At 37.4% G+C, this 144,179-nt stretch overlaps 2 protein-coding genes across 18 annotated transcripts; one reads left to right on the top strand and one right to left on the bottom strand.

Moving 5' to 3' along the window:
- Positions 1-45,191: 45,191 nt before the first annotated feature.
- BRD1 (bromodomain containing 1) lies at positions 45,192-113,611 on the bottom strand. Of its 11 annotated transcripts, XM_054052366.1 has the most exons (16): positions 109,233-113,611; positions 108,604-108,711; positions 106,131-106,249; positions 105,663-105,836; positions 97,054-98,434; positions 84,796-84,952; positions 78,499-78,630; positions 76,653-76,781; positions 75,545-75,857; positions 74,519-74,779; positions 70,836-71,324; positions 55,728-55,863; positions 55,029-55,156; positions 52,193-52,302; positions 50,325-50,479; positions 45,197-47,578 (listed from the first exon to the last, which is right to left on the bottom strand). In XM_054052366.1, exons 5-16 carry the CDS (start codon positions 98,418-98,420, stop codon positions 47,395-47,397), a joined length of 3,561 nt encoding a protein of 1,186 aa, XP_053908341.1. In that variant the 5' UTR covers positions 98,421-98,434; positions 105,663-105,836; positions 106,131-106,249; positions 108,604-108,711; positions 109,233-113,611; the 3' UTR covers positions 45,197-47,394. The 11 variants fall into 11 exon arrangements, with proteins under 11 accessions (XP_053908391.1, XP_053908350.1, XP_053908372.1 ...); XM_054052358.1 differs by having other exon boundaries at positions 105,663-105,780; positions 108,604-113,611; XM_054052375.1 differs by lacking the exon at positions 105,663-105,836 and having other exon boundaries at positions 45,196-47,578; positions 108,604-113,611.
- Positions 113,612-113,700: 89 nt separating this feature from the next.
- Positions 113,701-138,385, top strand: ZBED4 (zinc finger BED-type containing 4). 7 transcript variants are annotated; one of them, XM_054054081.1, is made up of 7 exons: positions 113,701-113,880; positions 119,362-119,439; positions 125,788-125,940; positions 126,849-126,921; positions 127,839-127,971; positions 129,053-131,187; positions 133,086-138,385. In XM_054054081.1, the coding sequence occupies exon 7, from the start codon at positions 133,501-133,503 to the stop codon at positions 137,014-137,016; it is 3,516 nt and encodes a 1,171-aa protein (XP_053910056.1). In that variant the 5' UTR covers positions 113,701-113,880; positions 119,362-119,439; positions 125,788-125,940; positions 126,849-126,921; positions 127,839-127,971; positions 129,053-131,187; positions 133,086-133,500; the 3' UTR covers positions 137,017-138,385. The 7 variants fall into 7 exon arrangements, with proteins under 7 accessions (XP_053910056.1, XP_053910040.1, XP_053910088.1 ...); XM_054054107.1 differs by lacking the exon at positions 113,701-113,880 and adding an exon at positions 113,943-114,360; XM_054054098.1 differs by lacking the exons at positions 113,701-113,880; positions 119,362-119,439 and having other exon boundaries at positions 125,793-125,940; positions 129,053-129,315; positions 131,059-131,187.
- The last annotated feature ends 5,794 nt before the right edge of the window (positions 138,386-144,179 follow it).

The raw sequence follows: 144,179 nt of genomic DNA, 5'->3' as shown, positions 1-144,179 counted from the left end.
GAGCTACATAGTGAAATTTCTATTCACTGATTGCTTCATTATTCATGAAGAATTGCTTGTGTCTGCAAAATCAGAAATGAGCTTTTATTAGTACTTTCTCGTCACTTTAAAAATTTGCTTCTTGAACACACATTGTTCAGTCAACTATGTTACCTGGATACCTGCAACCATATTCTAACATCGTTGTGTAGGTGAAAAGCAATTCCTGATGGTAAGTTTAAACTAATTCTTTGCAATGGACACCTTGAACTTTTATGGATTTTTTTTGTGTGCGTGTATGTAAATAATTAATAGAAGTTTATAGTTTTTTAACCAGAGTTCCTTGAAAAAGTGTGAAGGTTATGAATGGTTTTGCACGCGTTCAGTGGGCCAATGTTTTTGTTATTGTACACAAAAGACACTGAAAGTCAGCCACGAACAAAGATACAGACTCGTTAAAATGAAAAAGAAATCTACCTGGCAGGGGTACCAGGATTTGCAAAGATCCAGGGAATTCAGTGAAAACTAAACACTATAAGGGGAATGGTCTTAAACTTAATTACATAATTGGAAACAAGAAAGCTGTGACAGCCCTATTGCTCTGAGCTATTTCTCTAAAGGAATCAGCTCTGCAGAGATACCCAGTGCTCTGGAGAACAATTAAGGGTAGTGGGCACCTTGTATAGCCTGTGATAAATGCAACCTCTTTAGAGACCAAAGAACAGAGAGGTAGATGTCTGCAGTAGCTGAGCCGTTGCAAGCATTATAGCACTGAACAGCTACACTTTATACTGGTAGCACTGGACAAGAATGCCCTTTTTAGGTCATTAGCCATTTTATTTACCCAGGTGCTCCATTAATGACTGTATGCCTGGTATGAAAATATTAATAATGCATCTTTTCAAACGCAAATAATAAAGGAGTTGTCTGAAGCTCTGGGCAGAGGTGCACAGCACTATCATGAAATCTGATCAGTCACCGTTCACGCTGCCTGTTCAGCCTTGAAAACTGGTCTTCATGAGATTGAGTACAGGGGCTGTGGCAAGGGGAAAGTATATACTCTTATCTCCTAGCACAGTCAGGTCCATTTTGTGTAGTAATAAGAGATTTTGAACTCTTCTGCTAAACTTTATGCTGTGTACTCCATTCATTAAAGAAGTAGTAGATGTAAATGGCTCAAAATGTGAAAAATGTTTTAAAGAATAACTTGCTTAAATATAATTAATATTCACAGATCACTAGGTGTGATCACAACCAAATAATATGTGTCACAATCTTAATATCATACCTTTGAATAATTATATATTCCAGTGCAATTCTAGCCTAGCAGGTAAGAACAAATGAATGCGGTATGCTGGATATTGCAATATCAAGCCTTACGGTTAAAGCCCTTGCTACTGCCCTTGCTTGGCACTAACTACTTTGGGGAAGTTGTATTTTAAGTACTAAGTGGAACTATGTGCTAGCTGAAATACAAGTTGTAATTCCTTGGGCCTGGATTGCTTTATATCTTATGAAAACATTAATTGCTTTGTAGTTGTCTTTTTTCTTCTTTTTAATCATGTATTTTCCTATGAATATTTTTATTCTTGCCATGTGCCACATATTGAATCTTTTTAAATAACCTCCTTGGACTAAAAGACATACAGTCTTTCTGGCTTATTCCCTTTTCGCATCTTTCTAAATTTTACACCTCTGTTCTGCTATTTAGATAAAACTGATGAAGTATCATATTAAAGTTTTTCTGTTCAGTCCAATGTTTGACTGAACTTTATTATGATATTTCTATCATTCATTCTTGTTCTGGTTATGCAAATATCTTTATACAGGAAAATTTTAATGAAAGCCAGCCTATTACCAGTATTTCTGTGAAGTCTTCATGCTTTTGTTCATCGTACCATAGTGTCTGAGAGGAAAAGAAGAGAATGCTATCCAGAAAGCCAAATATAGAGTGTAATAATCATGCCACAATTCACTGTGAAACTTTTTCTTGTTTTGACAAGTGACATTCCTCTTTGTGGAATACAGAACCCTCTTCACTCTCATCAAAGTCCAGGTGCTCCAATTAAACAATGCAGCCTTCAGAGAAGTCAAAATCAAATTTTAGCAAAGTCACTTCTGCTTTCAAGCTGCTTGCACATATATAACCAAACCATATACATGTGCCCTAGGAAGATATATAATATGTTCCTTTGGCATTTGCAAATCTAATCTCCCAAGATTATGCATACAAACTATCCTGAGAAGTCAATTTATGCTACAGAAGGGGAAAATTATGCCAGCATGATCCTACGCAATAACATTCCCCAGAAGAAGCAGAACCTGGGTGTGAGACAAAGAATATATCTTGCATAAAAAAATAATGTGCAAGGTAGGAATTGTCAATTTTCCTTTGCCTGATCCTTCCAGCAGCTCTCAAGCACTGCACTGGAAAATTTGTTCACTAGCATGTCATTGAAATGGGAAAGGAGGCTGCCATTCCAAGATTACCCCATTAATCCAGGTTCTTTGCACCAACCACAGTATGTAGCAACAATAACCCAGTTTCGCAGAGTTACCAAGATTAAGGAGAAAAGATTCTTTCCTCTCGTGTATGACAGCAAAAACCTAATGCAATATCTTTGTGATCATTGTAAGTCTTAATAAAGTGATAAAAGTAATGGCAGCTCATTAGTGTTCTTGATGTAATTTTCTTTGACTACTGTAATGCCTTTGAAAACATATTTTGCTAAAAAATTAGAGCAACACAAAGCCAATATGAAACTTATCAGAGGACTAAAACTGACTGATAGTTTCATAAATGGGCAAGAACATCTTCTACCTTCAAGAATCTACCTCGTCTGATAGTTGTTTGGTTCTCTTGGTTCTTTCTATAAGGAGGAGAAAGAAAGAAATATAAATTTCTTCAGAGGGCAAAAATGTAACTTGCATGCTCAGAAATACCTTTGAAAAGAATCCACTGCCACAATTCTGTAAGGAACATTGGGAGATTAGCAACTGAGGTAACTAAAATTGCAGTCCCACAGACAGAAAAGGTAAAACAAATATCATCATTTGCATCGACTGGACAGCAGTTATGCTTTGAACAGATACTGTATGACATATCTGAGATTACACAGAAGGAAGTCCTTCTACAGGACATAACTCTGTGTGAAAGGCAAATTAGGGTGAATCACTATGATCACTTGCTAAAATGAGCACCATTGTAAATACTCAACATGTCTTTGAGTATTTTTTTAATACATTTAATATTGCTAAATGCAGCCCCAATTTGTCTCTTATTGTTTATCTGAGAACACAGACATTAAGAGACTCGGTCAGCTGAACACAGCCTCCAAAAGAAACAGTGTGGTGAAAACCAGTCACAAACTCTGTTTGTATAAACAAGATCTTTATTTGGAATAGGTGAGTTATCTGTATTTCTGTACTTGGCAGTGGTGCAAACACCAACTGGGATATTGTGTTGTCCAGCTCCAAGGCCTGCATTATTATAAGGGTGTTAATAGTGTAGAAAAAGTTTATAAAAGATCTATTCATCAGAAAATACTTCCCACAATATATGTCCTTTCAGCAACAAATTCATTCAATCTGCCTTAATAAAGGGAAGGTTATGGGATTGCATGCCCAAAGTCTGTACCTACTTGACAAACAGGCACTTCGTAATAGAAGATTCATCAGTCCAGCAGGTAATTCTGTAATGAGATCAAAAGATCTAGATGAAGCGAGCCAAATTCAGATCAAATATAAAGCACTAAAGTTAAAGACTAATAAAACATTAAAATAATTTTCTACTGATTACAGCAGACATCTCTGGAAACACTTTCAACAAGATTGGTTATTTTTCCAAATGGAACACTCTACTTCATATGGGAATTAATTCAAATATCTCTGATGGACTGTTTAATGCAGCAGGTCACAGTAAATGATCACCATGATTCCTTCTGGCTTTTATAATCTATGAATCTCTGAACTTGGTTCAATAAAATGAATTCAGCTGCCTCGCTGCAGGCATACCAGATAATGGTCTAAGCTTTCTCCTCTTCCCTCCACTGATAGGAAGCTGACATTCAAAACTCCCAGCAAACAGTCCACTGAAATAAATTAATATAACTCTGTGCATAGCTCTGAAAAAAAAACTGTGTTTACTGGTTTATGTTTAAGCTTTTGGGGCCAGAATTAAATGACAATTTAAGTACCGAGAAGAGGTAGTCTTCAGGGATAGGACACAGCTCACCAATGACTAGTAGTCATTTCCAAACCCAAGAAATTCCCCTAAGCTTTCTCTATAACCACATGAGAGACATAGGCATCCCAGTGAGGTGACTGCAAATCCCAAGTTAGGTGTCCAAGAGAGTTGGGATAATTTGCTGCCTGATGGTACCTTTCTACCTCAATGACTATGGCATATCATAAATGCCTTGCATAGACTAATTACCCAAACTTCAGCCAGCTGGATGGGAGAAAGCTGAGAATATATAACTAAGCATAAAAATCTCATTCACACCCTCAGTGAGTGCCTAACACTGGTGTTGCAAATAAAAATATGGGTATACATAACAGCCAGAAAATTGGAGATCACTATGATAGAAATATTTAGAAGAATGGTAAGCCAGGCCAGTTTCACATTTCAAAACAACATTTAATGAGATCCCCACTCATTAAGAGTACACATTCCCAGCTGTTACTTCTTAGTCACTATCAGTCACTATCAATATGTATTCAAAACATTCAGTCCCTAAAAATTATGTGTGATGACACAGTGCCACTGAACTGATGCAGTGCAGGGAGCTGGCTGACACCTATGGGCTTTGACAGCCTCAGCCATCTAAACTGGAATGACCTGGTCTAAGTAAAAGCTCTTCAATAAATAGTCATCAGATATCTGTTAGGACTGTAATGCACATAAGACTTGAGATCTTGCAAGAAGTATTAAATTAAAAGCACTTGACTCAGAATTTTTGTGAAAATATAACTATGACTTATTGTAATTCTGTGTTTTATTTCTGCTTCAGTCGAAATTACCACATGAGCAAAAATGAGACACCTCCCATATGAGCATGTTTCCTCCCCTGCCTGAGCTTGAGCTCAGCCGGTGTCTCCGTGGGAGGGGTCTGGCAAACCCAGGGAGTCACTGCCTGACAGAGAAGACCCCTACCCCTAAGGGCGCCGAGACTGGGGAGGCTGTGGGATTGTGCTCACCCTCAGCTGGGAGCAACCAGAAGGCAGCATCCTCACGGTGGGGAAACTTAAACCAAGCAGAAGCCAATATTGAGGACGAGGGGACATCCGCCAGCAGCACTGCATTTCTGCCACAGAAAGAATTCAAGCTGCTGATGCCGGTGACTGAATGTAATGGCCCAGCATCACCTGCCTGAGGGAAGGATGGCTCCATTGGCCTTATGAGCTGGAGGGACACTGGAATAGTGAAAACAGCACCAGCAAAAAGGGGTAGCTATTAGAAAGGATGTTTTGGTATAACAATTTTAAGGATATTATTTACATTAAGATATTTCTGCATTAATTTGGACTGCTATTGTTAATGTTAATATAATTGGCTTAATGACACCTTTTGCTCTAATTTTATTAGATTTTCTATATATTCATTAAGCTAATAGTTAATTCTTAGCTCCACAGATGGGGTGTGCATCTCATTTTTACTCATAACAAGATTTTGAGTTTCACACATCTGACAAAGCACAAATTTCTTCAACTACAGATTCGTGCAGAAAGAGGCGATTCCTCAATGGCATATTGCAATGGTGAAGATGAAAAAAAGAAACTGAAAAACTGAAGAATCACCCTGTTTACTGGTTACCATAACAGAACAGTCCTGGAAAACAGCCAGTAATGAAATTAAAGACATTGGTTTTGTTCAGTGCTTGAGTAAGCACAAGGTTATAGCATCTAGGTAGCTCCAGTCAGTTTATTCTTCTCTCATGTATGTTTATTTGCAGATAATTTTGTTTAAAACATAAATCTAATTCATCTAAAGTTCTGTTTAAATGTCTATGAAAAATCAGTAGGAGAATTTATACTGATTTAAATTACCTTTGTTTTACTCCTTAGGTCTTAATTCTATGTACAAAGGACATCAGAACCAAGAGGTTATTTAAACAGATGTTCCAGCTTTCTGTAGTTACTACATGATATTGCTTTACATTCAGCCAGAGAAGAAAAAGCTTTCCGAATAAATGGCTTAGAAGTAGCAGCACGGGTGCTATCACCAATTCATTCCTTCTCATCTAAAGATCTTGCTGCAGGGATGAAGTTCCTTTAGATATAGTATTGTTGTCAGCAATTACAACAGCTCTTCTGCTGAACAGAAAGATGTCTCATTTCTGCAATACATGTGACAGTCAGGGAAGATAAACCTTGGAGGGCAGTGAAAGCTGTGGTGTACTGAACAACTTAAATTCAAAACCATAAAACTCAAGTCTATCCCATATTTTTTGATGTGTCCCTGCAGCAATCAAATGAGAAATCAAGAATGACTAATGGGTCTTTGAAGGCTGTGGAAAGACAACAGCGTATGACTATAGGTGCGTGCTGCAACTTTTCTGCTGAGTTAGAAGACAGTTGTTTACTGGCATGACAGGGAAAAGAGCAGCCAGGTGAACTAGAGGAAATGGAGGAATCCACACACTGTTTACCATATCAATGTCAGAATGACAGCTGATGCTAATGAAAATGAAGTCATGAAAAACAGGAAAGCTTCTGGTTATCATAAGAAAGAAGTCAAAATAAGGAATGTGCTAAAAACACATCCCCCTCAATATAGTATACCTTAACTTATAATCTTGAGCTCCAGCTCTGAGTACGTATAACCTGAGAAACCATAGAAACACTTTAGCAACCAGTGGAAGAAACATCTATGGGCACTAATGCAAAATGTAAATGGCATACTGGCTGACCAAATCCTTTCAGGTCTGGTCAGTTTTCACAGACTTAGTCAAAAAAAAAGATGAGAATTAATTTTTCATATTCACTTTTCTAATGATCTTAGATCACTGACAAGAAAAGTTAAAAGCTGAAAACTGTCCCATATTATGAAAAACTGCTCTTAAACTGGATAAGTGAATGTGTAGGAGGATAGATGAATGAACAGAAAGATGGTGAGAGAAAGAAAAATAATCTGTGTATGTAAAAGTGTATGCACAAGTGTATGCACATGTGCACACACATAGCTTTCATATGTATAGATGTGTGGAAAAGCGTATTTGCTATAGACAAAGCTTAGTTCAGGCAGAACTCTGGGGAATGCATTCAAAAGGAAACAGGAAAAAAAAAATCCTCGAATGGTAAAGCCTTTGAGCATCCTGAAGTTAGCTGACAAACATTCATTTCAAACAGATTCAAACACTGCAGCATACAGGAATGGTAGACGGTTGTGGAAAACAGAACAGTTTTCAGTGGTAAGAAAGTCTGATGCTATCTAGTACCTAAGGTAACAATTTTTAATTTAAGAATCAAAACAAAGAACTTAAAAAATGCCAGAAATTAAATAAGTGCAGTACAAAATACACAGCTTATTAAGTCAGTCACAACATTTCTCTTTTGTGTTGCTATTTTAACCACAGACTTCTGAGTTTTAAACAAAGCTCCTGATCTCATGCAGGGTTAGCCTAGATTTTAAATTCTGATAGAAGTGGTTTCATATGTTAGAGAAAACTCAATAGATGGAAAATAGATTGTTTTTCTTCAGTGATTATTTTATTCCACAGATCACGGAGTTGCTAAAGGCAGTAGGATGCTCCCCTGTGGTGCTTTTTGCTTGGTATTTGTCAAGTGAGTTGCAGAATTGTTCATCCGGTACTAATAAACAATCTCATTAATGCTGTCTGAGCCCTGCTGCCTGCTCCAGCAAATCTGTCCAAGCCTTCACAGAGTAGTCACCTTTACTGCAACACACTCCTTTGTGTACAGGGAGAACTCCTCCTTCTTGCTGTATTCCTTATCTTCCCAACTATTTCTTCGTGGTCTCAGTCATTAAATTAACACAAAAAGAATGATGTTTAGAAAGTAACATACCAAATTAGCAAGTGCATATTCCTTTCACAAATTAAAATGCACCAAGCAGTACAAACTATATGATCCAGGGGACTGATAATTTTTCATTCCTCTATTATTCATGGACCTTTTCTACTCATTGCAAAGTGTCCATTAAAACTGGAAAGAAAGCTGATTTACAAGCAAGGTTTCATATCCCATTTAAGGATACCTCAGATCTCAGTCCTCTGGGAAAATCACATGAGTTTGCTCTGCTAGAGCTTAGAGTCCTTCCAAAATTAAATAGTCTTAGGACTCATTCCTAATGTCTGATTAGACATTTCTCAGCCTGGCAAAACCTTGCCCTTGCAGACAATATTTTTGTGGTGGGTCTCCAGGAATTTCCACTCCAGGTAGAAGGAGGTGAAATAATTAATACTTTTTCTGGAGAAGGTTCCTTAGCTACAGAAGCAGCCAAGGATTTTTGTATCTCTTAATGGAGAGGTAGGTAGATAGCCAGTTCTGTTTTTCTGAAAAAAAAACCTTATTTCTTTGAGAGTTTAAAAACGTCAACTTAGCTTTTTCTTATTCGGTTATTGTTTTCATTGTACATTAAGTCTTTATAGAGAATTTGTGCAATAAGCTTACAGTTCAGAAAGATATTTATCTAAGTTATTAGGAAAGGAGCCTTTAATGACAAAATGGCATGCCAGACTAGCCTTACAACAGAAGTTCTGCAGATGCGAAGTTATCAAAAAAAGTGTTCAGAGAATCTATACAATGCAAATAGAAGATCTGAAGGCCCTAAAGCCTCCGGAGTGAGCAAACACAATAGAAGAAACATGAAAGTAACAAAAGGTCTTTACAGAAAATGCTTCTATACAGCCAGAAATCTCAGCTCCTGTTTTGCGTGCCAACCTACACGCAAAGCATCCCGGTGACATTTCTTTGGGATCAAGGGAAGGCATTCATGTGTGTACATGTCACATCATACCTCTGCTCAGCCCAATCAGGCACTGAAATTTCAGGATCCTTCTCTTACAAAGCTGTAATGACAGAGAGTCATTCCTTTCTGACAGAGATAGAGTGAATTCGGAAAAGGTGATAGCTCTTTCTAAAGGAATAGGAAAATAACTGCTTAATGAGGAGATGTGTACCATAGTCTTCCCTTCAAATCTTGCTCCCAGCATCCAGGGCATCTGGATTTTTTGCAGTCTTGCCCAGAATTATTCATACACATCAAGAAATCTCATTTATTTTATTCTTCGTAGAATATACTTGGCAATTTACCAATGCCAAAAGGGGGAAAGGAAAAGGGTTCTTTACCATTAGATTCAGACGCTGCTTCAGAACCTTTGAAAACTGAAGATTTAAAACTCGGCTGAGTTCCATTAGTGTTGTTTCATAAACTTCCTTCTGCATTCTCATCTGAAACTCTACATCCTTCCCGGCATAGCAAACCAAAGAGCTGTCATATGAGAGTGATACTTAGTTACTGCCATGCCTGGATCCACTATTCAAGGTGGCTAAAGTAGAAAACGCCTCATATTCTGATGTTCCTGCTTTCTAACATCAATTTTTTACTAGAAAGTATGTAGAAGTCCAAGAGTTTTTCAGTATAGGTATGTTTTAATTCAGTAATCACAAGTGTAAAGGCTTTCAGTAATTAGTAATTAATGAATATATGTTTCCTTTACATAGCAGAGAAAAATTTTAGTGAAATCTGAAATAGTTCTTCAACGTCTAAAATCAATCATGGATTGAATTTGTGTCTATAAAAAGTCCAGGAAGCACACAATAAACCTCTGGAAAGCAATTCAATATGTCCCACGTTCTTACTGAATTAGATAAATCTGATAAAATTTAGTGACTAACTGACACAAGGCAAATAATAAATATAACTTTAAAAATTTGCTCTTTAGCTGCTTGCTTCAATTGTCTCTATATGCAAAACAGAACACTGCAGAAGGCATTATTAAAACACGGGCTTGCTTTTCATTTTAGAGAATTATTAGCCATTGAGATGAAATAATCCCAATTCTACTGAATAGCCAGACAGCCAGCTAGGCTATTTCAATAAATGCTAATCCATAACACTCTACCAAAATGAGACAAAAATTAAGAAACAGACTTAGCATCAAATAAAACCAATTTATTCCTCATATAATTTTCTTGGTTTTGCCATTGCTCATTTTCTTCCTCACCATTCTGGGTCATTTGCCAAATATCATTGTGCTTTATTTGATCTCTTCACCTATTTCATGTTTTGTGATCTCTAGTTATTTTTCTCCTGTTTAGAATATCATCTCTATTCTCTTTTTTTTTATTTCCTTTGCAATTACAGGCTACAAGACTTTGTAAGATTCTTCATCTCTTTTCCATAATGTTTCATTTGGTTTCTGCAATCTCCTGTCTAGATTTTTCCCAAGTGGAAAATTTAGTGGCACTTTGAGTATTTATTTTTCACTTTTTCTTACTAAATTGCATTCACCCATGCTCATGCTACATTGTTCTGCTTCCTGATTTTTAATTCCAATAGACATCAGTGATGTACAACAAATTTGTTGCTAAGATGTCAACCTTTTCCTAACTGAAAATAAAACAAAAAGCAAACAAACAAAAAACCCAACACATACTCAGATAAGGAAAACAAACATTTGGTATGATTAATAGTAATGTTTTCAGCATAACTGAGCAAATGAGGAGTGAGTCTCAAACTCATCCTACTAAATATCAGCAATTTACAGAAAGCTCATATTCTTTACTTATACATGTGTGCAACTGCTTATATTTCATTCCGTTCTGGATTTGCACATACATAACCTTGATGGCTTCGAAAGACGCAGGTCTACACTGTATATCAGAGCCCAACATGTACCTTCCCTGGTTTTGCAGTGACAGCCACATTTCAGTGGGGTGATATGCAGGCAGAACATCTTAGGGCTGGAAACAGTAAAACTACTCCTGGGCGGTGTTGCAGCTGACTAAATGAGCCTCATCCTCCTTGCATGATTAAGCTGCAAAATGACACAGCTATGTTTCACTGCTTCTGGGTCCCAGATCCCCCTCCAATCTCTCTTACACTTCCAGAAGGCATACTCAAGACAAGTGTCTCTGAACTTAAAATGAAGTTGAGCTCTTAAAATGACAAAGGTCAGTCATCCTTGTACCGTTCTTTGGCAGCATGTCTGGTGGCTTTCGTAACCTGAAAAGAAGAAAATTTGAAGGCATGCAAACAGCAATGCAGTAATTTTGCAATATTTTATTAATATTTAGTTAGGTGGTAAGTTGTTGTGTTTTTCTTTTTGTTTGTTTTTCTTTTTGGTTTTTTTTCCACTGTTTTTCATAACATGAATTCCCAGAGGCCTTGAGAAGTATGTGAATCCTAAAATAAGAATGCCTGTGTGATAAAGAACCTATCAGAACTGTACTGAATTCCATCTGGAAAAATATCACAGAGATGCCAAGGTCTGAAAAATGTCTGTATCTGAAGAAAATTCACTAAATTACCCTGATAAATACCTAAAAACTTTAAATGCATATGCAAGTTTTTTCCACAGACAAGCAGCATACGACGTTAATGCAAAGAGGAATCTTCAATAGCAAAAACAACTATTTTGACAGCATAGGTGAAATCACTGCTGAGTTGCACACGCAGAACCGCAGCAAGCACTGCAGAAATGGGCAAAGATCCCTTCCTTCAGAATCCAGTACACAGAATTGGTTGTTGTGGTATGCAGTACTGTACTGCTGCTTATGGTAAATATTGCTTTATCATAAAAGGATAATGTAAGCCTCATATTTTGTCTTCACTTTACATTTATGTTCAGTCAGTCTGATTATCTGTCCTTGAGGTTTAGTTGTAAAATTTTTGTACAGAAGACTGATGCCTTTCTGGATAACATTTAAACTTCTGTGCGTCAACATCAAGACTCATCAGCCTCATTCAAGGGAGGCAGTATTATTTGCAACACCCTTCTATGTCGGGAAGCTAATCCAGCGCATCAAACACAAGACTATCTCCCAGGCCTGTGCTTTACCACAGTGCTGACTATCATGTAGTGCCCATCCAAGCATAGTATATCTGTTACGTCAACACGGCACTGCCCCACAGCGCAGGAGAATATCCCCAATTCAGTACTGACTCACATTACTTCTGTCTCCTTATCCACTTAAAAGAAGAACAGTCACAGAAATATTCCTGTCTGTGGTGGACAACATGCAGCCCTGATACAAACATATCCATGTGAATCCACCATTCCCACAACTGCAGCACTTTGCAGCCTCTACTGTGCTTTCGTGGTGGGTTGACCTCGGCTGTTTTCCAGATGCCCACCCAGCCACGCTCTCGCTTCCCCTCATTAACAGAATGGGGGAGAAAATAAGATCAAAAAGCTCGTGGGTTGAAATAAAGACTGGGAGGTCACTTGCCAATTACAATCATGAGCAAAACAGACTTACCTTGGAGAAAACTAATTTAAGTTATTGCCAATTAAAATAGATTGGGAAAATGAGAAACAAAGACAAATTAAAACAACACCTTCCCCTTACCCTGAAACTCATTTTCCCCAGGTTTATCTTCAGTCCTTCATGAACTCCTCTACACACCCTGGTGCAGGGAAATGGGGAATGCAGGATTGTCATCAGTCCGTAACGGCTCCTCTCTGCCAAACCTTCCTCCTCCTGCCACTTTTCCCTTGTTCCAGCATGGATCCTTCTTTGGGGTATAGTCCTTCAGGATAAACTTGCTCCACTGTGATCTACCCAAAGGCTGCAAGGGAATCTCTGCTCCAGCACCTGGGGCACCTCCTCCCCACCTCCCTCTCTGACCTTGGTGCCACAAGGCTGTTTCTCACAATTTTTTTCCCTCTCCTCATTGTCGTGCTGCTCTTTGCCCTTTCCCAGAGCATCCTCTGCCTCAGCTGCTGGGCTCAGCCGTGCCGTGCGGTGGGTGGGTTGGAGCTGATGGGAAGCAGCACAGAGCAGCCCCGGTCTCTCTCACAGAGGCCACCCTGCAGCTCACCGCCAGTACCTGGGCACCTGCACCCGGTACAATTCTTCTCAGAACACGAGCCCTGTGCTGGAGGAATGTCCTATTTGTTAGTGTCTAGATTTGAAAACAAAGACACACACAGGTTAAACGAGTTGCCACAGATCTTAACTTCATGGTATGACAGAGCAACCTCAGTAGGTGATTATAGTTTGTTGTCACCCAGAAATCTCTGTAAGGCTTCTCCGATGATGTGATTTACACCAGCTACGGCTGCAGACTGCAAGCAGCAACCGCGTTAGTCCAGTGTTATGCGCAAACTGAGATGAGCAGATTCTTCTTGACATTTACTTAAGCATCTTTAAATGTTTTTGTCATTTTGTCCATGACCAGAGAGGTCATTACTGGAAATGTTGCGGTTTTCACATTTTAATTCCTTTGGTTTATTTAGCTTACTACAAGGTCAGTAAGATGTTTTATCTCAGTGCTGTTTCTTATGCCAAAAATACACCATGGCACTTTCTGATATATGCACCACCAAAATTCCTGCAACTTCCTTTACTGTAATATCCAAATACCTGCAATAGTGACGGTTTTTACTCCATTTAGTATTTTAATATAGGCCATATATCCTTATATGTTGTAAGAGTATTTTAAGGACTGTATTATGTAAATCCCAAAGGAATCTGCTCTGTAGGGTTAAAGAGGCGTCTGTAGTGGGTCCATGCATATCAATGCATTCCTCACAGTTATGACTTCAGTAAATGTTTTGCTTCAGGTATTTCCACGAAGAATTTACATAATAAGTCAAAGATCAAAAAAAAAATATATAAAGAATACATTTAGATGATTTAAAGAGAAAATGAGGGGAGAGGAGAGGAGAGGAGAGGAGAGGAGAGGAGAGGAGAGGAGAGGAGAGGAGAGGAGAGGAGAGGAGAGGAGAGGAGAGGAGAGGAGAGGAGAGGAGAGGAGAGGAGAGGAGAGGAGAGGAGACAAAATACTGAAGATCTGCTGACTCTGTTGGGAATTCATAGAGAAGGGGAGGAGCAGCTGAAATGCTTATTTACCCAACCAGAAGAAAATCCTCAGTTATAAAAATCCATCAGGTTTTTATGTCTCATTGTATTTACATCTGTTGTACATATTGGGTGGAAAAGTGAGTTAGGTTTACAACAGATCATCAAAGTTGCCCCTGGTCTTCACTGAAAAATGTGGGACAAGGATGGCTTTAGACCTCTACACAGAGAAGCTAACGTAATGTAAAGCAACTTTACCTGTAATTTGCACGATTTTGTATCAGCCCATCCTCTGTACTGAAGGATCAGGCAAGGACTGGAAGTATTGTATCTCAGTGCAGTTTCCTTGCACTCTACCAGATCACTTCTGCCACAGCAAACTCTTAGTTACTTACATAACAGAGCATTTTGTCCCTTTGAACTGCTCTGAGAAAAGATCAAAAGCTAATCTAGACTACTCAAAAGTATATAAATTGCTTGCACTCTGAAACTAGCAACAGATACATGAATTCATTTAGCACAGAGAGGTATTTGTACCATACTAGAATGGTTCAGAAATGTATTGTGGTTGAAATAAGTCATAAACTTGTGATTGAATATATTCAAGAATGATGTACTACAGATTCTGCTGTCGACAGCGCTGATCATAACAACGATCTTGAATGTAGGAAATATAAGTTTATGCAGCTGCCATTTCAAATACTTCAGTTTGTTTTCCTCATCAAAGATTTACAAGAAGTATCCAAAAAACAAACAGAATCCTTGAGTAACTTTTCCAATGTTGAAGTTCTTTGACCAAATCTGAATATTGGATAAAGTGCCATTCATTGTTAGAGGATTGTAAGAGGTCTTCTCTGAATATAACAGTCTTCAAATGTCTGTCTAATACTTAAAATGCCTTAATTTAGTAAGCTGGACTGAACTAATTATCATGAACATCAAAAAGTTTCCAGAAATACAGTCATTAAATATTTTTCCTTTTCCTAGCAGTAAAAAGAAACTCCTGGCTTTATTAGCATAAGTTTTCTCTTTAATTGGGTGCTAATGATGGTGCTTTTTCAAGGATTTTTGAGGCCTGTACCTTGGGGTAAGTAAATATATAAATAGGTCTGGTAAGCTTTGGGGCTGAAATCTTAGGTTAACATTATAAAGAGGATATAGAATTACACCACTATTTCCTTAAATTAGCTCTGGTGCTTTACATTTCAAAGTGCTTCATAACATGACCAAAGTCATATGCCAAAGTCAAATTTAAATAAAAATTATTTTCTTACAGCTTGAGTCAACCTCTAAACAACCATTTACCAAATTTTTCAGTGATGCATTATTTAACAGCACCTTTGCTCTTTTTCTAAAGTGAGCTCAAAATGGAGAAGACCCCTCTAGCAGCAGGAAAATACGAGGTATTCAATTAAAGACCATTTGCTTCATGTAGTCATAACTGGTGTTTATTCGTACCTTGAGTCCTTGTGTAATTTATACGCTATTTTGTGCCCAGAGATTTCAGGGAGATGATCAAACTTCTGTCCTTCTTCCTGGCTAAAATTGGTTCAGGCTAAGTAGCTTTCTTTTATCTTTTCATTCTGGTAATGCAGAAAGGTATGGAGGAGTGAGGGCTGTCACTGACAACATTTGTGGTGTGAGGTTTGTCAGTGATGGAGCACCATCATCCCTGGTCCTACCCTCTCTCAGTCTAATGGCAACAAAAGTCATTATTCTTTAGGAAACCCGTAACAGCCTGCTGTCACCAACCTCCAGTGTGCAAAAGCATTGTCTTACACCAGAGACTATCTCTATTCCTGTTCTCAGAACATAATGACTTTTGCTTTGAGATTCTGGGAAAATAACAAATCAAAATATTATTAATATGTTCTATGCACTGACCTTATGAGGAGTGACTTTAGCTGGAAAAATACTACTTTTTAGTAAACATTATTTCCTATAAAAATAACTTATTCTTTGTAACAGACTTAAACTTTCCCCTAGTCAGACAAGGAAGAAGAGAAGTTGGCAGTACCTGAGCTACAATTCAGCTTTTCTCCAGACTTCCTAGGTCAAATTTCCCTTTATCTGAGATTTTTAAACACAAAATAGCTGCCACTCATATGAACTGGAAACCCTCCATTCTGTAGGAATTCTGACATTTTGATCAAGACGATAAACTGACTGCCCTGTGAATTAGGGGTAAAACATAAAATAGAAAATTAATGTCGAATAAGTTAATCTCTTAAATTTTGTATCTGATTTTAGTATGTTATAGTCTGCTTAAAATATTTGTTTCCTTCATTAAATGAGAATTGAGGATGATTTTTTTATTTCACTGAAATCAAAAATTTCACTGAAAGAAATAAATTAATCTGAGGCACTTAAGAGAGATTACTGTTGTCTCTCAACACATCATTAGTTGTTCAGAGGCGGTGGAGTACTCAGTATATACATGGGCTAAAATAAAGGGACCCTTCGTCAGAAAAAAAAACCAGAATGAGACTTTCTCTGCACTGTGGTGCCCTGGCGTTCCTAAGGCTTCTGGAAATTATTCCTTATCCTACTGAATCACAGAAATGGTATTCAAAATTGTTCTGTGTTCCATGCAATCTGTTTCTTTTTATACCCCATAAGCCATGTAAATTTAGATTCTTAGCACAACTCTTCCAGGCCATTCCTAATGTTCCTGTGGGATCAGTGACAGCATTACCTCCTAATGCTGAGAATCTTCCAATCCTAAAGATTTTCTACAGACAAAAAAATTACTAATTCTAATGATTTCACTAAACAAAGTCATGTCCCGTTTTTTTTTTTTAGTGTTGAAACAAGGCAACATTTCATTATGACTTAAAAAATTTACTTTAAAGCCATTTTCCATCTACCTTTGAATAAAGTCTGACTCTAACAATTTGATATGCCAGAATGAGATCTGAAACTTATTCTTTACCACTGAAAAGTTTGCTCACTCGTATCTTTGCGCTTTTAGCTGTACGAATACACCACCTGCTTTAACAATGCCCTCTGGTCAACTGGCAGAAAGCATTAGGCATTTAGCTCCAGACTGATATAGGAAATATTAATCATGCCAGTGTTTTACCTCCTATTGCCCTGACCTTCACTGGGGAAAGTGAAAATCTCAGAAACAGACTCTCGGAAAGAGCAGATTAATTTAAGGTGAGTCTTCTCCATTTTGGGCCAGATCCCAAGCCTGAATCAATCTAACAACTCTGCTGAACCCCATGTAATAATGTTATTGCAATCAGTTGAATATCTTTTGCCACAGCAGACTGCACATCTCAGGATGAATATTTTTCCACTTAATTCTAGACTGCCTGAAATATTAAAAACATTAAAGTAAGTATATCCATATTATATGTAAATGATACACTTTAGGTTCTTTGGAAGCCAAACTAAAAATATCATGATTGACACCTTGCTAATTTCTCTATAAATAATAACTAATTTCATTCTTGCAGGCTATTTCTCAGATAGCTTTGCAGGCTATCTTCTTCTGATAACTGCTGGGTTGTTTTCAGCACCTTATTAGTACAGAATTGTGAATATATGGAAACATCCAGTCTTGATTTCTTATTTTCAAGGAAAGTTGTAGCATTTAGAGTGAGTTACAGCAAAACACAGAGAAATATGTCTCTAATATTTTAATCGCATATAAATTTTACATAGTAAAATAAAAAAAAAGAAATCCACCTAACCTCCCCCCCAAGAAAACTCTGACTATTGAAAACAAATTCGTAGTATTCTAGAATGCTGTTCATCACATTTCAGCTTTTGAAACTGTCAGTGCAGCTGTTAGTCCCATTTCACAAATGAAGATATTGAAGTAGGATTTTGGATGAATCTGAGTGAGCTGCCTTTGAAAATGGGCACAGCGTTAGGGCCCAGAGGCAGCAGGGAGCACTAAGGTTCCCAAAAGCCCCAGGTAAAAGCTCAGACTGTACTCATCTACCTGTTAGACTGTGTAATCATATAATGAGCTATTGCCTCAGAGAAAGTAATCAGTCTTTGTCCTTTCAGGGTGATGATAGTGGTAGTTTTTGTTTCGGAAAGCCAGAGGCCCTACATCCAAGCCTGCACACAGTCCTCCAGGCTATGCAACCCATTGCAATATCACCATAGCTGATTAGCCAAATTTGTATGATAGTAATGTAATTTATTCCAGTGTTAATAATGTAACAAATCCTCACAGATTATTTAACTAAGCATGATACTGGCAATAAGCATTTCTGACAGGGGAAAACCTTTTAATTGGAATGCATATCAGTGGCCTCTATTTTAACAAGGAATAAATGTTCATGAGACCTACTGTGTCAGTAATTCATAACTTCTTCCGAAAGCAGCCACAGCTCGGGCAGGAGCTGAACAAACTGCCCCACTAATTACTCTGAGCCCTGTTATAAAGGAACAGCAGTGTCAGTGACAGGAGGATGATAAAACTAACACAAGGGACGGGAGAGTTCTGCATGACGGACCAACCACAGTTCCCACTCAAGAAAGAGAAGCACTTATCCTCTGGGGCAAACGCGTGCATTGGTATCTGTCATTGGAAGGTCTCTGGTGTGTCAGGAGCCCATGGCCCAGAAGCAGCTCCCACACTGCTTGGCAGTAAAAGAGTGTCAGCTTCTACCCTCCCTGTGTGGTGAGACCCAGTCACTGGATCCTGACTCGGCTGTAGTCCTGAAAAGGAGTTGCTCCAGCCTTTCCATATGGTGAACACATCAGATGATATCAACATCCACACTCATTAGGGTTTGTAGACTATTGGAACCTAAACCACAGAACCTGAGTAAGGCAACTCCTTCTGCAGGGGTAGTTCATTCCTACAGCACGGAACAAGCACAGGTTTCCTGTGCGCTCAGCCCCAGCCCTGGCTGGGGGTCGCTGTGGGGGCACACACATGGGCAGTGTGTCCCCTCCCTACCACATATGCCATTCCAGTGACTGTGCAATGTTCACCCAGCAAACAGAAATGAGCCATGCACCAGAGAGGCTTTCGGACACAGCGTATGAGAATTATTATTACTCACCAGCAGTTTTCCTTTGTTTTACTTTGTATGAGAGGAAAAAAATAGATGACTAAATGTTCTTTTTTTCCTCCTTGCCTAGTGAAATTCTGCTGCCTAAAGGTGGGAACCAAGGTCCTGCAGGGAAGAACTGCTAAGAAACGCTTTAGAGTACCAATGCAGAATGAACACTCAGCTGTACCCAATCCTACTTCCCTCAAAGTATAACAAAGTGGTATTACAGTTTCAGTTTAGAAGAACAAATGGTCTCCATGCTGTCCTTGTAGAAATCTCCTTTTGCAACACAAACTTTTTTTACATGGTAAATTAATTTTTTAAAAGCTGTTTTTCTTGGTTTTCTTTAATTATAATACATTCTATTATAGCTTTTTTTGTGATAAACTACAAATCCAAACAATTAGTTAGGAAGTTCATGTCCTCTGAAATTATTTCCCTTTTAATGTGCTTTTATTTTAATGATAAATTAGCTTGTACTCCTTAGTGTATGCAATAAATACAAAGAAAATATTGATCATGCATGTGTTGACTTCTGAGAAATAGTCTACCTTTAATTATTCTGTAAATAATACAGCTTACATGTAGAAATACAAACTAGCACTGCACACAAGGTTATCAGAAACAGTAAAAGAAGAGAAGATACTCAGCTCACATATGCACACTATAATGTTTTTTCAGGCAGTTTGGACTGAAAAAGAACTCCTGCCAAGACATTTCAAAAATAAAAGCAATTAACACAAATAAATGTTGACTGTTTACATTCTCCAGACCTGATTTGTCTCTTATTACAAGCAATTCAAAATCTCCCCATTACATAACAAGACTTAGATGAGACCTTTAATTTTTCCATCACCTTTCTGCACAGCTAGGTATGTTGTTTGTTTGCTGACAGTAGAAATAAAGTGAGAAATTACATGGGCAGGTATTCTTAATGTTTAGATTACCTTTTTTATTAGTTTTATACACAGTCATGAGGATCAGATCTAACTAGTATTTCTGAATCAGACCATTCTTTAATAAGCATGAGATCCTAAGGTAGAATTATTGTAGACTACTCTAAATTCATTTCACAATCAACTCTGTCGGTGAAACACACTATAATTCAGTAATATTTCTTTCTGGTAATCTCCTTTTTTTTCCCAGAAATACTAGCCATAATGTATAAAATACAATTTTTCTTATACATGGATAATCAAAAAGTATTGCAAGTGGGAGTAGAGGTGAGATAGATCTATTTAAACACTTTGTGTAATGTTTCATAAAACCTTAATATCTGTGAAATTAATTTTGATTGGAATAGTAGTAAAGACAATCATATAAAGTGAAATTACCCGAACAGCCATAAATACATGTCAATTATGAATATCAAAGTTCTGATTTGTGGGCCAAAGCACTGAAGATCCAACGTTGTTTAAAATTTCCATCAGATCTGAAGAGTAGAAGTAAAACACGATGCTAATAGAAGGAAGTTTGAGAAATAAAACAAAGGTATCTAGAGAAATTAGAAACGTGATATCAAAAAGTTGCATAGCTTAAGGCAATACAGTCTAATACTACTGAGTAAGACTAAATTAGACCAAAAGTTGAAAGGAGGAGAAAACAGAAAAACAATTCCATCAGAAGGAGCCAGGCTGATGACAATTTCCTGTAGGTTCCTGATAACATCTGGTACTGCCGGGCTGCCTATATCACTATTTTCTGAACAAAGCTGAGGCTACATCTGTCCGGATGAGTTCTTGTCCATTTGCACAAAGGATGAGCATAGAGTCAGAGGAAGGCCTCAGCTAATACAGATCTCAGTGGCTACTTTACCTTTTGGCACATTTTCTGAAGGACATGGAAGAGCAAGCTAGATTTCTTCATTTTAGTTCTCACCAATCTTTATTCTTGTAACTAAGCCTAGGAAGAAAAAAGTCATGATGGTCTCTGCATACTTTATGCTTTAAAAAAAAATAGTAGCACCTAATTTTGATCCTAAGAAACTTTCAGTAACTCAGAAAATACAAATAAAATCCTGTTAATCTTATTTTCCTTGGCTTTCTCCCAGATATTTTCCTATTAATATTTAATTTTGGGATTTTGTCATTTCCATATCCCAAACTCAAACCTTGGAAAGTTGAGATGCACTGAATAGTAATGAGTACATACAGTTTGTCCATTGAAAGAAATCAAATATATTACAAAAGGAATTTTTTTCTCTATAAGATAAGCAAATGAGGGTTTGCCACTGTCCAGGTTTTGAAATCATATTCTGAGGTGAAGGAAAGGAAACAACTAGGGAACTAGAACTTGCAAGGCTTATACATGGCTGTGACACTCGTGCTCTGCATAGCCTCCTCCACACACCTTCTCCTGCTGCCTGTTGTAAAATCATTTGCAGGAAGGCTGAACTGTCCCCCTAGGACTACACTACTAACTACAATGTCTTATGTAGCCTAATCTTAAAATTGCCATGTTGCCTTTAAATCTCTGAGCACTCCATGAGATAGATGAGCAACTTGGTGATTATGCTGAATTCAGTGAAGTCACGGTACTTCACAAAGTTGGGAAGTCTGGACTGCGGTGGCTTGCTATTACTGATGATCTCATATTAACACAGCTCTACTGCAGACTCTTACTACTCTCGTTAGTCCAAAAGTTCGTCCTAATTGAAGCTTTTTTTGGATATAGACACTTTAATTCCTATGTCCTCATTTATTAAAGTGTTCGGTATCTAACAGCTGTGGGCAATCTTGCTGCGGTTTACACTGCAGAGCTGCACCCAGCGTAGAGCCGTTTGAGTGGTACAGCAGTCTGTAGCATATCAATCACTCTGTAGCATAACAATCACTGAATTTCTTGTTTGTGAAGACTGTTATGTATCTGAAGCAATGCCTCTGCCTACTTTTCAGTCATATCCACAAAACCAGAGGAAGGGCTGCTACTCCTCTAGGGCAGTGACTTGTCAGACATTTCTTCCCTTTCATCATTAGCGAAGCAAAGATGGACAAGTAGAGCCGTACAACAATGAAAGCCTGTAAGAAACCTCTGCCCGTATAGATCTCTCCTAAGGTTTCCAGAGAGAAAAAGACCAGTTGCAGAAAGAAGCAACAGTACTTCCAACTTCATAACTGGCTGAAAGGATAAATGTTTTCAAGATTATTGGAGGTTTTAATGTTGTCGTAGAGACAAGGTAACATTTACATTGAGCTATTAATGTACAGTGTATGGTTTTCTTTCAGGTATTTATTTTCATTAAATGTACAGAAGCCATTAAGAGGTATTTATGCTAATAAACTATACTTTCTAACTTTGTTTCAAAACTGGCTACTTGAATTAAAGCAAGTACCACTGGAAATTGGTTAGAGCAAATGAGTTGGTTTTACTTGAGCTGCCAATTTTGTGGGTAGCGGGGCTCATCTGAAAGTGCCTCAGGGTGGTTTGCAGTGCAGCCCCAGTCATAAGCACAGCACAACACACTTCAAACCTGCTACCAGATCTGGAAACAGCACAGTAATTTGTGGAGGCACTCTCAGTCCAAGATTGCCATCTTGTGGACTGTGATTGCAGAAGAAAATTTTTAAATTCTAGGCTTGCCATCCTGCGATCAGTGACGAAGAAAAATGTTGTATCTCATTTATTGCACTCCAGAATGAACTGATTATTTTTTTAAAGACTCTTTAACGAGTCTTTAAGAGCAAATTAAGGATAAGTTCTCCTGAAACAATCACAGAAATTGCAGTTTACAAAAAAATTAATAATATCTAATAATAAATATTTTACAGCGGCAGTGTTTTACAATTAGAGGGAACAGTTTTATGTGCAAGAATTTTCAATATAATTTAATGGTTTATAAATTCAGGCATAAAAATTTAATTAAATCTTTTAGAAAGAGAGTGGCTCAGTAAAGAAATCTGCTGCCCCAACAGACATTAACTAGGAAAGCGGCTTTAATAAAGGAAAACTGCTCTCGTATTTAGTCACTCAGCTAACTGTGGTTTCTTTTAAGGCATTAGTGGGCAATAAAGCATTTTATTTACTAAATATTGTGATATAAAATATTTTAATGAAGCTGCATCCTAGCTAAAAATATTTTAGAAAGTTGATTTTTAAATTAGAAAATCATAGTTAAAGGAGAGACGAGTGTAATAAGGTAAAATTTTAAGCACCATTATCTGAATCAGGTAGCATATATATCATATATATATGATCATATATGATCATATATATGATCTGAATCAGGTATCATATATATATTATATACGCATATATATGCGTATATCATATATATATATGATGCAGCATTTTCGGTATGATTTACTTGATTTTACCATTGCCACACTTTTTCAAACTGCCTGTTTTGTCAGCAGACTGTCCTCCTGGAGTCTGATTGCTGGGCTTGGAAATCCGAGGCAAACAGATGCTGCCAACAGCAGGGCACATCTGGAGAATGCAGGTTCATTATGGGGAAGGATGAGCCCTGTTCCCTGCTCTGTCATTTACTATCAAGGAGACTATTTCATCTAAACATAAAAGCTAAGAGCATTGTTTTATGTTTTCCAAGGCACCACAGTACAGCTCCTTCTTTGTACTGTTAATATGTGGCTTACAATGAAACTTCAAAATGCCAAATTAATTTGAGAATCCAAGCAACAAGCATTGAAAAGGCTCCTTGATCAATATTAACAATATATTGGGATACATTAGATACTATCAAACTACAACATTATTTAAGACACGCTATATTTCTCTAAACATTTTGCATTTTATTTCAGAGATACAAATGACAAACATTAACAAGTTTGAAATCGAATCGCATGGTAGCAATCCAGTAATAACCAATTACTGTCATCAGCCTGATTTTCATTTCATTTTCTAGTTCATTTTCTTAAATGAAAATTTTCTTTAAATATTTTGTGCTGTATTACTATGGTTTTAACTGGCAAGTTAAATATATTGTATCTGTTGGTAAAATGTAAGAGTTCTGGTGTGATTTTCTGTATTTTATATAATAATCACTCATTCTCAGTTAACTTTGCTTTATCTACTCTGCTATTTATTTGCAGTAGTAATACATGGAGGAGATTCTAAGTTAACACACATAACTTCTATCAAAGAATTTGAAAAAAATGCAAATGTATTCAACCATTTGTGTCCACAATAGTCATCAGACTTATTTTAACAGTGAAAGTTCATTTTTACTTTCCAAGTTGAAATTATTCAAGTTCTTAGCTTTCTTCTGTCTAAACTAAATGAGTAGAAATGTCATTCTACTCTGGAAAAAACAATCATGGTGGTCTTGAATGGGCTGTGTATTTGAGTATGTATGGCATAATGCCTCAATGAATATCAGTGCACATTTAAAAGGCTCAGGTCTATAATTCCGTGAACATGGCTCTCTCTGGAGTAAAGCACAGGGAAGAATATTTCAATCGTTTAAAACAACTAAGAAAAGCAAACAGACCATCTCCCTTCCACCAGACACTAAGGTTTGGATTTGGCTGACAAAAGGCACTCCCATGCTAATATAATCATAGCTCAGAAGAATAAAAATCACAGCCCCCCACTCAGCTGTTACTGAGGCTGTAAGCATGGAACAGATATGCCATAAGCAGAGGTAAGAAAAAATCAATTATCTGTCTCATTTTGGTGTTTGCTGTTGTAGTAAGCTTGTCAGTTTGATTTTTTATCTTTTTATCATCTGTTTTTATATCTTTTTTGTCAGTTTTATTTTTTATCTTTTGTTCAGATTCTGCAACTTTGCAACTTTTCTCTATTATCACATTTCTCACATGAATTATGTGAGTAGAAACAGATATTTTGAGTCACAATCATAATAAATACACATCTTTTCATGTGATATATTTTGATATGCTTACATTATCACCTTTCTGTTAAACCACAGTTTTGAAGAAAACATCAGATGTGACACCAGACATCATAAAAAGGAAAATATAATCACACCTATAGGGAGTAACTGAATACAAGTAGCTAAAAAGTCTATGTACTCTTCACTGTCCCTGGATATATCAGCTGACAAAATCCAGAATTTTTAAAGTGACTTTTAACGTTAAAGACATAAACATTTTATCTGCTCCAGTGCTAATTACCTTTGTATCAAAATGTTTGTTCCAACATCAAGCATTGAGTGAGGTCATTTTAACAAGTTGTTTAATGCAACACTGCTGAATGTAGATCAGTGTTTCCACTGAAAAGAACATAGAGAAATAAACACAATGAGATGCAGCTACTAACTTGTTCTGTAGTTATGTCTACAAGAAATCATGTTATGGCTACAAGAAATCGTGTTATGGCCCAGAAATACACAGGGACGTGGAAAATTCTACACAAGATGAAAACGGTGGCACTTCTTCCTGGCGCTGCAAAGAGAAATATTTAAGGAACCTTGCTGTGGATCACACCTAATAGATCCTCAATGAAATTAATAGGAAAACGAGTGCAGAATTACTATTTGTACATATGAAAAGTAATCTGAAAATATCAAAAGTTTAGACCAATACTAAAAACAGTTTAGGTGAGTTTTACTATTTTGGAAAAAGTCAAAAAGCAATAGAAATATTTTAGATATTTATCTTGGCCATCAACATCCATGATATTTTACCTTTCAAGCAAGGACTAAACATCTGTAGTCTGAAATCAATAAAGTTAATGCTAAGGCTGTGCACATCAACAGTTACAGCTTTCTAGGGCTAAAAAATTTTCTTCGTGCAAGGTGATTTTTTTAAAAAAGAACTAATTTTAGCACAGATTAGAACCTTGTATTTAGTGGGAGTCATTTTCATCTATCAAATCAATAGGGATTTCTTGGGAATTTCTGTATGCACATATTAATCATGTACTGGTCCATATGTTTGCTGTAGCCTCATGCTGGAATTCACTTCAAAATTTCCTTTTAATAGATAGCCATAGCTGTTTTTCAGAAATCTACTTTTCTGAAGAGACAAACTCATCCTGCCTCATTTAGTTTAATACAGCTTCCATGTTTACAAGGACACTGAACCATCATCGTGCTGAAGCCAACAGATCAAAACCTCTTTGCAAACCAGCTTTGAGTTTTAGTGGGTTTAGAATAGGCTTGAAAAAACATTTCTGTACCAGAACACAAGATGTGAAGAGCCAAAGACTGTGGTGCATTCACACATGTCTAAGAAGGAGCCTCTTTTCAGCCTCTCTTTCTCCCTCATGGTATGTTTGAAATTAAGCCTAGATATCTTTGTACCTCCATTCTCTACCTATGCAAGTAGATAATCTTGGTGCAAATACAGAGATAATATTGAGCAGTGCAACAATATGAGCGTTGCCATTATTACCCACAGGTCTACCACATTATGGGAATTCTCCGTAACCAAAAAAATGAAGATACTAATCCTGTATGACAATGCATAGTCTTTGTACTTTGTTATTAGACGTTTTAATAACTCATTTGCTGTGATCTTCTGGGGAAACAAGATTCTGGGCCCCTCTCAGTGACTGTAAGTCACTTCACGGTGCAAATAAGTTAAAGCTGTGAGTGTTATTTTCCATCAGTCTTTTGAGGCCAATAATATGATTAAGCTGACCAAAGCCCAAGGGCAAGTGATTTCTGTCATAGCAACAGTATCATTTGTGCTCTCACAGAATTAACCGGCAGGGGATGCCTTGGTCTGCTCCCACAGACCCCATTTCTCATGAAGGGAGAAGCAGAAGGATGAGGAACTGTTAGAGACTCAAAAGACTGGATGAAACAGGAGGTGTGAGTACAGCGTTGGCCTGGCAGCAAAGCAGATGTGCCACTGCCAGAGGAATGCAGCTGAAATGAAAGGATTCCCTTTTCCTGTGTTGACGCTGCTGCAGAAGAGAGGGTTGGTCTGTGTTCTGTTCATGATGGATAGATACCCACATCATATAACATACTCAAACAGCAGCAGCTTTGCAGAAATTGTCCGGCAGTGAGTCAGTTGTACAGGGACCACCCTAGCAGTACCCCAGATGTCTCCAGGAAAAAGGAAGAAATATAGTGCAATGTGATCAATTTTGCTGCTTTTGCCCTAAATAACCCAAGTTCTGTCCTCAGTACTTTGTATTCATTTTTTTTCATGAAAGGAAATTAATTTTGAAAGATGGATAGTGGCTTTGCACCCAAAGAACCCATAGTTCCATCTTAAAACCACATAAATGTTTTAAACGGACATATTCAGGGATCTCTGAGAAGAGCCGACCACCTGTCAGGAATAAGAAGAAATCCTTCCAGGTCCTGTTTTGTGCAAGAGGCTGCATTAACCACATATGTGTATGTATATGTGTCTACAGGGACATCTGGGACCAGCTCAGCATGACCTCTGTGTTCTTTTAGATTTATTTTAACAGGCTAATATGTTGTGTTAAAACAAAACTGTCCCTGTGGCATCATCCATCAAAGAGAATACCTGCAGCATAAAGAGTAGACCTTCACGGGGGGGAAAACACACAATTCATTTCAACGATGTCAATATTCTTGAGTTTTTATTCAAGCAATAGCTGGAATTTTCTCTGGGTAAAATTTTGGTGCAATTAGAATGGTCATTTCATTAAAAGGATTAAAATGGGATTTGGAGGCTTACATAGGAAGAAGCCCACAAATTATTAGGTTGCTTTCATTTCTGGCACAAAACAGAGAAACCTCAAGATATGGATGTTGAGAAGTAAGAAACTTCTCATGAAGAAGGAGATTTGATAAGATTTCGGTGACATCTAAGCAGGATTTTTAGAATATTTTGTCTCTCTTTTGTCTCTAAACCTTGAAAATGTTCCTAGGCACATTTTTAATCAGATTGATAATAACAATTACAGTATCAAGTTAGGATAAAAAGATTTACAACTCAACCGGACGTAGCTTCCCTGTTCAGAGCACTTTTGTAAGAATTCAGATCACAGCAAACCCACAACAATGAAATAATTTTCGATTAGAATTATAATAAAGTGCACTACACAATGTCATTGTAGAACAAAGATGTTCTTAAAGTTTCAACTACCCTATTCATTTAAGAATTATTAACTTAAATACTAATAATGTTATTTTAAATGTCAGTACTGTTAAGTATTTCACAATTAAAAGACTAAGAAATGTGATAAGACTCATTATAAATAGTTATATCAGTATTATAAATATGAATAGCATCAGGCACATGCAAAAAATTGTTTAAATTAAAACACATTTTTATTTAATAGGTCACATTAAATGTCTTGAGCATGAAAAGCACAATTTCAACAGACTAATTTAGCTTTGCTCTTTTCATTTTTTTAACACAAAAGACTTTAACCAAAATAAGAAAATTACTTTTCTGTGTAATTCTCCACTGATTACTGAAATGTTAATAAAAATGTCATCTCTTAAAATTGTCTTTTTTTACAACAAAAATGTTTGTGAACTCATATAGATTGACATTTCAGCCAGAAAACATCAAAATTTTTGAAGCATTTTTAATGTGTGCCATCTCAGTTTTCCAGATGGAAACATTTCACTTAAAAATTGCCAATGCTAACTCCCTGCAAGTAGGAAAAGATAACAGTGGTTTGCATCAAATATAAAAATTTTATTAGAATGAAATTTGCAGGAAAAGAGGATTGAAATATTACTATACAAAAATAAAAAAGAAAAATTAAATCCTAAAATAGTTTAATTAATTGCTTTAAGACAGCAAATTGTTAAAAAAAATCCACAAAATCCATTAGCCCTCTAAACCTGAGCTGTGAAATTATTACTCTTGAGGAGCTTTTTCTCTAATATCAAACCTAAACCATCTTGACTGCAATTAAACCTTGTTATTTTTTTCCTACACAAAAGTTGTCACAGAAAAAAGATCGTTTCATTAGCTACTCTTTGTATGTTGAAAGCTCACTTTTCTCTTCTCAGAATTAAAACCCACCAGCAGTATGTACTGCTAGACTTTCCTCTTTTAAGTTGAAAATTAAATTTGTCCTGTTGTATGAAAACAAAGCCACCTTCGCACCGCATGGAACTTCCCAAATGATGAAGATAGTGGGGCTTGTGCTGCTTTTTCTTTTCCTTTTGATGCTGTTAGAACTAAGAGTAGGAAAAGAACAGGAAAGAAATTATTACAAATAACATCATGAGAAGAAAATAGCCTTCAGACCCTTCTAGATCCAAACGTTTCTCACCTATTTGTAACTAAAAGTGTATGTGCTAAGCATATATATTTTTTTTTCTGAAAGTCTTACTTACCTGAGTCTGAATCCTGCAGTCAGATTTGTCCTATAATCACATTGCAAGAGTAGGACCATGGCCATCATCCAGACCAGAAGAATCAAAAACCAGCAAAAATTGTCAGATGTATGCAAAACTCTCAGTAGAACATAAAATGACAAAACTATTCCTTGCTGTTTTTTTCTGTGTAGATTTCTGTCTCAATACACAATTCTTACTGCGATGCGCTGGAAGGATGGGGAACAGCAGAAATGCTTCAGCCTCATTTTGGGGTCTTGGGACATACCTAGAGATTTCCTGAATCATTTTTTAGCTTTGATACACTTCAGATGCCTGTGCAACATAAAGAGCACTTAGAATGACTGAGCAGTCCCTGTCTGGACTGAATTACATTGTACAGGTTTACCTATATGTGCATGTAAACACACAGAAGCTGAATTGTCCAGGTTGACTCATGAGAATGTTTGCTGTAATTAGACAGTGCTTTGTGCTCCTAGACCTCAACGAACTGGAGTCATCATCCCTGGTGGTGTTTAGAAAGCGTGTAGATCTGTCACCTGAGGACATTATTTAGTTTATGTGGTGTTGTTGGTCTGATGGTTGGATTTGATGATTTAAGAGGTCTTTTGCAAGCTTAATGATTCTATGGACTCTCTTAATTCTTTGCTGCAGACTCATATCAAGCTGCAAATAATTGCAAAAAAATGATATTGCATAGATTAATTTGGTATATACCCTCGAGATATCTGAAACTATTTCTTGTTCTACGCCATTTGGAATAAGAATCATTTTTACACTGCCTGTTTCTGTAGCCTTGTAACTCCAACTGATTGTTCAAATACAAAAGAGAAGCTGCACTTTTTTGAATCTGATAAAACAGTTATTGCTCAGTCTTTGAGGTATTTTAGCACTTTAAAGTCTTCATTGACTGTAGAAGAACAACTGTCTTAAAATAACTGCTGCTTTAGCATCAGATTCTTCCAAACAGTGCTATGTTAATCTTTACACTCCAGACGGAAGGACCTGCAGCCCATCAATCCAGCAAATCCAGATTTGATGGAAAGTCACTCAATTATTTCACTAAATTTTAGAAGAAACACTAGCTAATGTATTTTGATAAGTTGGACAGGTCGTGATGAATCAGCATGTACAAACAGCAGCTTAATGATCAGGAAACAGGGAAAGTGAAGTTGATTCTAGCTAGTCTGGTTGTGGAAAGTGGAGAATAATAGGGCTCTGCAAATGATCTAAACAAAATTAATTTGGAAAACACTTTTTTAAGAAAGTTACCAAATGGCATTCCCAAACTACATTGATTCTGCAACAGGAGTGATCCAGCAGAGATGAAAATATACCATAGGATTCAGATAACTGTCTGTACCTTTAAGTTGCAGCAGCTTAGAGTATTAGGCTCTGATACTTTTATAGATATCTGGATGGGACTTCCATTGCAGGGAAAATGTCAGTTAGGAAGAAAACCAATATTTTTCCAAGAAATAAATGTAGTTACTTTAGAAAACAGATTCAAATCTTCAATCTGATACAAAAATTGCCTTTTATATATTTACTCCATGGAAAATGTCAGAGAAAATAAAACAATGACAATATCTAAATTACATGTTAATTTAAACCCAAGCTTTTCACTTGAAGTCATTTAAAATCTATGGAATTAACTGCTTAGATGACTCCCACTTATCTCTGGAAAATTTCAGAGGGTCTGCAAGGAGACCTGTGGATTCTCAGCTGACTTCAGGCTCTCCAGTACTCGATGTATCACATAAAACAAAGACTGAAAGACATAAATGACCAGTCTTTGCCTGCTGAGTAGAGACTATCCCTGGGTCAGCATTGCTTTTTTTCAAAGCAAAGTCACACAGATTAGCTTAAATCATTATGGTTAATTATTCTGGCTGTAGTGAGAAGGGTCTTTCTCACTGCTGCTGAAGTTAGCCCACTTTAAACAACAATACTTATCAGGAAGGAAATCTAAACCCAGATATCTTATATTTCATGTTTGTTTCCTGGCCTATAGTGAGAATCTTTGCAGAAACAGTTTAAAACTTGACAAATGTCAGCAGCTCCACCAGAAAACCAAACCAAAACTGATTTCTTGCCCTGCAGCCATGAACATAATGACGAAGACACTTGCACCACATGGAGCACAGCTGCCTTCAGATTCTTTGGCAAACTCAAACAGGGCACAGAGTTGATTTCATATATGTATCCCAGATGGTTACTGCCAGCCTAATGGGACCACGAGGGTTGCTTCCTTGATGAGTGTGGGGGATTGACTCTGGCTAGATGCCAGGTGCTCACCAAGCCATTCTATCACTCCCTCTCCTCAGCTGGTCAGGAGAGAGAAAATATATAAGGATTGTGGGTCAAGATAAGCACAGGGACATCATTCGCCAAGTACAGTCACAGGTGAAACAGACCTGACTTGAAGAAATTAATCTAATTCCTTTCCAATCAAATCGGAGTAGGATAATAACGAAAACAAATCTTAAAACTCCTTCCTCCCACCTCTCCCTTCTTCCCAAGCTCAATTTCACTCCTGTTTTCTCTTCCTCCTCCCCCATCAGGGAATGATTTTGCAGTCAGTTCATCAGACGCTTTCTCTGCCACTCCTCCCTCCAGGCTTTCTTCCCCTGCTCCAGCGTGAGGTCCTTCCCATGGGAGACAGTCCTCCACAAGCTTCTCCAATACAACTCCTTCCTGTGGGCTGCAGTTAATCGTCACTGCTCCAGTGTGGGTCCTTTCCATGGGCTGCAGTCTTTCAGGAACAAATTGCTCCAGCATGGGTCCCTAAGCAGTCACAAGTCCTGCCAAGAACCTACTCCAGCACAGGCTCCCCATTAGGTCATAGCCTAATTCAGGCACATCCACCTGCTCGAGTGTGAGGTCTTCCAGGGGCTGCAGATGGATATCTGCTCTACTATGGACATCCATGGGCTGCAGGGGGGCAGCTGGCCTCACCACAGTTTTCACCACAGATTGCAGGGGAATACAGCACCTGGAGCATCCCCCGCCCTCCTCCTTCTTTACTGACCTTGGTGTCCGCAGAGTTGTTTCTCTCACATATTCTCATTCCTCTCTCCGGCTGCCTTTCCTCTTCTTAAACATGTTACTACAGAGACAATGCCACGGTCACTGATCAGCTCAGCTTTGGCCAGAGGTGGGTCCTTTTAGGAGCTGGCTGGCATTGGCTCTATTGGACCTCAAAGAACCATCTGGTATCTTCTCACAGAAGCCACCCCCACAGCCCCTTGCTACCAAAACCATGCCGTGCAAACCAATACAATAGGTTAACTATTGTATTGTTCAGACAATCATTCATCTGTCTTGAACCTCAGAAAATTAATTTACAAATTCAGGATTAAAATTTCTATAGTTCATGGAAGGGTTTTGCTGAGGTTCAGCAAAATGACCTTTTTTGATAAAATTAACTTTTTTAAATGAAAAGTGAGTCTTTCTCTGGCAGACCATAATAATAACACTAGAGCATAATACGTATGTCCTAGAGACTTATCCTTTGCCAGCACACCTTCCTTAGACTACAAATCAGGATTTAATTCTGTCACACCCTAGAGCTTCCCATGATCTTCTAAATAGTTAACTTTCATAATTTAGTCTTAGAACATTATCAGCTTTCTCTGCCAAAGGCCTATTGACATTGCTGTTATCTGTCTGATCCTTAGATATCATTAGCAGTAACTCCACTCTGTGATTTCTGTTAAAGTTGAAGGACATTGCAAACTGCCTCTCTTTTCTAGACTGCATGAATTAACCCATGGAAATAGTAATAAATTAAGTGGAAAACAATTGATTTTACATGTTATAATATTTTCATACAAGTGGTCCATAATCCAGAAAGTGTTAATCTAAAATAATTATTAATTTACCAAAACAAATTGAACTTGTTCTAGTTTGCAGAGTGCAGGCATATTTACTGAAAAGTAAAATGTTTTAGCTACCTTTACATTATTTCTGTATATTTTTTCCGTTTGAACTGCTAGTTGTAGTATATTGTCTGGAAATCAGCATCTTTCCAGACTTGTATTTGTCTGTAATATGCATTGTTTTAAAAAAAATAATTCAAGAAATACAATCAAATTCTACTTCAAAATTTATTTGATGTGTATTATCAAGCAGCTGTAAATGCCGTAGCATTAGTCTTAAAAATTAAGACTGCTTACTTCCGCAGGCCTGTCGGGGTGTACAGAGCAGAGTCTAGATAAACTGTCTTTTGCGCCTTCTTAACCTCATATTCAGTAATGGTGAAAGCCCTATGCTGAAGATTCGCTCAGTTTGTTCACCTCCTTCAGAGTTAACATTTTCATTTCTTCTCGCATTCAGAATTCAGTTCACTTATATCAGGCAAACTGACTGAGAGCAAGTTTTCTGTGCTTGCACTTCCAGAACTCCTTTAAAACAAGTGCACGAGCAAGCAAACACCCTAACAGAGTGAAAGAGTTAGGTTTAACCTTTTGTTGTAAAAAATTTTAGTCCATGGCTGCAATTTTTCAGTAACAATACATGAATTTTAGCCTAAACCTTACATCTGGGCAAAATTCAGCCTTTTAAGTCATTTAAATCTTACCTCTGAGGGAGAACTATTTAACTAAGGATGTACTCATTTAGTGAAAATGGTTTATGTTTTTGAAAGATACATAAGCAGTTTACAATTTTACTATGTTTTCACTATATGCTGGTCTTAATGAGAAAAGTTTTCCACAAGAAAAATTATGCCTACCATAGCTCTCCTATGTCTTCGTAATGTATTTGTACTAAACAAGCAGCTCATCCATCAGGATGAAATACTCAAATCCCACAAAGACCATTGTGCTAATTTAGTGCTATCGTTTGATTAATACTCTGTGCCTCCATTTTTCCAAAATAAGGTTGGGTTTTTTTCTCTTTTTACTACTTTAACATACATTTTGGGAATTATACTTAACAACCTGTCATCTTTTTGCCTAGCGATCTAGCAGTACAAAATGGACTTATGTGGAAAGTTAAAACATTCATATTTCAATCAGCAGGTAAAGAAATGGAAATACAGTTTCTAAATGAAGCACCAGAGAAAAGAAAAAACCCATAACTTTAAACACAGTACAGATGAATTGGAACTCTTTAACTACATGCATGATTTATGGTAGTCCCCAAATGCATCCCCAGGAAGTACTATAGAATTTCCATTTATTTCAATCCTGTCACGCAATACCCGTATAAATTGCATAATGGGAACAGCTAATATCAGCAGTTAATATAGCAATAAATAGATTAGGATCTATTGGTATCTGTTTAATAAAAGATGTTCTGTATTGTGCCTCACATCTACAGCACAGGAGTAAAGATGAGGTTGAGTCACAGTTCATGGGTAGATGAGAGGCTGACATAGATAATTATACTGATGAGAAACTTTTCAATGAGACTATTAAGCTATATTTTGTAACAATTTTGATTTTTCATTGAAGCACATTCATTTCAACAAAGCCTTTTTTAGAAGGTTTCCTATTTACAGGATGTATGTTTGGCATAACAGGAGCTTGAGTTCAGTGTCCACAGGACATAAATGGAACACAGAGGTTTCACAGGTACATACCTGGGCCAAGACCAAAGTGGGACATTAAATCTGGGTCTCCTCCATCCCATTGGATTACTCTGGCTACAGAGCTATTGACTATTCTATCAAGGGGTAAGAGAACTACCGCCTTAAAAATCAATTTAAATTTTTATTGTAATACTAGCTTTGATACTGATGCAAGATGAAGCCAAACTGAAAAAGCCAAACTTTTGGTTACTGGGTCTGGCTGGAACTGAGTTAATTCTCTTCACACTAGCGTGTATCCTTCTGTGTTTTGAATTTGTGACTAAAATAATGCTGATAACTCAGCACTGTTTTGGCTGTTACTGAGCAGTGTTTGCACAGCATCCAGGTCTTCACTATTTTTCATTTTGCCCCTTCATGTGAGTAGGCTGAGACTGGGCAAGAGGCTGGGAGGGGAAACAGACAAGACTGCTGACCTGAACCAGCAGGCAGAGTCCGTATTCATTTATCAAACTGTCTTTATCTTGACCCATAAGTTTTCCCACTTTTGCTCTTTCTATGTCCTCCCCGACCCCAGTGGGAGCAGGGAGTGGTGGAGAAGCTGTGCAGGTACTTTGCCACTGGGTGGGGTCCATCCACTACACACTTCTTTTTCTAACAAATTTCACTCAGCAGCTGAGTTAGTGATTAAGTTCCAAATTTACTAGCTGATTAGAAAAGAAGACATAATTTGGATTTGAGGTAAAGGTGTGTTCAGTTCAATTCCTAGCTCTGTCTCTGGCTTCCTCCGTGGCTTTGGACAACTCATTGAATTTCTGCTCCACTCCATTATCTGTTAGCCAGAGAAATGACACCTCCTGTTACATTCTTCTATCGCATCTAAATTACAGGCAAGTCCCAAGAAGGGTACAGGGCATGGTGCAATACCAGAGCAGACACGAGCAAGAAATCAGAAGCCCAAGCATCAGGATAAGCAGCACCATATAAAGCTGAACACAAGCAGTGGAAGTGCATTTCCCTTTAATGATCATTAAAAGTACCTTCATAGCACCACAAAAAAAACATATCTGTTTACGCACAGATCAAGTATATATGATATTCTTTTGGTTAGTTCTGCGTATGTGTCCCAAATGTGGGGCCATCCCAGCTAGCAATTTTTGTTTCAGACTTACATACTCAATTTAAAGAGAATTTCACCTGTGCTGCCAAGCACAGGCAGTGTTCTTAAGTTGTTGCATAGTTCTGTATGCAGCCAACACGTGGCCATGTGATCAAGCAGAAAACTGTGAGGAATGGTGTTAAAGGCTCTTCTATAGTCCAAGCACACTACATCCACAGCCTGCCCCTCATCCACCAAGCGATCACATTAGCTTGTCAGGACCTGCCTTTCATAAACTCATGCTGAGTGGGTCTGATCACCCTGTTGTCCTGTGTGTGTTGTGAGATACCACTCAAAATGACCTGCTCCATGACCTTCCCTGGCACCGAGATCAGACTGACAGGCTTGCAATTTCCTGGATCCTCTCTCCGGTCCTTCTTGTAAGTGGGTGTAACGTCTGCCAGCCCCCAGTCCAATGGAACTTCCCCAGACATCCAGGACTGCTGGTTGAAGATGGAAAGAGGTTTGGCAAGCACCTCTGCCAGCTCCCTTAATACCCTTGGGTGGATCCCATCCAGCTCCATAGACTTATGAATACCTGATTTGCCTAGCAGGTCTCTAACCATTTCCTCTTGGATAGGGGAGATTTGTTCTGTTCTTCCTCCCTGTCTACTGGCTTGTGAAGTCTTACTTTACTAGTAAATACTGAGGCAAAGAAGGCATTAAGTACCTCAGCCTTATCCTCGCCCTTTGTCATTATTGTTCCCTCTATGTCCAGTAAGGGATGGAGATTCTGCTTCTTCTTGATGTAGAGGGCAAAGCCTCCACCTCTCCTTCCTCACCTGTCTAGTCGTAACAGCCTGTAGCCATCAATAGCAGTGGTCCAGTGATGGGATTTGTTGCTCTGAGTTTCAGGAATGGCAACCAAGTCATAGCTTTCTATCAGTATGGTGGCTTCCAACTCCTGTTTGCTGCCCATGTTGCGTGCATTGGTGTAGAAGCATTTCAGCTGTTCTGTCAGCTGTACCAACTTCTTAGAAGAGGAGCCCTTAACTGCTTTCAGGTATTTCACCAGTGTTTCCCTGGTGAAATACCTGACTTCTATTTCCTGGCTTCTATTACCACAGGATCCCCTGGCTCATCCCCATTAGACTTCAAGCGTGCTGCAGTGTAGCCAGTACACACGAGAGTAACAGGCTGAAGGCTTGCTCTAGCACCCCATCCCTCTAACCTTGGTGTGTCATGCCCCAGCTTGTCACAGGTAATACAGGGGTATTATCCCCCTTCCTTTCAAGTCTTGTTTAAAGCTCTGTCTATGAGCCCCACAAGCTCCTGAGCAAAGACCTCTTCTGCCTTTGAGAAAGGTGAATCCCATCTGATGCCAGAGAGCTTGGGGACACCATATCCTGTTACTGAAAACCCCTCACTGTGGTAGTGACACCAGTCATGGAGGCAGGTATGGATAGACTGGGTGCATCTGTGTCTTCCAATGTTGTTGCCTGCAGCTGGAAGGTAAGGAAAAAAAAAAACTGTGCTGCAGATTCCCTTACCAACTGTCCTAAGGTCCTGAAGTCTCTTTTGATTGCTCCTGGAAGATGCATTGCAGCTTCGTTACTATCTACATGGAGGAGCAGTAATAGGTAATAGTCTGAGGGCTGTCCCAGGCTAGGATGTTTCCTAGTGACAGCTTTAACTGAGGCCCCAGGCTTCCCTAAGAGCAGGGTCTGTCCAGCTTATTGGACCCTCTGTTCCCAGCAGAAGGGAGTACTCTACAACGATTATCCATCTTTTCTTCATTTTGGATGTGGTCATGATGTGGGAGGTAGCTCTTGGCTGGTTTCCCTTGTGATTGCATTCAAATTAATCAACAAGTGGTGATCTAAGCTTACAGCCATACAGCCTCTAACTTCATTTTATAACAGATCTCATGAAGATCAGAAAAGATAGCGGCAATTTTATTACAGGTACTTGAGTGGACTAATACCTACTGCAAAGATTTTACATGTTCTCTTTCTGAAAACACTACAGCTAAGCAGACTTATCTTCAGCTTTGTAACTTTTATTTTTTTTTTACTTTCCAAGGACATCTGTTCTATAGCTGTACACATATGGGTAGCACTAAAAAGACAGTTGAATACAAGCGCTAAGATGAACTTCAGATTGGCTCCCAAACTACTTTCTAGAAAGACAGGTAATGAAAAAGACTTGTGTAATTCATTAACTACACCTAACCCTAGGACTGATTGAATGCATCACTGTCAACTCTTGTAAACTTGGACAAAGAAGATAGTGTCACACTAAGATTAATGAAAATACTGAATGTTAAATACGAAACAAGACCAGAGCTTTCAAGGCCAAAGCTTTTTATTGCTGAGGTGCTAAAATGCTAATGGTTTATTTTTATGCAAGCAGCTTACAAGAAGCATGAGAGATTTGACGGACACTTTGAGCAAGTGCAGTAATAAGACAGCAGCGTAAGCAGAGTCTCCGGCACACAAGGCTCTGGAAGAGGTGCCTTGTGACTATCCACTGCTGCTATTGCCTTTGACCTTATTTATTTTTATTCTGACTTTAAATTGAGAACTCTGCCTCTGTTTTCTGTGCAGCCTCCTTTTCCTTGCCTAGACATTAGGACTTGGTTAAATAACAACAGTTTCACTGTTGTTCATCACATTCAGGTTTATTTGTCTTTTTTTTTTTCCCCCTCTCATGAACAGACATAGTCTCTGATAAACCAAGTAAATGATTAACATCTCTAACTGCTTATTTTAATGAGAAGTGTTCTTCTCTCCCTCCCAGAAGATCTTCTGGGAAACAGAAAAAATCCACAATGTCAGTTTATACATTTTTATTTACCTAAAATACTAGTATCTTTAATAAACTAGACCTTTTATAACTCTAAATTATATGCCTTGTATGAACACCACCACAACTACTCTTGTTAGAATGCAAAATATTATGAGGTAAATAATAGACAGAATGTGAGAGTAAATAAACAAAAAGGAGAGAAAAAAACTCAGCACGTTTGTTTTTCTCATCTTGGGAACCACTAATTCTGTTGACTTATTCTGGCTTTATTTTAATGTCTGAATTGAGCGAAAGGGTGAAAATCATTCATAGTAGAACTAGACTTACGAATATTAGCTAAAAAGTTAAACCCAAATAATATTTACTTGTCATGGGGCAGCTTAACAATTAGGAAGTAGCAACACAGAGTTTAAGAAACCTTCTGGGCCATAAAGGGCAATCACCTGTTACTGCAAATAATTCAATTGCACAGTTCCTGTCACAAAATCATTAATCTATCTTTTTCGTTGATTCGTCCAGTTAGATTTTAATGCCTGGTTGCCTCTGCCCTGCTGCTTCAACGACCACATCAAATCCATTGTAGAAAGTTTTCTTTCTTCCATCGCTTATGCACTGATGCACTGCATGAATTGACAAGAGGAAACACAGCTGCACAGAGCACTGTGATGAGGATTGTCTAAACCCCAGGAAGTTAGCTCTCTTCTGTGAAACATCTTGTGATGCTTTCCATTTTAATGCATTCTAACATGTAGTGGTTTGCTTATTTTTCAGCAGAAGAGAAACAGCTGAGGAAGAACAGATTTTGATGGCAGCATTACAAATCAGAATTATTGTAAAAGAAAAAATTATGGTAATTAAATCTGGCCCTTTTTTTTATTTAAGTGATCTTTATTTCACGAGATAAAATGATACCTGTTTAAATTATTGTAATGATAAAATGTACATACAAATATGCTAAAGAGAAAATCTTAAAAAGAAAACTTTAGGAAGACCATCATAATCATTATTTTTTTCAAATGAGTCCTAGAAAAATAATAGAAGACATGATTGGTTTCCTTACGACTTCCTACCTTCCCCAAAGCACCTCATAATTTAACTGAAGTGTAACAGAACTTCTGGGAACTCTGCACACTGAAAACTGAGACAACCTTCAGGAAGAAGGCTAATGGTATCCTGGGCTGTATTACCCAAAGCATTACCAGCAGGTTGAGGAAGGTGATCCTTCCCTTCTGTTCGGCACTGGTGAGGCCACACATGGAGTACTGTGTCCAGTTCTGGGTTTCCCACTACAACAGAGACATGGACATACCAGAGGGAGTCTAACAAAGGAACCCCTAAGGATAATGAATGGACTGGAGCACCTCTCCTATGAGAAAAATCTGCTGGAGTTGATGCCACTTAGCCTGGCGAAGGGAAGGTTCAGAAGGATCTTAACAGTGTATATACATGCCAGGGGTGCAAAGAAGGCAGAGCCAGGCTCTTTCCAGTGGTGCCCAGAGACAGGATTAAAGGCAACAGGCAAAAACTGAAATATAGGAGGTTCTGCTTGAACATCAGAAAACACTTTTTCCCTCTGAAGGTGACCAAGCATTGACACAGGTTGCTCAGAGACGTTGTGGAGCTGCCACCCTTACAGATATTCAAAAGCTTTTCAGACACAGACCTGGGCAACTAGGTCTGGGTGGCCCAGCTTGAGCAGAGGGGGGTTGATCAGTTACCACTATAAGTTCCTGCCCATCTCAACCATTCTGTGATTCTGTGACATCCCAAGAACCAACCATGTCTTTAGTAGTTTGACACAAACCTCCACTTACCATACTGAACCCTCCCCGACTTAACAACCCCAGTTCCAAGAAACAGGACTTACTTTGAGCACAGTAACATGTAATATCCAGGAACTTACACCCAGTTTAGAGAGGTCCATCCTTCACTGTCAGCTTCACCCTGTGTCAAAAGCTAAATGTGAGACATTGTCAGTGTATCTACTTAGTCACAGGTGCCTCAAATTTACCTTTTCTTACTTTACATTGCTCACTTCCCACAGTCAGGGAAGCAGATTGAATAGCAATTATTATGGGCACAATTTGTAGATTTGATAGTCAGCAGAAGACTGTAAAAAAACCTTCGTAACACTCAGAGTATGTATGGTGACATATAAAATGAAAAGAGGTAAAGGGTCAACAGTGCTGTTTGTCAACAAACTAGAACTGTGAAATATAACATCATGCTTCAAAGATTTTGAGGAGTCTATTCTGACCCAGATGAATTTGCCAGCTGATTAAGAGCTGAGAATGCTTAAGAGGAACAAAGAAGTCTGGGATGGGTTCACATAAGAAAGGCCTCTATGTGTTCTCTTGGACAAAAGCATTTATCTTTCCCCAAGCAACCACCAAAGAATATGGATGAAAACTGTTGTGTTCAGGAAGGCATGAACAGGACTGTTCAATCCTACTTAGTACCAAAGTTGGTACATTTCATTATGTATTAAAGACTAACTAAGACTGTAACTCTTCTACATACACTTCAACAGTTTTATGGCAGCTGAAGAATTATAAACAAATAGCTTGTAATAAATCATAGTCAAGCTAAATGCAGGAATTTTAAGAGGTCTTCTAGTATAAAGTAAGTTGGTTTAATGAGCTTTGATTAGAAGGGGAGTAATGGAAACTCAGGACAAAAATACATCCATCTGTAAGTTTCAAGAACACAACACAAAATGTGTACACACATTTCTTCTTCCAGTCATATACTATAAGCACCTTTTTTCTACACTGCTGAAATTCTCTTTTAGAGTAAAATTTTCATTAAAAGTTAGGACTATTTTTTAATATAATCAACAATACAACCAAGTTCCACAAACCATTGACAATTACCTTGTGAACTGCTGCAGTTCTTCAAATGCCTGTATGCTCAAGTTGATATTCTTGTTTGCCTAAGCATATATGATGAACATCAAAAAGCATTAGTGAGTTCAAAAGTAATTCCAACTATTTCCTCCCCTTTTATACACCATTAGGACTGTTATCCTATTCTACATAAGTAATAAATATTTTTAAATTAACTGAAAGTTAATTAAGTTCTCCATATCCTTCAGCTGCTTATAAATCTACATAATTTGTATCTTTCTAAGGAGGAAAATACTGTTGCCCCTTCTCTGTCCATCTCTCAGCCGTTACCTTTCCACCTAAAATCCAGCCACCATTGCTTCTCTCAGCACGTCCTCGCAGTGCTCTTATCTTTACCAAGACTGTTGGACAACTCTCCAAATCCCCATTTAAATGAAGACACTACTTTTAGCACTTCTTTTGTTCTTTAGAAAGCCCTGAAGTCCTTCGTGGGTTGATGATGAAAACTGCTAATATTTTTCCTATAGTTCCCCATTGACTTACTGACAAAAATTGCTAATGTTCTTCCTGTAGTTCCCGATCTATTTGAGCACGAGCATTAAGCTCCTAAAATCCTAACAGATAATTAGCCAAGGAAAATATTCTGAACTTCTTTTTATCAGGGACTCAAGAGTATGAAAAAACGAACTGTTATAATTTCAAAATTACTGTTTGTGAAGAAATCAAAACAAAACAAATCCTCATCATCTTTGCATCACCTATTAGCAAGTGATTTTCCATGAAAATGACACAATTTCCTTTGTTTGTCTTGTATTTTTCACGTATATAGATAAGCTTTTTCTATTTTGTCTTTATGCTATAAAAATGTGAAAATCCTCATAGAACCAAGAATGGAGGAGTGAAGGACGCGATAACTGAATACAGTTCAGGAAGATGCATCAGCTCTCCTATCTCATCTTTGTAGGCTAAACCGATTTTTTTGTTATTTTGGGCTTTTGCCAGAGATGTTGAACGGAGAATTCAGTTAGGTCCCCCTTGGGTTCACAGTAGAGAATGGCTCAAGACAGTTTAAACTGATAATATCATAAGATGTAGAGTTATAGGGAAAGGGGAAAAGCTGTAATACTTAGGCTCACTGCATAAAAAGGAGCAACCAAAGACTGGACATGGAAACCACATTGCCACAGACCTCAGCACATCCAGACATTAGCCCAGGAAGCTGAGACTTGTCTGATTTGCTGGTAGTGATGACTTGTTGCAGTGGAGATAGCAAAACAGATGAACAAAAAACCAGCTGAACTTGGATGAACTGTGAAAACAACCAAGAAATGCAGCAAAGAAGTTTGACCAGATGACCGTTTCCTAAGATACATGATGTTCCTGAGAATAATTTTGAAGTTTTAAAGAATAATTGAAAAACCCCACAAAGTTAAATTTTCCATATTCTGTCCCCTCTCTCCAAATAGTTCTAGCAGAAGATAGAATGAGGGGACTGCAGTCACTGCAGTTTCAGATTTTTAACACTATGGTAACATTTAAGAGAAATGGATCTTGAATAACCTTGAAGTAAAGGTGCTGAGATCTTTCACTTTCCTCCCTGACCAGTAGAGATTTGATAGCGGTTTCTGTGCAGAGTCAATGAAAATGAACTAAGTTTTGGCACATAAAAACAAATTTTCAGCCCCCTCTCATCAAACATAAATTTAAAAAAGTTTAAAAAAGCTTATTTATCAATTTCAACTTTATAAACTTGCATTAGCTTCAATTTACTACAAGGAATAGTTTAAAGGAAAAAATCTTTCAAGGAAGCACTGATAAAAGCATTAACTGAGTGATGTCATACAAAAAATGTAAAGAGAACTGAAAGGTGAAGTAAAATGTGGACAGTAACTGCTTTCTGCATTTACAATTCACTTCTATATTTGTGTTCTAGACATACAGGCCAAAAAAACAGAAGTGTTTTCCTTATATCAATGACCTTTACCCACACAATCACAGGTCAGACCTAAGTTTGATTCCCTTGTGAATATTCTCAACACAACCTTCCTTTGTCAGTCTGCAGAACAGTGGAATTTTTTCACCTCACACCTTCACCTCCAAACTTGAGTACTTTTGTGGCGATGGCTGTCTGTTTGACTTGCAGTGCACAACTACAAGTACGCAGCTCTGTCTTTTTCCATTTATAATACGAGAGAAAGCCACCGAAGCAGTAACCCTGTGAAAAGAAAATCAACAGCTAAATAAAACAGTGTAAAAAGTAACTCACCTCTCACTAGCAATTAGACACAATACAGGAGACAGAACATCCAGAGTTGTTCTATGTACAAGCTCTATGGCTAAAAAAAAAAATCAGAGAAAACTGTTTTTGATGGACTAAAAGTACCAGAGGCACAAAAACTGTTTACAAGCAAAAAGTTTTTAGTACTATCATTTTGAAAAGAAAATACTAGTTTTGTGACTGTTGATGGTCTGTGTATGTTGCTCCCTCTAGTGTAAAAATATAAAACCACAACCAACAAACATTCAAGAAACTCACTGAGTTTGGTTACAAGTACAAATTCATTTTTTTTAAACAGGTCACTCGATCCTCACTTTCCCCCTAAATAACTATTTCCCACATTTTAACACAACAGAAAAGTTTTAACTTCATTTCAGCTTCTGATACAGGACACTCAAGTTATGATCGGGAAATAATTTTATCAGAATGGAGAAATGAACATGCAAATCTACACCCTGCATTCACAGCTGTAATGCCCCCCCCCCCCCCCCAATCCTTAAGATACAATGTGCTGTTCCTCTTTATTAATGGTGTCATGGAACAACTTGATCTACAATGTAGCGAAGCACATTTCAACATTCATCCATCCAACTACTACACCTAGTTAGGCCCCAGCATTTGGAAATAAAGTAGTTCTGCAGCTTGGACTTTCTTTCCTAACTAAGTATGAAATATCCCTTAAAAACCACACAGGTCATTTTGAAGACTGATGAGTCTGCTAAATTATTTTACCAGTTTCATCAAAAGAATAAGCAGCGTGATTCGTTAGGATGCTTAGCAGTCTTCTTTTAATCAGTGAACGTTTCCAGCTCAGAATTCCCTTCAGTGCTTACAGACACCTGCAAGATCAAGGCAACAAATTTACCTCCTCCAAAAACCGATGGAGTTGTCACTGAAGATAAAAGCCAGAAAATGAAACTTCAAAGTAGGAGCAAAATTCAAACTAAAGCTTTCACTGCAGACGTGATTAAACACCTTGTTACAAAACAATGAAATAATGAAATTAATGCTCTGTTTTTGTTTTCAAGTAAGGGCCTCCTTTTTCCCCTCCAATGTTGCTACCATTGGAAGCATCTGGGAACTTGGAAAGCTTTCTAATGCATAATTTTGCAACTGTATTCTTCAGGTTTTGGGTTGGTTTTTTTTTTACTGGGACTTCATAGCTTACATGTATCAAAATTCTTATTACACAGGCACTGAAGCATCATCATCTTCCTACTTCTACTGTAACTGTAATTTCAGCTTTCCAAGGTCTGACAATTTAAAGAAAAAAGTTCTCTACTTCCCAGAATGAGGCCGTAAATCATTATCCAATTTCACACACAGCAAATCTGAGTATATTTGGTAGAACAAGTCCAAGATACAACCTGACGCAGGCTATGTTTTTGATGACTTTAACAAGCAGTCCTACCAGATCACAAGCAGTTTTACTGTCTCAATATTGCACAAATTAAGCTCCATTCCCTTCGAAGATGAGCACAGTTATACTGCAGATGCTTGAGAAGTCATTATATAGAAGTCCTATTTAAGGCAAACAACCAAATTTTTATTTATCTACCCAATGCGGCTGTTGTTTCTGTCATAGCAGCAGACCTCAATGATGGTCTTTATAGGATATCTGCCATCATCACTCCCCCTAAAGCTGTGCTGTCAAGACTGAGAAAACCATTCAGTTGATCATTTGTGTAATTTATTTAAATGATCTTTGTAATTACTAGAGTCCAAAATAGGCAACTGGTCCCAGCTACTGCAGCATAACTAGCACTACCTACCATGCAGAGGATTCAGTAAGGACGACGCTGCATGCCACAGCAAGAAAACAATCAGGTTCTTGAAGCAGCCCCTCTGCAGCAACTTAGTCATGGAGTAAGAAAACGGGCACTACAGCAAAGTCTCAGGGGCTAAATTCAGGACAAAATTAACAGTTGAGAAAGAAATTTTATTTCAAGCTTCTAAGGGGGTATTACAAACAATAGAGAATAAAAACATTAAAAACTATTTCAAAAGTAATCGTCCCTTTAAAATAAAGATTCAAGCAGGTTTAACAATGAAGTATGCTATTCAATGAAGTTTTAAAAAAAGATTTAAAAAGTATTGGTTTTGCTGTATTTGCTAATCCTTTATAAAAAAGCTGAGCATAAATACTTCGTGCATTCATATGCATTATTTGGTGTTTCATATTATATAACTTGGTACAGTATTTAAGATACCACTGCAAGAGAGTTCAAACACAGTGCATTTATAAATAATGGAGTCATTATAAATCACATTGCAAACATACCTTGCCAATTTCATTGTTACAAATTCAGTATCTTAGTGAAGGTAGGAATAAAGTAGCTACAACAATCAATATCTTGACTTTATTTTTTTTTCTTTTTAATATAAAAATGCAGTTCTGGAAACCCACCCTCCTTCTTCCCCCTGCCCAAACATAATGCTTTACTTCTTAAAAATAAAAATAAAGTACTAATTCTATATACATCACATGTACCATACAAAAATGTATCCAAAGTTTCTATTGCTACCAAAGTGTTCTAAATTAAAAGTTACATAAATCCCCTCATTGGAACAAAAGGATTACAAGTTACAAAAAAATCAAATTACACACAAACCATCAAGTTATTTTATACAATTTCCAATACATTTTTCTCCCAAAGCAAGTTGTCTTCTCATGTGCCTGTATAAAAATGCATATCAATATATTTGTCAATTTTATTTTTCATTATAAAGCAAATGAATACATTTTCTACAATAAATAAAACACAGGGAGGCACACATATCAACAAAATTAAATCAATGGGAGATAAATGGGATATGGTTTTGAAAGAAATAATGTGCTTGTAGGCTTTAAGCCAGGTTTGTTTAAAACAAAAACAATCTTAAAAGTTATTTTGGGCAACAATGGAGTGTTTTTGGTGATTTGCAAGTGATGTACATAGTATAACTTTTTTCTTGATGTCTCTCTCACAAAGTACCCTCCAAAATAATGCAACTTCCTTTCTTAAAATACATATTTGTAATCGTAAATTTACATCAATCTTAAATATGTGGTACTTTGTGCAAAGAGCAACGATTTACACAAACATTCAGAAGTCTTTTTCAGAAGCTACAGACCAACGAGGAAATTATACAAGCAGCACCATACTGTATGATTAGGCAAACATATATGTGATGCCATTTTGATATTAGGCTTTAAGATCCACTAAACACCTCAAGCTGGAAGATGGTGCTTCAGTAACTTAACCTCAGAAAATTAAAAAAAAAAAAAAAAGGTAAAAAGCATGGAAACAAAAACCAACTCCCTCCCCAGCAAAATTATAAAAGGAATTAAAGACCTAATTCTAAAATCAGAATAACTTAAGTGTTGAATATACATTTATGTACAATTATGAACACTATGAACAAGACATTTTAACGGGTTTAGTGGAAAATCCTCCAAACTACAACATGACAAAATCATTAATCAATATGGCAATGGTGATTTAGAAGAATTGCTCAACTATTTCAAGTTTGCAGAACTCAGCCACTGAATCAACAATTAAGGGGTTGTATCTTCAATACATTCTTTTAGACAAAGAGGTTCATTAGTAGATTTCAAGTCTATGTGGTATTTTTCATGCCTTGGTAGAATCTGCTAGTCAATATCACTGAAGTCACTGACTGGTTCTCCGTGGACTCTACTCAGGTGATTCATAGCACGATCAAAAGCAATTCTTACTGCTTTTCGTATGCCTGAGTTACGGCCTTCCATCATTTTTAACTTGTCTATAGTCTCATCTATCCCAAGGGGAACCATTTTGGATTTGGGAAGCCACTGCCTGCAAGAAAGGTAAAATAAGCATGTTAAACTTAGAATAAAATCAAGAAGTTTATCCAGAAACATTAGAGCTGTTATACTGTGTTTCTCATATAGCACATTAGATTTACTATCTTAAATAAAGTGACAAAATTTTTTAATATAATAATTACTTGCCTTAAGTATTTCCAGAACAGGAAATATTAAGAAAGCCTCTTCCAGAAAACAAAGAACACGTTCAAATTCAATGACACTTATTTAATAGATGAAATTAAGTATCAACAGAAAAAACAATCATGAAATATTGATATACTTTAGTTTAAAAATAGGCAGCAGCAACTACTGTGGCTCAAGATTCACTTGACACAGTATTGTTTCTCTTCATTTTTTCATTTCCATTATTATAAGCAATCTGCAGACAATTAATTTCTGCCCTACATTTAAGTCATCTTAATTTGGTCCTTACGGGTGAATCTAAACCGTCAAGGAAGATCTGCTTAGTACGCTTTTACCCTGCAGTCTGAAATCCCACTAACTCTGTAGTGAGAGTATTTTTTCGTTTTAAGCTCCATGAATATAATTATAACTCCATGCCCCACAATTAAGGAGATGCAGCTCTACACGCCACTCTTCTAGTTAAAGGAAAAGCACTCAAATATTTAATTAAAGAAGTATAAAGTAAACGTACTTCGTTTCCATAAATATTTATCATAATCCTCTTTTCTTAAGCTATAGATATTAAGGAAAGCAAAAATCTGGTAAACTAATGAATATCTTTTAAATATATTACTGTAGTCTGCAATCCCAACCCTGGAAATGCCAGAAGCCATGCTTGTTTAAAAACTTCAGTTCTGGAGTCCATTTGGAACTGATCAACTGCAAATCAGACAGTGAAGCATTTGATATAGAACACTGTCTTCAAAGTTGTTTTTTACCTGAATAAAATCGTCTCTTATTTTTTATTAAATCACTCTAAACTACAACCTTGCTGTACTAAGCACACGTGATAAAACAAAACAAACAAACAAACAAAAAAAGAGTCACTACAAGGACACAAACGGAACAGTAAAGTATAGTAGTATCAGCGACCAGCATGATAAGCAGCAGTGTTTTAATACAGATCAGAGCAAAGTTTTAAGGAGGTATTTTCAACAGAAAGCTTGCCAAATCCTCCAGATGCAAGCGGCAAAAGTGAAGAAACAAATATGACTATTTGGAAAAGTAAACCATAGTTGACAGAAGCCGAAATCACAGACTGAAGATGACATATATACCCTGTAAGCAAATGAAAATCATAGATATGGGTTCAGGAGAAAAAGATACAAAACATAGAGTGATGAGTGCCAAAAAAACTGGAATACAAGAACTGCTAGCAAAAGACCTGGGGGGCAGGGAAGAGGGTAAAGAGGCTATGAAAAATATTTAGCCTCTGACGTTCATCTATGCAGAGTATCTTCTAGAGATAGCTTTGTTTAACATATGCAAGATTTAGGACCATTTGCATATAGTGATCAATCAGAAAGTTTAAACAGTAGAGAACTCCCAAGTTCAAGAAGCAATCACAGCAATTACTAAGAAAGTGGCTAGAGAGCGCGCACATTACACTTGTGATACCAATGAGAGAAAAATGAAAAACAGAATACTGAATAAGTTTAAATTTGGATGTACTCCATGAAGGAAGGCAGAAGAATGTAGGACCTCATGGAATCCTGTGCAAACAAACAAAGAAGATCATGAAGAAGTTAAGAAAAACAATCAAGGAACAGAGAGAGCAAGCCAAAGAATGGTGATTTTGCCAAAGGATCTATGGAACAAAAAAGTGAACACCCGTTCTAAATTTCAGGCAAGAAGTTATTTAGGTGATAGTGTGATGAGACAAGAGAGTGAGGAGAACGGCAGCACTTCTAGAAATCACATTTAATCAGCTAAAGAGGAAAATGGTACCTGTATCTGTAAGGAAATTCAAGAGCAAAACTGAGATATAAAAAAATCTAAAGCTAGCCTGACCTGTGTAGAAATACGAAGAGAACAGGTATTAAGAAGAACGCAGGAAAAAACCCAAACATATAACTGGATGAAAAGAAGAAAGAGAGGTAGATTAAAAAGTTCCGTATGTGATGGAAAGGAAAAAAAAAAAAAGCTGCACCAAACAAAAATACACACACAAAAAAAAAAAAGACGAAAAAGAAAGTGCTACTGGAAAGGCAAGAGGATGCTGTATATGAGATTATCCCTTCAGGCTCTACACAGCATACTTCTGACACTGAAAGAAATGGAAAAGTTTGGGAAGGTTTCAAGAAAATCTTTAAAGGCCCACAAACTTCAAATGACCCTGTAAATAAAGCATGTAACTAGAGAGGTAAGAAATTTGAAGAAAATGCACTTGAACAGGCTGTAGGGGAAAAGCGTTGTCATTTGTCAAGCAATGACCAAGGCTGATACACATAAACACTTACAGTTGTTACCTTTAAAATATCTGTTTAGCCAAAGAAGCAGTTTTATCAGATCAGTAAATGAAATGGACTTGAAATCAAACCAAAAGACCATTTAACAACTCATATTATTTTCTTTCGGATTGACCATAAATAAGTATCTTTCAGTGATGATACACCTTTGTCCAAGAACAAGACTCAAATAAGAAATTTTATCATTATAGTTGATACTTCCACAGGAAGGAGATAATGTTTCAATTTTCTTTTAGACTAATGGTACAGGGTTTTAAAAAAATGTAAGTCATTGCATCAAACAATACATTTCCAATAACATACCAACTTCTTCTATTGTCAAAAAATAGTACTAAGAACAGTTTCTCATCTGATTTGGTCTGCATTTGTTCTCCAATTTTCAGTACATCCAGAGGTGGCACTGGTATAGTAACACCATTGTGATGGCCAGCAACACGAGGCATCTTCGGGTCAATAATCTATAAAAGAGAAGAAAGTACAATTCCTGTTTTCTAAAACAGCATCATTTATTTTAGGGAAGTATTACAAATAAAGTTAATGGTTAAAGAATCATAATCTGAACAGCCACTGTGTATACATTAGCTTTGTGTTACACATTTGTGTAACTTCTTGACACAAGCTGAACAGGCATAGTGGAAGCACTTTGTTAAATTTAACTGAGGAAACTACCTCTAAAGCTATTTCAGTCCCTTAAAGTGAAATTTGAATTTCACTTAGTACAACTTTGCTGACTTACAAGCAGGTTTTGGAATGAGAAAGTTCAACCAGGATTTCTAAAAGCAACTCGTTGTTACTGGCCTCAAAGTTTGGGGTTTGAACTTCTAATACCTTAATGAAACAAACTAAGTTATAAACTTTTGCACCCCATGACAAAATCTGAAGCCAAACATCCTCTAAATAAGCAAACCCAACTTAAAAAAAGAAAGTTATCTTGCATGCCAAATCAAATGACCTGTTTTCAGCAAAACAAAAAGCTACAGGCACAGACTCTTTCTAAGCAAAGGCTGGGGGAGATGGGAAGATGCTGCTAACACTGAACTAATCAAGCTGATAGAAAAACTCCTTCGTAGGCAGATAACAGCATGATCAAATACTCAGCTTTGACCAAAGAGGGGTTATGTTGCTCCATGTCTGTTGCACAGATCTCCTAGCCTACAAACTCCTGTTGTTTTTCTAGCATCACACTGGCATCAGTCCTAAGCCACAGTGAACTGATTATGGGAACTAAATCAACAGAAAGCTAACTCGGTGTGGAGTTTGTAGATATCAGAACATTCTTCTCTTGACTGAGGTTTAATTCTTCAGCCGGTTCATCACACACTCAGAGGAACACCAGTGCGAACATAAAGGAGCAGGCAGAAAAGGAACCCTTCGGTCATCATCAGCTTAAATTTAACACTGAAGTGCTAACACCACTCAAGAGAAAATCAAATCACTCAATTTTCAGCATCTAACCTAGGATTGTTCAGGGGACCCACTGAGGACACTTGAATTCAAGTGCTCTGAATCTCATCTCCACAGATTTTAATGGGACTCTGTATGATTAAATTTCTTGATTTCTCCAACACACATATATTAAACCAGCCATGATTGTCCAGTCTATTACATAAATCAAGCCATAGTGTATGAACTGTTTCAATAACCCCAAATGCCTGAAGCCAAACACTTTATCAATAACATTTGCTCTGCATGCTTTAAGAACTGTGTGTATCTGTCCTAAAATAACACAAGCACAACAGATTTTAAGTTTCCAGTACATCATTCAGAACAGGATATAATCAATTTATTCCAACACTTAATTTTTTTGGTACTTTAATCAACTGCAGAATCAGAGTATTTTTATATTCATTTTGCAGCAGAAAATATCGTCTGGTTCCACCACTAACAAGACAACTGTCAAATGCATATTCAGTTGATTCTTGAAACAACAAAACATATTGCAGAAACAAAGACTACCTACAGTTACTGCACATTTCCAATGATGGGACAGCGTAGGAGAGATTATTGAATCAACATCTGATATTGCAGTAGTTTTACAAACTGGAAGCGTGGCAAAGAGAGGGCAGAATAACCTGCCTTTTTTCAACCTGAATGAGAATTTATCAATTATCTTCGATATTTTCAGACCAGGAACCGCATCACTATGTACTGATAGGAAGCTGCGTACTTACCAGAGCTGGGTAAGAGGGATATCCACTGCATTTGGCCCATACTACTTTTAGAGGCTCAAGAACAGATGTTGCTGCATCAGTTGATATCCACATACTGCTATGACCAACTTCTAAGAACAAATAATAATTAAATATAAAATTAATGTTGAAGAATTAAACCTCAGATTAATCTTCTGCAGCCTTTGTTTCTTCATCAATATCTCATCATCATTAGAAACCAAATATTAATACCACCTTTCACGTACATAACAATAAAAAGCAGGCAATATTCATAACAGCTCTGTAAATATTGTAATCCAAGCCTACAGGAAAGATTAAGGTTTTAGACACTTCTAGAAACAGCATATCTTAAAACACTTTATTTTTCAGAAAGTTTTCCAAATTCTAGTAGTCCATTCTCATTGAAAAAGCTCAAAAGAAAGCACAAAACTATGGTACTCCAAAATAACCAGTTTCTTTTGAAACTACAATGACAATCCTGTCAAAGAGGTAATGTTTTTGAAGATGCAAGTTGCACCTATGTTTCCAATGTGCTGGATATAATACAGTAGGATTAGCACCTGGTAATTTACAGCACTTGTCTGGTATATCTTTCTATTTTTACACATAAGTTCTGATCTGCATTTCGATTTCTATTTATTTATTTTGAGTTGGCTCTCTTGGTCTTTCTACCCAGCTCTTCCCTATAAAAAGATTCAACAAGACCAACAGGGTTCAAGGAAGCAGCTGCAGTAGCATCTTTTTCCTTCTCAGGAGGAAGCATAACAGAAAACTGAGTTTTCTGAGTTACTGCTTGCTTCTACCAAAATCCTTTGTTGTTGGTTCTCTCTTTCTCACCACTGGATGGAAGCATGAGACAAGTTTAAGCCCTTCAATCATCAAGATTGCCCCCCGCAGGGATACAAGTCAAGAGACTGTGCAGAAGACAGTCGGCTATACCCTCAAGATGGAACTCGGGGTGGAAAAAGTAGGATGAAGGCAACGAAAGTTCACAATCTGTAAAGATGCAGAGGCACTTCTTGTATGGGCAAACATAGTACCAAAATAGAGTTCAAGAGGTTGTAGCTATACTTTTCTTTTAGCAGCAAGTCAATATTTGATAGAAGTAACTCTCTACTTGCCAAAATAAAATTTACTCCTCAATTCTTCACAATCTGCTTCCATCTAGAATGGGCAACACTCACTTATAATGAAATGTGGCATGCAGATATGTTCCATCACAACATCACAAAAAGTAGCGGGAAAAAACAGTGGTTTCAAATCTTGTTAGAGTAGAAATAGCAAGGAAAAAGGGTTAAGGCGATTACAAAAAAAAAAAGAGGTCAATCATTCTCCACAATATGTTCTACGTCCATTTTCAGCCATAGGCATCACAATGATTACACCCATCAATCAATGCAAAACTGCCTCCTATCGTAAGTACAGTTTCACAACATACTGTACCAGAGGTTCTTAAGACAGTATCTCCTAAATAGAAACAAGATATTCCTTGGACCTAAAGACAGCATAACTGTAAGTACCATGCTTTTTCCTAAAGCATACATACTCTGTCAATGAGAACTCTTTTGACACGTTTTGCCAAGAATGAAAGGAAAAGCCTTTAAGTTTCTTCATAAAATCTGGGATTTTACTAATAAAAGTAAATCATAGTAAAATTCCAGTTATGCAGAGTGTAAGCAGGTGTCTGCACTTCACTCCTACTTATTTCCACTTCTTGATCTGCTGAAGTAACAGAGCACAGAAGTCAGTCAAAAGACCTCAAATTAGACAGACTATATAGTAATACACAAAGTAATGTTGTGTAATGTCGTTTGTTCCTCCTTTTAGGCAGCTGCAGAACTTCTCTGAGAACAGAGACAGAATTAAGAGAGACCATGAAGAGTCCTCAAAAAACAGATACAGGAATTCTAAGTGGAATATATTAAATATAAGACTACCCAGGACAGACTAAGAAAAGCAAATGGAAAAGGTTAAGTCTTGTATAAGAGGTTACCATACAGATAAAGACACTAAACCCAAGAGTAATGAAGCAATAGCTGAGAACACATTAGCTGCAAGAAGGAAAACCAAAACTGATACAAGTGGAGGAAAGAACAGACTAAAGCAAACAGAGTCAGATAAAAGCACTAGAAAACCATGAAAGAGTCCTGGACAAGGATACCCAGGATGATGAGGAGAAAAGTTGTTAAAGTCAGAAACTAAAGACAGGCCTGCTAGATACTGCAAGGCCTAACTTCAGTTTGGGAACACTGCTTTACACAAACGCATTTCTACTTAAGGAAGAGATGACCTACTTAAATCTTGTAAAGCAATTAAAATATTGGAAGAAGTAGAAAACATATCAACAACACAGTTATTTTTTAAAAAATGGTATCTTGCTATCCTCTACATTCCTAGAAACTTCCACTTCTTTCCAATTTCAGTTTTTCCTGAATCAAAGCAGACTATGTCCTATCCTGTCCCGTCAACATGTTTATGCAGAACAGTGTACAAGAGTAAGCCCTAAACCAAAAAGCTCAACAAAGAAAAAAAACTGATAGAAGCACACGGAGTTCTTCAGGCCAAATTTCTTGTATTAGAGTTAGTTTGAGCACTTAAAATACCATTTATTATTAAAAAAAAAAAACAAACCAACAACACAAAATTGGGTACTATTCTCTTGAAAGTCTCTCTCGTCAAAGTCTTTACAGAAATCAGTATTTTCTGCAAAGCTATCAACACCAGTTTTAGAACACTTGATGTATTTCAGCAGCAAAAATAAGACTGCTAGAAGCTGTCAAATAAATTGATAAAATTATAGTTTTACAATATGAAGAACACAATTATATATAGTTACCAGCTGCAATTCTCGCTGCTTTGGCATAGTTTCCATTTTCAATGCATGATATCAATTCACTTCGGTCTTCCAGTGTGTGTCTTCGTATAAGTGCAGGTTTACCTTTACCACACTTCGGTAGGCTGAAACTATGGAAGTATTAATATTAAAACCATTACTTGAAAATGAACATTGTTCACTATAAATCAAGACTTTGAAAAAGAATTTAAAAGTCATCAGTACACAGTGAAATCAGAGCAGGAAGTTCTAACAAATTCTACGTAATAAACGTGAACAACAATATAAAAAGCCAAACCCCCAGATTATTTTCATGCACAGAATTGCCTGGTTATCTGCAAAAGACAAAGAGTAAACAACTGCACCTCAACTGCTGTACAGGTAATACGTGCACAACTGAGAGAAGCTGCTTTGTCTCCACTGTTACAGTGGATACTGGACAAATAAAAACATGTTCCCTCTACTCCAGCAGCTCCACTACACAGGAAATACAACTATTTTCTCATTAATTTTTCACTGCAAATTTAAGGCTTTCAGTTGTGGAATGTGTATACACAAAATGGGAAATCTGTTCTCCGCACACTTGAGACTTCTTTAAGAGATCACAGAATCTGGACAGCAGTATGGGGTCCAATGTGGGTCACAAGCAGTACAGAAAATCGATAATTCAGTCTCAAGCATCTATTTCAAGTGCAGTTTTACCTTGAGTTACACAGAAGACTGTTACTAGATGAAATACTAGATTCTGATGCACAGCGACGACGAGGTTCAACTTTTCTTCCCGGAGTATCATCTAATGCTCTCTCTTTACTTCCATCTCCAAAACCATTTGACAGACCTATAGCATAACACAAAAATAAACTGCATCAAACCGGAAACTGCACCATTTTCATTAAAAACTTTGTGTTTGTGCTCAAAGAATATGAACATTTCATTTTAAAACACACTATTACAAATATGAGGCTCCTGTAGTCCGGATTTTAAAGATCAGGTGAAAACTGTAATATGGTAAATGCCAAATCGAATATCGTATCAGCGTTTTTATACAACGTCTCCAACTATTAAGAGCATCAGGCTGCAGAAGCTGGGTAGAAATAAACACCTTCCCCCCCATCCTTCTACCCTCCACCCCTGTTACAAACCAGGCAGGCTTACCAAGTCAACACAAGACTCTTTTAAATACAATGGTACAAACATAACTCAAGAAACACTGAAAATTCTTTTTAAAACATTGGAAGAGCTGTAGGGATTTCCCTCCCTATGCCATCCAGTTCTTCGTCAAAGTCTTTCCATTACAGCAAATGCAGACTGACATTATCATGTCTGCTTTCTGTGAACAACAATCAATAGTACGTGGATCATTATTTTTCACTCTCCTTCCCCTAGTACAAGTATGTATACACGCAAGGATATAATTTTAATTTCATAGCTGTAATAAAACTTAAAAATGCTTTTATATCACAAGCTACTGATTTGACAGGCTGCCACCAGTTGTGCTCTAGGTTTGCTAATTCACAAACAATATGGTTCTTATTAAGCCATCTTATTTCATTAAAGAGGCAAATTACAGAGGTTTAAGATAGCATTCTGAAGACTCTTCCAACACAGGGGTGGGTGGGGGTGAGGAATAAAAAAAGAAAGAATCCAAAACGGACTTGAAAGTACCAACAGAACTGAACTGGCTACAGACAATGGTACCAGCCTGCCATCAGTTACTGCAAGCTCTAGACTGCAAAGAGGAAAAAAAAATTTAACACAAATTCAATTCTGAACGGACTGATTCCCTTAAAATAAATTAAAGTTTTTACATAAAGTATATGACGAGCATGTTTCTTACAATGCAAGAAAGAGCTACGCACCCCAGCCAGCCTATTATCAGAGGTCATTAGATCTTTTTTCAGACATAGTCAAACAAGCTTACCTAACTTTAAGTGCCTCTCCATAGAGCATTATACAACAAATCAACTACAGCAGAACATCCTTTATTAAGTTGTAATTCTTCACTATGAAGATGTTTATAAAGAATGCTGACAACTAAGGAACCTGAGCTTAGCAAGTTACTTTGTACAATCCAGATGTATTTCAAGGCATTTCCGAAGAGTGATTTCTCCCTCCACCCTCAGGAGACTTTCCAATTGGTCTACTGACATAATTTTAGATTAAGAGGAAAAGGAGAATTTATTCAATGATCTGAATGATCTACAAATAAGCATTCTCTTTCACTGTCATTTAGGTGACATTGCAGAACATTCATTTAAGACTATTTTATAACTTCCATATTTGCCTTCTGAAGTCCTATACAAGAAAAAAAAATACAAGAGTAGCATTCTCTTGAGCACCAAACTAAATGCTACTGATTAATCTTGTTCGTACTGTCAGCAAGACAGTACAAATATTTGGATACTAAGGAGTTCAGTCCTTGACTATACTGAAAGACCTGTCAAAACAGAGTACACTTTACCAGAAAACTTAAGTTCCCCTGTAAACTATCGCAGTACACTTCACACAGCATTTGAATAGAAAAGCCAAAAAAACATTCGGCAAGGATAAAAAGGAGATCTCTTAGATATCTTGAAATAATTTTTTTATTCAAAGATATCCTGCAAGACTGATTTTTCAAGCGAGGTGTAGAGACAGTTTCGTATTCATCCTGCCACAAGCCAGAGAAGCATTACTCAAGTTATCATTCACACATCTAGCTAATACAAATCAGCTATCGGAAGAAACAAGTTAGATCACAGATTAGATTTTAAATTAAAAGAAACATGAAGTAATTATTGCTACTAGAACTAGAGCACAGTTCAGGTACTCAGTGGACCGAGAGACTGGAAGATAATATCTGTTTATTCTTGAAATAGTACGCATAAAATTGTTAACTATATGTATGCCAAATATGACTTGGTTCTGTACGTACATGTATGTCCAGGACACAGACAGGGAGCAACTTCACATCAATTAATTGAATGAGTTTATGATTGTGCTGCTGCCGAAATAGAAATTTTGGCACACTCAGCCCTTCAATCATTTCTTCTCATCGTTACTATGTCAGTACCACAAAATATGTGGTCCTGGCAATGACCTCGATTCAGTGATGCTCTGGGCAGAGCACCATGTGATTCCCTGACCGCTGATGTCGACAAGCAAGGTGTGCAACAGAAACATGCAACAATAGCAATGGAGACAGCTCTATGCAGTAGTAGTCCAGTCTCATACTAGTTTAAACATAACCTTCATCACAAGTTTAATGGCTCATTTATTTCACTAACATAGTTTTATAAAATTAGAGCAAACAAAGGTTTTTCCATCTACACAATCGTTACTAGCAGTGGAAAAAAAACCTTTTCTGACAAAGAAGGAATATTAAAATGAAAAAAAAATTAAGAGCTTCTGTGACATTTTTCTCTTGCTTGTGGAAGTATGAAAAACAAAGAATATGCAGGCTATCAGCAGCAGTAATCTTCCTGAATATCAAGTCCCAAATGACATGACCTTATGCAGCCCATGACTCAAATATATACAGCCCACTTTTCAGAAATTATAAGGTATAGGCATTATCTTAAGAAAGAAAGATCTCAATGCTGATTTTGAAGAACATGCTCTCAGTATCTATTCACAGATGCAGCAGTTCCCAGGTGACCTTGTTACTTGCCAGAAAATTGCAGGCAATAATAACACAAGTGCTTTATGGTATCACTGATGTGCAAAAAATAAACAGATACACTATATTTTATGCTATAACTGAGAATCTGTTTTTATGTAACTACAAAACTTTCTCCCATGAATTAAAAACCACCCAATCTCCTGTATCTACTGGAATAAGTGAGATTAAAGAAGATCCCCATTTGCTTTAAGGAATTTGCATTTTACAGGGTCAAGAGCTATTACTAAGAAAGTCAAATAAAGAAAACCCATGGGAGAAATAACTCATCCTGCTTTGGTAGATTAGTAGTAAGCTTGCAACAAATCTCTATGAGCCTCTTTCACATTTTCCAAAAGCTCATTTTTTTAGATCAAATCAGCTTTCTTTACAGTCATGGAGAGAAAATTTTATCAGGTCAGGTACTGAACTTTTACACATAATGCCTCACCAACACCCTTGACTGAGAACAACCTCCCCTCAAAAAAAATCCCAAACATCCAACTAAAACCTTTTATCAGAGGAGAATTTCTTTACTCTTTTCCTCTCCATTTTAAAGTTTCTTCAAAAAAGCAGTCCACTCTCAGAGGCAGAACTCAACATTTTTAATTTAAAGAAAAAAAAAAGGAACTCGCAAATAGTGGAGTCTGCTATCAATCTTAAATGCAGGGTTACTGCCATTTCCAATCTTCAGCTCTAGACTTCAATTTACATAGAAGGTTTACTGTCATGTCAATCATGGCACAGAACACACATAAGCATTTCAAAATGAAACAGAAACAACTGTAAATTAAGAAGAAAAAAAAAAGTAAGCCACAGATGAACAGCCTGATACTTCTTCACAGGTTTCTCACTGCCCTGAAAACTATGTTTATCAAGTTTCAACTTTTCCTCAGCAGCAGCACTTTGTTCTCAAACCACAATTAAAACTTCCACTAACTACCTACAGTGAGTAAGTTAGAATCTTCTTGCCCATACCAAATCAACTGAAGCAGGAAAAGTTAACTCCAGAAAGACAGAAGAACTTTGAAAAAAATGGTTGAGAAAACGAAGTCCGGTTAGTCCAAGAAATGCCAGGCTCTATACAAGTGTACGAAATGCTGCAACAGAATACAAGACTTGCGCATTTCAGATTGTAATCTTATCTTGTATTTCTGCTGAAACAAAAATAAAGCAGAACTTGTACAAAATTATTCTAAAGCAATTAAAACCTTATTATGTACAGCCTGATGCAAAACCAGGCTTATCCAAATATATAAGATGAAGTGCTGTATTAAAACCACAGCTGAAGAGGTGAGAAATAATAAAAACTGTTAAATAATTTCAACCACTAAAAATGTGGGAGCATTCAATAAAACAACTGCACACAGCACACCAGCACTTAGATAACACTATTTAGGTTCACTTTACCAAGCAAGGACTAATCAAGTCCTGACTTGTGCACTTACCCAGCATCAGTGATGTTAGTCTTCATTAAAGAAAAAATGCGCATTTTATTAAAATTACATAAATGCACAAAAATAATTGTTGGGTTTTTTTGTTCTGGTAGTATGCTTTACTTCTCCAAGGAAGAAAAGACTGGGTTTTGGGGAAGGGAAGAGGATGGAGATGGAAAGCTCTTAACTAACCTGCTCTCACAGAGCAGGTTCGAGGAATAAGAATGCTGGGATTGGTAAAAAGCTGCGACCAATTTGTGTCACAAACTACAACATGTACAACTTTATAACTTACGGAAATGGGGCAATGTACTGAATGAAGAGCATAGTTTCATATATGTCAAAGACTTCCTCCAACAGTGTTCATATTTTTTTGTTTTAAGGATGGCTGGTGTCTCCAACATGATCCAAAATAATTACTTCAAATGTAATAGTCTTTCTGCGTTCCAAAATGATCATTTAATTGGATTCCATTCCATGTTGAGGATAACAGAAAATAATTAGGATCCAAAGAGCATAAATACCCAGCATGATATTAGTTAATATGAGAACCTGGAAGACAGTGAAAAAGCCATTAAGTCTCTCTGAAAGGAAACAGAGCTTTGAAATAAACAAGCCACCTTACAGAAGCAGCCAGAGACAGTGAGAACGATACGAGTGTGCCATGTATTCTAACACTAGTAGCTAAATTTCTAAAGGGGCAAAAGTAGATTAAAAGTTTCACATTGACTCAGTCCTCTTTTCTTGAAAAAGAAAATATACGCAAGTAAATAAAATGGAAAGCATAGAATACAACCTCCACGTGTATGATATGCATCAAGAACATGTTTTTGAAATGTATATAAAAATCCCTTCAGTGAGAGAAGAAGAAGGATGACCCTAATTTAAGAGGATTTATGTACAGTTAGTTATGCATAGACAGGAAAAAGGAATATTTTAAGGTAATAAATAAACAGAAGTTATTGTTTTCTTAAACAGGCATACCTTGAAAATGGATGTATTGGAACAACAGGAAGGCAAATGTGAAGTGTTTAGCAAACCTTAGAGCAACCCTATAAATGTCTACTTCCAGCAGTAAATACTGGCATGCAGTAAGAACGTTAGACACAATTCTGCTTTTCAGAATACACAGATGAATGTCTGAGCATGTCAAAGTTTATAGTACTTAAAACAGTACATGCACAAAATGGGAGCCAGTTACTCACAAAGATAGTAAAGTTGGGTGGGAAGAGTCACATTTGAAACAAACCTTTTAAAACTTCTTAAAATTTGGTCACGGCCAATTGTTCAAAGAGAGCAAAGCAAGCTCATTGTGAGCCCCTGACATGGCACCTACACCCTAAAAAGCAGAAGCTTTCAAGATCCTGAACAGAAAAATTTAATCTTTATTGGCATAAGTTAACATAAGTTTCACGGCTCACAGAACAGTCAGTCTGACATGTTTCAAAAGAATGTTTGACATGTTTAAGAATTCATCCTGTAACTACTAGTTTTCTCTCACTTAATAACTACAGCTTCCACAAGATAAGGATCGTCTGTTGCTCTGTGCACTGCAACAACAGGATCACTGTATTGTAGGATGATGGTCAAGACATTTTAAAATATGCAACGGGAAGGCAGCACTAGTGGAGGAGTTTGAAAACATTCCAGAAAAATACAAAGGGGGGGAAAAAAGAGCATACGCAGGAACTTTTCTTAAAAAAATGTTTCACGACCTCTTCTAGAGAGTATCAGCTGTCCCAGTGGTACAGAAAAGACTGGTGTAGTAGTATAGTAGAAAATGCCATTAAAAAGTGCAAGCACAAACCATGAAGCATTTGAAACTAACTTTACAAATTCAATTCTTTAGTCAGCTCTAGTTTATATGATCTAGGACATGAAAAACACACATAGATGATTGTAAAATACAAGATTTATGTGCCTGAATCACACACGGATCAACAGTACATCATTCAGAATCAAAGAAATATAATGACTATAGAAAGTCAGTAATACTTAGAACAGTTTACTTGTAATTATCTCAGCAAAGAGTACTTATGAGGATTTAAGATCAGAAACTTTCTTCCAAACATTTCTTCCGAATTATGCAGTAAACAGTAAAGATCCTTAAGAAAAAATACTCTTACACATTTTCCACTTGTATTTTCTCTTAGCAAATTCTGATATAAATTAAAAGGAAGAAAATACAATAAATAATTATTTTTTGTTTTATACCATGAAAAAGCACAGCAATTACCTAATTGCATCAAAAACCTAGTGCCTAGCAGCCTCTCAGAGCAGCCCAGTAGGACCTACAGAAGCAGGCTATTCCATTTCCTAAATGGAACTAACTTATTATTCTTAAATTACTATTTAAAGGATTTTATACAGATCTTTTACCAACATTTTTTTTTTTAACTTCCTTGAAAGTAAATGCTTCCCCGTAATTGTGAGAACACCACTGCTGGGCATGGCATCCAAAGAAAAGGAAGCAGATGGTCAGGTGAACTCCAGAGCTCTCCTACATAAACACATCCAGCAACCCTACTCTAGTAAAAAGGGAACAAACCTTTTCCCACTTACTGGCCTTTTACAACTACTTAGAAAAAACAGTCTTTACTTTGTGCTTAATTCTAAAACAAAGAATAGAAACCGAAACTGAGCTGCCATTTGAGAGAAAGATGAAGGCAGGAACACTCACCAGAGATCTGTCACTCCTGAGATGATAGACAGGCCAACACAACAAAATGTACGTCCTTGACTTAAGCAGTTACTTACATTAAGTTCTATGACTGCATTTTTTTCACCTAATTTTTCAGGCTTTTTGTATCTTGAGGTTATTTCACGCAGGGAGATGAAAACTTCAAATGATTCAGTATAAAGGAGGCAATGTTATACTAACAGCGTGGAACAGCCCCCTTCTGTGATAGCTGGCACTGTACTTGAGGATGTGCCCTTTCAGAATTCTTTAAGAGACGCTAACTTCACACTAAAAACTTATTTCAGCCTAGCAAAAATTAACACTGCCTGCAATTCAGGATTGCCTTCCTGACTCCAATGAAAGGAGCCAAAAAGACAAAACAAGATGTCTCACTGCTCATACAGTCAATCTGGCAGTGCCTGAAGCATTATCAAGTGACCATAATCAAGGGCTCTTACACATCAACCCAGCTTTGCTGTTCTTAGGCAGCACTGAATACAAAGCTAAAACAATACTGACTTGTGTATTCACATCTTTACCTCGAATCAGATGAATCTATAGCATGTTCCCCCCCTGCCATCCCCTTAGACATAACATACTCTCATTTTCAACAAAAAATATTTTTATAGAACTGATAAGTACCTAGCCATTCTTATCAGCAGAAAGGTCAGTTCTCAACATCTGCTTTTGTCTGTATTTTTTTCCAATGAGATGTTGTTAGAATGTAATTACCGAGTGACAGATGTATTGTTATGGATTTGGAAGGAGTGGAAGAGGGAAAAATAAAGGAAGAAAAGAGAAGTAAAAAGGCAGGAGGACAGAAAACAAAATGAAAGCAGGAGAACAGTTACCTTATTAGGACAGCATGACCAATCAGCACTGGTTTGGTATCAACAAAATAAAAGCAACTTCCTTTTAGGTATTCTACCTATTCTTGAGGAATACACATTTCTTTGTATGGGAAACCTTAAACACTAGTCAGCAAAATCAAGGGAGAAGCAAAGTGTGAGATTCAAGTCCCTGAATTAGTCCCAAGTTTCCTTATCAGCTGCTTAACAAAAACAATGGGAAGAAAGGGCAGTTGAATTTTTGGAGGAAGCATATTGCTCACCACCAACACTTCAATTAATAACCTCATTAAAAACTGTGTTCTTGCAGTTGCGTATAAATTATATACAACTGGAATTGAAAGAATTTTATATAGAATAAACTGATTACAAGGCAAGAATGTTATTGTTCAAGCAGTCTACCTTTAAAAGAAGTTTACTAAGTTTACCTGTCAAGAACCAGAGTTCACTAAGTCTTTCTTTGCCGTCTGTATTCGAAGTACATAAACGCTATGTGCCTCCTTCAACAAACAATGAATGCTACCATCTTTTGGGGTGTCCTTGTAAACAAACAGCTGAAAAGCAGTTGCCATTAAAATGTAACACTACACAGTATTAAGTAATACTAATACTACATCTATTAAATTCTGAAATACAAGACGGTTAGATTGTAATTCCCATCTCTTTATGCTGGCTAACACTTGTATCAACCTAATACTAATTTTCATAAACTTGAGTAATTATCAAAAAACCCCACAAATAAACCAACCAGCCTTTATTGGCATCATCTTTCCTGACTGCTTTTAATATTTTTTCATTAAGTACCATTACAATTTATTACATCAGTTCCTATCATGATCTAGCTACAAGAAGAACATTGCAAGGAATAAGCAGTATAGTTTCACGTAGAACAACAGCTAATAATACAAGAGAGAGTCTTCTCAATATCCCAGATTTACAGGATTAAATGTCTTTCCCTAAATCAGCTAGAGATATTGCTCTTACTTAGAAGGTAAGGAAGTTTTAATTCATCAATGTTACGATTACATCTGAGATTTAGAATGTTAGAGAAAAAAATAAAATTTCATTTTTAAAACACTAACACTACATTTTCTCATAGCACGAGCAAATGTCAGTTCCCATCTGTTCCATCTGAAAAGAGTGCACAAACATACACGTAAAAACAAAATCACGGTTCAAACGTCATTTCCGCTGTATTGCTTCTTGCAGAAATTATTTCAGTCCTACTTGCTTCAAGGATCCCTACTTCCTATTTGACATTTACAAGCAAAAAGGAAATCTTGTCTGAGGTCTGATTTGAAAGGGTTAGTAAATATCTTCCCAGGAGCTTTTGACAAAGTAGCCTAGCAACTTGGACAATAGGTTTTTCTTTGATGGTATAACTGCCACAAATTATTTTCTAAATAAGTTTTCCTCCCTACAAAGGAGCTTTCAGGATGAAGATATCCTTTTACTACAAATTCCTGATTTTGCTTATAGTACCACCTTGAACTTCAGGTCTAGCACCCCAGGAGGGCAGAATACCATGCCTCATTTAAATGTCTGTGGAAGATTCCTGGTTCAGAAAATAACACAGGCACAGAAAAACTGTGTAAACAAGTAAATGATCAAAGCCTGATAAAACACTTGGATTCTCCTGAATTTTGAGAAGTTTGCTCTATCAGAACAGAAAAAGCTACAAATATATCTCAAATGGAGGAATAGCAATTTATTCTTTATGCATTTACACGCTAGTATGCTTCCTTTGCTACTTCAAGTGAATACATGTCATTGTGCAGGAAAAGAATGAGAAGTAATATTTATCCAGCTGACTTAAAGAATAATCAGAAATCAGAAACACATTTCAGAAGAAAAGGATTCAGACAGCACGTACGATACCATAAAAAGAGTATATACTATCATAATTACTCTTCATTAAGGATCTTCCTCTACGCATGTAACTACAGAGTCTATTCTCATCTAGACGGGGAAAAAAAGGGGAAAGAAAATTAGAAGGAAACACATAAGCCCCCACAAAACCTTTTCTGAGACACATTCATCTTGCAATCTATCATACTGTGGGAATTGTCTCACTCTCTCTCTCTCCTCATAGCAGAATGATCCCTGTAATTTTGACTTCCATTTTCAGTGCCAGAAGGTAGTGTTGAGAGTCACTGGATTGATTTTTATGACCATCTATCTCTTAAATCAGACTTGTAAGTGACTATATGTGGGTTGGACTGGATGACCTTTAAAGGTCACTTCCAACACAAACCACTCTATGACTTTATGATGTTCCAAACAAGTCAAATATAATCATGATTTGATAAACACTGCTTATGTACCTGATCAAAAGACTTCACAATCTATAGTCCTGTGAATTTGAAAGTAGGTCATCTATACTCAGCCCCAAAATCATGGCAAGTGTGTTCTTAATCCATAGTGTGGATCCCAAAATTGACTATTTTTTTTTTAAATACCTTCAATAAATCCCACAGTTCTCTGACTACTATCTGCACCACACAGAAAAATTAGTGTTAAATAACACAGATGAAGCACATTTGGGAACTATGGCATTTCATTTCTCAGAAATCCAAACCTGAGCCAATAAATGAGTTAAGCATTCAAAAAACCTCCAACTGCCAGAATACAATAAAAAGCTCCAAAATTTCTGCAGCATCAAGAAAAACACAGGGACATCTAGAAATATTTTTAAGTATCACAGAAAATTCAGTTATACTATCTTAGAAAACACAGCAATCATAAGTTGAGTGCTAATAATTAGTATCTTAAAAATAAAAGAATAGACAGTGTTTTGAAACAAATCACAAGGTTTAGGACCCAAGAAAAATTTCTCATGTATTAATGCACAAATTATGCACACACACACTTTACAAGCCTTGAAAAAGGACAACCCCCCATTTATCTCATTGTTCAAGCCTCATCATTCTTGACCATGTTACTTAAAGTCCTTCTATTCTAAAAACATAAATCAAGAAATAAGTGAAGGATTTTTAATGGTGGGGAAGTTAATACTGTAGTTCTTTAGATGAAATACACCCAAGAGGAATATTTATTCTCTTAAATGTCATTGCGATTGCTGACTGGCATAAAACAGTTTCCTTCCCCCACTTTCTGCCTTGTGCACTCACTTTATTCCATATGGGTTACAAAAAATTCTACTCTAGTTCTCCAAATTCTCCCAGAAATTTCTGTCCAAAGCTTAACTACGCCAAATACAAATAAAGGTATGCAGCCTTCCTGAATTTAAAAAATCTCTCTCCTTAATTTGCTTCATTTTCTCAGCAAATGTCAAGGTTTCTCACTGGCCTATCACTCCATGAAAAACCAAAACCAACTGAAAAAAAAACCCACCTCTCAAAACCAAGCAAAAATGCAACTGCAATGTCCCCAATTCTAGTAGTGTTCTAATAAAATTTCACTTTCTCAGTTTCTTTGGTACTTATAGGCTGCTGTGCAGCCTGTTTATCCTGACAACTCATCAGTCAAACTCCTGCAGCCCCTGTGTCTCTGTACTGACAAACAAGAAGCCAGGGCATAATTCCTTTCAAGTCTTCACAAGCCAACGCTTTGTTTGTTTGCATATACACCTTAAAATGCTCTATGTTTTTAAACTTCCCACATGCAAACAGATGAAGTTTTTGGACACTGAGAAGCGCTGAAATAACTAAAATTCACATCGGATTTTACAGGAAACAATCACTTTGTAGCTAAAGAAAAAAAAACCCAATAGTTTGAATTCAAAGTGTAAGGGCATCAGATCTGTCAGTATTTAGACAAACTACTGCATTTTACTCACAAATATATGCATGCACTATCATTCCTGTCCATGTTAACCAGACAAGTAATTATGTCAGTTAGCTGTTTTTACTGAGCAACCTCTAGTTATTTTGTTATTACTAAGAGGTCATAACATTATATTCTTAGTTATGCATCTTTAACTTCTTCTATTTAGAGATTGGAAATTGAATGCTGCACATATGAAGCCTAACTTTTAATGAAATTAACCTGTACTCCAGACAGCCAAAGCCTGAAATTCAAATCTCCTCCCCTAGAGGAGACCCCATAAGGAGCCACGTGGCGCTCTCCCTTCACTTCGATGGGAGCAGCCTGGACCGCGCACGGGCTGCCGTACATTGATGGGGGGATTCTTCTCTCTTTCTCTCTCTCTCTCTCTCACATTACCTTACTGTTCCTGCTTTGGTATCGGTGTGTGTCAGATAGAATCCGAGTGACCTTTCTTGCGTTCAGGGATCAGATTGTGATCTGGACAGGTTGGAATCTTGTTTTCTTGCACCTTTGGGAAGTTGCACCCCCGTATCTCAGCTGTGCACCCGAATACTTTGGTCTGGTTATTTTGGTTGAAGCCAGAATAAATTTTGCTTCCAATTTTCGCCCTGAAAGCGACCTTGTCCGCCTCCAGATTGCGGCACAGATAAACGAACCCTCCTTCCCTCTACCTTTCGACCGTACAGGTCGAGAGAGCTCAGGTGCCAGCTGATAGCCTGTGACACCACATTTGCTGTATACTGACAACTGTATGCAAAGTGCACATTAAGAAATTATAAACTCCGCCACCGCTCCCAAAAAATCCCGCAATTTTTACTATCTTAAATACTCTTATTCAGTGATCCATATTATAAATATTTGTTTACATCCATTTCAATGTCTTGAGAAAATATGCGTAGCTGGGAGCAAGAAGAATATTAATGTTAGGTTTCACCGAAATATTCTATTACTGCTAACTAGCCAAGAAATAATAATCAACGTAATAGGGATATAATCATCACTATTTGCAATACTAATTCTATGATAAGTTAAACTGATTGCTTTAAGACAGTATATTCTAAATTCTTAGTTTCTAATTGAAAGAGAGTATCAACTCACTAAATGCAAATTACTACCCTAACTTCCTGAATATTTAAAGTTGAGTGATTAAAAACAAAACCATGAAAATTTAATCTGATGTAGCATTTTACAATGCTCAAAAGGTATCTTAAAACAAGACATTTGTTCTACAAGTTTATCTCACCTATACACAACTGACAGGCAAATTTTTAAATCATTGGCAAAATCCACTTTCCATCCATTCATCACTTTTATTTTTCTCAAATACAATAAGAGCACCAACTAATGTCCTGACAAACAGGATTCATCTTTGTAACAGAAGATCACGGTGAGTGTGCAATTATATTTTTAAGAGGTCATTGAACTTGTCACGGTTAAGATTTGACATGCAAGAAGTTCAAGCATCATACATCCATCTCTGATGTGACCAAAATTCCTTAAGTAAAATCAATCTATCTTCCTTTTGAGGTTGCTAAATACTAAAGGAAGCAAAACTAAGACACATCAAGTGAGTATAGGAAATTTTTAAACATCTCTCCGCTACACAGTTTTCGATTTCCACATAGCAACTATGGAGAAAGATGTGCTACATATGTAAGAGATAACATCCAAGCAGAACACTAAGAAATTAAAATGTAAGGTTATATTATAGTATTGCTTGTATCTTTTAAATGAGAATTCACATATTAAGGAAGGTTTTACAGTTCGTTTTGGAGGTTCACTTTTAATCCTAATTCCACACAGAGAAAATGACAGATTTTAAATCTGTCAGACAGAATCTCTTTTTGGTCATCCACTAAATCAGTTTTCCTATACAATAAAAACACTTTTTCCCTCCAAAAAACAATTCACAATGTTTAAGATAAAAATTTCAAGAAATTAGTACCAATTCCTGATGCAATCTAGTATAAAATTATTCACTCCGCATGTGATAAAATGCAATCTGTATAAAAGTACCACAATGAGATTATCTTGACTAAAGACTGGTAAATTGGAATGTTTGAGAACTAAAACTTTTTATATCATTAATGAAGATTATCCATTTTTATCATCACACTACCTTCACCCGATTCCTACTTCAGGGCTGAAGTAGTAGGTTAAATTTGCATGACCTTTCCAAGCTGGTATGAAAAGGAACTGAAACTGGAGCTTTCCAAAGAGATGAAACAAACAAACAAAACCATAAAATAATCCCCACGCTCCTGTACCAAATGTTACTTATCATTATCTCATGCTATGATTGCAGCATTAATTTTCCTTCTCACTTGATCAATCAAACAATCAAATAAAAAAACCCCAAAATTAAAAAAAAACACAAAAGAACCAAACAACCCTCCAGCTCCTTACTCCCCCCGAGCCATAAAAAAAAAAAACAAAAACAGCTTTTGCAGCACATCTTTGCAATACATGTTCAAATTAAATTCCTGTATCTTTCGTTCAATGACACACACAAAAAAATCACATGTAGATTTTATACCTACACATGGGTTATCAAAATGACATTGACAAGTTTTCTTTCAAACACAATATAAAAGCAATGGTCACAGATAACATTAAGGAAATATATTTAAGTAATTTCCTGATGCTGCTGATCTTCCTCCAAGAGGGTTTTATTCAAGCTTCTCCAATAAAAAGAACTACTGTTTGCTAAGAAAAATGTACAGAAAAATGCAATGTTTTCAACTGTACTGCATCACTGTATCGTTAACTTTTTTTTAATGTTCTTTACAGAAGTCTCAACAAGACCATAACTTATGCTTACATTATTCAACTTTATTTATTTAAAGAAAAGAAATAAGGAAATGTCATTATACATTGGGATTTTAACACTTCCATAAAATACATGGGTATAGAAACCACCCCATACAGTCATCAGTTTAAAAAATGTGACAATATACTTGGCGTAACACTACAGCAAAATGAAGTCATACTTTGAACACGTATTTCCCGTGCTCTGCCTCATAAGAGTTGTAGTTTTGGCACCATATATACAGTTTCCATGTAATTTAACTTAGAATTTCCAAAAAAGCAGCTTATTCACTATTCTTATTGGTTGCAACAAAAGGAAATAAAAAACAGCTTGAAAAAAAAATCACCCACCCAATACATGTAAATTAGAAGATTCCATTAAGGTGAATACTATGAAAAAGTAAACTTGGTTCACTAGGTCTTGTTGTATGGGGCCAAGACAAAAAAGTATCAGTAATTTTCTGAACTGTAACTACATCTGACTACTCAGCTATGAGAAAGCATTGTTCAAGTGCTAAAATCTGAAGATTAACAATTACATATATGTCAAAAAACTATCAGGTATGTTAACTTTCAAGATACATCCATTCAAATAAGTTTTATAAGATTTACCTGTATCCAAGCGCTTTACAGGGGACTCATCATCAACCTCAGAATCTCCACAAGCACTCCTTGATCTTTTCCTTGGGTGCAGAAGTGTCTCCAACCTTGGAAGGACTACAGACAAAAAGGTTTTGGTCCCTAGCTGTGGAGAAGTTGGCTGGGTTTCAGTGTTCTTTGCAGACTTTTGGGGGCTTATACTTTTCGATTTGCAGAAGAGAATGGATGTACGTCTGTTTACATCAGTTGATGACTCAGCTACAGCAGAAACAGTCGACTCATTGAGATTACTGTCAAGTAAGTGTTCTGGAGTGTGTCCATTTATTTCTTTCTGAATGGAAGTGCTATATAATTCATTATCAAATTTTACTCTTTTGTAAAGCTTACTCTGCTCTGGATTGAGTTCTACTGGTTTGAGGGTTGGTGGTTCTGAATTAGTCTCCAAGTTTGAAGGAAGAGGTAATGCATCTGATGGTTCAAGTTTAGGGGGAGATTTATCTCCTGAAAAAATTATAAATAGAGTGTGATTTTTGAAAACTTGTAGTTATAAAGTCTACTATAAAACTCACTATAAATGTGCAGCCCACCAAATAAATTGTTGTTTGGAAACAAAGCATAACATTTTAAAAACAAACCTTGTCTAGTAACAATCTGTCCTAGTTAGTAGTTTCTACTTTTATACTGGGACTGTAACACGGATAGAAAAGTGTGTGTTTATAGATGGTGTTAACAGTTTACACCTGGACAAATACTTCTTACTTGTCATGCAGTTAGGTTAGTTTCATTACCTAAATGTAAGAAATCTATTTTTTTAAATAGAAAGCTGGGGTGGTGGATGATTATCTGTTAAATGCAATTACACTGCCATTCAAGTAAAACTTTGGAGAAAAGATATTTTTATCAACTTCACCTTATCAATATTCACCTTAGCTGCCCAAGACAAATTTTAGCAGATAAGCATTAAGGGGAAAAAAAAATATTCGTAATCTAATCTACCAGAGTGAGCTAAAATGTGGTATAAAATTTACAGAAAAGCAAGATTCGCAAAACTGCTTTACAGTTGTGACTAGAAGTTTTATCTACCAAAAAGAAATAAAAAAGGAGAGAAAAATCACTCCTCACTCCCAAAGTCTTGCTGCTTGATTAGCCACTATTCAGCAAATACACATTTGACAATGCAGACTTGATAGGAAAACCCAACCTCTAACATTTTTAATTCTTCTCCTCCCTCCTTCTCTCCTTTCAACATGATGACCCGGCTAATTCTAATAATTCCGTGCTGGGAAAAGACAATGGAGATATAACTCTGAGCAAATAAACTAGTTTCAGCTTCTCATCTGTAGTGATGGGAAAGAAAATGAACAATGATACTGTTGCAGCATGCCCAAGTACAAGTAGAACTCCCTAACCCATAGATATCAACTAAAAAGATGTTTAAACCTCCTTTCTAGCTTCCAGAAGAATCTTTTAAGGGATTAATTAATAAGAAGAGAAAAGATGCTTATTCTGGAGTAACTGTATGATATCAACACAATATTTATGCTGTCACATGAAATTTTAAAATTTAGTTCATTTTTCTATGCCACCTGAAAAAAAGGTGTAAAACCCCAAGGGTTTAAACCCTGTATCTGTAGTGGATTAAGTACTACCCCTACACTGTTCTGGTTTTCACTCAGCAATACTTACTTAGAAATCAATGACTTCTAAGTGCAGAAAAACCTCATTGTTGAAAGGGTATTTGAAAACAGCATAGTTCATAATAAAAAACTGTTTAAGAGAGATGATACTTTCATCCTTTGAAGCCATGCAAGTATTCGAATTGGTAAATAGTATTTCAGGAAGACATTTAGAACTAAATATACTGTCAGATAAGCACATTTGAAGTACCACCAATTAAGAAAAACCCTGCAGTTTACAATGTCCAAGGTGACTTCTTTGTGACCAAATTGTGATTTGCTTACAGTTAATTACAAAATACTCACAAAAAGATTAAGCACAGGAAAACACTTGAGAACTATTTAGAATTATTCAGAACCTTAAATTCACAGAGTTTTCTGGTATCATATTTTCCACATGATCAGAAACTGAAAACGGAATTGCAAGGGGATAATTCACAGCTGGAAGTCCACTCCTGTAGAGATCCCTCCACTACTTTCCTCATCTGCCTTTTCGGTAATTTGGGTTTTTAACTCCTCTAAGTACATTCCCTTTCAGAAACAAAACTTGAACTAAGTGACTATTACTCTTCACTAGATCACAACTGAAACAAGAAAGCCAATCATCTCTGTATCATGCTCTTCTTTATGTTTGGTTGTATTTTATTTTTAAGTGTACTGTAAATGTGAGAAAACACCTACTGCTCGCTTTTGGACTAACTTTTGCTCAGCAGCTGCAGAGAAGGCCTTTGTAATAAAAATGTTAAGCTACATGTAAAAAAAAAAAAAAGTTAAGTTTTTTCATTATTTGCCAGAAAGTACATTACTAAAGAAGTATGTTCAGTAGCATCATCATTTGAAGAGCGAAACAAGCCCAAGTAATAATAATAAAAATCATTAAATGTTTGAAGAATACTTCACAGCCTCAGAACAAGATAAGCATGCTGATGCATGCATTTCTATTGTTGTTTTTCAAATCGAGAGCAAGTTGTATGTTTGAAGAGCATCCTCTCAGTCACACTAAGAATTCAACATCAAGTTGCTGTTTGAATGGCAGTTAAGGACAGTCAGTTATTTTTTTGACTTCACCTTTCAAAAATTTCGATAGTATCAAGCTGCACCAGACACAGACTGTTTTACTTATTATCATGCTTCCACTTTCCCTTGAGCTTTTTCCTCCCCCTGTTCAATGCAGTTAATCAAAATGAAACACATTTCTAACTCTCCTGAAGAAAAACAGGGTAGTTTTCTTAGAGAAGAGCTCATCATAAAACTTATCACGAAAGCTGCTTTTCATTAGAGAGACTAGATTTTCTTCGCGTTACGCAGAAATGAGCAATAAAGACCTTTAACTGATTCAAAAGCTAAAATAGCAAATAAAATATTCAATTGAAATATAAACCTAGGACTTTCTACTCTACTGCTCTCATTGAAATCAATGGGAGTTAGCTGAGAGCTGATGCAGTTCTGACACCAGTGTTTTGAGGAGGAAGATAAGTACAAAGGGAAGGACTGGTTAGATAGAGCTGACACAATCCTAGAACATGAAGTTTGTTAAGTCCTATGAATAGTTAGATTTAAAAAAAAAAAAAAGAAAAGAAAAGAAAAAAACCTGCAAACCTACCCTCCAACCTCCCCAGAGTCTGAAGTAGAGAATAAAAAGACAAAACAACAGCCAGAGTCTTCAGCACCATTGATCTAGGCTCACATGATCCCCAATACATATTCTGGCACTTCAGTGCATTTCCGAAAACAGAAAGATGCTTTCCACTTAGGTATTTCCAACTTTTTCCTTGTTTGAGATTGTTTAAACTTTAATTTCTCAACACCTACATTTTTAAAAAGTTTTGTTACTGTGAAAAATAATGGATGGTAGTTCTGTTTAAAAAGATCACTCTCATCGTCTTAAAATATTTGTTGTGATTAAGTGGCTATTTGTTAACTTAAAATTAAATATAATATTCATTTATTACACCCTAACTCACATAATTAAAGCATCTGATTGAATGGGTCCAGAACAGTACTAATTTAAAATCTTACCTTCTTCTTCTCCATCTTGTTCTAACGCTGCAGTTTCTTCTTCAAAACTTCCAATACCTGTTTCTATTTGAGGAGCTTGGTTGTGTTGCTGACTTAGTTTGTTGCGAATAATGCCGATTTCTTTCTTTAACAGCTTTGCTCTTTTGCTCCTTGACCCACTGGATTTCATTGCACAGGTGAGATCAAGTTTTTCTAGCAACTCTCTTAGCTGTTCTTCCAAGGACATATGTGCTCTGTTCACAGGATTCAGTAACCTATCCACTGAAGCCAAAACACGTATAATTGAAAATGCATTAGTGTTTCCCAGAATATTAACAACTATAATACCGTCAGGAGGGGAAAGAAATAATCATTTTCCAGAATCAACAAGCTACTTGGATTACAGTCTTAGAAGCTCTGCTGCTATAAGTAAAGAAATGTTGAACAAAATTCCTACTGTATAATTACTATTCTTGAACAGCATTTTGCTGAAGAAAACTAAGTAGTAGAGGAAAGAACTAAAAGGTTAGAAGGAAGATGTAATTAATCCTTCACACCCTAATAGATGATTTCCTTCTTGTCAAAGAGAAGGGCAATAGTATGGTTATAAAAGAAACGTGTTAATTTTTCTCCTTTACTGCCAAAACCCTCAGAAAACTGATATGTATGCCAAAAGAAGTAATTTTAATTCCCAGTAGTCCCAGCTTGATTTTTTCATTCAGTAAGTTATTTAAGAATGTGCTTAAGTTTATGCACACTGGTAGTGATTTCCCATGACTTAAAACCATATACAATCTTGCGAAAGATAGTGCTCAATTTAAAAACATTTTTCATGCATCTTCTTAAGTCAAGTTGCGGCATTGTCAAAATCAGAATGTGGGTAACACTGTTTCCTCATGAAACAGTGTTATCTAACAGAACACCCACACTTGAATCTTTCAAGCAATATTTTTAATGGGGGGTGTGGACGAGTGGCAGAATCTAGTCAGCAAACCAAACGTACACACTGCATGCAATGAAAAATGAAACAATCCAAAACCATCTTACCATCTTCCCAAGAGAAAGGCTGAGGTGACTCAAGTTTAGGCCGTTCAGGTAAGTGCATTCCAGTTTCATTATTATAACCGATTCCTTCAGCATCTCGCCTAGCTTGCCTGAGAACTACACCTCCTTGATCTCGTAACCGCACTGCAGCTCTGTAGAATATTGTATCTTTTGCATTGTATTTCATACAGTTATCTATGATAAGATTGAAGTCTTCTTCAAACTCACTGAGGTTTTTATAGCCTTGAGCATCTAACCGTTTTCGCATAGTAGAGAAATCCATAGGATGTTTAATATGATCCAAATAGTCTGGAACCTTTGAAGAAATATTTAAAATGTGATTGGGTAAAATTATCTTCTTACAGACAAAGCAGCACTTGTCATTAACTGATGCAAATCTTAAAACCTATTTCACAATACCTCATATCAAGAGCTTCAAAAACTAGCTTAGAACTAAATATCTTTATACTGCAAAGGTTTGCATGCCAACAGATGTTTACACCTTTCAAGATCCTGCATCTTAGGTAACAACTTGGAGCTCTGCTAACAGATACTAAAACTGCATGTTTTTACAGTTCTCTGATTTTATGTACACATTACACATGTATTTATGCATACACACACTTACAAATGTATTTATATGTATGTACACGTGTATACTATCTACATATGTAGTATATGCACAAGTGTGTATAAATACAGTTTACATAGGCATGTATACATGCCTGCATGTTATTTATATCCATGTGTAAATGCATCGTATATGTACATATGCACACATGAACACTCTAATTTACCAGTGAATGAAAAGGAACTTTGCCTCCAGTAAGAACGCAGAATCCACATTTCAATTTTTAAAACACTCTCTGAGTTTGCTTTATCAAATAATCTTATCACATAAGATCAATATGTATCCATGTTCTTCTGTAAAAGCATATCCTGGAAATTATTTTGGTTCAGACTTTGATAGCAGTAAGTGATAACTCATAAATTATCAGAACAGAGATTAAAAAGTAACACTGCTACCAACTTTGCATGCAATGATTTGTTTCTTGCACTCAAATGCCACCAAATCATATCAAAACACAAGGAAATACATCTTTAAACATACCTCTTTAAGGTTCACTGGCTGAGCAAATATACGAGCACTGTCCTTTTCCTGCAGCTGATCCAGAACTGATCGCAGAAGTACAGTAAATGGAGTAAGCTGAAGTTCCATAGCAACCTGTTCAATCTTAACCTAAAGAAGTAATAGTTATCAAACTGAGCATTTTTCATTAACATACTGTTTTAAAGTAAGTTGGTTTGCAACAATAGTGAAGTACACAATATAAATACACTTTAAGTAAATTAGGCTAATGCTACTTTCAATATAATCAGCTGGCATTTGTCTGACAATATGAAGTCATCAGCTGAAAATGTATGAAACACCATTCATTGTAGAATCAACTTCAACTCCAGCTTCACAGAAATTATATTTGTATTTTATATATAAACAAATTTTCTTCCATTTTTATGTATTCCTTTTCTTTGAAAAGCTGTTACACAAGTACAGCTTTGTATCTTCCCAACAATGCAAAACTAAGAAAAAACATTTAGAGGTAACAGGCTACATAAAACCAAAACAAAGAGTAAGTTAAAAGACAATGTACTATGTAAATTAAAAAAAAAATTAAAAAAAAATTAAAAACACAGAATCAACAGTGTCTTCAAACACTTGGCCAACCTTCAGCATTTTCATTATTTTTTTTACAATATTACAGCTCTATGTTCAGGTCATTTAAAGAGTTAGCAACATTGAAACTGTTCTGTTCTGGCAAAAATAAATTCTTAATGACACACTATAAACACATATATAAAGTATACACACACAAAATACATGTGTGTAACTAATAACACACCTGTATAGCAAGTGACACATGAACAAACAGGAATGATGCATGAACTCTTACGAATCTTATCTGATAGCAATGGTGTTCACAGCTTGCAAAAAGTAAAAACGGAATTTTTTTTAAATAAATAAGGACAATTAAAGAATCATTAAGTGCAAAGCTGAGGCAACCCCTAGTATCAATACAGGCTGTGGGATGAAGGGATTAAGAGCAACACTGCCAAGAAGGACTTGGGGTTACTGGTGGATGAAAAGCTGGAGATGAGCTGGCAACATGTACTTGCAGGCAACATGTACTTGCAGCCAAGAAGACCAACTGTATCCTGGGCTGCATCAAAAGAAGTGTGATTCTGTCACTCTGCTCTGGTGAGATCCGAGTCCTCTGGAGCCCTCAGCCCAAGAAAGACATGGACCTGTTGGAGCAGGTCCAGAGGAGGGCCACAAAAATGAGAGCTGGAACACCTTTCCTATGAAGAAGGGCTGAGAGAGTTAGGGTTGCTCAGCCTAGAGAAGTGAAGGCTCTGGGGAAACCTTACTGTGGCCTTTCAGTACTAAAAAGGGGCCTATAAAAAAAGAAAGATGTGGACAATCATTTTAGCAGGGCCTGCTGCAATAGCCCAAGGTGTAATGGTTTTGAACTAAAAGGGCGTAGATTTAGACTAGATATAATGAAGGCACTTTTTACAATGAGAAGGGTGAAAAAATGGAATAGAACAGGTTGTTCAGAGGCTGTAAATGTCTCATCCCTGTAAACACTCAAGGCCAGGTTGGACAGGGCTCTGAGCAACATAATCTGGCTGATTATGTCCCTCCCTGATCATTGCAGGAGGGATTGGGCTAGATGAAGTTTATAGGTCCCTTTCATGCTAAATCAGTCCATGATTTTATGACAATTTTATACATTTAAAAGAGTTTGTGCAAGTACACACATGCATGTAAGTTTCTTGATTCTACATGAGGATTAAAAGACCAATAACAGTCTTTCAACTGCAAAAAATGCGTGTGTGAGAATAAAACTATCCTTCCTTCAGAAAACTTCCATCAAATTGAAAGGGACTCCATTTACCTGTTCTCTTTTTAATTTTTCACGCTTACGTATAAGTTCAATCAACAAACGTGCTCTTTCAAGATCATGGCGCAGCCTTTGCCAGTATTTCAATTTTTCTTTTAAGGCTTGCATTTCTTCATCATCTTCTCTCTAAGAAAAGAATCAAAAGGTTTTCATGAAATGAAAAAATCTAACCTTTTTTTACAAGCTAGTTTTATGTAATTATAGAACATATTCATAGGAAAGGCGAAACTACTGTTTTCTAGTTACAGCACCTGGTTGTAAGCTTCGCACTGCAACAAAAGAAAATCTCTGGTCAAGTTACCTTCTTGAGTTTCTCAACTGTCTTCCTGAAATGGAATCTATAAACTGGAAAGCAATCCTATGGTGAAGGTTATTTTTGTCAGAAAAAGCAGCTCAACAAACAGTAACCGAGCAGTATAACAAGCTGCAAAATACTATTTGGTATTTTCACATCAAAACTGAAACCAAGTGAATATCATCAGCTTTTTTACAAACAGAAGCTTGGTAGGAACAAATTCTTGTTGTGCTCAAAACAGTTCACCTCCCCTGCATTCATCAAAATTAGGACACACTTGTAACAGAACAAAGTCATTACGACTTTTGAAGACAGGAAATGAAAAGCAGTTTATTAAATAAAATACTAACTTCAAATGATACTGCAAATGGGCAATGCAGTAATGCAACCGTTCAGTGAATGAACAAAAGAATTTAATTCACATATTTTCAGGAAGAAGTGTTGAAACACTTGCAGTATCTACTTTGCTTTGTACCTAAGGAAAATAGAGCTTTTCCTGTTTGTTTGCACTATTTTTCTTAAGAAAAACAAGTACATTGGAATACTACACATGGTATGCAAATGGTATTGGTTATTCACCAAAACCAAGGCCATAACAGTAGATGTCCTGATATATTAGTACCAGGTACACAAAAGAAACATCTGTATAGGAAAATTATTATATTTGAAAAAAGCATTCTATAAACAAATCTCATTAAGGCATCCAAAGCTTTGCATGCTTCCTTGTAACTACCATAATAGAAGATACTCATGATAAGTAATCATGGTGTTTGTTTTTTAAACTAAAACAAACAAGTACCATAAGTTATTAGAAACAGAAGGCAGAGGAATGCAGAAACCTGGCTAAGCAGATGAACAATATCCAAAAATTACAAACTGTTAACACTCAAAGCAAAAACCTCCTCAGCAGAAGGATAACTTAGAAATATTGTAGGTCCTCTAAAGGAAGCTTCTGCAATTTTTCAGACAGAAGGTTCTAAAAACAGAATTGCAAAAAGTGGCCATTTGAAAAAAATACCTAAGAGATTTGCAAATGCTATGATTCTATGATTTGCATCATATTTTACTGCTTTACACACTTTATAAAAGTAAAGGTAAGTACTTATGGAAGCTATGAAGTTAGTTTTATTCAAATCTCTTTGTTCCACTTAAGTGGGAAGTCCTTAACTATCAACTATTTCTGTATTACAATGCAGCAATCTGGAAACAACAATTTGTTCCTCTTTAAAAAAAAAAAAAAAACAAACAACAAAAAAAACCAAAGCCAAACCACCAAAAAAAGGACTGAAAAATTGTAGCTGGAAATTTCTAGTTCCCTTTCCTAATGACTCTTACTACTAACAGTTATAATTTCTTTTAAGGATTTAAGTCTTTACTTAGACACATAATAATTTAGCTGTTGAGGGTCAGAATAGTTCAAAGTAAATTTTGACACCATGAATACTAACACACATTTTCAATTCCTTAAAATTATCACAGGCATTGAATTAGAAAGTATCCACTGCCACTAACTGCTGCACACATGGAAAAGCAACACAACTGTTAATTAACATAGCTATGCAATTTTTTCCCATAGTTTCATTATTTTTCAGGACCAAAATTATGTCGTGGCTATTTGCTAAAAGCAGAAAGCTTGCCCTCCCTTAGCATGCAGCCATTCAGAGTCTGCTCTTTTGCCCTATGTAATTGCATAGTTCCTGAAACGGGGAAACTGACCCTGCAGAGAGGTAAGTCAACAAAACCATACTAGTTTTAGGGTGGGCCAGGAAAAGTCAATATAGAAAAAAAATAAAAAGGTTACTTTGTTACACCATATCCTGGGGTAGGTCATTAGAGACTGAAGTATTTGGCTAAATCTGAAAGTATAGTTGCACTTCTTTTATTTTTTAAAGAGTCTTCTTTTAGCTAAATCAGTTGTTCAAGCTATTTTTATACCATAAAATTTATTCCATAAAATAGGTAGCTGGTGAAAATCTAAAGATGTGATGCAAAGTATCAAACAGCACTTTGGTTTGTTCCTTTTTTTGGTGCACACATACACTTCATTCTTAGATTTCACTTGGATTTGGGAGTTAGTAGCAAGCCTCCAATTTTCTTACATTTGTATGAAATAGCTAAGATAAACCACCTTTACCCTAACCTATTTATCACCTGACATACAACATATACCTTAATTAGAATAAAAGATTCAGGCAAGCCAGAAAGAGCATGATGCACTGGTTTCCAATACCTACCTAATAAAAACTTGGACAAGTTTACTTATAAAAATACTTTCAAAATTTTTAGTCTTCAAAAGCTTTCTGATAAGGAAAGTTTCTATTAATTTCCTGGTAATGAGTTGTTCTTCCAAATCTTTCTTTTTAAAACAAAGCCAGGAAGTCTCTTCTGGCTGACGACACAAGAAAAATTTAGAAAGCAACTGTGATATTTTCTGATGGATTTAGTTGTTGCTAAACACCAAATATTGACTAGAAAAGCTAAAACTGACACATCTATTAACACTGAGGGAAGAGGGAACAACTTCTAAATATACAAACAGAACATGCATCAACTGAGAACTGGTCTTCAGCTCCAATTCCCACCATGTGCGTGTTACAAGACTCTGCACACTACCAGGAATACTGTCAGTGTACCAAAAGGTAACTCCTTATGCTGGACGTGAATATGTGGGGACAGTCTCACTCCCTACAGGGAGAGTAATTTAATATGAGACAAACAAGAACAGAATTACAGAAATTAAATTGGATTTTGATCAATACAGTTAGTTTTATTAAAAAACACTTTGTGGCTGCAACTTGCGTTTTTACTGAAATCTTCAGTGCAGACAGGATCTTAGTCACCAGTACCTTCTACTCTGTTTCTCCAAACAGCAGTTTTAAAACAACCTCACTCACTACTGCAGCATTAAATTTCAAGCCTCATTTTTATTCAGGCACTCTTAGGTACAGAAAAACCCTAAAATAATGGGGATGCAAACTTATTAAGAGTATTTCCAATACCTTTCCTGAATTTCTAGGTAGAAAGACAAGTGACAGTATAAACCATTCTTTCGGAAGAGTCCCTTGTTCCTGCAGAAGGTGATGTAGTATATAAGCCAAGATCTTTTTGCCTAGTTTAGAACTGCTATTTGATATATCACTTTTGAAAGCATTAGTTCTAAATCATGAAACCTTACCCCTCTGCCAAATTTGTTCTCGTAAACAGACATTAGTAAGTGATCAAAACCATCTTCTACTAGGCATCTTGAAACCATTTCCAGGGTTATTTCTTTTCAATTTAAATAGTAATAACGATTTCAAAAACCTCCTCTGAATCTGTATTACATCAGTGTTTATGTTGACTGAAAATGTACTTGAGTTTCCTGGTGTTCTGATCTCTCACATAAAATAAGGGAAGAAAAATTTTCCCATCTAGACCAAAATAAACAAAAGACTCACCTACATCTCAAACTTATGAGGTGTTCTCGCAACAGCAATTGCACAGCTGTTTGTTAAAGTCCTTATTATGGTTTGACTTATACTTGCAGTAATGAAGATGATTAATGCATCAAATGCTTTGCAGTTATGACTATTTCAAAAGGTACTATAAATATATTATTGAAGATGCTATGAGGAAGACAATGTCATACACAGGATACTTGCTGCTCAATGAAAAGCACTACCTTTTCATCATCAGAATAATTTAATACTCAGCTTCGCTTGAAACTTGATTTTTCTTTTCAAAAGAAAGTTCATTCATGAAGACTCATAATTGAAATTAAGTCTTGGAATTGCCCCAAATTATTTTTAATAAAAATAATTTTATTTATTTTTAATAAACCCATATAAACAGTTTCTAATGAATTTGGAAAGTATTATCATTGTTTTCTTACTTAAGAATACTGCACAGTTCTGAATAGGAAAGAAATAGCATTTGCACAGGAGCACAAACAGGCAAAAAGATTTTAAACAGCTCCTATCTAAAGCTCGTTTTATTATAACCAAACACCATTTACAAGAATGGTTTTATTTTACCAGTTTCTATTTAAATATTTAGAAATATTGCAGTCTGATCACGCCAGCTTAAGAAAAGTACTTCCCAACTACCATCCAGCAAGTATTATACAATTATTTAAGACACTAACTATAGCCTAGGTTTATACTGCCACACATGCCCATGACTTTTACGGTTGATTGTCTTATTTTTGAAGACTCAAGCTCACTTAAAAAAAACCAACAAACCGATAAATGTCTGCTATATGAATAAATTAATTTCAATGTTATTATGTAACCACCAAGCACCCACTGCAGAACAGAAACTCCTCTTACAAAATTAAAACAGTAATCAAGATTCAAAATAGAACATAATATTTTAGATAAGTTCTAGCCCCAAAATAGCATTAAAACGTAGTACTATAGAAGCAATGAAAGAAAGATAAACAAGTGGTTTCATTCAAAGTTAATTCCACCTAAAAGAAATGCACCTAAATTCCACCTAAAAAGAATTTGAGCATCTTGGCTATCAGGAAAGGTTGAGAGAGCTGGGACTGTTTAGCAAACCATATCAATCTATAGAAATATCTGAAGGTAGGATGAAAAGAGGATGGAGCCACGCTCTTCTCAGTAGTGCCCAGTGACAGGACAAGAGGCAATGGGCACAAACTGACCCTCTGAACACCAGAAAAAACTTCTTTTTACTGTTAATGTGACTGAGCACTGGCACAGGTTGCCCAGGGAGGCTGGGAAACGTCTACCCTCAGAGATATTCAAAATCTATCTGGACATGGTCCTGGGCAACCAGCTCTAAGTGGCCCTGCTTGAACAGTAAGGTTGGACAAAACATCACCAGAGGTTCCTGCCAATCTCAGTTATTCCTGGAATTATTAATTAGGTTTTTTTCATTAAATGCTAAGGAAAAAAAAAACACACTAAAAAGGACAGATCAAATAATCAGGAAGCAGTGTTGACCACAGTATCTTTATGACATCAATTAATAACTTAATCAGCAAACAGCAATGCAATTCAAACAAAAAATAATACTTAAAATTTAAAGGGACCCTCACTCAATTTAATACCAGTAAATTATTATAAAATACATTCTTAAGTTCTAGAGGGTATTTTATAGGAACTAGAAGTCAAACACCTGGAGAATGGAAAGAATACTGCCAATTACATTTTTAGTTCAATTACAAAAGGTAATTGGCATGCAGTAATAATTTCCAGACAATAATGCCTCACAACATTTCAAGTTCTACACACATGGATCAATATACAAAATTCAGAAAAATTAGTTTTATCTATTTTCAAAGCCACCTAGTGACTTGAAATCAAAACAATAAAAGTCCTGCCAAAATTTCTAATGCCACTGACGGGTTGTTCATGTTACAAAAATGGGAATCAGAAGCGTACTGCTTTTGGAATCTGATACACATCAGCATGACTTTTTTTTTGGTTTTTGGCAATCCTCACTAGTAAACATGTGCAAATACAACCAAGCTATACCTTAGATAGGATGACTTTATTTGAACTCATCATCACCATAATTTTATGCCTGTCTACAATCCCACTTAACTACAGCAAAAGCTAAACTAGAAGTTGAAACGGGTCCTCTGAACTTAATACAACCTGTTCTTTGTTTTGTTGGTAACAATTAAGGTGGGTAATAAGGATCTAAATTTGAAATCAGTAAACCACCATGTCTAACTTTTACTCTAAAAATCCTTTTTTTTTCAGTTATAAGACTTGTTCATTTTGTTTTGGTGACAGTATTTTTGTGAAACATTTAAGCAAAATAAGAATCACCTACACAAAGGGTTTTTTTTCCGATCTCACAAATGCAAAAGGATCAGATAATACCTGATTTCCAGTATCAGTCATATTACTTAAGAATAAGGTAAAGAATTTACTCAGTGCTGAATAAGATAAAGATTTTACTCTGTGCTGTTTCCTGGTTAATTTTTTACTCTACAATAGAAATTTTCCTGATTTGTTCTTACAAATAAAAAGTGTGTCACATACCTGTTGTGTGTTTCTTTGTGACTGTAAACTGGACTGCAGCCTTCTCAACAGAGGAACACCATTCCTAGAGAGTCTTTTAAGCAACCAGTAACTGTGCACTCGTTCAACAAATTGCTTCTTCCGCTGAATGGCCACCTGATTCATAATCTTATTTAATCTAAAATATGGAAAAACTGATATTGTATTTTTCACAGCAAAGCATAAAATGTATTTGTCTATGGAAGTTAAATATCATATATATAGATATGAAAGTATAACGTAACAACAACAGTGATCACCACATTACTAATTTCTTTCAATTACATCCCTTTCAGTACAATTATTTCTCAGCCATAGATTACAATCAAGTACAGCTACCTGACTCTCACATCTCTTCCAAATACGTTAAGGTACTTCATAAATTTTCTTCATGATCATTGTCTCAAGAGCAATCCAAGATTAGGACTGAGAATAAAGCTTTAATGTTCATTTTAGAATAATTTTCCTATTGAAAATAAAATCAGAACTAAAGCTCTAAATCCCTATAAAAGTTTTCAGATCATTTGTTGCCATCATCCACAGAATCAGTATATTAGAGACAATATATCTTCAATATTTTACATAAAATGTAAAACATTTTATATAAAAACGTGCAGCAAGAAGTTTGTACAACTTATCTACTAGCATTACATTTTTGGTAAATAAAGCACAACTAAAAAACACAAAACAGAAGAAGACTTGATTTACCCCACGCATATGATGAAAATATCAACACAGGAAAGATGCAAGACATGATGATACAGTTAAGCAAAATACCTTGACTAAATAAATAGTATTTTCTCCAGGCTTGTTTTTTTATCAGATGCAAACACAGTTCACACACACTCTTGTTTACAAATACTCTAGGAAAAGTGCTATATGAACATCACATGCAATAACATTGACTCCTATTTTTTAAACAGTGACACATTAAAATGCCCCAAGTCTCACACATGACGCCAACCTCTCAAAACTTACATTCACAAAAAGTTTATCTGAAACAGATCTTCAACTTTTTATGGCTACAGTATCTTGAAATTATAGCTAAAGTAAAATTAACCCAAAACCAGTTGATGGTTGTAGAATGTAAAGGTTTTGTCTTTGTGTGATACTGCAGAGATTTGCAACTGGTGGCAGCCCTTGCAAAATTAACACAAGATGCTCCAAGGAACCAACTACCTGTATCATTAGGGGGAATTGTTCATTGGTTTGGATGAGAGAGAGAAAAGGACTTCCCTGAGCTAGATGCAAAAGAGTTATAGAAAGGATAATATCGATGAATAAAAATCTGTCAATTCACTCAGTATTTTACTTCCCAGAGAAAAATTCCACAATGTAAAGTAGTAGGTATATCAGAGACTGTCCCATAAAATTTAATCTCAAAACAGACAAAATTAACTTCAAGAAGTGCCTGATTTGTAGAGAACCACCATGAGGCATTTCAATCCAAATCATGATCATATACACATACTACTATTTTCTGACTTTTTTCTTTTTACTGTTATGAATAAAGCAGTTTCTCAGGCAAGTGATATAAGAAAAGTAATCAAATACCTAGGGAAAAAAGGTAAAGCTATACGTAAATCTTGTTTAAAATTATTTTTAAGAATAGCTGGGAAACATGAATTATATTTTTCAGACAGAATTACAAGTGAGTGCACCCTGAGTTTACCATAGTTCACTTATCCCTGGCCTGTTCTCTTCTGGGCTGCATAGAAGGTCTACTCAGTGCTATGCTAACTGTGGCTACAGAGCTTCCAGTCATCACAGGGTATATGCCAAGCAAACAGGTTTTCTTCAAAATGGAGTCATTGTGTCCTTTGTTTCTTCAGTGACATTGTTTTTCAATTAATAACTAAGCCAGCTAGGGATTCTTCAAAATTATAGCTTAAAAGCTTAGGAAGTCTGTAGATGGACTTAGGACTGTCTTGAAGGGCAGAGGTAGGCTCCACAAAGATTTACTCAACGCAGAACAGAGCTTGACGTGACTTCAAACACAAAAGAAATAAAATTAATTATAGAATGCAATCAAAACTCAGTAATTACTTTCATATTCCTCTCTTGGAAACAGCAGAACCTACTAAAGTGAGTCAAAAAAAAGCACAGTCAAATATATACCTATTTGGAAAGATCAGAGAATCATAACCTAACATGAAGAAAGGTGCCTTGGCTTCATGCCCATCAGATGTGGCAAGACTAAGCAAACATCTTTAATTACAGCTTTAAGTACATTTGCCCATACACATAATGAACCTTTTTATTCATAGATAATTGTAATAGTAAAGTGCTAGAGTAAGCTTAGGAAAGATGTTCACAAGCGATACCCTCCAACTTTTAAAATACAAATAAACAGAAGATAATTTGGGGTGCAGAAACTGCGTAACAAGGGGCAGGAATCTACTCTTCTCTATCTTCCCTCCAAATAAACCAAACAAATACTGGCTGCTCATATTTCATTTAGACACCAGACTTCGGTAGTGGCAATATACCACCAAACATCCCTCAATTTCTCAAAATACAGAGGTCAGAGGCTCTTTGCATGTCAGACATCTACAAAGCCTCTACAGTATGATATTATTTATATAAAGAGGATGTTACATCTGCTTCAGACCCTAAAAACACACTAACTATAGCACAGGTCTTTGATCATCTTTCTTCTTAGTCAGATATTCCCAGGTAGACTTTTACTGTCCGAAATACTTTAAATTTTGACAGACACTATAACTGCTTTGGGAAAATAAGACATGAGTCATCCACTGCTGTAGAACCCTAGAAGACTTGGCACTGATTTTGAAGCTCCCACCCTTGATTGTGGTACCACATTGGGAAAGAGGTTCTCACTGAGAAAGATATCTTCAGCTGCAGTGAAGCTGAACACAAGCATGAAAGAAGGCATGCAGGTATGCACTAGTTTTGGGCAAGTTCTTTTGCAAGTTTGAGCTAAATTTCTAAATGACAAAACTAGATTTTCAAACCAGAATTTTGAAATGTTTTGAAGTCTTAAAGGAATATGCTGCACAGTCCACCTCCTGGTTTTCAACAGAGGTGTAATTTAAAAAAAAAATCTGGACAAGCCAGAAATAAAAGTATCTATTTGAGGCAGGTAAGGGAGAGCTATTTGAAGACTTTATTATTTTGCAATCCCGGATCTGACTTGCACAAGTCAGGATTAACTGCTACACTACCTTGACAAACGCCCCACACAGAGACTTACAGCATCTCCCAGAACTATATAAAACATCTCAGCAAAGGCATTTTTTTGCTAAGGAAAATGTCCACCCTGGCATTTTTTCCAAGTAAAAGAACACCAGGAAAGAATACATTTCTGTAGTGTTTTATTTTCTAATGGCAAATCAAGCACAGTATGTACTGGGAGAAAAAAAAAAAACAACTGATATTTAGAATGCACATTAAACACAAGCACATCAATCGAACTTGTGGTTTCTCTTCAGAAAAAAAAAAAAATCTCATTGCAATGAGCAATCTCTTTATTTAATAATTTTTTTATCTCTTAAGATTACCAAGTAAGTGCAAGACTATTATTGAAGACAACTCACAGAGAAAATGCAGGAGCATACATACTACCAGATGTAGGACGATACTACCAGAGTTACGGTCTGCCCTGTCACAACTGACTTTAAGCAGGTCAGGGGGGGAAAAAAAGCCACAACTAAATTACAGAAAGCAAGCAGGGAGACAAGAAGTGTTCTCGTTGTCCAGCTTTTGCACGGAACAGAGAATGTGTTAAAATAATATTTCCAAGAAGCATCCTGAAATAGACCATGTTAAGTAGGAAACATTTTTCTCTTAAAACATTTAAACAATAAATACAATTCAGCTAATCCCAGATCAGAACAGTTTTTTTTACACTGTAACTTGACGCAGCCTGAACCACTGTTCTGAGGCCTTTAAGAAGAGCTCAGTGTGACTTCAGTATGTTGGGTTTCCCTCAACTTACCTATTATTTAAAATAAAGCACACTGAAAGAAGAATGTGAAAATTCTCAACAAGGTGGCTGTGTTCCCATGAAATTCAGTAGTTACTGTTATATAGCTGGCCCCATAAAAGAAGCATTAGGTTTCAAGTTGATGATTACTGCAGCCTCTTGAGGTTTTGGCACCACCAGTTACGCTCCATCCTATTTCTTCCTTATTTCTTTTGGGCTACATTCCAAGATTACACAGATGTCAAAAACATTTCTCAAAACGTTTTCATTCATGCCACAGGCAACTGAGAAAACCAGTACTACTTCCCTTAACCAGCCTCACTTCTATCTGACTGTAAAACACTGTAACATGCACTACAAACTTGACAAGGAGGTATCAGACAATTCCCTGCTTGTCTTTAAAAAGGGAACGGTCCCTTTCAAAGAAACTTTCAAAGAACATCTGCAGTTCCCAGCCTAAAACCATACTTTAGGCTGAAGTTTAAATTATGGCATTAAATATACGCTGTATTTACAAAAGAAACAGAAGGATGAGAAGAAAAAACTGGTTTGTTCTGAAAGGGTAAGACAGTCTCATTTTAATTTAAGATGGAAGTTCACATAAAACAGTTTTGATTAAAAAATCTAATTTATCAGCTGTTCCACACTAACCTCTGCCTCACACAGAGACATTTGATGGATAACGCACCCTGCAAAGGATGATATTCTTAATGCACTGCTCAAAGCAGCAGCAAAAGCTTAGTGTTATTCAGTCCTTTTAGAGAAATATTCCCCATCTTTTATATAAATGCAAAAGATTTCAACATCAGAGATGTGTTCCTGTCATATCAGCAATCTCACAGCTTCATTCTCCCTACTCATGACTGCCTTCCTCTCACAGTTTCAGTTACACATCACTGTGGCAACTATGGCAATTTGTTACAAGATAAAGTGAAAAGAGTTATTTTTAGTGACTAACTAATGTGGCAGCTTGACACGAAAAAGCCAATGAGAGATAATCAGCCATTCTTCTATTAATCATCACTAACCATGCAGTATATACACAGACTGCTATAGCATCTCTCCATTCTCTCATCATAAAACATAAAATGGAAAGTTCCTTAAGCAAGTATGTGATTTTGCCAGTATTACTACAGTAACTCTGGCAGAAGGAACTTTATATGAAAATGTCTAAGACTATATAAGATCAAATACACACTAAAGCAAATTGATTTTTAATCATGAACTAAAGCTAGCAGTTTAATTGCTATGCTTGTCCTGAGCCTCCAGTTTGTTATTTTGCAGCTTCCATTTGCCAACACAGCTGTATTAAAGGTACATGCAAAAGACGAGAACTAAATCATACTCTGTGAAATTTTATTTAGTATCACTGAAACACCAGTTTCTCTTGACCTACAGAAATACTTGGAAGCAATCAAATAACGTTCCACTGTACCGGGCAAATAAAATATGCCTATTTTTCAACATGAAGATTGCAGATGTGTTTGTAAAACCTGTCAGAATAAAACATAAAAAAACTAAATTGAACAAATTGTAATAAAGTCAACTTAGTTTCAAGAACATTTGAATTTTCAAGCTTTGCTCAGCAAAGTTCCACAGACCGTACTGTGATTGTAGGAAGCAAGGAAGATGCAAAAATCACCTATGAACAATTACAGTAATTCCAATAACATTAACCAGATAAGTAATGCAAAAAAAAGATTAAGAAGCTATGAAAGTGTCTATTTTGAGAATTGGAATTATTTCCGGGCTGTTGCCAACTACCCCAAAAACTTCAGCTTCCAAAGATGACAAAACCTGCTTGGATTGAATAAAACTCTACTCGTCCCACACAGAACCTTTGGCAGCAGCTACCTGTACTTTATAAACCCTGCCTTTCAATATACCTTTTTTTTCAGTTAAACAGTGGATAGAGTCTATATTTGTCATCTCCACTCCCATTAAAAAAAAATCAACTTACTATATGACTTAACTGAAAAAAAACCCAAACAACTCCTTCTGATCAGCTTCAAGGATAACACAGGTAGATGAATAACTACGAGTCCCCTTGCGTGTCTTCATTTCCTTTTTTAAACAGATAAGCCTAAGCTTTCTTTTGTAATTAGAAGTCAACTATGTACCCAACAGGATACACATCAAATACTGAAAAGATTGACCATGATTTCATTTAAACTTCCATGCAACAAAAGGCTGCAGAATCCTCACATACCAAATACACGTTTTCCTCATTTGTATTGAAGATGTGATGAATTGGGAATGTCCTGTTCCTGAATAATTTTCCCTACTAATCTAACACAGTGCTTAACCTTCACAGTTACTCTTTTCGTTTGCAAGTTTTAAATTCCAGCCATTGAATTGGCCTCTCTCTGCTAGGCTAAATATCCAACAGCATGGGTTTTTATTTACTAACGCATCTTCTGAGGCCTGGAAGTTTCACCAGGTTCCTGTTCTCTATTCTAAATTTATTGGCATTTAAATAATATTTAAGTAAACGTGTGGGAAGCACTTTTTCTTGCTTCACATGACTGTGAAACCAGGCATGTATTTTTCTACTTGAGTAAACAGTTTGCAAAATTTTTCTTGGGACAGGAAAATAGAGCATTGAACTCAGGACTTAGGAAAATGCTATGTTATTCAGTCAATGTTCCATCAGTTATAACACGTTATAATAAAAAAAAATCCCACCCCATTACACTGGAAAACCACCTTAGTCGTCTCAGAAAAATCACATGAATAGATTTTACTTCTGCCACTTCCTATACATAATAGGGAATCATGACTTTTCCTTAAAATTACTCAAAATATTTTTCTAAAGTTACCTTATTTTTTTATTTTTTTTTAATACCACTGTGGCAAAGCTAGGGAATGCTGTAATAGCTCTTGTCTTGATTTAGGCAAAACTAAACTTTTCATCTAAGCAAAGAGGTCAGTACAACATCAGCTAAGGTTTCTCCATGTACCAGAAAGGTTTCCAAGTAGATCAATCTCACAAGAAATATCAGTAGACCATGGCTGCTACCATCCCCTTCCACTTCACCAAGGCGATTCCATCATCTAATTATTTTGCACAAACATAAAGCATATCTAAATCATGCTCTCCTGTAATTAAAATAGTATAAACACACAATTTTGTGAAAGCATACATACACGTATATTCAAGGATAAACAGCTAACACATAGCCCAGATTTATTCAACCTCCAAACTGTTTGCAACACTGGCTCTAACAGTACTTTTCAATGGTTTTTCAATGCTGAATTTTAAGCAGCATTCTCTCCTTCACTTAAAAACTTTTCAAGGTATTAAAAAAAAAAACCACAATCCACAGTACTCCAAAAAACAGTAAAACAAACCCTCAGAAGAAACACATGAGCTACATCTATGGTTAAGAAGTACCATCTGTGAATGCAGACTTAACAGTGTCTCAAAGGTCTCTGTAAATGCTCCTTTCTGCTTATACTGTGTTCCATCACTTTCTGTGCGTTTATTGTTCTGTCAATCCAGATTCCCGTGTCGAGATAGCAAGACTATGTTGAACTATGTGGCAAGAAAGATCAGGATGGTTCAACTGGATATATTGTAAAACAAAATTAAATACTCTTATTGTCTTGAGACATACAGTAAGAGAAATCCAGTTTTACTACCATAAGCAATATGCTTTCTAATAAAAGGAAAAGTCAACATAGAAAAAAGTTCATGTACAACACATAAATGTTAATTCCTAAAGACAGCTGAAAATACTCTTATTTTAAGAGTCTCAGCAATTTTTGCTCTCAGTTATCTGTCTAGTACTTACCCACTTTCCTAAGTATCTTTTCTTCTCTTTCAATATGATGCAATATAGCTTATGTATATAGAATGGAAACAACTATCACACCTCATTCCTACTTATTATAGAAGTGGTGCTTCTTTTGCTTATTTTTTTTCTCTGTACTACTGCATTTCAAATACTTTCTTAATTTTAGATACGACAAATACACCGTGCAGAAACAGAAAGCAAATATTTATATACTTTAAAATAACTGCTTCCACTTAATAGACCAATATTTGCACGAATGGCATCTTATTAAAGCAGATTACACTATGTCTCACTGTATATTCTAAAAATATTGAAGATCAAAAATATTTTGTGTCACAGTTTACCCCCAAGTATATCGCCACAACTTCCTAGTCTCACAACATTTTTAAAGAACACAAATATTGTCAATGGCTTTGCTTTTCACGAAGTAATCACATTTTATATGCTTCTTTTAACACACAAGATCAAGAGACTACAACAAATAATGGCATTTGTACTGAAGAATCAAGTACTCAGAATTCAGAGAAACTAGAGAGTTTTCACAGCTAACACTGCAATTCTTCTCCTTTGTGTACCCATCCTACTCACTGGATAAGGCAGCTGTTAGAAAGTACAAATATAGGCAGCAATGGGGAAAAAAAATATAATCTACAAGAAATGGAGCACAGAGGCAGTACAGGATAACTAACATAGGCAAGAAGCTAGATTTAGATTGTCAAGTCATTCCTAAAAGCCAGGACTTCCTATCTTGAGTATTTTGTACCTGCAACCTAAATAAAATACTTCTGGTATTATATTAGGGAAAAACGTCCTTTACCTACTAGGCCAAATTCAAGCATAGCACATCATCAGTGGAGTACAAACACTGCAAGAACAAATTTGCCACTCTCTTCAGAGAAAATAGCTAGGGGCAACAGAAGGCCAGTTTTCTGATGACCATCTTCTAGCAGGGGAGATACAGTCTATCCTTCCATACAGAGTAACAGTCTGAGGCAGTCCTTCCCCCTTCACCTCGCTGCCCAACACACAGCTGCTCTGACACTTCCCAGAAATCTGACTTTTACACTAAGCTCATTTCTGCTCTTTCAAAAATAAAAAGGCTGATTAATATAAGCAGTACAACATAAGCAATCTTCAACAGTTTTATATTTCAAGAAAAACTGAATGGCATTTCCTAGTAAACAGGGAACACGCTTCTCTAGCCAGAAGGCCTGATGGAAATCATATACACATATGAGGTTCCCCGGTGGTCCTGTATACTATTTCAAGTGCTAAGGAAGTTACAAAGAAGTCAGCACTGAAAATTAAGTCACCTTAAAGCTCTTAACATGACCTACTGCACTTTTGGAAGCGGATACTTAGGTACAGACTTCCTTAGATACCTGGCCAAAAGAACAGATGCCCAGCATTAAAAAAAAAAAAAAAAAAAAAAAGGAAAAACAGAAGAAATGGGGAAGCAAGCATTCAAGCATTCATCTCCTATCATTAATGGCTAAAAACTTCTGATCCTACACTCTTAAATCAGTAGTTCACTGATGACAGTCTGAGAGGCCGTATAATTAGATTATAAATGACCTACAGAATGACGCTATGTAAGTTAACAGCAAAAAGTTTAGAGTATGACAACCATGTTAGAAATTCTGGTAACCAAAAAGTATACAGCTCTCAAAATCCCTCCAGGCAGTAGCACAGAATCCTGACCTACAGATAAGTTGATACAGAAATTCAAGAGCTACAGAAATCTATGCAGAAGTTATGAATTATGTAGTTCTACACCGCTCTTTTTAATATATCCTGAACATCAGATAACTGTTTTAGAAAACAGAATTATTACAAATGGTGTTATTTAAATGCCCAGTCCTTCACATGCACTCGTTACTCAAGTAAGGAAACAGCTTACAAACCCTCCACCTTGAACTGAACATAGATGGTAAGAGGATTTTCCTCAAGCTCTAACAGGTGTTCTCAGGCACTACATCTAACAAACCAGCTATATGCCAAGGAGACATATTATTAATGATTAAGAAAGTAAACGAAACACAACATCTCCACATGTGCCTCAATTTCCAGAGATGCTGAAAATGTGCATTTCAAATTCTTTAGGAAAAAAAGCATTACTGTTTAAACACTGAGCATATATGTGTCTTCTCTGATATTTTCAATAGCTTAATCACTTTTCCTCAAGACCCCTGGAAAGGCAAATCACGTTTCAGCTCCAAGGGAAAAAGTAGCACATTAAAAAACAATTAGAGAAAACGGATCATTTAAGTGAAGACTGCTGCAAAATGATCCACTAATAATGATGACTAATAATTCATTATTAGTCTATGGGTAAGTATTAATTCTCCTCCCATCCCACACGAGAGATTTTGCCAAGTGGGAAAAAAAGAATAGTTAAAGAAAACTGGACAACAGATTTGGGGCTGCAGCATAATCACTTAGGGTCTAATCTTCTCTGAAAGCTAGTAATGGCAGGAATTGCCAGAGGTAAAACTCAGAACACGTATTCTAATCCTCAACTCTCACTTAGTTCATGTTTTCTTACTTAGTCTTAAAAAACCAAAACCACTACAACACCAATCAGGATTGTCCTAATTAAGACAAAACCAAATTTCTTCATACAAACTTGCCCCTCTCACAGACAAAAGTATCTATTCAAATAACAGTACTGGTTGCTTACTGTTAACTTAAGCTTTTCTGCAGTGCATCACTAAGCAATAATACCATTTCACCAAGCAAATCCTATCAGAGAACAGTGTAATCAATCTGATGTCTGTAAACAGCACACAGGAGCTAAAGGCTGTTTGTCAGAGTCAGTCACTAAGTAGTCACTAGTATTAACAAAACTTATTAAGGGAAAGGACTGCAGTCTCAAAACGTGTATTTATTTAGATTAATTTAACCAGTCTTAATTGTCCACTACCTGGGAGTCGGCTTTCAAAAAAAAAGTGGTTTATTCTACTCTAAGAGCCCTCTCTGTCAAAGCATTCACAGTACTGCCACAGTATAAACAACGAACCTACACATCAGTGGTGCCTGTTCTGAGAAACTTTCTAAACTACTGTTCTTAAATTAGTAAGAATTTAATTCAAGGAGTAAACATACTGATGTTGTAAACACCAGCGGAAAAAAAGCCAATATTCCATAAAAACAAACGGTTTGAGTCCCAAAAGTCCAACTTTGCATTTCTCACCCCAGTATATTATGTCTCAAAGGTTCACCAAAGTAAAAACTGCGCCTTTCTACCCCAGAGCTTTCCGTCATTGCTCAAATCCTAGACACAAATTATTTCTACCAGTGAAATGCATTATAACTCAGTTTAATTGAAAGAAATGTGCAAAGAGATGCTACTGTTCTAAGCTAGCTGAAGTTCATGCTGAGGTTTTGAACTCCTGAAATAAAGACATTAAGCGTCTCCACTTCGCTCCAATTTACTATTACTTTCAAAATATCAGTTGAAATGTCCCTGCTTTCTGATGCGTCACTTCACTATCCTCATCAGATCTCGAGCCACCTGCCAGGCCCCTGATCACCACTGTTAAAATACAAAAATGTAGCAATTTCAGTTCTGGTGTTCATGCTTTAGGTTTGCACTCACATGACAAAAGCTCCTGCAAGAACTGTGAAAGATAGACTAGTATCAGCTTAGACAGAACTTATGAAGTGTAAATTCGTCAGCGAAGACAAGATTACAATTCAAACTCTTTGTCACATGCATTAATTATTTTTTGTTCAAACATCAGTAAGTTAATGAGGTTATAGGACAGTAATTTGAACAGGAGGGCACATTCATTACTGATTCCATGACTCAGAATACACTAACCAAATAACTTATCATCACTCACTTGATTCATCCAAGCCTCAACAAACACTACCAAGTTTGCAAGAGGAAAACCACAGATTTAGGAAAAACCTCCTGAAAAGTTACTCTACCCCACAAGAAAAATACCTCCTGGAGATTGTTTCTGTACTGGTTACACAGATCTTGCAGTACAAATTTATACTTAACTTAGATGAGATGAACTATATTCATATCTTTTATATGCAAATCTGATTTTTGTTTTGGGACTCTTAACACTGGAGAAAGAAGTTCAGATTCCATAATTATGACTACAATTAACAATGAGCTTGGCTGTTTTTTTAACAAGATCAACTACATACACTATTCCAAATTCAGTGGTTAATTCTCAAAAGTACAGATAATGACAACAACTAAGCACACACACGAGTTGGTCCGACAAAAAAAAAATCCAAAGTTTTCTGAGGACAACACAGATCACGTGAGCACTTACCAATTTCTCTGGGAAAGTTACTGAATTTTTAATACCATTTTACAGAAGTACAATGTGCATGATTTACATTAATCCTCCGAGTCTGGCCTTAAAGGAAATCATATCAGAAATGTACAAAATCTTCCAACTTGGCATCGAAAAGCATTGGTTTAAAACTAAGCAGGTAATTAAATAAATGTTTCTCTCATTTGGATAGTTTGCTTACCTCTGGGGGGGTATATAAGGAGCAGATACTGTTGGCATAACTGTACAGGGTTCAACAACTGTTTTCTTGGCCTTTTTTGTCTTTTTTCTGACTTTTGATGTAGACCTAGCAGTTCTGACTGATCCCTCCTTTCTACAAACACCGTTTTTTATTTCAGCTTCTCCATAAATATTCAGAGGTCTCCGTGTGCAACCTGGCGGAGTATGTACATCGCAATAGGCAGTCTTTTTTACAGAGAAAGTTGTCCCACTGCCAGTTAGTTCTTTGACAGGTTCCATCTTCATATACAGACCGGCCTTTTGAGCACACGTCACATGGAATGCAGTATAGCAGTTTGCTTTGTGGCACTGGATGCAGGCACCAACACCTTTCTGTTTACAGAGGTAGCATGTTAACTTCCATCTGGCTGGGGGAATGTTCCTGACACCATCAATTGGCTCAATAAAAACTGTATTGGCAAATCCAACTTCTGGAATCCACAAAGCACATACCACGTGCCCCCAACGATCATCATCAGTCTTTTTAAAGGCACCTCCCTTGTTTGGGCACAGCACACAGTCTACAGGCCGAGAACGGGACTGCAGACAATGTCTGCAGAGCCACTGGCCCTCAGGTATATATGGCACCCCATAGCATTCCTGATGTACTGCTAAATTACACATATCACAAAACAGGATCACATTGCTGTTCTGACATTCACCATCCATGCATATACAACACACTGCATCTTCATCAATTAAAGACTGATGATCACCCTGTTTTTGGTTCTCACAGTAAGACTCTTTTTCAAATCTATCCATAAGGAATTCAAACATATTTTGTGAAACAACTGACACTCCATCACTTTTCCGCTTCTCATTTATTATTTCCAACCATGCATAATCTTCTTCATCCATGTCATACTCAACTTCATTATCAAGCTCTTCTGCCGACTTCTCAATGAATTTGTAATAAACTGGAGGCCTCCGAGGAGCCGAAGGGGGGCTGTATTCAACAATCCGTACTTTTGGTTCTGGAAGAGGAGTTGTTGTAGCAGGTACGCCATGTGAGCTCGGAAGAGCTTCATTTTTCTTTTTCACTTTGTTATTTTTATTCCGTTTGCTTCTTAGACAAACTGGTGGTCTTTCACTATTTTCTTTATTGCTGTTGCACTCACTCATTTCCTGCGCTGTAAGATCATCTTCTAATATAATTTCTAAAGGATCAAATATACTGATCCTATGCAGGCGACCTTCGATTTCTATTTCAACCATTCTTTGAGCTTGAGCGTACGTCAATGTTTCTCGTGTGGGGGAGTGTTTAATACTGCATGGGGAAGAAGAATGCCTTGCTGCCGATACTCGATGGCATCTTCCTTTTCTCCTCATTTGGTAATGTTTACCTAAAATTAGAGCAACAGTTAATATTAGGAACCCCAAATATTCATATTAAAATATTAGCTTCATTAGAGCATGAAAAACCCTTCAGTTCTATAGCCCCCAACCTAGCTACTTAATTTAAAAAAGAAGCCTGTCACCTACGGACTGCTCACATTGTTCTGTACAAATTTAACCTAATGATCAATAGATCTTCTAAACATCAGCTTCTCTAAGTGAACACAGCAATACAAAATCCTTGATACAAAAATCCTAAATATCTCTGCATAGGAAAAAAACCCCCACAACATTCCAGAAATGCCACAGGAAAAAAATTACACCTGTTACATTGTGAGAAAATCTTTAATAGGGTATTCCTAATACATTCAGGTTGTCTGCAGTTTGCATTTTTCTTTTCAATAGCTACAGATTACTTTCCCCAGATCTTCCCCTAGAAGAACTAACATAATCATGAAAGAAAAACAAGTTTTCCCTGCAATTTTTTTCCAGTACAATTTGAAAGAATCACGCTAACATTTCCAATTGCTACATCTACACTTAAAGGTAGAAAAACACGTGCACTTCCAAATTTGGCAAGTACGCAGTTTGACAGCCCTTTACTTTTCTCCTCTCAATTCTTAGTAAGCCTATTATTTACAAAATTACAAGAACACAACAAGAACTTGCAATGCCCAATATGGCCCAGTATGGACTGCAACTGGGAAATATTCCACCTGTAAAGCAGATCCAATTTACAGAGAAAACATGTTCCTTGCATGTCACTGTGAACGTACACTGACCTTTCTCCCTCAACAGATTCTTCAGAGCTGTTCTCAGAGTAACTGGGGCAGATAAAAATCTCTCTGTCTTTAAATCCAGTCCCAAGCTCTCTAACAGAATTTTCAAGTTTATCACTTACTGGAAAAAGATCATTCCACATGCTGAAAAAAAATATAGCCTTCTCCCCCACACACCACAAAGCACAACAACAAGGACACGCATGCATTTTGATAGCAAAAATTCTAATTAAAAGCTCCCATACTTGTGCTTTTTGATACTTTAATGTTGGGGGTTTAATCCTATGCCGGCTGAAAATATCACAAAACCAAGCAACAATGTCAAGTCTCCCCCCTTCTTTCCTTCTTCCTCAAAACTCATTATTAAGCAGCAAAATTCAACCTCAGCTACAAAAAAAACCCTCATGATCTTTAATCACTGGCTTAAAGTACTATTAGGGCCACACCGTTCCAATTCTGACCAATCAGAAATTCTGCATTTCAAGTCAGTGTTGTGTATTAGTTAAAATAGCACAACTAGTGTTAGCATATACTGCCAAAGTAACAAAGAAATACAGAGATCAAAACACAGCTATTGCTAAAGACTAGCTTTATCTATTTCAGGAAGAAGATAGCAAGGACCAGAACAATTACATAAACTACTCCATGTAGCCCGCCTTATCCTTAGCCAATCTCTAAAGTACTCCAAAGTACTGAGAGAACTCCTTTTGCAGGAAGACTAAATAATTTAATAAATTAAGAAGCTACTCTTATAACTAGTTCTTGAAAGAGACTGATCTATCTGTCCCCACAAAGTGACCTTGTTCTCCCAGAGAAATTAAAAGGAGAAATCTAAGTTGTTTTTATTATTCAAGCAAGAATTGCAATGCTTATAGATCTGATTTTTACACAAATAATCCTTGACTCTTATTACTTGTTTTTACAGCACAAGTACAAAATTGGACAACAGTCAGTGTTTAATCATTACAGACCTCTGATCTGCTATACAGAAACAACACAAATAAAAAAAGGCTCCACCTCTTAAAGAAAGTTTGGAATAAATATTTAATAATTTAATTCTGTAAAACAACACAGAATATACGATACTGATCTCTTAACTGCAGAAAAAGTTTAAACCGCTAAAACTGCTACAGAAGGCCCAATACTGGGAAAAAATGACATACTGATAATTTAACTGCAACTAAAAGTTAGTTCCCAATTTCACAACAGATTCTATAATTCAGAGGCCAAAGACAGCATGATAACCCTGATTTCTGTTCATTACTGTGAACAAATAATGAGATTTTTTCAGCTAAAACACCCTTAAGTGTCAACGTACAGCAAGCTGCTGCAGATCAGAATGCTTTCATTTTATGGTATTTCTCTGTATCGCTCTTTAATTTAGTCACCAATCAAGAAAAACAGATCATTTACATTTACCTCATATAATTGCACTTCAATTCTGTCTAGATGTAAAAGTTTATTCCTTTTTTTTAAAAAAAGAGTGCCTTTCTACCTCTTGGCTCATTTTGCATTCACAGAGGTTCATGTTTTGGACAAACAGTTTGGACAAAATTCTAGGGGAGGGATAAGAGGCAGCCTTCAGATATCAAAGAAATGTGCACCTTGCCCACACTGCTATCTAACTTAACTCAGGTTCCACAGAAAAACACATTAATGTTACGTTTCCAAGATTTCTATCCTCTTGTTCCAGGGATCCTTAAGCATGGATGCAAGCAGGCAATAAGAACAGGAAGAAAATACTCAAAACCTCAAGTGTTTTTACTTCTGTAAAAGTCAAACAGACTGTATGGGCCAGAATGATAAAAAACCGATTTAGCTAACATTTGAGCATCTTACCTGTAATACTCAGCTGTAAATAAAGCCAAATTAGGAAGCAAATTACGGTCAGAATTAAATGCAGAATGGATACCCTATAAAATACAATGCAACAAGCACAGAACTGGAACTGGTAGTACTCTGACCAAACTTTATAGAAACTTAGCGTGAACAATTTCAATGCTCCAGAAGCCAAGGCACCGTTTCATTCTCTAAAATTCTTCTCTTGACAAAAATCCTACCAATATTCTGGAGAAAGACCAGATTTCTGCATAACAAACTCATGATTGGCAATTGGTTTCCTTTTCCTAGTTAATTACCAGACACCTTTTTTCTCTTCGTGCTTCCAACCCCTCCTCCAGTATTCTGAAGGAATGAAGACCACACACCCAACTTTGAAAACGAGGGAACTAAAATAGTTTCAGTACTTTCATTTTGCTGTTAGTGTGCTTATATATACTTCTGTCAGCACTTTTCTTCCTCTTACAAGGCCTCAGAGAGCGCAGGAAACAAATCAGGTAAAGTTATTCACAGTTTTTCTCTCTTGGAATTACATCAGCTGCTCAGGAATAAAGTCACGGGCAGACGCCTTCCGTCACCACAACAGAAGTACGCGAAGACAGCTGTTTGTGTGGAATGCACGGCACAAGGGGAAAAAATGCTTTTTATCAGAACCTAGGATAGCTAAAACCAACAGGAAAAGTACGACACCGCATACTTTCCGATTACAAACTCCTTGTACAATCTCTGCCCTAGTTACCTTCCTCCTCTTCAAACAAACTGCCTCTGGCCCCCGGATGCCCCTATCAATGCAAACTGGAATTCCATTCTCAACGGACGCTCGCACGCAGACCATCAGAAAGAAGGGGAAGGCTCTTTAGCCTCGGACAATGCGGAGGGGCCGGCACGGCAACGGGCTCGGCCGCGGAGCGCTGCTCGGGGGTCCCCGCGGTCTCTGGCCCCGGCCCCGCCCCCGCCGCGCGAGTGCTTCCTGCCCCCGCGCCCCCCCCCGCGCCGATGGTTCCTGCCCAGCCCCGGCACTGCTCCCACCTCCCCCCCCCCCGCGGGAGGATGGTTCCTGCCCGGGCCCATCGCCTCCGGCCCTGCCCCAGTCACCGCCCTCCCCTCCGCGAAAATACTCGGCCCGCTAATATGGCGGCTGACAAAACAGCGCGAGCGGCGCCCTGCCCCCCGACCGCCGCGCTCCGCTTCCCCCGCGCCGCCGCGCCCAGCCCTTCCCCCCCGCCGCGCTCCCTCCCGCCACGGCACGGCCCGCGGCCCCCCTCCCTCAACCCGGGCTTCACTCACGCTGCGGGAGCCGCCGAGGGGCGGCTGACAGACCTCCCGCTCCGCCGCTGCGGCCGCCGCTGCGGCCGGTTTAATGGCGGAGGAACCGCCGGGGCCGCCGCCCGGCCCCGCGTCCGGCAGCCGCGCGCGGGGGGCGAGCTGGCGCTGAGGGGACCCGGCGCTGCGTGCGGGGTTGCTGCCGCGGCCGGGCGCGGCGCATTCGTGAGGCGCAGCGCGGGTCGCCGTCCGGCTGCGGGCTCGGCGCTCGGGGCCGAGAAGCTCCCCTCCCCCCTCGGCACAAACAATGCGGCTTCACCACGGCGCTGCGCCGACGGGGGGGAGGAGAGGCGGGCGCGGAGGGAAGGGACGCGAGGGCGCCAGGCGCCGCCCAGACCCGCCGCCGCCGGGCGGGGCCTGCGCGCGCCAACCTCCCGCCCCCGTGCGGCGGTGGCGGCGCTGCGGCGGGAACGCGGCGGCCGCGAGCGGAGCACCCCGGCCAGACCGCGCGGGACCGCGGCTCCGAACCGCCCCAGGGCACGGAACTGAGCGGTGTTTGTTAGCTCTTAGGGGCAAGTCCAACCGGGAGACAAGTCCGGAGAAAACGTGCTTGAAAGTTAGCTTCTGCGTAGTCAGCAGGTCACGCTGCTGCCTGTAAGTTAACTGATAGAAGCCTTACGTTTTGACAAGGCAAAAGGGAGTTATTTCTGTCTCTCGCTGCGAAGGACAGCTTTTGTTGGGTATTATTTTTAGACAGCCGTCACAGCCGTATTTGAGATCTGGGAGGTTGTACTGCAGTACAGTTCTGCGAGGCAGCTGCACCTACAGGCTTAAAAAACAACTTTCTGCTGGTCCAGCCTGAAACAAACGCTTGCCTTGGCTGATCATACAGGAGTCTTACATGTAATAAAAAGTATGCAGTCAAAAGCAGGCATGAGTCTCCTTACCCAGCTGCAATAACCATACGCTGATTCACAATGAGGGTGGTGAGGCACTGGCACAGGTTGCCCAGGGAGGTTGTGGCTGCTCCATCCCTGGAGGTGTTCAAGGCCAGGTTGGATGGGGCCTGGGGCAGCCTCATCCAGTGGGAGGTGTCCCTGCCCTGGGCCTGGGGGTTGGAGCTAGGTGATCTTTAAGGTCCCTTCCAACCCAAACTATTCTATGATACACTGCACAAAGCCTTCTTCAAAATGTCTTAGTGATCCATTTTTACATTTTCTCTAGCCCTACTGTGTCTGGTTGCCTCCAACAGCAGTTGGTCACACAATAAATTTATGTCTAGGAGATCAGAAGTAGATACACTTATCACAACTTAACTGTGAATTAAGCGAATTAAGGTCCAGAGAGCTTAAATAAACTTCACTAAGGAAATCCTGCAGAACAGTCAAAGTGCTTTCCAACTCCTTTCTCCCCATCAGGGACCATCCTGCACACTAATCTTCTAACAAAACAGAAGCTGTTGAAACAGCTAAAATAGATCTTTAGAATGAGATAGTCCCAGTAACCTCAATTTCCAATATAGATATATTAAAACAAAAAGACTGCAAGAACCATAGAGGCCACCTGGTCATTTGTGTTCTTGCTTGTGAGGAATTACTCTCTGGTTAGATCACTAATACAATCCTACCATCAGCCTCAGAAGTCTCATGATATGCTGATTTAAGTTAACCTTGCTGCACTGGAATTCATCTTGTGATAGATACTGAAGAGGGAGTATCACCTAGATTATATACATAAGTACACAAAGTACAAAAATGACTAGAAATGATAAACATTCTCAATAATACTAATAAAATCTCATTTATGATAGAAAACATTGTTTTAAGTGATAATCCATGTGTGTATCCATCCTGTAGCTATACAAATGCTTTGTAACTGCAAAGTTTTCCACAGAGACCTTGATGGCATCCATACTCTCACATCTGATACACTAGCAAGTCTGGCACTTCTCCAGATTTTTGGGTTTTCTTTCTGCCATTTGGACTACGTAATCCATAGTTGGACATCCCTTCAATAATGCAGTGTTCCTTACTGCATAATGATCTGTATTATTTAACTTATCTTTTTGTAGTTTTAACTCAAGCTTTATTCTCTCTAGTAAGCTTTATTTACATTACTTTTTCTTGAGATTCATCTTTTAGTTCTGCCTGCCCTGGACATACAGCACACTTGGTAAAAACACTCCATCCATAAGGTGTAAGGTCTTAAACTTTACACTGACAAAAATGTGAAGTGGCAGTCACAAAACTATTTCATTAAAAGACAGTGGCAGCACCACTGATTCCCACAACCTACTGACCAAGGACTTGCAGCACAGCCTGAATCAGTCACAACAGCATGCTGTGGTGCCAGGACCCGATCTCCTCACAGATTTGAAATTAAAAGCTTTAGTTCCATTTCAGTCTAATGCAAAAAGGCCTCCCTGCTCCTCAGATTCTCTACAGAATTTCAAAGAGCTGCTGAGCTTAATTTCTTGGTGCCCACACTGAAGACGTTTTCTCCATCTCAAAATCGCTAGCATGCAGGCAGGGTTCATCAGTTTTCTAGATCCCCTCATTTTTTCTCATTAAGAAGGAATGAGTTTTCACTATGGACTGTCCAGGCTTTGGCAGAGAATACATGTAATTCCTTGATACAGCACTTCAGAGGAAGAGCACAAAATTCAGGGCAGGATCAAGACATCGTTCAGTATTAGGAGCCTCACACTTCCAAATCATCTTACTGACCTCATGACAGGCTACCAAATCAGAATCTTCAACCCCTCCACATTAAATATTGTAGCAGTGTGTTTAGCCCATATAATTTCAAAATGCAAAGGTCTGGGGTATCGTCTTGGGCATTTGACCACTCCTCAGCACATGGTTCTGTAATCCATTTCCTTTGCTTTTTCCATCTCACGAGTGAAGGCTTGGTGCCTCAAAATTGTATTCTTTCTATTTTTGGATAGGCAGGAAACAATTCTCCTGGGACATATTACAATTTTAAGCAAATACAGCTGGCCTTGTAAACCATAGTTTGATGGCAACAGGACCCTCACCACCTTTTTTGGCACTAGCTCCACATATGCATGGGGCTTCAGTCCCAGTCCATCAGAATCTTCATACCCCTACTTGGCAGCTCGAAGTTTTTATTCAAGTTGCCACTGCTGACTCACCCTGCATGAGGGGCCTCCACACATGGAATATTTCTGCCTACCAGCTTTCACCTGCACTAGTTATCAAATTCTCAAGAAAAACATTTCAAGAAGGATCATGTTAACAAACTCAAATGCTATTTGTCTGCTTCTGCATCCTTCTCTTTCCTTGCAGAATCAAAATTCATGAGATACATTTCTATGTTGCTGAAGTGTATTCACCTATATAGTATCATCTTTGTTTTCCAGATCAACTCAGACTTGCCAGAACACTTCAATAGCAGCAGCGGTGCTTATCTTCTCTGGGTAGAAATCCGTATCTCTCTCCCAGTCTGAACAGCTGTCGGGTAAAGGGACAAGCAAGAGGCAGAGCCCACCTGGTGCATTCTTTGGAAACTGCAAGAGTTTTTAAATTTCAAGATAGGATATCGACTGCTATAACATGAATGTGTGGGTCTTCTCTCTATCATGACAGTAAGTCTGCCTAAACTTGCTAAGTCATGTGACACCTCTGTATGATGCCTCAAGCCCATCTATCCCTATAGTTTTCAAGTTTGGCTTCCTCAATATAAAGTTTACATTTTCAGACTCAAGTATGCACTATTAATATCCCCCCCAGAATACAGAGTCGTAAGATACATTATTATGGTCCTCACACCCTGCAAGGGGATACTTTTTGATCTCACTTACCTCATCAGTCATGGTATAGGGCACTGTACATGGGCCAGACTGGTTATTCTCAGAAGAAAGATAGTTCCCAAACATCACAGAAGCAGAACAGCAGGCACTGTGGAAAAGATGCTGCAACCCTATCAAAAGACATGTTACAGCACTGCACTGACAAACAAAATCACAACTGTTTATGTTCAGTCTGTGAGATGGCATAGTGTCCCTCCACCTGTCCTGGCTAATTTTTCCACACTACTATATTTAAAGGGAATTCCACACATCGCTGATCCATCTCATAGCTATCATTGATATTTTGGCAGAAAGGCCAACTTCTTTTTCATCCTAGACTGAGTGGCATAAGTGGTCTGACGTCCTAGATGACAACTGCAGAATAAGGATTAATCTTTTGGCTTCAAATATGAAAGAAAAGTGTTGGCCATTTTTACCTTTACCTGTTTACTGAGGATCTTTCTTATTCTCTGGTTAGAAAGAATTGTGTGCGTTTTCCTTTTCATTCATCTGATCCTGAAGTCTTAGCCGTATTATGACAAAAGTGTGGCTAAAGATGAAATAATATTGGTGTTCATCCATGTTCACCAGCTGCTAAGGAATCAAAGTTTTTTGCTTCTTATGATGCCACTGTTACTTCCTGCATGTGACATCTTTCTCATCCTCAGAATAAAAGTAATTTTCTATAAAAGTGGCAAGACAACCTTTTAGATTTCCAAAACAGTTCACGTTGATCCAAACAAATGGTCTTCAAAATATAAGTTTTAAAAGAGACTGGAGGCTGTGTCAATGCCTGTAATGGTACTGATGAAGACAGAGCCCTTGTATCATCAGAGCTCCACCAGAACTCAAGCTACATCAGTGTGCTTGCTAAGAAATATCTTTGTGAGCTGCATCTGCTAAGCGGTCCTATGGAATGTTACCTATAGATAGTACTTAAAAGACCATTTGACAGAGCGGTCTTTAAGCTGTACAGCTGCTATACAAAGGCCTTTACCCCATTTCCATTTAAGCATTTGTGGGAACTAACGCTTGGAGTTGCCTACTGCAAGAAGAGGTATATAGATTGTCACTTGCAGATAGAAAGATATGTTAAGAAGTTTGTTGAGATACACAGTTGATAGGGAAACCTGCTTTGTGCTTTACTTAAGTCTTCCACTATCTACCTTGAACTCTTTAACATCATATACCTTTGGGATTTTGCAGTTATAAGACGCTCTCTACCATATGCATTTGTAACTGTGGCATGATGGAAGATGGGGCTTGAGCTCATCCCTAAGGATATTGGAAAGATAAACCCCCCCAAACTTTGGTATCAGTATATACATCAAAGTATATGTAAACTACACTTCAACAACAACAACAAAAATTCCACAAATTACAAAATGCTGCATCAAAAGCACAAAGCTTGCCCATCTACTCACCTGCAGGTCTTCTAAATAGCAAAACTACTATACACTGGAGAATATTTAATTGAACAAAAATCTTGGGAACAAGAGTTATTTGCACTCGTGTATAATGATACAGTTGTTTACAAAAGAGAAGACAGAAGCATAAACAAGGGAATAATATTCCCCTTCTCTCCCGTCACTGCCTCTTTGGCATTAATTATTCAATTCCTAGTGTTTACAGTTTGGCACCTTTATTACATTCTGCATTGTAACTCCAACTGAAAAGATCTTTAAAGGAAGCTATTCCTGCCAGATGGTAACTGCCATCAGAATAACCGTTCATAAACAAGTCACCAATTTTCTGCTTAGCTCCCAGAACTGCCTCCCTGCATGATCAGATGAAAATGACTGCCAGCACAAGGGTTGCAGAAGGAAAGTTAACCCAAGGTTTAAGAGTGCCCTGTCAGCATCCCTAGTTATTAGCCACCAAAAAAAGCAGCATGTTTAGACTGGGAGTGTCTGTCAATTCACACAGCCTAACCTACTGAGCCAAGCTACAGGCAAAGACAAAATGTCAGTGGTAATGGGTAGGAATCAAAAAGTGAAACAATAATTGCTATGTGAAAAGTTCTAAAAATATCATACTTGCACAGCAAAGAATTGCAAAACACTGCAGCTAAACAATTTATGTTGGATTTCGACTTCATTTTTTGCAAGACATGCTGAGGAAACCTCTGTAGCAGATAAAGACAGAATTCTAGAAAGTTAATGTAACAAAAAGCCCACCCTATTTGAACTGAAGATTTTTGTCCAAGGCAGCCACAGCAAAAGGAAAACAAAGTGCTCTCCACTATTGTGTAATTGCTCATTTTTTATTTTCTGAGGAACCAACTTCATACCATGGATCTTATGAGCAGAGCCAAGTGGCCACTGAAGTTAATGTGGTATGTATGCTAAACATATATACATATATATATATATATATGTACTCTCCTATGTTGAGTGTTCTTAGAAATCATACCTTTGTGATACTAAATAGGAAGAGGCTGGAGTGTATAGAAGAAGGAAAAGAGATCCTTTTATAAACATATTACCTCAAATCATACAAAAGGCAGCAATTCTTGTTTTGGACTTGAGAACTATTTTTTTTTTATGTAGTCTTCATGATTCCATATGAGAATGCATCACTTATGCAGAAGTTCCTAGAGATGAAGCCAAAGGTTTGAGTGATTCAGTAAGGAAGACAATTTTACCAGAGCAGGTTTGGAGATAAATACATTAACTGCCCAATTCTGCTAAAACGAGGTAACAGCAGCAAAACTGTTAATACTGCCCACACTGGTATTATCAACATGCCATTACAAAACATATTTCCAAAGGTATAAAAATTCAGACAAACAGAACTACATCAATTTGTCACTGCAGCACTGAGGTTATCTTTACTACCAAGAAAGAAATAGCTGGAAGGAAGGAAAAAATCAGATTACGATGAACCCAGAATACAAACCTCTGTCTGCAGCAAGGGTCTAATGACATGCAACATAATACTGACAGATAAATAGGTATTTTTAAGGAACATTTCAAGTTCTGTCACAGTAGGAACAGATAAAAGGACTTAATCTAATTTCCAACTGGTTTTACGCTCCTGTTATAGCCTCCGTGGGAGCATTCCAAGTTCAATGTGCACCCCAGTATTGAGAATGACAGAGAGCTGGTTACTTACAGTTACAGCAGTGACATTTCCTTCTTCTCTGAACCTGTAACAGCTGTTCTCCAGAGAATGCAAACAATTTATTTGGGAGCATGCTCACTTAGCTTTCTGATACTCTATAAAACATAACTGGGAGGCAGATACTTGCAGCTTTCTCCAGGGACTGGAGTGAGAAATTACTTTTTAATATTTTGTCAATATCAGATCACTTTTAATTTATGCCAGGTTCAGTTAAACGTGCAAATAAATATGTTTATTCACAATATCTGAAAAAGATAAAAAGGTTATAAAGGCATAAATGGGGGAAAATGAAGAAAAAAATAACTCTTCTGCAGTTAAATACGAAAAGTTTTGGTTTCTTTCCATCAATATGCCTTGCACAGACCTTCCTAATGTCCCAAATGACTATGTTCTTTCACATACTTACACCTCAGGCTGCATGTTTTATGGGGAACCTAGACCTTTAGATTATTGCTACACCCATGCTGCTACATTCACCACAAGCCGGCAGTCTGGAGCCTTCTCTAGGAACTGCAGTTACTCTCTTCTCTTTCTTCTGCATGTCACCATCATCTCTGTTTTATTCTTCTGATTACTGGGTTAGTTATGAGATGACTTTCTGGCCCCAGCTTTTTAAGACTGACTTTCTTAAGCTTCCAGTGGAGTTTTGTAAATCAATAAGAAGCTCCAACTGTTTCACTCAATCCGTGATATACATCTATAGATTATACACTGAATCACTGATTGGTTCTCAAGCCACTCAGAAGATAATTTAAAGAAATAATCAACTTTCATTAATCTCAACTTTCACTAACTCTTAAGGAAACTTTCAGAATAGGATGTAAGAAAAAAACAAAGAGTTGCAGAGAGGTGCATAGAGAGAGCAACATGCAGTGGGAAAGCACAAAGTGATTTTCCAGACCTTTCTAATTTACTGTAAAATTTTCAACTACAAATTGGGAAACTTTTCAAGTCGCAGCTGTGTGTTAAAGTGTGGTGGTGTGCACCCCTTCCCCCAGGCCACTCCGCAGTCTTAGGGTAAGCTATGCCTGTTTTGGGAGAAAATTCCCATTGTGTTCTTGCCTTTGTACAAGTGCAGCGAGTTGGAGCGATGAGGCAATCCCTGACTGCACCTAGAACTTCTGCTGCCTGGCAAGGACACTGAGTTGGAGTGACAAGGCACTCCCTGAGCCCTGGAAATCCTGCTGCCTGGATTGTACCCTGAGCTGGATGGTACCATAACTGCACAACCTGGCAAGTACTGGAATTGTATAGCTGGTAGAAAACACCAGAATTACCTAACATGAATCATTGTCAGAATGGAAAAATACTGACCAAAGTCAATCATGTCAACATTCTATAAACTGCAATCCTAAATGAGACCTTTTGAGCTCTCTGGGATCGCAATGGGCTGTTGACAGCATCTCAGCCTGAGCTGAGATACTTCTCAAGATAAAATTCTCATGGTTCAAAGACTGTCCACTAACAAAGTCAGTGACAGGGAATGATGAAGTCACACTTCTTGAGACTGAACAATCACCTGTTGAGGAATGATAATGCATTGAAAGTAAGTAATTACAGGAAAACCTTGATTACAGGCAGCCTCTGCATTTTTATATCTGTGTACCTCTGTGCATGTGTGTCTGCCCGTGCGATTTGACTTAGGAAATCCTGCAGTACATTTGCAGTGAACCCTGCTATTCTCGAATCCTTATGTCGCTGTTTTGATTATAGCAAATTCCCTTGATTCACTTTGTTAAACTGACTAATGATTAAGTGTTGCTAAAAATTATATAACAATACTGTTATCTACCTCAAAACTATTAATAAATCCTAATTTGCTGCTAAATTAAAGCCATGTAAACTCATGACAGAGTTGCATATTCTAATGTTATTAGGCTTTGCATGGTGTGGTAAGTGTAACTATGTAAATCCAAGTAAAATGCAACATAACTGTTACAAATTTATAGGATTTTAAGAGATGATTTATGAGATTATACTTTTGTATTTTTTATTACTATTGTGTACTAAATGATCGCCACAATTTCCTGTCAACAAACTGGCAATAGAAGTGTATTAACTAAGCTCTCACAACTCTATTACCGAGTCTAGTTGGCAGATTTAGCCAAGAAAAAACTTCATAATGAAGTAGTTGTATTTGTATAAATGCAGTTTGTAACAGTAGAAGCTGGGTAAATCACAATAACTTCATCTCAAATCACTTCGGCTTCAGAGTTCAACTGCTGTTATAGGTGACTATCAGTAAAACCACAATGCAAGTGTTTGTTATGATATTGAGCAAAGGATTACTAGCACACAGTGCAATAACAATTTTGTTGGCATTTTGAGAAGCATATGAATTAAAAAAAAAAAACAAACACTTGACATGAGATTTCTAGAAGAAGCATTAACTGTAACAGGTCATTTACTTAATGCTTTCACCATTTAGAAGATCGCACCAGTGCTGTAGAAGTACCGAGAGTTCCATTCTATCAAATCAAAAAGTGATCAATTGATTTCTTCACAGACTGCCATATATCCACCAAAACATTTTTTACTAAATCTGTTCAATTAAAAAAAAAAGAAAGAAAAAAAAACAATTAAGCAATGAAAACAATTCAGATCAAAAACCAAATACTTGCTTAAGCATTCTTTCTCTCTAAATACTGTCCTAAACTAAAACTGTAGCTTCCAAACCAGTGCTATTAGGGCTTTTCTCCTGCTTCCACTCCCAAAAGCAAGTTGCATGTTATTATAACCAGCAATACTGAAGTCAAGGAAGCAGTCATCTATGACTACCACTGGGAATTTGACAACAAATGTCAAAGTCTCACCAGATGTGGTGACGCAGCCCTGCCACCCCAGGCCACTCTGCCATGCTTGCTTTGGGAGAAAACTTCCATTGTGGTTTTGCCTGTGTTACAAGTGCAGTGAGCTGGAGCAATAAGGCACTCCCTGAGCCCTGGAACTTCTGCTGCCTGGATCGTAGCCCAAGCTGGATGGTACCAGAACTGCACAATCTGACAAGTACTGGAATTGTACAGCTGGCAGAAAACACCAGAATTACCTAACATGAATTGCAGCCAGAAAGGAAAAACACTGACAAAGGCAATCAACCTATCCTATAAATAGCAATCCAAAATGAGACACTTTGAGCTCTCCAGGATCACAGCAGCCTGTGGCCAGCATCTCCCCCTGCGCTGGGGTGCTTCTCAGAGTATACTTCACAAGGATTCAAAGACTGTCCACTAACAAATGCTAGCAAAGGAAAAGTACGAAATCATACTTCTAGAGATTCAACGATCAATTGATGACTGCCAATGCATTAAAAGCAAGTAATTCACTAAACTTGAAAAAAGGGAAATTTTGATCATAGGTTAACCTCTATGTGTCTGTATATGTATGTATCTCTGTGTCAGTGTGTGCGTGATTTGATTTAGAAACCCTCCAGTACCCTCCAGTAAGTCTCCCATGAACCTTGCCGTTCTTGAATCTTTTAACTAAGCTGCAGTTCTGATTGTAGCAAATTTCATTGAATCACATTGTAAAACTGGCTGATGATTAAGCGCTGCCAAGACCTTCATAACCTAATTTTGTGATCTACCTCAAAACTATTAATAAATCCTAAATTTCTGCTAAATCAAAGCTATGTGAAAATCTATTTGTGATGATAAATTGTATCTTTATCCAGCTTTCTACAGAAATTACACATATCAAAACAAACCTCAACAAACCACCCTGCCTCACTCCCACCCCACCAAAAAGCCTGGATCACTCAACACACTTCACAACCTCGACTAATCTTTCTCATAGAAGACAACAACTGATCTACAGCCCAATACCAACGCTAGAGAAACTTCATCCAGAAAAACAGGGGGGTTGGAACCAGATGACCCTTTAGGTCCCTTCCAACCCAAACTATTCTATAATTCTATGAACTCCAAGACCTCAAGCGCACAGCGCACGCCCCTCACTGCTGAGCTGCCCTCCCCGTGACAGCTGCAGATCAGACCCCAATATCGTGCGGCTGCTCCTCCCGAGGCACCGCGGATGCCGCTAAGGCGAAACAGAACCCCGAGCGGAGGCGAGGGCGCGCTAGGTTACAAACACGCATCAGAACGTGCTTTTTAAAAGCAAAGCCGCGTAACGTGAAACCCCCGAAAAGGCAAGGGCCGCGCTCCGGCGACCGACGCCGGATGAGGCCTCCTTCCCCGCCGCCCACCAGGCTCCCCGCCCACGGCCACCGAGACAGGCGCTGCCGGGCTGGCGGTGGCCCTGGTGGCCCTGCAGACCCTGGGCACCGCCCCCTCAGCCGCCCCGCACTCGCGGCGGCCGCGCCCCCGCGGAGGAGGCTCCGGCTCCCTCCGGCACACCGCTTCCTGGCCCGGGGGCGGCCATTTTGCAGGGCCGCGGCCCGGACGACGCGTGCGCTCGCCGTGCGTGCCGGCGCTGGGCGGCCCCGCCCCCCCGTCCCCGCGCATGCGCGCGGCGCGCGGTGGCGGCCGAGCTGAGGCAGCCCGCTCAGCGCCGCGGCGGCGGCGGCCGCAGACAAAGCGCACGGGTAATGAATGGGACGGTCCCGCTCGGGCCTTCCCTTTAACTCCTTCGGGCCCGGCGTGGCGGCGACCTCCGCCTTCCCCCGCGGCGGCCGCCCGCGGAGGTGAGCGGCCGCGCTCCGGTACCGGGAGGGCGTCGCGCGGGGCGGTGTGGCTCGCGCGGCCGCGGGTCGGTCTGGGCGGCGCCGGGGCGTGCGGCGCGGGGACTAGGCCCGCGGAGCCGGGGCCATTGTCTGCCAGGCCCCGGGACGGGTCACGGGCGGTGCCGGTGCCCGCCCGGCTTTGTGCGCGGCGCGGCCCGGCCCGGGCGGGGCTCGCTCGCACCTGGCGAGGCCGCGGGGGGAGCGGCGTCCATGCGGCCGGCCCCAACCTCGGCCCCGCGGGAGCAGCCGGGCCCGCCAGTACCGAAACGACCCGGGAACCCCAAAAAGGGTAAACGTCGCGTCTCTTCCTATACGGGATGAAGTTTCCAGCCCCGTCTGGACACGGAACGGCTGAGGGAACTGAGGTTTAGCCTGGTGACGAGAAGGCTGAGGGGAGACCTTATTGCTCTCTACAACTGCCTGAAAGGAAGTTTCAGAAAGGTGGGTGCTGGCCTTTTCTCCCCGGTGACAGGGGACAGGACAAGGGGGAATAGCCTCAAGCTGTGCCAGGGGAGGGTCAGACTGGACATGAGGAAAAAAAAATTCCCGGAAAGGGTTATTGGGCACTGGCAGAGGCTGCCCAGGGAGGTGATTGAGTCACCATCCCTGGAGGTGTTTAAAAGACTCGTAGACTCAGGGTGCTCAGGGACATGGTTTAGTGGCAGATAGGAATGTTTGGACTCTATGATCTAAGAGGTCTTTTCCAACCTGGTGATACTATGATTCTCTCCAGAGAGGCGCGTGTGGAAAACCAGCGTAATTGAACTGTTGTGTGCAGCTGGTCTCGTTTTCTTCTTGAGATGCCATAATTTTGCTTAAAAATGTTATCTGTAACTTCTAGATCTGCACTGAGACAGCTGCTGATGGTAGACATGGGCTCTTGGTAATACCTACTGGATTTTGAAGGGTGTTAGAGGCACTTTTGGGTTGTCTGCTGTGTACTTAGTCGAGTGAAAGCCTAAAAACATTTGCTAACGCAGTGAAAGGTGAAAGGACTCTTTTGCATCACTGGTGATGGATTTTAATTAAATTGCCAAGTTTAGTAGTGTTTCGCTTTGCAGTGTAGAAAAAAAATCCTCTTTGCCCAACCCTTTCTTTTTGGTGCTCATGTGTTAGAAGCAGTGCTGTGTTGTTTCTGGGGTGTATCTTTGAGTGATTTCAGTAATTTAGCGTGAGCTGTCATGCTGCACCTATAGTGCCATGCAGAAAAGTCGTCCAAGCCCCTATAATGTAAAGATACTTCTTAGGCCTTCTTTATGCGTTGTCTGTGTGGTCCATGATGTACGTGCTTGCGTTTTGCTTTTTCAAGAGAATGAGTGCACTTCTTTTCTTCTAAAGGTTATCCTCGGTAATACAACATTTCACTTAAAGTGCAGACGTGCACCCTTGGGAGGATGTTCGCGGAGTGCATAATGGGGCTAGTGAAGTCTGGAAGGCTTTATCAACTATCCTCAAGATACCATGCTGCTACTAGAAATTCCAAATTGATACAAATACTGGGCAATATTATTTACTGTGGAGACATATTTTGTGGAGGAAAAAATTCTTACATCTTTCTGTTGCCTATTATAGGCAGCCTAAATTCTTTTGTGGGTGCTTAGAAATATGAATGCTGTTTGCTACGTGTAAGACCAACAGGCAAGGTGCTGAAAGCTTTAATATGGTTGGATATCTGTCTACTTTGGTACTTACAGTGTTGCTAGTGTCTTCCAACTTTAACAGATGTTGAGGAATTTGTTCCATACAAGTTTTTGAGAGCAGGCAACTGTAAGAATTGATTGAGGATAAGTAAAATGAAAGTAAAATAAAGTATTTGAACTAAGCATCTCGGAGAATTTTTCTAAACATTGCTAGTTTTGAATAACTATAACTCTTTTACGCTATGTAAAGCAAAATTGTGACAAGTACCGCATCCTCAGTGGTAATGTGAAGGGCACGGTTGGGCAGGTAATAAACTTAAGAGTAATGCTTACTGCCTTTGTTACCTTGTCTGTGTTGCGGATGGGAGATGCGGAATCCCTAAAGAACCAATCTGCTACAGCCCCTCTCTCTGTTTGGTGTTTCCACCTATTCTAGCTCATTTTAAATCTGGATTGCAAACCTCCTGAGCAAGTATTGTGCTTGCGGAACAGCTTAATGTCATAGGGTCACGGGTGGTAGTGCAGAAGAGGGTGTCTACTTCAGCACACATAATACATCACTGTGGTTTACAGCAGGAGGGCAACTGAATTTCACACATTTATTTTTAAAATGTCTCTTTCTGTGAAGTAGAATATCATCCTGTCAAAGATTCTTAAGAACTAGGTATTATAGAAGGAAGTCCTGGCAAACTCTTGTGTAGTAGGGAATAGATGCTGGTTTATGTGGCCTTTGAGCCCGTTGTCTTTTTTTTCCTCTCATTTTTCTTGAGATTTGTTTATTCTTTATTTTCCAGAACCCTGAATGTGATTACTTATTATAGATCTTTTTTTTATTTGTGGCTCCAGGAAACATTGAGTTAAGGAACATGTGTTTTGGACTGTATCTGCCAACACCTTGTTGCATTTTACCACCATTCACAGTGAAAAGTCTGTATGAGAGAATTTTGTAAATCCTGGTATGAGGCTCGCTTATAGTTTGTCAGAGTTCTCATCTTCAAAACGAGCATATTGTGCTGTGCTTTTGCCACTGTAATGTACAATTTGAAATAATCTGCTTTATGCAAATAGACACTATTATACATGTATATTAGCTTAGGTTTAGCTACAAAAGAGATAGTTGGGGAGTTTGCACAGTGTAGACCAGAGTGTATAACTCATCATCACGATTGACTTTTTTTTCCTAAGTAGGGACAGTCTAGGTGTTTTACGAGTATTGACATAAATGAATGCAGTTTACATAATGTTATCTTTTCTAGTGTATACTTTAAAAGCAGGCTACACAAAAAAGGTGTTCTCTTGCCTCTGTCAAACGTGCATCGTTTTCTGTACAGCTTCAGCTGTTTGTTTTGCATTTGCTACTGGCATCATCAATATCTGTCAATTCATGGTGTGGGGTACCTTGATTTCAACTAATTAGTGAAAAATTTGAGTAATTTCTGTGGTGTAAAGGTAGTTTTCAAGTGAAATCTAGAGTTTAAAGCACACACAACAAGAAGTAAGAACAACTAAAGCTTTTATCTTCCCCCCGAACTGGGGGAACTTCTATCCTAAATTATGAAGTGTGATACATAAACAGTCCAACCAATATTACCATGGTTAAACCATTGGGGTTTTTCTTTGAGTGTGTGATAAGATAGAATAACATGATGGTGTGTTAAAGCAACAACATGGAAATAGCTTGATTTTGGACGTCCTTATTTCATTCAAGTGTGACAATTTGGAGCGAATCGTGAATTTTTCATGTTGAACAATTTACTGGAAAGTGAAGTATCAGGCTTTCCTATAAACTGTGTAAGACTGGTTTTCAGTGGCCGTTCACATTAAAAAAAATATTACAGTATTAATATTACAGGGTCATGTCTGCTAGTTTATGTTCACTAGTGTCATACAGTTCTATTTTTTTCTTCATGTGTTAGAGTAATTTTTGCACTGAGTGCTCTAATTTGCTGTACATTTAATACAAAAGCCACTTCTGGGTTTCAGTAGTCAGTAGCTTGAAAATTATGGTTGAAAATATGTCTGGTTTAACTACTGTGAAGTATTTTAGCAGTACTTTTGCAGTTCTTTACAAATGTATGGAAGAAGATCTTTAAAAGTTGTCATATCTTTGTCTCATATGACAGTGATCATAGATTTTGTAGTAATTTTGCACCAAAGATGTTCATTTAATTATAATTTCAATAATTATGATGCTTACCTGTTGTTGGAGTAGTTCTGTGTGCTATTTTCTGAATCAGTGTTTGCCTCAGAAGAAAATAAACTCAGATCCAGCTATAACGACTTTCTCTTTGTTATTCTTCTCAGCAAAATAAACAATCAAGGAAACTGAAACACTAATTTGAATTGAATTAAATGTTTGACCCAGCTCAAAACTGTTCTGTAGACATTTTTAACAAATGAAGGAATAGGAAAATGGGAATGGAAAGGTTCTTTTTTTTAAAGACATTGGAGAGGTTAAAAATGCGTTATTTTTAGTCTGTCTTGCCTATAGTCTGATGACTGTGGCACTTGCAAGGAATGTGGAAGAGCCAGGTTCCCTTCCCTACTTTGCCTCAGGAGTTGAATCCCCATCTGGGGAGAGTTTCCTAACTGCTCCTGTAGAGCACACTGCTGCTGGTAGGTCTCGGTCTCCTTGGCTGACACCTTTCTCTTTGTTTACATTATTTAAATGTTCACCGCAGTAGTAGGGAGGCTGAAGCGTCTCTTCTTAACAGTCAAATTAGCTAGCAAGAGTATTTTTAAGTGAAAAAGTCAGTAAGAGAGGTTACGTGTAATTCATTCTGTCATGCATGATAAGCCAGCGATCAAGACTTTCCACTCTCTTAGAGGTGTTCTCCTTCCTAAGGAAAAAAAAGAAAATATATGTGTGTCTATTTTTTTCAATGAGCTCACAGTCTGAACAAGAGTGGTAAACAGTGGCTGGTGGGAGAATGCTTTGCTGATTTAACCCTTGTTGATGCTTGAACCATATCAAGTTTAGACAAGAGGACAAAGCGGCATCCTGACCACTAAACATTGCAGTGTCGAGCATTTTCTGTGTTTGGATTTGGATTCAAAGTTGACTTGCTAGATTTTCTAAGATGGCATAAAGATTTCTCATTTGGTTGGGTTTTTTTTCATGTACTGGGGCAGTGGAACAGCTAGACCCTCTGCACAATGACACTCATGTCTGTGTAATGGTGGTCAGTGGGACTGAAGTTGCAGAACTCCAGAAATATGTCCTGTGATAGACTGTTTTGGTCTGTTTGGTATACTCCACTTGCAATGATTCCTTTCTCATACATGGGGAATGATAATCTTGTGTTGATCCGATGCTATTGCCTGTTGATTAATACTCATGCTAGGTCAGTGTGTAAGCAGAATGTTTAGTTCATGAAGAGAAGGTGTAACAAGCTGCCAGATGAATCCTATAGTGCATTGAAAAGTGTCGGCAAGCTCCTTTGAAATCTTGCATGTAGTGTAGGTTGGGTTTCATTCATTGGGCTATGAAGTCATCTGTAAGCATAAAATAAATGGAGCAGTGTGAACACAAGTACAAAAATTTGACTTTTTAATATTTTTAAAGATCTGGGGGGGTATTTTGATTTTTTTGTTTTGCAGCTTTAGCGTTAAAAATGCCTAATTTTTCTCACAATTATGAGGGCTAGGGATTTTGAAAAAAAGTGAGAGGTGGTCTTCTAAGTGCAGCTCCTGCAGCTGTCACCTAAAGAGAAACTTGAAGCATCCTATGACTTGCCACTGTGACAGTTAATATAACTAAAAAAAAAAATACTGAAAGGAATTACTTTCTTCTTTTTCTTAGATTCAATCATCATCATTAAGTTTGAGCAGCAAGAGTTTAACCCCAAATGAAGCCACCTGCATGCAGTGGAACAGATGTGTAAGTTCTTTCATTGCTGTTTTTTTGTTTTTCTCAAACTAGTGGGCTGCTTTTTTGTTTTGAGTCTTGTGTCATTGTTGTGGTTAATTTAGAGTAAGCCATGGATAAAGGTAATGAATAATTGTATGCACATGTATTGACTTGTATGGACCTTAATAGTGCAGCAGGAGGTTTGTATGAGTACCTGAGATGTAAAAATCAAATTTGGAAGCCTGCATAACTTTTTACAGTGTTACAGAACTAGTAACTAGTTTATGATTTGTGGGACACCTCTTACTCTGTTGTAACAGCCAGCATATATACATCCTTACGCTGCAGTTTGCCTTTTTAGAAAGAGTGAAGTAACTTACATGCTACATTCATCCTATATTCAAATTGCACTTGTTTTAGTCAGATTTTCATGTCCTCACTGATAAAGTAAGATATTCTATTTTCTTCTAGGGTTTTTGTTTGAAATATTTTTTTTCCTTTATATATTCAGTTCGAGTTGTTGCGCACAAAGGTTTTGGAAACTTGAGATTCCTAAGACACAGGAAAAAAAAATGTTCATATGTGGATCAGCATTTATATGCAGGTTAACAATAAATGTTCTTGTTGTATACTGTTTCAGAGCTTTCTTTCTGTTTACACTCTCCACTGTCAATGACATCGTTTAACTTTTAATGCCTATGTTATTGGGTTAACACGCATGTTAGTAGCAACAGATGGACGAAATGTTTAAGATAGGTAGAATGTTGAGCTGGGAAGTCTTGTTGAGGTCATAGAATCATAGAATTGTCTTGATGGGAAGGGACCTTTAAAGGTCATTTGGTCTAGTGTCCCTGCAGTAGTGAGCAGGGCCATCTTCAGTGAGAGCTGGTCACTCAGGCCAGGGATGGGGCATCTACCACTTCTCTGGGTAAGCTGCTTTCAGTGTCACCACCCTCATCATAAAAAAAATTCTGCCTTATGTCTAGTCTGATCCTACCCTCTTTTAATTTAAAACCATTAGCCATTGTCCTGTCACAGCAGCCCCTGCTAAAAAGTTTGTGCCCATCATTCTTATAAGGCCCCCTTCAAGTAGTGGAAGGCCACAGTAAGGTCTCCCAGTGCCTTTTCTTCTACAGGATGAACAACCCCAGCTTTCTTAGCTTTTTCTCATAAGACTGTGGTCTCCATAGGGAAAGAAAAATAAAAATATGGTTTAGAATCATTTACTGAAGGAAAGTTTTCCTAGGTGACACATAGAGGAGGTGTGGGGGATTTTGTTACATACTAAGTGTGCTTGTGGATTATTCTTAATCAGAGTCTAAGTAAAAATGAGCAGCTAGTGCTTTTCAAGTCTGTAGCATAGCCAAAGAGCAGGAGAGAGCAGTTGTTTGCAGCAGCCTTTTGAGTCAGTTCTAGACTCCTGTAAAGAAACCTGATAAAAGGGACAGTGCTGCATTTGCCAGGATATCCAGAAGTTCCATCTCCTGTTTTTAATGCTGAATTCTAATGTAATCATTGCAGGGTCACTGTATGCTTTTATGTTTCATTGCATGATGTCAAGCACTATAACATTTTATAGTTCTACCTTAAGAGCCTTTCTAATGTGGCTCTCAAGGTTAAAAGCCTCCAGTGAAAATATCCACTTGAGTACTACTTGTCTACTGAAAATGAGTATCTGGTCTTAGCATCTTCAAAAACTATGTCTTGAATCGTAATCCTAGATCAAATAACTGTTGACTGTAAGTTCAATTGTTCTGATAGATAATAAAATCTATAATTGGTTAGTCTTAAAGAAATTAAATGCTAATATGAGCTCCAACAGAAAAGTGTATACATTTTACCACCTGTTTTTTGTCATATTCATGTGCTTCATTGAAATTCAGGTTGTAAGCACTCTGGAACAGAGCTTAGATAATTTTAGTCAGCCTAAAAAAATGCATTTATAGAGTATATTTTGAGTTCCTAGTGACATTTTTTTTCTTTAACTATTTTGTTAAGGTTTTATAGGACACAGTCATTTTTACATGTTTATTTTGGGAAATATGAAATATGAGGAATATATTAAATACATCATCTTTTAAGTGATCTCATGCTACTTTCTGCTGGGGTATTTTTCTTTCACGGCATAGTGGTTGGAGACTGACTGTTTTGCCTGTGTTTCAGTGTATCAGTGTGTAATATGTGATGTATTCACCGGTACAGATCGCATCATGCAGCATATTATTGCATACTAGCACCTGGAGTTGACTGGTATGTCCCAGAGAGCTAGTGTTTTGCAAATGTTCCTTCTGTCCATGATGCTTTCTTCATTTGTGATGACAAAGGCACTCTTTTGGTGGAAGGAGTTCTTACATGGAGCTGGAGTCTCCTGAGAGCAAAGATGGGAATATTCTGCTGTCCCAGTATTACACCTCTGTTAAAATTTTAAGTTTTGGTAGGTCAGAAATGTTATAGGTGTACGTGCTTTAGCATCCACTGTAAGAATTAAAGTTTTCCAGTGCATATGCTATGCAGTAGCTTCTGTGTGTGGTTTAGAAGAAAAACTAGTTCCTGATTAAAGGGATATAGCGGTGTTGAATGTGCCATGAGGAGGTGGGAAAGTACAGTGTGGAAACTGCTGCCTGTATAACTCCAACCAAAATTCTGGCTCCCAGCACTTTTTTTATTTAAGGTTTAGGACTGGAAATCCTTACTAAAATGTGGCACAGATAATGGCAATCATATCACATATATTTTCTATTTTTAGTCTTTAGTTCTCCTTTCTTCTGCTTTAAAGGTGGGAACATGGTAAGCTAATAACTGTGGGAGTGTATCTATATATGGGGAAAAAAACAACTATAAGACAAAAGAGTAATAAGAGGTTTTCACTTGTTGCAACTTGCATTAGTAGCTGCTGAAGTAGTAGGAAGAGTGGGTCAGTTTTTAGGGAGCCAAACAGTGTGCAGACCATGCTGTCAGCAGCATTTTGCGTTTGACACTGGGAAACAGGAGGAATAGAGGTTCTGTTCTGTTTTCCTTCTGTAATGATTTTAAGTTGTCTTCTGTAGCTTACTGCGCAGTAGGGAGACCATAATCTGTTTATGACAGGAAATACAATGATGCTCATAAACAACAGCAAGCTTCCTGATCCTTCTCCTTTCTCGAAGTGTTTTTTTTAATTATTATTTCCTTTTTCCATACCTCACAAGATACTAGGTTTATTAAAATAATTATTATGACTTCTGTATAATAACAGAAGTCAAGCAAATGGGAACAGCAAGGGCTATCCTTTTATTTACTTGCTATTGTGCTAAAAATATCTTGGATTCTGCTCTGAATAAAACACCCTTGTAACCTTATTTTGTAAAATTTATTTAAATTGCAGATTGCATTACATGAATTAAAGCTCATGAACCTTACTGCTTAAAATAGGTGCTACAAAAAGCTTTATTCTCAGTTAAAGTTCTTGTTCATTTTTCATTACCTCCTCGAGCAAAACCTTCTTTGCTCAAATTAAAGCCTATGTCTACAGCAGTAGGATGTTTCTCCTATAAACCATTTTTTTGGGGAGAAGATATCCAAGCTATTTTTTCACCAGGGACAGGAATGTCTCTTTGGATTTCCTGTTAATGCTCAATGTGGTGTTAGTGGAAACAATGTCAGCTTTTCTGGCTTGGTTGGCTGTGTCAGCTGAGTCTTTGCTGCAAGGTCTTACCTCACCTTGCCTTGAAGAAGGCAAAGAGGATATGTTCCTGAAAAAGGTTAAAAGGGAAAAGACCCCTTGTTATAGAGACTAAGGACAGACTGGTTGGCAAGTGAATAGGGAGATCCGTCCGCATTTCTCTCTCTCTCTCTTTTTTTGTGATTGGGAATGTTTATTTTGAGAGGGACAGAGTTTTTAGACTGGAATATAGGGTAAAAATGGTGGTTATTACTGGTGAACATACAGTTTGCTTAGAAAATACTGAATGAAAAAAATTACTTTAAAGGAGCATAAGAAGTTCACTGCTATCATGGACATGATTGATGATGCCTGCGTGGGACATGGAAGCTTGGCTTGAAGTTCCTGTTTGGTTTTGTTGCAGTTTTCGTGCCCATTGACAAGATGAAACAGTATTTCTGAGATTTCTAAAAATTGTCTTGGATAGCATTGTGAATGTTATTTTCTGTTATATTTATTGAAGAGATGGTATTTTCCTTGTTTCACATAAAATCTAGATGTATTTCTTCTGATTAGTACATGAGGAAGAAAGAAGATACCTGGTACAGAAAAGAAACAGTTTGTTTGAAGAACCATTTGCAATTGATTGTATCTTCTAATTTGAAATAGTTTTGTCACAAAAGAATGATTAAGCTTAGCTGTAAAAAAACCCCCTTTGAGATACTTAAACTAATGTTTTCCTCTTGAAAGTCTTTTTTGTCTTTCCAAGGACTGTAACTCTTCCTAACCTGCGTGTATATGCACAAGCGTTCCTAGATACAAACAAATAATATAAGCACAGCACTATGTTATCTTACACATACAGGAATATGATATATGTAAATCATGGAAAACCTCTCCATAGCACAAGTGTAACTATCTGATGATGTGTGACTAGCTGGCATCAATATGAAGACAGAATTGGTTAATGGGTAGCTATGAAGGGTTTTTAAAACAGACTTCTTCAGACTTGATCAGGTTGGTGTCAGGATAGATACCAATAGATCATAGTCCTCATAGTTCAACAAATACTGTTCAATTTTTTTTGTTTGTTTTAGAAAAATTATAGTTCAAAAAGGTTAATACAGTATTATATTCTGTAAACACCCCTGTTTACATTCTGCAAGGGTTTTTTTTCACTTTGTACTCGCAGAGATGTTTTCAGCAAGAGTCCAAGAAGACTTGCTGTGCACAAGACATAGCATACTTCTTTTTTATTCTTCATCATCCTGCCTATTCAACTTGCTAGCTATCAGCTTTCTCCTTACAGGTATCTCACTTGTAACTGTTTGAAATCATCCTGTAAGTGCATAAGGTTTCACTTTTCCTCTGTTTAAAGATAGACTTAAAAAAAAAATAACAAGGGCATATGTTTTTTCTAGTACATTCCAAGCTGGGAAGGTGGACTAGTCAGAAGAATCTCCTGTCCTAATCTTATCCCCTTTATTTTGTCAGCTATAGACTGCACAGGAAGGCAAAGAGAAGGGTGAAATGGACTAGGCAGAGGAATTGATCGCTTGGGAAAAAGAAGTGATACTTGGGGAAAAAGCTTTGTTTTGAATTTTCTGATGCTTTTCTGAAAGCTGGCTGGTGTTCTGTAGCAGCATGGAGTAAATATTTGTCTTCCATTCTTTCAGAACTTATCTGCTGTAACTGTGGTTTTGGTTGTGTGCTTTTTCCTGTTCTATGATGATACTGATGCATCTTTCCTACTCCATTCTTATTTTTACCTTTTGCATTTTACCCTTGTGTTGTATTACTGCAGCCTTTGTTCATCTTCCCTGCCCTCCACCTCAAACTGTACAACATGAGATATTAAAAGCAGCTTTCATGTCATGCGCTGAAAATGCTGTAAACCAAACAATGCATACTTCAACTGTTTAAAAAATATAAATTTTTTTCTTTAGGGAACCACCTTATCTCTTGTAACATTAAGAACTGTCCCATCTTATTAGCCTCTGATGTTTGTCAAAAGAAGGAAATGATAAAAATACCAAATTAAGAGTATAATCTCTAACTTCCACTTGTAGAAACATTGAACTGGTGTGTAACACTCGGGAAAATCCTGCTTAAAGTTTTAATTAAATTATTGCTTAAAACATAATTGTTTTACCCAATGATAGACCTGATATTTGGTAAGTGTGAACAACAGCAAAGAAACATATCCTGCAAGCATTGCTTCAGTGGTATCATACCAGATAATGAGAAAACACTTCAGTGCTTAAGAGACTGTTTGGATCCTAGGCAACTGTTGACATAATTTATTTCCCATGCTGGATCTGGGTTTGTTTGGTTTTTTTTTTTTTTAATGAGCAATCGCTTAGTAAAAGCTGGGACAGAAGTTATTAGCATGTGTACAACCTGCTTTTTTTTTTTATTATTATTATTATAGTGTGCTGCTGTGGGAAGTTGGCAAAGGGCACGTGAAGGAAGATATCCCCATTTGGGATCTGATAGTACTTTTAGTGCACTAAGGAAAAAAAAATAGCAACAGTTAAAGGCTTCTCAGATGGTTGTAGGTGTGAGCAGTGTTACTGTTTGTGGTGATACATAATACTGTGTATGGTGGTACCTGCAATACAATGATATTTTTTTATTTCTTATATAAAACTTAGGAGTGTTTTTTTAATATAAAACTTAGGATGTTGTTTTGACTGAGGTGATTTTTTTGTTGTTTTAGCTTTGCATTTTTATTTTAGTTCTAATATAATGCTGCTTGAGATCATATGGAACGGGAATTTCTGTGCTGTGGGCTTCATTGTGTTTAAGAGTGCAGCTTAAACCTAGATGGTGGAGGAAGATACATGCTTGATAAAGTGTCAAATAAATGATGAAGACTGATTTCTCCAGAAGTAAGTTTGAATTTTGACTTCCTACCCTAGATCACCTAGTCACCTGCTTTATTCTTAAACATGCTGAGCCATCATTGAGGTCTGGTGAAACGTTTGGGTACTGAGCTTGTTTAGCTAATCCAGTTGGGCACTGAACAGGGATCCCAGAACTAAGTATCAGCCAGTGTGAATAATATACACGCTAACACAAACATCCTTATCTATATCAGACTTCAAAAATAATGAATACAAAATGTGTAATATTTAAAAAAGCATGATCTCAGTCTTTTGGGGAAGTTTTATGGTTGAGGATATACTGATATAAGAACTGAATTAAGAATTGGATCCTCTTTTTTTAAAAAAAAACATTAATTTTGAAAATGAAATCTTAACTTCATTTCTGCTTTGTATCTTTTTAGAAGTATTTTTTTTAAGTAGTGCTAATCTGGAAATCATACCGTATCTCCAGTTTTTCCATTGTCATGAGTTATTTTCAGTCCTTTTACACATTAGTGTAAGAGCTGGTATAGTTTTGTGCAGGGGAGCTGGCGTGAACAGTGTTTTCCATACGCTGATGCAGATGATTTACAATTTGAGATAGATTGCAGAAAGCTGGGGCTTTTAGTTTTTGGATCTTTCCTGAGGTTTAAGGGACTATCAGATAAATGATTGGTAAACAGAGTCTGGTAGGCTTTTTGATCTTTACAGCAGCAAGAGGAGGAAAAAGATTTACAAAATAAATCACCTTGTAAAGGAGTAAGAGGCTAAGTTTGAGTTTGAGGAGTACGAGTGTGTGCAATATTAGGTATTTTCTGTGTGCTGGTTAGATTTTAGCTCAACACTATCCCTTCATCAAGTATCTAAGACTAAAACTGTCACTTCTGAGCTGTGCTGATTATTGTTTTCTTCCTGCATTAATGTTAATTTAGTGGTGGTGGTGAAAATAGAAGACAGGGAAGGGTCCAAGGACTGCTAAACCAAAAAATGACTTGGCACTAGCAGGTCTGTTTTACTGCTTAAAATAAAATAGTCTGTGTTCACAGTAAGATTTTTTTATGTTTTGAGGACAGGAGACAAGGTTGGGAGAATGTTTACATTTAGCTGGTAGTCTTTATAACTTTCTATTCTCTACTTCAGTTGAAATCCTGCACTTGTAATTAGGGTTGAGTACCAAGACTGTAATGATGATAGTTACAGCTATAATACTTGGCTCTCCACACCTTTTTTTTTTTTTTTCTGTCTGGGTTGTCTGATTTAGGCCTCTGCTTATACCAAGCACTGAGTTTTTCAGCAATGTAAAGAGGCATGAACGATTTTTATACTCGGATAAATCAGACATCTCTGTGTCGTGTCCTAACAAGTAGCATGAACTGACACACCTTTCTTGGAGGGCTCTTCTTTCTACCTTGTCTCCCAAGCCTCTGAGCATGTACCTTTGTCCTGTCACTTTTCAAAGCATGTTTTTGTTTCCTTCCTTATGCATCACTCTGCATGTGTTACTGTCTCTTTGTAATTTTTCCCAGCTTCTCTTCCAGTAGGAAAAAAACATAGTAAATAGTTTAAATTTCAAATAAAGATACTCTCAGCTTCTAATATCAAAGGTTTTCTTTCCAGTAAGGGAAAACACTTATAAAAGTAGTAGTTTATATCTTTCCATTTGTTTTGGTTTTGGGTTTTTTTTTGTGTGGTTTTGGTTTTTTTTACCTTTTTCCGTGTGTGCCCTTTTGGTTTCTTTTTCATTGGCTTTGATCTGATATCAGTTATGATCTTTCCCTTTCCATTAACATGTGTGCCTTGGCTATTTTTTTTTTTTAACATTTTCTTTTAAGTACAAAAATTCCTGTTAACTTCAACTGTTTTGTACAAGATAAATAAAAATGTCTAATGTTACTTGACCTGATTGCTGTACTCTGTTCCAGTATTCAGTTAGGGTGAAGACTATTCCTGTCAACAAGGACCAATGTACAGTATTGATGGTGTTGCTTCCTCCTTTTACCCTCTTGTGCCCAAATGGAGCAGTTGGGGTTTGCAGAGATTGCAGAGACTACCTTGGTAAAACCACAAAAGTTACTGGTTAAGACTTGCCTTTCAGGTGACTGGAAATGTAGTTGAATAGTGAAAGGGGCTTTACTTTCCTCTTCTTTTTTCTTCCACCAGTCTTCTACAAATCATAACTCCCATGAGGTCCAGAACAACTTGTTTCTTTTAATAAGCCTCATTTAAGGATAGGACCCACCTCATTTCAGAATGTGACTGACATGCTAATTTTGCAGTCTTTTCTAATACCACATTTTAACCATTCAGTATCTTGCATACTTCTGCAGTTCTTTGTGGGTGAGCTGTCACTGTTGTTAGTGTTTCCTTCTTCAAGAGATTTGTAACTTTGAAAAGCAGTAAGGTTCATTGAGGCTATACATTGATAAAAATATGTTCTGCATATTTGTTACAGTTTTTTTGATGTGTGTTTTGTTTTCAGGTTTTTTGGAGGTTTTATTTATTTTTTGTGCGGTAGTTTCCTTTCTTAGCAAGTATTCTTTAATTGGCATAACATCTGTCATTGAAGTGGAAGCTCATAATAATTTCTTGTGTTGGTTGATTTTAGAGATTTTCTTTTTACTTGATGTTCTTAACAAAAAGAAACATGATTAGCACTGTTTATTCCAAAACTGACATCAGTTTGTGCAAATTGGTTTTGATATGCATTTATGAACCTCCTGCGCTCAAAATCTGTCACTACCTTTGATTTTTTTCAAGCTAGTAAATGACTTTTTTTTTTTTTTCACTTTGTCTCCACATTTTGCATCTTGAAAAAACTACTTTTGCATTTTTCAGGTGTGTGTGGTTGTATTTGCACTATGTGCACTTGTATAATAAAGGGTTGGGATTTTCTTAAACTACTTTCTTCATAGAATTTGCACTAAGATTCTGTAATATAATCAAGTCTGTGATTATTGCTTGATTATTCAGCCTAAAATGTAAAATTATTTAAAGCTTGCAGGCCACAGTCTGCTTTACAAACAAATAATCTGCTCATGGTTCTGTGTTCTTGCATACTTTTCATACTTCTCTCTATGTTGATGTATGTCTCTGCAATCCCATGATACCAGTGTTTCTCTCTTTTCCTTTCCTTCAGCTGTGATTTCTTCTGGTTATGACAGCCCACTGTGGCACTCTTCAGATCAATGGCGTTCTCCTGACATTTCTTGTCAACCACCATACGCTTTCAGTAATCCCATTTTGAATGGAAAATCCTGTAAAACGTTTCTGCAGGCTTCTTACTGCAGCAAATCACTGACTGTTTACAGCCGCTCTGGAGCTAATAGTCTGGAGTAGTACGTTTGAGTAGATAATTGTTCTCTAGTTCCATTTGTTTTCTTTGAAGATTTTTGTTGCAAGGTGACTCTTAATTCTCTTTGTTTTGCTGCTTGTCTGTATCTAATTGAGGAGATTTCAAAGGCATAAATCATGTTAATTTTGAGCTGACTGCCTGTAGCCTTTTGTAAACATTTTCCTTCGTGAATATCCTGTTTGTTTAGCAGTAGTCCTTAACTTCAAGTAGCTTATGTCCAAGGGAAAATAAGCTATAGTGGTCATAACCAAATTCATACTTTGTTCTAGTTTACTATAAAATTTTGAAACAGGATGGAGCATTTTGTTTGGTTTTAAAACAGATTGACTCTTACATAAGGCTGGCATGGGAGAGGGAGATAAAAAACATTTATCTTTCTAACTAACCCTGAGCATTTTGGGAACTGTGTTCTGAAGAAGATTTGGGTTGAACCCTCGAGGGTGTTTGAAGGGAGGGAGCCTGACCTAATTTTACAGTATGATGTAGTAGTATGCAAAGCAATAGAGATCATGCTTAGATGTTTGAAGGAAAATGGAAAAAAAAAAACCAAAACATGCAAAAACTTCTAAGGGGCATCCAATTGGGGATTTCCCAGAAAGTGATCTGGCAGCCCTAACCAGTCTCCTCAAAGCATTTCATCTATTCTACATTCCTAGAAGGCAGCAACAGGCCCTGAAAAACACATACTATGTAGCCAGAGACCTGTAACAGCCCTATAGTGGACAAGGTATAATTAATATTTTCTTGTCTTTAAACTCAGTCATAAGACCACTAAAGCAGTGTAACTAGCTATGGTATATAAGCATTTCATGACAGTGCTATTAGCGTAACTCTGCTAAGATTATGAAAGCATTTTATATCACAGCTAAGCATGACTATAGAAATAATATATAGCTGCAATGTTAAACCTATGTTTAATTGCACAAATAAGGGACAGAAGAACATGTAAGTCAATAATTCAAATGGTAAAATCTGCAAGCAAAACTAAACATACAGAATAAACAGGAAAGATATCTGGTGGAATAACAACAGTTTCTGGTCCTCAAGAAAAGGATGTAGATGAAGTCCGACGCAAATGAGATTGCTTCCCGCACTTTTTTTTGGTGGAGATTATGAGAATTAGAAACACCCAGCAACTGCAAGCATAAATAGGGAAGAAAAAAAGTCTACCACTATGGTTCCTGCTTCAGAGTCTGAATGGCTCTCACCTGTTTACCTCAACTTCAGCCTCCAAGACCATCAGGACTATAGCCATCAGTATTTAACTATGTAACATCAGCTCAGTGGTTTTGTATACTCAAAGCTAACCATTGGCAATGTGTATTGTTAATGTATATCAGTCTAATTAAGCTTTGTCATTAAGTTTGCAACTCTTCTCATTTATCAGGTTTCCAAATCTTCCCATCACAGCTACCATATGCTTATCTGTGTTAAGCAGTAACTGTTTATCAGACAGGGATGAGGAAGCATCTTCGTAGATTTTTCTGTTCAAAGACTCAAACTATTTTTTGTGTAGTTAAGAAATTACAGGAATTGCAGGCTAGAGATGTGATTACCTGTTCTGAGGCAAAGCAGTTGTGCACAATTTCATCAGAACCCATTACCAATGGAGTCATATGTGTATTTTGTGCCATCTAGCTAGGAATCTGTAACGTACTTACTGTAACTTAGTACTTACATGCATAATTTATGTTTTGTAAGCTCTGCAAGGAGTCAATAGCTTGTGAGCCTTTCTATTCTGTGATCCTAAGTTACAACAGCTTATTATATATTGCTTTTCTTGTTTCCAGGAAAGCTCCAAATTCACAGCTAAGATCAAAATAAAGATGGGAGAAAATTGTCTTAGATTGATTTCTATTACAAACACTAACTATCTTATGCTCTCTCTTGTCCCGGACATGCATGCTTCCATATCATCGGTATGTGTGTGATCACTGACTTGTGTTTCTTTCAGTTTTATACTGAGTGATGTAAATTTAGGCTATGCTGCCAGAATTGTTCATAGGTGTGATTTCACAAACCTGTGAAAAATATTGTGTAGTGTGTTACATTTCTTCTAGAAAATCAAGGTTTTTCTCTCTCCCTTTGTTAGAACTGACTTCATGCTCAACCCTCATATCTTTTGGTGTCTGAAAACGTCTTCTTTTCTGAGAAGGAGAGAGAAAGGCAGAGCACAAACACAAAAACTTTCACAGCAAATAAATCAGAGTTACTGCAGTACTCTTTGCAACTTCTGAGCGTTCGATCTCCCTTTTCTTAAAACAGCTGCAGTATGCTGATTGCCCCTTCTTTTTCCTGCCCCCCTTCCCCTGCACTGGAAAAGAAATTTATTGGTTTGATAGGCTTTTCAGAAATCTGAAGTCCACAGAAAATCTGATCTATCTTGTAAACAGGCCCCAGAGAAATGCTAATTAAAATAGATTACAAAGAGAATATGACATTGGTCTTGATATAGGGAGGAAGTGACTGCATGAGTTTAACCTATACATTTTTTGTGTGTCTTGTCGCCATGGGTAATTTCACCTTTTGTCTGCTCCAATCTTTCTTGTGTTTGAGTAACACATGAAAATTGTGTGAGGCATTTTTAAAGTAACGGATTCAAATTTGTGTTTTGTCTTCAGCTAGAGAGAAAAATTCAGTTTGCAGAAATGTGAGGGCATAGTGTAGTATCACCTGTGTGGTCAAAACATGTTATCTTGAATGAAGGTACAAATAACTACCTTAACGAGGCAAGCGAATAAATGAGAAAGGGCTTAGCAAAATTTAGAATTCCGATAGAGCTGTACTAAAAAGAGAAAGAAAAAAAAAAAAAAGACTGACAAATGCAGGCAAATTCTTCAGGTTTGTTGAGGGCTGGTGAGGGGGTTCTGGTTTTTGAGCTTGTTATTGCCCTATGATTTATATGCAGCTATACTTCAAAAAACCAACTCTTTGTACTGAAATTATTGGTGGGGCAAATATTTAGCCATGAGGGAAATGAGCTGTCTCAGTGTAAATGGGCGTTCTAGTATAACCTTCCGGTACGTGAGGAACTTCAACTGTCAGTACTGCATTGGGCACAGTGTATGCAACTGTGCGTATCTTTGCTTCTGAGTGATGTTGTGCTTTTGGGGTACCTTGATATATTCATGTCATTTTTATAGCCCTGTTATCCTGAATAAATAATTCCAGTTTTTAATTGTGAAACTCTAAACTATTTTGTTTCTATACTACGGTGTTGTCTGGGAGTGTGATGGCATGATTATAACCATGTGAGGCTATGGTCAGAGGAAGAGAGATTAGTGTGACAATAGTGGACACACAGAGTTTTCTTGTAAAATGTGTTTTTAAACACTGCTGTCAGTAATAAAGGGCTTAACTGTACAGAAGTATAACTTAACATTTGGGTTTTTAAGTATGTGTTTCTGTGCTAACATGATTAAATGCCTGCTTCTCTTCATACCTGTAGATATAGAGCCCTATATAGTATATGTTTGTATATGTGTGTGTGTGTGTGTGTGTACTTATGATTATGCAGTGGTTGAATTAGGATGTAGCATGAGGAATAGGTATGTCCAAGCAAATACAAAAGTGATGCTTGAACTCTGGATTTTGTCAGAGAGCTGAAATGCTGCTGCTTGTGTAGACATGCACATGCATAATAAATGTATTGAGTAAATGTTGGGGCATTTGATTTTGTCAATAGTGCACTGAATTGTTTTTATCTCAAAAGGAGGAAAAATAACCCTAAAGAATATTTAGTGCATGTTATTGTTCACTTTTATTTTAGTTATTTAAAGTGCCTTAGTCAACTTCGTTTTCTGATTTTTATTTCTAGATGTTGCAAAAGAATCACAGTTGCCCAATCAAGATGAGTCGAATGGCTTCCTTCAACAAGAAAGTAGAACATTCATTTTTTAGGATTATGCCTATGAGAGGAAGCATTTGACAGTAGCCGTCTTTAAGAACATTCATCTGTGACCTGAAATGTCCTGATCCTGGGAAAAAAAGAGACTCCATTAATGAAGTCTACAATTTTAAAATGCATTTTTTTGACTAATCATATTTGACTAATCATATTTGCACAACATGGATACAGAATTCATAAACCAGAGTTTATTTTAACACATACACACATTTGTGTTTGTGCGTTCAGTATACAAGATACATCAATTTAATCAAATTTTAAATATTTTTTTAAATTATCTATGTTTATTAATAAATGAAGACTTGGCAAGAAGAATTTGTCATCCATGGACAACAGTAAAGCAGATTCCCCCAGAACGGACAGTAATTTTGTGTTGGGTAAAATCAATAACTTAAAAGTAGAACAAGAGGAAGACAACATTAACTGTACTCTAGAAAGAATGGATATAAAGACAGAACATGATGATTTCAAACATGCAGACAGCAGCGATGAACAGGAAGACAAAGAAAAGAACTTTATTACCAACAACCCTGGCAAATATTTGTCTACAGAAAATGAAGATGATTATGGATCTCTTTTTTCTCAGTATGGTAGTACGCTGTATGATGTAGCAATGGAAGCTGTGACACAAAGCCTTCTATCTAGCAGAAACATAAGCTCCAGAAAAAAGTCACCTGCCTGGAACCATTTTTTTATATCTCCTAGAGATAGCACTAAAGCAATATGTATGTACTGTATGAAAGAATTTAGCAGGGGTAAAAATGAAAAGGACCTGAGTACAAGTTGTCTCATGAGACATGTAAGGAGGGCCCATCCCACTGTACTAATTCAAGAAAATGGAAGTATGCCAGGTATATCCTCCTTTTCGTCACCTACATTGTTACTTGCACCTCAGTCTGCAGATGTCGGAGATCTGAGTTCTATGTTATCCCCCATAAAATTGGTCAAGAAAATGGCTTCTAAAATACCATCTCCAGATCGAATAATTGAGGAATCTGTTCCTGTTGTTTCTTCTGAAGAAATATCGGATGTCTCAGTTTCTGAAAAGTGCAGCAAAGAAGAAGTCACGGTTGGGTCGTCTCCACAGCTACCCAACAACCAGTATGATGACACTGTGGAGAATGTAGCAGAAAAAACTGTTGTAATTCCAAAGAGCACATCAGGTTCCAGAAGGAGATCTGCTGTCTGGAAACACTTTTATTTGTCTCCTCTAGATAATTCTAAAGCTGTTTGCATCCACTGCATGAATGAATTCAGTCGAGGAAAAAATGGAAAAGACCTGGGAACGAGTTGTTTGATAAGACACATGTGGAGAGCCCATCGTTCCATTGTCCTGCAAGAGAATGGGGGTGGTACTACCATACCACCTGTCTACACCACACCTCCAACACTGTTGCCTTCTTTGCTACCCTCAGATAGTGATCTGAATTCTGTGTCATCCTCTCCTGGAAAACTAGTGAAAGAATCAACTTCTGTCTCCTCTTCGCCAGACAGAGCATCTGAGGAAATGCATACCAATCTTCCTTCTGGAGATGCTCTAGTGGAAGACGCAGTGCTGTCATCTTCTGATGATATAGGTGAAGTCTCCTTTGTTTCATCTCCTGAGAAACAGTGTGAGGGATTAGGCCCGCTAATATTTGAACCCACTGCTGTATTTCAGCAAAATAAAAGGATTATGAAAAGGCTTAAATCAGAAGTATGGCACCACTTTTCACTGTCGCCTGCAGACAGTCTAAAAGCAGTATGTAGATACTGCAGTTGTATGATAAGTCGTGGTAAGAAAGGAGATGTGGGCACAAGCTGCTTGATGAGACATCTGTATAGACGCCATCCTGATGTAATAGGAAATCAAAAGAGCTTTCTTGATGCGAGTTTGGCAAATTCTCCTTATGCTACTTTGGCTTCTGCAGAATGTTCATCCTCAAAGCTGACGGACTTGCCTACAATGGTTTCACATGATAATCAGATTATATTTCCTGTTAATAGTAAGAAGACCTCAAAACTGTGGAATCACTTTTCAATTTGTTCTGCAGATTCAACAAAAGTAGTATGTATGCACTGTGGACGTACAATAAGTAGGGGGAAGAAGCCAACAAATCTAGGCACAAGTTGCCTTCTAAGACATTTGCAGCGGTTTCATCATAATGTATTGAAAACTGATGTCTCAGAGAAAGTATTATCCTCATCTACGGATAATCATATGCCGCTGAACACAGAATTACTAGGATCTTCAAATTTTGATGAAACCAATGACAAGTTTTGTGACTCTCACCCAGTTGCCAAAAAAATCACAAGTCTTGTAGCTGAAATGATTGCGCTTGACCTTCAGCCATATTCTTTTGTAGACAACATTGGCTTTAACAGGCTGCTTGAATACTTGCAACCTCAATATTCTTTACCTTCTCCATCTTACTTTTCTAGGACAGCAATCCCAGATATGTATGATAATGTTAAACAAATAATTATTTCACATCTTAAAGAAGCTGAAAGCGGAGTGATCCATTTTACATCTGGAATATGGATGAGCAACCAAACACGAGAATATCTAACTCTGACAGCTCATTGGGTAACATTTGAGTCTTCATTTCGACCACAGTGTGAGGATTACCATTGTTCAGCACTATTAAATGTATCACAAATTGATTGTGACTACAATGGAATCAGTATCCAAAAGCAGTTGGAGTACTGGTGGGAAACGTGGATTACTTCTATTGGCCTTCAGATTGGCATTACTGTCACTGATAATCAGAGTATAGAGAAAACTTTAAATGAAGGTGATCATTCAAGTGTACAATGTTTTAGTCACACTGTTAATGTCATTGTAAATGAAGCTATTAAAAGTCAGAGAATGGTTCAGAATTTGCTTAGTATTGCAAGAAAGATCTGTGAACGCATACATCGGTCAGCAAAAGCAAAAGAGAAGTTGGCCGAGTTGCAAAAAGAGTATGAGTTACCTCAGCATCAGCTAATACAGGATGTTCCATCAAAGTGGAATACATCATTTCATATGCTCGAACGTCTTATCGAACAGAAAAGAGCAATTGATGAAATGTCAATAGAGTGCAGCTTTTGGGAACTAATAAGTTGTGATCAGTGGGAAGTCATGCAGTCGGTGTGTCACGCTCTCAAACCTTTTGAAGCTGCAAGCAGGGAGATGAGTACGCACATGTCTACTCTAAGCCAAGTGATTCCAATGATTCATATACTTAACAGGAAAATAGAAATGCTGTTTGAGGAAACAATGGGCATAGACACTATGCTGAAATCTTTGAAAGAAGCTATGGTGAGTAGATTGTCCTCCACACTTCATGATCCAAGGTACATTTTTGCTACACTTCTGGATCCCCGGTATAAAACATCTTTATTTACAGAAGAGGAGGCTGAACAATATAAACAAGACTTAATCAGGGAGCTGGAAATAATGAGTTCTACCTCAGATGATGATAAACCTGTTTCCAATGGATGTGATATAGGTTCACCATCTACAAATTCATATGGGGAAGATAATCTTTGGTCACTCATGGGTGACATGAAAACAAAAGACCTGAAAGAGAGAGCAAAGTTACCAGAGGAAATGGTGCTTTCTTACTTGGAGGAAGAAGTGCTTGAGCACAACTGTGATCCTCTAACTTACTGGAACTTTAAGAAGTCATCTTGGCCAGTACTGTCAAAATTGGCTGTCAGGTTCTTGGGTTGTCCACCTAGCATTGTTCCTTCAGAAAGGTTGTTCAATACATCCAATGAAAGCAACAACTTCAGTCAGTCAAGGTTGATGATTGAACACTTTGAAAAGCTCATCTTTTTGAAAGTGAATCTTCCTTTAATATACTTCCAGTATTGAAACTAATGAACAAACTGCTAGACTAAATCTATTGTTGCTCACTGGATATTAACTGTCTATAACTCCAACTTTTAAATTGCTCCAGTAGGGGCCATGTATGACATCTAATCAGTGACTATAATTCCAAATTTTAGTTTCATTTTTTCAGCTTTCAATATGTCTACATGTGCCTTATTCATAGTACTTCAGGCCAGATACTGTATATATGTTTTTTAAAAGTTCACACTAGAGATAGCCTGTCTTGTCAAATTATACAAAATTATGTAGGTTTTAATCCATAATTGTAAATGAACTTTAAAAAAAGCTCAGTCTTTTGTTTTAATAGAATGGCAAAAAAAGGATGTGAACAGTTCTGTTCTGTAGTTTTTTTATTCAATTATGTAAAAAACAAACCAGGTACTGTATTTTAGTTGAACATTGCTTTAATTGCAAGAAAACAGCTTTTGTAGTTGTCAAAAGAAAGCTGTACGTGAAAGATGGGGTTCAAACCATCTTTTAATCATTTACCTGCAAGCCCTAAAGTACTTAAAGGATTAGGAAGAGTTACTGAGGAAGATGTGTTTACAGGAGACAATTGGCTTAGTATCTCAAAATAAATCTTTCATTTGAGATGATACAGAATGTCAGTTATATGCCAGTCGGTAGTAAATTTTCCCATTCTGGGTTCTCCTGTTTAGGTTTCTACATTTTAAAGAAATATTCTGGGTATTTATAAAAGCTCTTTGGAAGTTTTATCAAAGTTTGTGAATTAATGCTTGTTATTTAATGCCATGTACAAAAAAGGCAAGAAACTTACCGTGAAGACTCTAATGTCATTCTAAAGTCTTTTCTGATCTTTAGTACATCTGAACTATAAGGTTCCCTATTGTAAAAATTGAGCCCTTATTCCTAACGTAATTTCAGTTGTGTAGAACAGCCTGTCTTAAAGCTCCTAGTACAGAAATAACTGATCTTCTGATATTCAGTAATAGCTTTATGGATATGGTGCACTGCTTAGAATTTTATGTAGTAGGGTTGATTCTTAACTGTTGGTGTCCATCAGGCAAATGGGATATAGAGCCCTCAAAACTTCAAATAAGATGGAAAAAAATAGCCAGCATTTTAATTGAAAAGGAACATTCTCTGTGGTTTTGGTTTGGTTTATTTTTTTTTTTTTTAAACTCTACAAAGATTAATCTTCTCATTTCAGTTTTCATTGAATACTTTTTTGGAAAGAAGACATCATTTGCCTATGACCTTTTAGAAAAGTTGTAGCTTTGTTAAAATACTGTACCAACGCCTAATCTAATTTTGCATTTACTATGTTTTAGTGTACTTATAAATGGTGAACTCAGTTTCTGAAATTAAACATTTTCTTTGCAATTTTCTAGTGGTAGTCCACACAGCCTTTTATTTTCAGATGGATTTAAGACAACCATTGAATAAAAATTACTAATACAATTATAATCTTAAATATACCAGAGTACAAGCTAAGCTATGTGAAAAGATTTGGTTTCCAATTCGCTCTTTGGACTTAAGCCTGGATGCTGGTTCTTTTTCATTTTACTCAAGCTATTCAACCTCAGGAAAACTTGTTGAATTCTTTCCCAGGTGGCTTTGGTTTCCACGTGATGTTTCCCTAAACATTTTATGGTTTCAGTTATTGCAATTGTTATTCCATCAGTTATGTTTACACCTGTGCTATTTAAGTAAATTATTATATAGTGCACTTGGGAAAAACTAATACTGAATTTTACCTCCAGTATTTTAAATGGTAACTTTTAATTCTCTCAAAAGTCAGCATTTCTTTGTTATTCTAGGTTTAAATGAGAACAAAACGTGCTTTTTCTGCAGTAATAAAACAATTTGTTCTAGTTTATGTATAGTTGAAAGTAGGTGAGTTTGAAATAGCTTATTGGGAAACATGTTTAAATGGTTACTGGTTAATTATTATCTCAATTTTTTCCCCTCCATTTTAACTGTGAATATAACCTTGACCTTTGTAAAGGAGATGTTTAATCTCTCCAAACCAGCAGAAGGGGAGGTAGAGGATGAAGAAACCTCTTTTTTTCTCCTTCTTTTTAAACAAGGCTTGAATGTAAATACAGTCTCTGGCTTAAAGCGTGGTAGCACATCATACCCACAGGAGTGCTGGTGGTGAACAAGGTTACCTGAAAATCCCAGTTCGCTGGAAACAAGCATCTTGGTTCCTCTGAAGGAAGTCTTTACTGTAGCTCCTGTGTAACTCTCCTGGAAAGCTGAAATGATGGTATTTTGTGGCCCCCAGTTTGCATCTTATTTGTATTGATACTTAATTGTATAGTCTTGCTTTTTGTAAAAACACTTCTCCTGAGAGCACAAGGACTAGTCACTATTTTAAAAGTAAAATTTTAACAGCTAAAGTTAGTCTACTTTTATTTGTACTTGCAATTTCCTTTTTTTTCTGAAGGGCTTGGTTCTTGAGACCACACTGATGCAGCGCCGTCTTGGTCAAGGATTACTAGTAGGCTTATGTTAGAATTTTTTTAAAGACGATATGCAAGCCCAAAAGGCCTTAAAATCAAAAAATGTAATTATCAAAAAACTTAAATAAAAATAGGAGACACTGAAAGAACAAAGTTGCTATTTTTTCAATTTTAAGCCTTGATCATTCAGTAGAAGTTACAGGAGCATCTCCATCTACTGTTCAGGCATTGCTACCTTTGAGAAAAGAATGGCTTCAAAAGAAGGGCTGAAAGCTTTCACTGAAGTACAGAGGTGAGATATTGAATGGGTGGCGTTTGTGTTGCGCTTACTTTATAATTTTTAACATAAATTCTTAGTGATTGCTAAAACTGCTGCTTTTTTCCAACACTCTCATATTTGAAAACGCTCCCATATTTTCACATTGTTCTCTCTGACTGTGACAAAGCACAAGCTGTTAATGATGGGAGTTTGCATCAACCTGAGTTTGTACTGCACCAGTCCTCGTAGCAGCAGGCAGTTTCCTGATGCATAATGATATTGGGGAATCTGCAACAGTGATATTTACTTAATTTAAATAGTTAATTTCCATACATTAGCAACTTCAGAAATGGGTTTAGTAGGCAGAGGGTTTTTTTCCCTCAGCATAAAAAGTGGGAATGGTACTAAAGATGATACTTTGTGTCATCAGAATCTTAACAGCTTTTGCTTCTACTTATAATAGGCAGGTACGTGTAACAACTAATTACACAGCAAGAAATACTTTGTAGTACTAAAGGTAGGAAGAAGTGGTGATCTGCAATAGCCTTTTCAAACAACCCAAGTCTTGTGAAGGGTATATAATGGCAAGTATCTACTGGATCTGTATTATGCTCCAGAAACCTGTGCTGCTGCTTTTCCTGGGTTACCCCTTTCCATTTGGCCTCTTTCCCTACCCATCAAGTAAACATGAAGGAAACCCGTTTGCCTGCAGAATCTGGCCACTGGGCATTTATTAGGAATACCCAGACCTTCTCCCTGGAGTTCCCCAAGAGCAGCTTCTGAATTCACAAAGAACTGAAATCTCAATCTAGAGCAGTTTAAATTCCAGGATAAGGATATAAATGATTAAATGTAGATAAGGATGACAAGGTCAAAGTAGACCTTATAGTAGTTTACAGTTGTTGAGAGATATGTCTCTTAAAGTAGCAATTTTTTTTGCCACTATACAGAGCTGACCATAACAAGCTTGCATTTAGGTCCATACACAGGAAAAGCAAACATATAGTTAGCAAATAACATTTTCTAATTACAGATTATTTAGAAATTATAAATTGAGCATTTTAGTCTTCCACAAATATATTCATTCTTTGCTTTATTCTTAGTGACAAGAAAGAGTGGTTCTTTACCTTCTTGGTTTCCTTGCAAAACTGACCTAGAAGTGCTTCATTTCATTATCTGAGTATGCCAACCAGAAACAGTACTCACAGTGATATCTCCGGTTCAGGTACCAACTTGGATTCCAAGGGCTAAACTGATGTTGAAGCAGTACCTGTCTCTTTTTTTATTACTATTATTATTTTTTCCCCTGTATGAACCAATTCCTCCTTCTGATTTCTTGATTTAAATTGGCAGTTTTAAAGGAAAGGATGGGCTTCATTTCAGACAGCATTTTTAGCTTGTGCTTGATATAACTGGACACAAATCAAGCTTTGGTACACAATCAAGGGCAGTTGCAGCTGAAATAAAGCAGAATTTGTGAGACTGCCTGTGACAGCAAGATGTAGAATTTCAGAAGAAACGAGCTGTCCTTGCTTCGTGAACAAAGGTCTGAAATGAACAACCAGAAGTAGTTGCACTTGCTTATGTTTATCTAAAGAGCTGATATAAAATAAGTATTTAACATATAAAATGGATCAATGACAGTTAGGAATCATGCATATTTAAATAAATGAAGAAAAGCTTCACAGAGGTATTTTTGTCATTTAACTTAAGGAACTTTTACAAACACCCTTTTAATATGACCCTTCTGTGTCATATGTTAAGGAGATAGCAATACATCCCATTTAAGACATAGCTGAGACTAATTATGTAACCAGCTAACTGAGAAGGCTGTGGCTTAACAGTTGTATCGTCATTGATGATAAACTCAAACTTGTGGTTTTGCTTTTTTTGTTGCAAAGAGTGGAGTAATTTGAAAGACTTTGAATATTAAGTTATGAGAAAAGCTGTAGGGAGGGCAGAAGTATTTCAGAATGAGCACAGGTAATAAAGTGAGGAAAACAATGCTAGACCTCAGTGTAATTTCTGTTATGTATGAAAAACTGCTCTGAGACGCAAGGAAACGGATGTTCTTCCACTGAAACAGATACTGCAAACAAGTGCTTAAATCTTGTATTGCCTTTCAAGCTCCTTAGCATTATGGAAAGAACTAGAAGTATTCAGGAAGACAGGAATGGTCCTAAAACAGTTGTAACTGCAATAGGAGAGGCAGCACAATCTCAATCTTGATCACCTGAACGTGTAACCTGTCTCAGCAAGGAGATGTGTGAAAAGGCCAGAGAATGAGGAAAAGGAGTATGACCAGTGCATCAAAATGTTATCTGCAGTTACATTGCATTGAGGTTGTGCTCTGATGGCTCGAATGCACAGCAAAAGGAACAACCTGGGATGTGTTCTGGCTTTTCTAAGTCTCGACAGATAAATATATTTTATGTCACATCCAACACAACTCTTCTCCAGGTCCTCTTACCCCAAATTTGCTCTTCAGAGAGAAAACCTATAGTAAGTACTTACAGCAGGTGGAAGGTAAATACAGTCTGATATTTTTTCCCTGCTCTGAACATACTACTACTTGGAGACTGGAAATAGGTCCTTGATCTCTGGTTCTTTTAGTTCTTCATGGAGCAGTGAGCTTTTTAACCTGTTTTGAAACAGCTTTTACTTTCAGCATCCAAAAATGTCCTCTGTCAATGAGTTCCACTTCTTTTCATGCAATTACTTTATTAGTTTTACAACACAGAGTGTTCTAAATGTCAGGCTATGAGACAGTGATTATTTGCCGTCTCTGGTGAAATGACATGGTGACATGTTTCTGTCTCAATCATATGTTAGCTTTGCTCTTTACAGGAACAACGTTGCTTGTAAGAAATTGTCAGCCTTCAAAAAGCTATGCACCATTTATATTTGGGGAGTTTAACAGGACATCGTAAAATATAAACCTCATTCTACATCAGCAGAATACATTGAATCATTGAATCATTAAGGCTAGAAATAACCTCTTAAGATTACCAGGTCCAAGTGTCAGCCCAATACCACCATGCCCACTAAACCATGTCACTAAGTGCCACATCGACATGTTTTTTGTTCACCTCCAGGGATGGTGACTCCACCCTTTCCCTGGGCAGCCTGTGCCAATGCTTGACCACTCTTTACTTCAGTAAAGAAATTTTTCCTACTATCCAGTGTAAACCTCCCCTGAGGTACAACTTGAAGCCGTTCCCTCGAGACAAACACCCACCTCACTACAACCTCCTTTCAGGTTATTTTAGAGAGTGAGATGGGCTGTTCAATGCACTTTCTTTACAACTCCATTCTGTGTTTAAATATCATATATGTAACATAATTTATAGATGAACTGTACTGCCTGTCTTTGGCTTTATTCAGGTTAACTCAGCCCTCAGTTATTTCAGTATGATTATCCTATTTCTGCTTTTATTAAGAGAAGATATACTCTAAGCTAAGGTTTGTCATCAGTCAAGACAAAGGGTTTTTTTCCTTTAAGAACCTGAATAGTCATGAGAAATTTATTACTGTGAAGTCCCTTCAAAAATTCCACCAAATAGGTTCTCAGTGTCTTTCTTACCTACAGCATTCATGCAGTAACTTGAGGCTCCTCCCTGTGTCCCCCAAATGCAGAAGAATTTCCAATATGCCACTTAAAGTCTGAAGAAGGGGCTAGAAACTTCCTTAATGCTATTTTATATCTAAGGGAACTTAAACCCACTCTTTCTTTGCTGCAAGCACACTGAATTGTAATCTATGCTGAAGGAGAAACTAAACTGTTTCTTGTAGAACTAAAGAAAGACAACGCAGGACTTGGAGATTAGAAGATTTGAGAGAAAGGAAAGATGGCTTTAGTTTCAGTTCCAAGGACTGTTTATTGAAAGCAGTCTTTGCAGCCTGGAAAATCTGTAGCACTCTTCATCTGTTTGACAGCTGCCCCTTCCTATTGTGTGTGTGGGCTACCGTAGAATATTCATGGCCTGTGTTGGAGGGGGTTGTCCCTGCTGTCACAAAGTCATGCAGCCACTGGTGCTGTGGTGCCCCATCCATCACAGAGGCCGTGATCTCAGCTCTTTGCCTACAAACCCAAACAGGTTGCAGATGTCAAAACTAAACACTTTTCAAGAGCCACGTGTGCAGAGCAAGATGCAACAAGACCAAAATAAACTTCAGACGCTGTTCAAAACTGCAATCCAGTATATTTTTCCTGTCTCCTTGTATGTATTTTACCTTTCTTTACCCCAGACACTCTATAAAGAGTTCGAGCTGATAGCTTCTCTTTTCATCAGCAGTGAAGCTGTGAGCGGTAGCAGACACACCACACCTGAACACCATCACTAGTGTAAGAAGTCCAAGAGTTAGCACCCAGGCACCAGAACCAGAGTCTGTGGAAGGACCCCCATGAGCGTGTCCGACACTCAGCAGGATTTAACTCTTAATATGCCCAATGTCCGCAT

This window comes from Cuculus canorus, chromosome 1 (assembly GCF_017976375.1).
Source record: "Cuculus canorus isolate bCucCan1 chromosome 1, bCucCan1.pri, whole genome shotgun sequence".
Lineage (NCBI taxonomy): Eukaryota > Metazoa > Chordata > Aves > Cuculiformes > Cuculidae > Cuculus > Cuculus canorus.
Note: the sequence above shows the minus strand (reverse complement) of the source record. Positions and strands in the feature narration are given on the sequence as shown.

What these genes read in the sequence shown, in the direction of transcription:
- BRD1 (XM_054052375.1), bottom strand. Translation starts at nt 98,420, where the DNA reads ATGAGGAGAAAAGGAAGATGCCATCGAGTATCGGCAGCAAGGCATTCT. An exon ending in AAAAATTAAAAAGAGAACAG is followed by an intron (nt 76,782 to 78,498) that starts GTAAATGGAGTC and finishes TTACTTCTTTAG; the next exon opens with GTTAAGATTGAACAGGTTGC. An exon ending in AGTCTTCTGTGTAACTCAAG is followed by an intron (nt 55,157 to 55,727) that starts GTAAAACTGCAC and finishes ATACTTCCATAG; the next exon opens with TTTCAGCCTACCGAAGTGTG.
- ZBED4 (XM_054054065.1), top strand. Translation starts at nt 133,501, where the DNA reads ATGGACAACAGTAAAGCAGATTCCCCCAGAACGGACAGTAATTTTGTG.